This window comes from Loxodonta africana, chromosome X, assembly GCF_030014295.1.
Source record: "Loxodonta africana isolate mLoxAfr1 chromosome X, mLoxAfr1.hap2, whole genome shotgun sequence".
In the NCBI taxonomy this organism is placed as follows: domain Eukaryota; kingdom Metazoa; phylum Chordata; class Mammalia; order Proboscidea; family Elephantidae; genus Loxodonta; species Loxodonta africana.
Window position 1 is genome coordinate 141,266,372 of NC_087369.1, and position 144,179 is coordinate 141,410,550.

At 44.2% G+C, this 144,179-nt stretch overlaps 1 protein-coding gene across 6 annotated transcripts; it reads right to left on the bottom strand.

Annotated features, from left to right (window-relative positions):
* Window positions 1-9,548: 9,548 nt before the first annotated feature.
* Window positions 9,549-88,807, bottom strand: SEPTIN6 (septin 6). 6 transcript variants are annotated; one of them, XR_010319636.1, is made up of 11 exons: window positions 88,689-88,807; window positions 71,775-71,889; window positions 60,675-60,870; window positions 47,334-47,520; window positions 42,897-43,058; window positions 32,552-32,648; window positions 28,955-29,123; window positions 24,987-25,119; window positions 21,526-21,716; window positions 19,326-19,387; window positions 13,742-14,567 (listed from the first exon to the last, which is right to left on the bottom strand). XR_010319636.1 is itself a non-coding variant. In XM_023553861.2 (11 exons), the coding sequence occupies exons 1-10, from the start codon at window positions 88,716-88,718 to the stop codon at window positions 19,367-19,369; spliced, it is 1,284 nt and encodes a 427-aa protein (XP_023409629.2). In that variant the 5' UTR covers window positions 88,719-88,807; the 3' UTR covers window positions 13,742-14,567; window positions 19,326-19,366. The 6 variants fall into 6 exon arrangements, 5 of the variants coding, with proteins under 5 accessions (XP_064133608.1, XP_064133609.1, XP_064133607.1 ...); XM_023553861.2 differs by having other exon boundaries at window positions 19,326-19,370; XM_064277538.1 differs by lacking the exons at window positions 13,742-14,567; window positions 19,326-19,387 and adding an exon at window positions 9,549-10,573.
* Window positions 88,808-144,179: the final 55,372 nt, after the last annotated feature.

Consider the following 144,179-nt stretch of genomic DNA (forward strand, 5'->3'; position numbering starts at 1 on the left):
TTAGCAGCCAGCAGCCCTGCTCATTAACCATTTGCACCACCCAAGGACTGCAATCCCCCCTACTAGAATGTAAGCTTCATGAGAGCAGGGCCCTCATCTGTTTTGCTTTTAGCACCTACACCTGGCTCCTATACCAAAGAAACAAACTTGTTGCCGTTGAGTCAATTCCAACTCCTACCGACCCTACAGGACAAAGTAGAACTGCCCCATAGGGTTTCTAAGGCTGTAATCTTTACAGAAGCAGACTGCCACATCTTTCTCCCTGGGAGTGTCTGATGGTCTCTGAGGGGTTTGAACTTCTGATCTTTTGGTTAGCAGCCAAGTACTTAACCATCGTGCCACCAGAGGGCTCCTTTGGCTTCTGTAAATAAATGAATGATTGAATGAATAGAAGTGCTTCCCAATGTTCCACACCTTGTGAAATTCAGTTTCTTGGAGCCTGCATTTTAAGATGATTTTTTATTTTACCATTGGATTAATTTCAGCCTAAGATGCCAACCTTCATCAAAATCAGCACTGTTATTAATACACACCTTTCCTAGAAAAAGAACTGAGAAAATAAAAACTATTTCCTCCCAGCTTGAATTAAATATTCCATCATATAGGGATAACAATTGCAAGCTGATTTTTGAACTTGGATTACAAAATGAAAGGCAGTGAAACTGATGTAAGAGGCCATCTGCTCCAAAACATCCGTAACTGTGTTGTTCCGTTTGTAATTATCGCTATGGAGTAAACAGTTTCACCTGTAGAAAACAAAACAAAAATCTAAATCATCTTCCATTACCTCCAAGACCCCCAAAATCCAAACCTGTTGCTGTCGAGTCAATTCTAACTCATAGAGACCTCCATTCCCTGGTAATCCATTTTATAAAAAAAAAAAAAAAGTTCAGCGAACCTATCAGCCCATTCCCTTCTCACAAACCACAGAAAACTTTTCAGTGAGCAGGACCTGAAACTCCTAAGCAGAAATAGATGATCCAAATGGTGGCTGAAGAGAGGTCTAGGCAGGAGTGATGATAAAGGCAACCACTGCAATATTAAAATAACCCAGAAACCTCTGGTAATTATCCATCCTTTCCTCTGTCATCTTTCTTCACTCAAACACAGGCTCCTGCCACTGCTTTTATACTCTACACACACACACACACACACAGAGACATCCCTGACTCCTCCATACCTCCCTCCCTGGTCTTTCCTATGGAGGAGTCAGGGAGAGATATCTAGAGATCCTGGCACCCCATAAACTAGCCCCAAAATTAGATCACCAAAAGTTCTTGACCAGAGTCTTTTGCACACAATTATGCTCTTGAGAAATGTTTACTAATGGATCGAAAGCAATAGCTAGGAGCTCCCATTGACCAAATCTGGGAGAATTTGAGCACCAAAATAATTAAGGACAGTAATGAACTATAAATAATTTTTCCAGTGACTGAATGAGAGGAGTCCATTGGTCCACACTGATACTATGTAGATAAATAAAGAAAGAAATGAGGGAGAAGGAAGGGAGCAAGTACAGGAGTTGGAAAATCATTTAGTAGATTGATTTAGGGAAGAATGATCAATAGATGCTATTTCTAGAGGGGGCAGTTTTGATGAAGAACAGAATATTTGCATGGACTTGTAGTTTCTCCCCACAGATTGCTTACTAGGAGCAAGGAAGGAAAAAACAAAACAAAACAATAATTACACAGTGGAGGAATTGGACAACACCTTGACCCAAAATGAGAACATTCTATTTTTAAATGGGACTTCAAAAATATCAGTACCAGAAAAGACAAAGAAAGGCTGTTCCAGATTACACATGATCTTAGATGGAGTCTGTATGCAAGAAAAGAAAAATGCTATAGAGGATATTGTTTGATAGATTAAAGTACTGTAAAAATGTTAAGTTTACTGATGTTGATACCGGTCTATGGCTATATAAGAGAATATCTTTATTCTTAAGAAATACGCACTGGAATATTTAGGGGTTGTTATAGCAGCACTAGGTAACTGAGGCAGAATTTGTACAGGAAGAGTGAAGCACTGCTCTAACAAATACCTACAATGTGGAAGAGGTTTTGGAATTGGGTAATGGGTAGAAGCTGGAAGAATTTTAAGATGTCTAAATAGTAAAAGGAGCCCTGGTGGCACAGTGATTAAGAGCTCAGCTACTAACGAAAAGGTCGGCAGGTCAAATCCACTAGGTGCTCGTTGGAAACCCTATGGGGCAGTTCTACTCTGTCCTATAGGGTCGCTATGAGTGGGAATCTACTCACCGCAATGGGAGTAGTAAAAGCCTAGATTGCCTTGAAGAGAATGTTGGTAGAATTATGGACATCAAAGGCAATTCTGGTGAGGGCTCAGAAGTGAGGAGAGCTATAGAGAAAGTCTCTGTTGTCTTAGAGAACACATATGGTGCCAGCAGCAGAATATTGTTAGAATCTGGATGTTAAATGTGCTCCTGGTGAGGCTTTAAAAGACAACGATGAAGATGTGACTGGACAATGGAGAAAGGGAGATGCTTTTTATGCAGTGGGAAAGAATTATGTTCAAATGTTTGATGGAAGGTAAACTTGTAAGTGATGAACTTGAATATGTGGCTGAGGAGATTTCTAAGCAAGGTCTTCAAGGGGCCGTGTGGTTTCTCCTTGCCACTTATAGTAAAATGTGAGAGGAAAGAGATGGACTCAGAAATGAACTGTGCAAAATGAAAACAGAACCTAAAAATTTGGAAAATCCTTTTTTTTATTTTTAATGTGCTTTAAGTGAAAGTTTACGAATCAAGTCGGTCTCTCATACAAAAATTTATATATACCTTCTATATACTCCTAGTTGCTCTCCCCCTAATGAGACAGCACACTCCTTCTCTCCACCCTCATTTTCATGTCCATTCAGCAAGCTTTGACTCCCTCCGCCCTTTTATCTCCCCTGTAGAGAGGAGCTGCCCACATTGTCTCATGTGTCTACTTGAGCCAAAAAGCTCACTCCTTACCAGTATCATTCTGTATCCTATAGTCCAGTCCAATCCTTGACTGAAGAGTTGACTTTGGGAATTGTTCCTGTCTTGGGCTAACAGAAGGTCTGGGGACCATGACCTCAGGGGTCCTTCTAGTCTCAGTCAGACCATTAAGTCTGGTCTTTTTACGAGAATTTGAGGTCTGCATCCCATGGAAAATTCTTTTCTACAAAGGACAGATTACTGAGAATGTGCACCAAGGACGCAGCTACACAGTATTTTGTTAAAGAGATGAAGCCTATGACTGATGGATCTAACCAACTACCACAGCAGAAAACCCATCAGCTTAGACTGATGGGGAGAGAGAAAGAATGAAAGGAAAGAACGCTGCCTGCCTCTTGGAATTCTACAGGCAGGAAACAGACCAAGGGAGCTACATATGTTGCCCTCCAAGAAAAGGACCATCCCTGGAGCAGTTAGGAGATCAGCAGAACTGTTGGAAGGAGTGCAGGAAGCAGGACCCTCTTGGTTTCAAAGGGTGGGGCCACAGCCTCCTAGGTTTCAAAGAGTCATATCTTTGTCAACTCGGTTCCAGAGTGTGGGGCTGCTGTTAAGGTGTGCCAGGGGCGTGGAGCTGCTGCCCAAAGCTGAGGGGGCAGAACTGCCATGCCCAAGGGGCAGGAGAACAGGGCCTGCAGGTGTCCAACAGGGTGGGGTCACCACCCAAATTGACTAGGAGAACGGGGCTGCCCAAAGCCGAGCAAGCAGAGTTGCCGTCCAAGTGGGCCTGGAAGGTGGAGCTGAAGCCCAGGGCTGAGGGGCTTCCACCCATGATCCAGAGGGAGTGGCCAACACCCAGTGTCTGGAGGGCAGGACCATTGTCCAGATGGTCTCAGAGAGCAGAGGATTATTTTCAAGACTTAAGAGCTAATATAGTTTGTTCTGCTGGGTTTTGGATTTGCTTGGTGCCTGTTATCCCTTCTTTCCCTCCAATTTCTCCCATTTGTAATGGAAACATCTACCTTGTCCCTGCTCCACCATTGTACTTTGGAAACACATAACTTGTAGTCTAGATTTCACAAGTTCATAGATGAAGAAGAATTTTGCCTCAAGATGGAATATGCTAAAGTCTCACCCATATTTGATTTAGATGACTTAGAAGATGCGATTTTGCACTTGGAGTTGATTGAAGAATTTTGGGATGATATGATGGGGTGAATGTGTTTTGCATGTGGGAAGGACATGAATTTTGGGTGGCCAAAAGGTAGAATGTTATGGATTGAACTGTGCCCCCCCACCCAAAAAATATGTGTTATAAATCTTAACCTCTATCCCTGTGGGTATAATTCCATTTGAGAATGGGTTGTCTTTGTTATGTTAGTGAGACAAGATTAGTGTAGGGTGGGTCTTAAGCCAACGTCTTTTGAGATATAAAAGAGATTAAACAAGCAAGCAAGGAAGCAGAGATGGGGGAAGAGAGATGCCAAGCCACATGAAGATCGTCCAGGAGCAGAAGCTCAAAAGAGACAAGGGGCTTCCTCTGAGCCAATAGAGAAAAAGCATTTCCCTAGAGCTGGCGACATGAATTCAGACTTCTAGCCTCCTAAACTGTGAGAAAATAAATTTCTGTTTCTTAAAGCCACCTATTTGTGGTATTTCTGTTACAGCAGCTCTAGAAAACTAAGACGGGGTAAAGGGCCATGACATACATAAACTTCCTTCAAATAGTTCAGAAAAAAAATATTGCATATATACAATATACGGAAACCTCGGTGGTGTAGTGGTTATGTGCTCTGGCTGTTAACCAAAAGGTTGGCAGTTCAAGTCCATCAGGTGCTCCTTGGAAACTCTATGGGGGAGTTCTACTCTGTCCTATAGGGCTGCTATAAGTCAGAATAGACTCGACAGCAATGGGTTTGGTTTTTGTTTTATATACATATACGTATTTACCACCAGTCTGTTAGTTTGTGGTGGCTTGCGTGTTGCTATGATGCTGGAAGCTATGTCTTTGGACAGGTTTCAGTGGAGCTTCCAGACTAAGATAGACTAGGAAGAAAGACTTCTCAATCTCCTTCAGAAAATTATTCAATGAAAACCTTATGGGTCACAACAGACGTAGTCCTATATAGTGCTGGACCATGAGCTCCCCAGATTGGCAGACATTCAAGATTCACAGTGGCTGTCACAATGGATTGGCACATACCAGGGATTGTGAAGATGGGATAAGACCAGGCAAGGTTTCATTCTTTATACATAGGGTCATTGGTAAGTAACAGCAAAAACATATATATATATTTAGAGGGAAACCTTGGTGGCATAGTGGTTAAGTGCTACGGCTGCTAACCAAAAGGTCAGCAGTTCGAATCCACCAGGTGATCCTCGGAAACTCTATGGGGCAGTTCTACTCTGTCTTATATGGTCACTATGAGTAGGAATCGACTCGACGGCAATGGGCTTGGTTTTGGTTTTTATATATTTAGACAGAGAGTGTGCAAATGATAAAGCAAATGGGGCAAAATGTTTACAATTGGTGATTCTGGGTCAAGAGATAGGTTGTTATGAGTTGGAATTTACTCAACCAGCAATGGGTTTGGTGTTATGGCAGGTCAAGAGTATATGGGTATACTTTGTGCTATTCTTGTAATTTGTACCTTAATTTCAAAATTCAATGTCTGAAGTGCACAATAGCTCCCTACACTGATGAAGAATAGCAATCTAGCTATTTTGTCGTGTGTCCAGCACTTTACCGAGCTCTCTGGAGGGCTATAAATGATGTTCCTTCCTTTAGGGAGTTCAGCATCTCCTGATGAGGGAAGTCCTTCAAACAATAAGTTGAAATTATAAATGTTCAACTAGGAAGTTTGAAAATGGAGACGAGATCAAGATAGGTGGGGGGGGTCAAGAAAGGCTGCAAGGAGAATGTAGGGCCTTAGCCTTAAAGGCAAAATTTAAATTGGTAGAGGATAGTTTAGTCAAAGTCAACAAACAGCTTGTGTGACTCAGGGAGGGGTCTGTGCAGAGACCAAGCAGATTGCAATGGAAAATGAGTATTAGGAAGTATTGGAAAATATGGTTGAATTTTCCACCAGTCTATAAGTTCCTCAAGGGCAGGATCTAACTAGGTGTCATGAAACGTTTCCTCCATGGCATAGGCACTGGGCCAAACCCACAGGAAGTGCTTAATCCTTGATGTAGGAGGGCCTGAAATCAAGATACGGAGTTTGTCCCCCAATTCTCTACATAATACAGAGTTGCTGTTATTTCCTACAGGTATTGAACCCAGGGCAGGAACTTTCTAAAGCCCAAGCTAAAAAAGCTAAGAGGGAGTGCTGGACTTGGATGAACACCAACGGATGGTCTGGTGGTAAGACCACCGTAAGGTACTACTACTATCTTAATGCATGACTCTCAAGGAGTGCCTATATTTTAAAAGAATGGCCTCGGAACAAATCCATCTTTTTAGCAGCAGGATGAATCTCCGGAAGTGGGGCATTTCAGATACTGCCACATCTGGCTGAGGGTTTTGTTTGGGACTGGAGGTTCTATCCAGGAATTTTCAAAATATACCATGTAGAGAATGTCTAATGGTAATACCTACCTTAGAGGATTGTTATGGAGATTCAGTGGCTCAATATTAAATGAGTCATCAAATAATTTGTTCATCTGGGAAATGCCTAGCCATCCTTCCAGAGTCACCTTCAATGTCACTGCCCCTGTGAGGCCTCCCTGGCTCCACTTCCCCCATATGCACTACAAACAGAATTGATGGCTCTCTCTTCTGTGCTGCCACTGAACTTTGCACATGCCTCCTTCATTCATTCATTCATTCTGCATTCCACAGTCACTGGGTGACTACTATGTACTAGTACTATAGCAGGCCCTGGAAACATAAAGACAAACATCACAGAGCCCCTGCCCTCAAAGAGCATACAAGAAGGAAGCAGACACGGAAACCAAATTGCATAGTTAAGTTAGAGTCTCTGACAGATGAATATCGTGGGAACTATAGTGTGGCCACAAAGAAGGCAGTAGCAGTTCTACATAAAAACCAAACCCATTGCCATCGAGTTGATTCCAAATCATAGCAACCCCATAGCACAGAGTAGAACTGCCCCATAGGGTTTCCAAGGAGCGCCTGGTGGATTTAAACCACTGACCTTTTGGTTAGCACCTGTAGCACTTAACCACTATGCCACCAGAGTTCTCAGTCCTACCCAAAGAAACAAGAAAACCCTGTCACTGTATTCAGTACTCTTTTCTTGTCTGTCTCCACCATTTGACTATGAGGTCCTCTGAGGCAGGGTCAGTGAATCCAGTCGGCATAGTGCCTAGAGCCCACGGTACTTTCAGGGGCCCATGAAGAGGTTCTCATTTTATTTTTAAATCGGAAGCAAAATATAATAACAACAAGGATATAATAAATCTAGCCTGGATTATATTCTTCTTTATACCAACAGAGTCATAAAATATAATTCTAGATATGCATTTTTTTCTAATGGAGGAAGCAGCCCACAGAAGTCAGAATGTTGCCTTGCTTTGAGGGCCAGGACCATGTTTTACTTGTCTTTGAATCCCCATGTCTAGAACAGGAAGGGATTGATGGAGGATGGATGGATGGATGGACGGGTGGATGGGTGGGTGGATGGATGGATGGTTGGATGGATGTCGAATGGTGTTCTATTTATGTTAAAAGGGTATCACTTTTATGTGCTTGACAGATGCCTAGTGTTTTAGTCAGACAGGACAGAACATGGATTAACCTTAGTTCTTCCAGCTAGAGCCCTCGTTTCTTGGGCTTCTTGAGGGTATTAGAGGCCTCACTCTCTCCCTTGGAGCAGTTGGCATTCTCACCTGCTTAGCAACTCCCCAGAAGAAAGCACTAGTCACTACAGCAACCCCCCACCATCTGTGTTCTAGCAAAACTGTATGTACATTTTAATAAATTCAAGCCCATTTTCCCCACTGACTTACATGAAAACTTCAGCCAGGTATTTTGTCTTTGTTTCTAATTTCTTTTGCAAGGCCAGTAGCTTCTAACGCCTTTAAGCTTGATGGTGCATAAGTAAGCACTCCAATGCATTAGAGGTGGGGTCAGCAAACTATGGCTCAAGGGCCAAATCTGGTCCCACCGCCTGTATATGTAGAACCCTCATACGACCCTTGAGCTAAGAATAATTTTTTTGATGTTTTAATGGTTGAAAAAAAATATCAGAAGGAGAATAGTACTTCAGGACATGGGATAACTATATGAAATTCAGATGTCAGTGTTCATAAATAAAGTTTTACTGGAACACAGCCAGTCTCATCCTTTTATGTATTATATATAGCTGCTTTTGCGCTACAACAGCAGTTGAATAGTTGGAACAGAGACCGAAAAGTATTTCCTAGCTGGCCCTTTACAGAAAGTTTGCTGACCCCTAACCTACAGCAATGGTTCTCAAACCAAAACAAACCCATTGCCATTGAGTCGATTCCGACTCATAGCGACCCTGTAGGACAGAGTAGAACTGCCCCAGAGGGTTTCCAAGGAGCGGCTGGAGGATTCGAATTGCCAAACTTCTGATTAGCAGCCGAGCTCTTCTTAACCACTGCGCCACCAGGGCACCAATGGTTCTCAACATGGGGCGATTTTGTCCTCCAGGGGACATTTGGGAATGTCTGGAGATATTTTTGGTTGCCACAATGGGGTGGGGGGAGGGAGTGCTATTGACATCTAGTGGGCAGAAGCCAGGGATGATGCTAAATGTCCTACAGTGTGCTAGATAGCCCCCCACAACAAAAGCTATTAACACAACTTGTCCCAGAGCACATGCTTAGCAAGTCTGCTTGGTCCAGAGCCTGTATTTTTCCACAACACCCCAATGCCTGTCTCTCTGTTCAGTGATGCCAGAAGGCTATCTCACTCGGCTGCCCCCTAGTGTGCAAGCTTTGCAGAGGCAAGCCAATGTTGTTTCCTCTGGTACTCCTTCAGAGGCCTCCCATACATAACAGGATACAGACCACTTGTCCAGTCTTCAGCATCTGGCTATTAGGGAAATGAAGCTAAGGAAAGGAATCCTCCCCCCGCAACTGCAACCAGAACTATGAAAACTGACCACTCTCCCTCTTACCCATTTTCATGCTTGGAGGGACAGGGGGCATCCCTCCCTGGTGGCCCCAGGACACAAAATACACCTTGCTATCTGTAAAATGGGTTTCAGGCCAAAAAGAACAATCATATTGATGAATTCTCAGGATGCTCACAGAACAGGGTTAAATGAGGGAAGTCGCGCAACAGAGTTATTTCTTCCCCTTCCAGAATTAAAACTCACCTGAAGCTCATTTTGTAAGACCTGGCACTTCACTTCCTTCCACATGGTAATTAGCTCAAATAATCAGTTAAATAAATCCATGCTAATAATAGGGGAAAAACTGGAGGAGTTTCTGCCCACCCCCATCCTGCCCCGGTGGGAAAATTCTGGAAGATTCCATTGGCTGGTGGTACCTCCCTGAGCCCCTCAAATCCCTCACTTGGGAGGCAGCCACCCACTCCTCCCGGGGCAAACCATGGCGGGCCGCATCACCTAATGATTTAGGATCAGATCACACAGCCATTTAGCATTTCTTTGACTTTTATTGAAAATTGACATGGACATTAGAAAGGTATTAAGCTAAACAGTGCTGGTTCTGAGATGTTTCTTCTGGCAAATGAAGGCCCCAGAGGGGCAGTGACTGGTCACACCTTTGAGCAAAAAGAACAAAGGAGAAGAAAGGAAAAACAAACAAAAGTTCTGGAAAACATGCAAAGAGGCTCTCATAAGAGACACTGGACAGTGGAATGGTGATGGACGGTGGTAAGGGGTATATGGGAATGAGCACATTCACATGGTATCTTGATGCAAGGCAAACCAATGAACTCAAGGTAGACTCAGTAACATCAAAGCTCTCCCTCCAGATCTTACTCAGGCTGAGCAGAAACTTAATCTCAAAACTCAACTAGCCTTGGAAGGTTGAATTGTGCTCTCACTAAGCTGAAGGCCCTCTTGCCTCTCCCTTCTCCACCTGAGTGTTAGCTAGTGGGTCCGTATATCCCCCTTGCTGGGGTCTGCAGGTCTGTGAAGGCTGAAAAAGATACAAACGTTGTTTGACTTTCGCTTCCATATGCAGAAATGTTTAATAGTGGCTGTAGACAGTCAACCCATGGAACCAGAGGATTAGTTGTTGTTCAAAAAGAAAACCATGGAACTCAAACAACACCTTTTGAACAGCACTACCACACCCACAGCTGAGGTCTCCTACCCCAGTCACTTACACTTGGGTGAGTTCTCCTGCAGTTGTCTCTGAGGTTACATTTGGTCCATTCTCCAGCTCTGATGGTTCTTGTCCTGCCTTGTTAGGTTAGTACAAAACACTTCCATTTAAAATACCATGTAAGTCAGAAGAGAGCTTCTTGCCTGGACACAGGGACACATGACACTTGTTGAGTGTGTGTGTGTGTATGTGCACACGCGCGCATGTGCACGCACGCGCAATTTGAGGGCAGAGGGAATTGGTTGGTTTCTGGTTTGAAACAACATGGAACCCTAACTCTTCTATAATGGCAGTCTTCTCCTTTAGACTTAGTGCAGCTGCTGAAGATAAGATTAAAAAAAGCTGGAGAGGGAGAGAGAAAGAGAAAGAAAACATGAAATTAGCCAAAGAAAAAGGACATTCAAAGTAAGACAGGGGGAGGGAGGTGGGCAGTGTGAAGTAGCACAGATTATTCTTTTGAGAAGACAGGTTAGAAATGGGGCCAATGATTGACTGTCACCACGGAGAAATCTGCTAAGATTTTAAGAACACTACACACCGGTTTAAAGCTTCTTGTTTTAATGCAAAAACAAGCACATATTAACAGCCACATGTAAATGCCAATTAAAAAAAAACAAAAAATAAGAACAACAACAAAAGTGATCTGCACTGCAGCTAAGGAAAGCAAACTTCTTGGCTTAAGAGAAATGGCGGGGGCGGGGGGGTGTCCATCTCAGAAAAGCCTTTCCATTCCAGTCTGGGAAAATAAAAGCCCAGACCATCTCTAATGACTGGTTTTGTTTCGCCAGAAGTAAACAGAGTACTTAGGATATTTTTTTTAAATAGAAACAATTGTACTAATTAAAAAGCCTTTTCATTGAAGAGGAAAATAACCTGTCTACAGTGAGAAAAGCTATCTAATAAAATAAGTATTTTAATTCTTGTTAGATTTTTGTTTACCAAATTTCCCTGTTGACAAGAATCACCAAGGGCACCTGCTAAACATACACATGCCTGGGCCCCATCCCAGAGGTCCAGGAAGGCCTGCCAGCTGGCTAACAGGTGCACTGGTGATTCCTGCCATCAGCAGAAGCACTCAGTTGAGTGTTGTGCTTTGCCCCGCCCTCACCTCTGAGGTTCTCCTATTGTTGTGTGTGTGCGCGCGCGTGTGTTGGGGCGGGTGGGCGGGGGGAAGCAGCAGCGGAAGGGCCCTCTAATACTGACTATTCTGTTTCTCCAAACGCCAAAGGCCTTGTCTCCAAGAAAGATACGAACAGATTGACTGCCTTTGTACAGTGAGTCAGGAGATATGGAATTTAGCTTGGCTTCTGCCATAAAAACAGCAGTGGGGCCTCTGGCCAGTCCTTTAACTTCTCTTGGCCTCAGGTTTCCCTTATGGAAAAAGTGGAACATACCTGTCTCTCCCCCTTTATATAAAATTCCTGATTTAGCCTCATCTCCAAAGGTCTGGCAAAGGCTGTATGGCTCTAATGATTTTATAATACTTGTTGTTGGGTGCCATTGAATTGATGTCTACTCATAGCGACCCTATAGGACAGGGTAGAACTGCCCCATGGGGTTTCCTAGGCTTAACCTTTACGAAAGAAGCCCTGGCAGTGCAGTGGTTAAGCACTCAGCTGCTAACCCAAAGGTTGGTGGTTCGAACCCACCCAGCGGCTCTATGGGAGAAAAGACCTGGCCATCTGCTTCTGTAAAAATTACAACATTGGAAACCCTCTGGGGGCAGTTCTACCCTGGCCTATTAGGGTCACTATGAGTCAGAATCGACTTGACAGCAACGGGGTTTATTTTTTGTTTGATTGTTTAATCTTTATGGGAGTAGATTGCCAGGTTTTTTCTCCCGAGGAGCAGCTGGGTGGGTTCAAACCATCAAACCTTTCAGTTAGCAGGCCTTTCGGTTAGCAGCTGAGCGCTTAACCACTGTGCCACCAGGGCTCCTTAGAGCCCCTCAACCCTCAAGTAGTTCATCTATAAATACAGTGAATGCAACCATGGAGGGAGGGGCTCTTATTTATAATGTAAATAATTACTGGCGGTGGGGTGGGGAATAGAGATCAGATGGTTGGTTGATTTTAAGTCTGGCATTCAGTGGAAGCAGCTCTGGAATTGGACATAAAAGCATCAAAGCTGCAAAAAAGATGCCTTTCCCAAATAGACATAACAGCCCTAACTCAGCATCCTCCAGAGCTACTGGCTGACTATCGGTGTTTCCAAGCCTAGGGTCTCCTAAAGCACTCCACTGTGACTTGGATTTTCCCAAGAAACTAGCTTCTGTTGGCAGCCTCACCTCCCTCCCTGTCTCCGGCCACTAACCAGTGAATCAAAATGAGAATATCCTTTCTAACTCACCACAAAATACACTTCAAAACTGCACTCTAGGCTTTGCCAACCAGAGAAGAGAAAGCGTGTGTAAAGGTTTGCTTTTCACTTTCTCTACTTTTTGCTTCCAATTATTATTATTGAAGAGAGAACTTAGTGGCCTTCCCCCAAATTCTCAACACTTCCAAAAGGCCTGAACATTTGACATAGCCTTATTTGATTTTGTGGTTTGAAAGTGAGTGGTCAAAACAACAACAACCTCAAAAAATCAAATCAAATCAACAGGAAGGTGGTGGTCTTGGTCCATGCCAGTGGGCCTGGGAGGCAGGAGCAAGTTGTGGAATTCAAAAAGAAGAGGTGGGTCTTGAAGTGATAGTGCATCGCAAGGGGGGGAGCCTGGCTGCCTGGCAGCCCAAGCTGTCAGTTACAATAAGAACTTGGGCTTTAAAAGACTACATGGAGTCCAGTCCAGCTGTAGCGGGGAATGCTATTCAGTACACGGCCATAGGTTACTGCAAAGGAAGGGCAGAGAAATGGCGTATTAGCCACAGATCATTGCCTGGGTACCTCTAGCTCTCACTTTATCACTGGCCAAACACCAAAGGCCACTGCCCCTGGTGGCCCTGACAATGGAGGGCTGCCTACCTCACAAGAGCTCCCCAAAGCTACTATTGGATGGGACCCAGTAGCAAAATTAGGGCTGGAATAGTTTTTACACATCAAATCCTTGGACTGGAGAGAAAATTGTTGTTAGGCATTGTCGAATCAATATGGACTCATAGCAACCCCCTGTGACAGAGTAGAACTGCCTCATAGGATTTTCTAGGCTGTAATCTTTGTTAATCTTTATGGGAGCAGATTGCCAGGTCTTTCTCTTTGAGAAGGTTAAGGACCCTTTAAAGCACAATACCTCTTTTCTTCTGTCCCTCCTCTTCTTATTAGGGGACATGTGCAAAATGCTTATTAAAAATCACCATCACATTCACCAAATAAATAGAGACTAGAGGATGACTCATCAGAGCAAACCCAAAATGCAGATTCTTTGCCCGCTCAGTTTGCCAGTTTCTGAAATGGGATTATTGTACCTGGTACTACTTATTGGGATGGGGTGGAGACCTTATGTGAAAATACAGAGGAGTTTCTGGAACCCCTCAGAAGAATTTTAGAAGTCTACAATTCAAGACACTAGGCTGGTAATAGTACTCAGATTTATTCTCCCTTCTGCATCCGTGGAGTACCCAGAGTTACAGAGAGGAGAGATGCATGATATTTTCTCCAGCAGTTGTGTTTTCAGGGAAAGGCTGAGTGTAAATAAATTCATCCCGGATTTTGAATAAAACTTGAGTGCCAGTTTAAGTGAATCAAAGCTGGAGAGAGCTGGGCTAGCAGGCCAGAAGGAGGATGCACTAGAGGATCTTCTTTCGGATCCCTCGGTTGATGTGGAGTTGATTCTGACCCATGGCGACCCCACGTGTGTCAGAGTAGAACTGTGCTTCATAGGGGTTTCAATGGCTGATTTTCCTAAGACGGGTAGCCAGGCCTTTCTTCTGAGGCACCTCTGGGTAGACTTGAGAAGGGGCTATGGCACCTGGGTGGGGGAGGATGTCAGTGAAGACCAGTAACTGGGATACAGGTGACTAAGGGGGGGAAACGGTGCTGACCAGTGGTTACCCAGCTATGGTAGATGCAAATCCATCAGGGAAACAAGTAGCAATCAGACTTCGAGCAGGGAAGCTGGTGGGGCCCCTGAACATGTTACAGTCTGGCAAAGACAGGGTTGGATGGCTGGGGGCACTGGGAACAGAACTGGGATGCGGGGTGCATCTCCAAGCCATGCGACTGCTGGCTTCTTGACCAGAGGCCAGACACCATCCTCAGACTCTCAGGCTTCTATGAACCTTGGCAGGAAGAGAAGGGGGACACGGGTTGTATGCCCTCCAACTGTGTTAAAGGGGAATTAGAGAAGGGGAGGCCCAGCTCTGTTGCGCAGGGGAAGGGCGTCTACAGGAAGCCCAAACTGAAAATGAAAAGAGAAGTTGGGTTAATGAATGGATGGATTAATGTACCAAAAAAAAAAGTCAGAAGAAAATTGTTTAATTAAGTCATGATGACTAATAGATAAATTAGAATACAGCTATGTTAGATGATCTTTAGGTCTTATTGCATTGGCTCCAGGGAACATGCTTTCTCTCTCACACACCCACACACACTCCTGAGTGGCAGCAGTAGTGGCATGAGCTAGCAAAATAATTATCAACAACCTCAGAAACACTTTTTATCTCTTCCTAATTGCTCCAAACCAGTTGACGAGGAGTCAACTCCAACTCATGGCTACTCCATGTGTGTCAGAGCAGAACGGTACTCCATAGGGTTTTCTATGGTTGATTTTTCTGAAGTAGATCGATCACCAGACATTTCTTCCAAGGCATCTCTGGGTAGACTCAATCCTCCCACGTTTTGGTTAACCGTTTGCACCACCTAGGGACTCCTGTGCAGAAATACTGTCAGCAAATCTCCAGATGGCCTCAGGCCATTGGCTAGAGTTCTAGGTTCTCAGCCACTGCATTTCCTTGTCCCATAGGGAAAACAGAGATTTGAGGTTTCACCTCAGGTAGCCTTCAGAGCAGTCCTGGTCAGTTAACTGATACCCCAGGGGCAAGACCTGTTTGCGAAGTGCCTGGGGATGGCCACTAGGTTCTGCCCTAGGGTCCAGAGCACAGTTACCTAAAAACATGGGCGATGGAAACATATTCATTTGTGTTCACATAGCACTTGGAACTTTATTCCATCTAAGCTGCATCCCCGTAACATAAACAGGGCCTGCGGTACCGATCCCCGTTTGACTTATGAGAAAACTGAGAAACACAGAGAAGTCAACTGACATGGCTGTGGTCTCAAAGAAAGTCACAGCCAGGCTTAGAGCCTCAATCCCTTGGCTGTCTAATCAACACTCTTTCCATCACACCACAGCGTCGCTGACAAGTCCTTGGTTGTGGAGATAAGCCCCTGTTTATTAGCCGAAAGAGCCCTAGTGGCGCAGTGGTTAAAGCACTAACCGAAAGGTTGGTAGTTGGAACCCAGCAGGTGCTCCATGGAAGAAAGATGTGGGAGTCTGTTTCTGTAAAGATCTACAGGCTTGGAAACCCTGTGGGGCAGTTCTACTCCGTCCTACAGGGTCACTGTTGAGTCAGAATCGACTCGATGGCAACAGGTTTGGTTTCGGTTTTCTTAGTTGACAAATACATTTATCCCACTAAAAAGACTACTAAATATTTTGGGGAGGGAGAGAGTTAAAAGCACATTTCCCAGGTAGTGCAAATGGTTAACGTGCTCGGCTGCTAGCTGAAAGGTTGTTGGTTTGAGTCCACTCAGAGGCACCTTGGTAGAAAGGCCTGGCAATCTAATTCCCAAAAAATCAGTCATTGAAAACCCTTTGGAGCACAGTTCTACTCTGACACACATGGGGTCGCCATGAGTCGGAACTGACTCCAGGGCAACTGATTTGGTTTCATTTTTTAGTTAAAAGCTCATACATAACACCTTCATGGTAGAATTGTACAGTTGCTTCCCCAAAGTCAATATACCCACACTCCCACACATAGACATACATACACACACTTTGGGGACACACACACACACACACACACAATCAGGTGATCGGTAATTTATATCCGGAATTAGGAGTTCTGCGTTAATATTCCAGTTCTGCCACTAGCTCACTGTGTGATCCTTGGGAAGTCCCTTAAAGTCTCCAATATTCTATTTACTAACCGAAAAGAGTAGCCTAAAATACATAGTAATGGCCAATCTACTGGGCTTCATGATATATTTTGGTTAAGTATACACCCTGGTGGTGCAAAGGTTAACTGCTTGGCTGCCAACCGAAAGGGTGGCCGTTCGAACCTACCCAGTGGCTCCACTGGAGAAAGACCTGGCAATCCGCTTCTGTAAAGATTACAGCCAAGAATACCCTGTGGGGCTGTTCTCCTCTGTCGTATGGGGTCGCTAGGAGTCAGAATCTACTCTACGGCACCCAATAACAACAACACCTGTTGTATGTACACTGCGCAGCCCCCAAGACCATTAGCCGTTGAGACATAGTATCTGTAACTCTGTACTGATCAAAAAGGAACCTCTCTTACAATTGCAGACAACTGTAAGCAATGCCTCCAGCAATTTCAAAGCCAATTTGTAAGCCTCACTGTCTGCCTTCTATGTGGCCTTTGTGGTCCACCTTTAGAATGATAGATCTGGGGAGGGGGCTGGGTTGCCTTCACTGCTTTCAGGTCCTGGAAAGCAAGGCCTCCTTCTTCTATTTGGCCTGGAACTGCTTTTGTGGCTGCTGTAGAGAAAACTGCTATGAAAGGCCAACCTCCTTGGGGTTGGGGTTGGCTGTTCCAGCTGTTTACCAATTACCTCCCACGTGTAAAGTGTGGTTTTAATGATAGTTTTGCCAAAATTCATTTTAGTAATGGCTACTAATAATTGTTTACTCAGGGAAATCTGAATAAAATTATGTCAAACCATGCGTAATGGAGCCTGAATGAACTTACCAGGATATAGCTTTCCTGCTCTCATTGAAAACCAGGGAACAAAGAAAATAAGCAGTAACCAAGCTCCTATTCCTACTGTGCATCCGATACTTTGCTAGGCGCTGAGACTACAGCCAAGAACGAGACACTCTAAGAATTGATAATCATCTTCCATGGAAATCTGTTTCATTCAAGTCAACTAGCAGAGGCTCCAAGACCTTCCTTTCAGCTAGACGGCAAATCATTTCATTGTTCTTTCAGATTGTTTCATTTGGCCCAGTTTCATGGGCCTTATGTTTCAGAAGCCTTTATGGACTTCCTCTTTGAGATTTGCTTGTAAGTAAGATGTTCTGCCACCTGCCCAAGTCCCCAGTACAACAGCAGCAGCCATCAGTTTGGTGAGTGACAGCAGGCCCTCCATTTAAACCACACACTATATTGGTGAGGGGGGAGAATTCTTCTCAATATTTTATATTCCCAGATACAAACAAATCAAATGTAAAAAAGGCATTTATGAGACAACCAGGAAGACCTTGAACACTGGCTAGAAAGTTTATGATGTTAAGGTAATTTTGTAGGTGCGGTAATGGCGGCATTGTGGTTACGTTTTCTTTACAAGTCATTGTCTCTTAGAGATACAAACCAAAGTATTTACAGATGAAGCGGTGTGGGTTTTGCTTTAGAATAATTCATCTGGGTGATAGGTGAAACAGGATTGGCCATGTGTTGATAGTTGTTTGGAGGCCAGACTATGGCTATACTGGGCTTGATTTTACTATCCTCTCTTCTTTGGAGCATGCTTGAAGGTTTCCATGGTAAGGTTTTAAAAAACTATAAACAATGATTTTAAATAAAATAATATTTATATTCCCTCCTCATCTACTACCTGAGTCAAGTAGAGCAGATAAAAAAAACTAACCCGACTCATAACAACCTCATGTGTTGTAGAGTAGAACTGCACTCCGTAGGGTTTTCATGGCTGTGACCTTTTGGGCAGCAGATTACCAGGCCTTTCTTCTGAGGCACCTCCGCGTGGGTTCGAATAACAAATTTCAACAGTTCACACCACCCAAGAACTCTACTAGTAGAGAAGGTACCAAAAGACAAACCAACCAACCAAAAAACATAAAACTATTGCTGTCAGGTTGATTCTGACTCATGGTGACCCCATGGGTGCAGTAGAACTGCTCTATATGGTCATGGCTGTGACCTTTTGGAAGTAGTTCACTGGGCCATTCTTTCAAAGTGCCTCTGAGGGGGTTTGAACCATCAACCTTTTAGGTTAATAGTTGAGCACAAACTGTCTGTGCCACCTAGGGACCTTATAACCTGTTGCCGTCGATTCGATTCCGACTCATAGCGACCCTACGGGACAAAGTAGAACTGTCTCACAGGGTTTCCAAGGAGGAGCTGGTGGATTCAAACTGCAAACCTTTTGGTTAGCGGCCAGGCTCTTAACCACTGTGCTGCCAGGCTCCTAGGAACCTTACAGAGGTGCTTAATCATTGCTTTCAGCTCCCTGTAAGCTACATGCCAGGGATTATTTTGTATTTCACTCCTGTGGATACACCACCTTAGGAATCCTTCTCACCAAAGCTTACCTGCTTAACTCCTTATTAAAAGTTTCCATGAACTTGGTACTTGTAGAATTACATGTAAGAAATTCCCTGTAATATCTGGGGTTCCTTCATTTTTTTCCCACTTTTATTATGTTTTTTTGGGAGTACATAGCCAAAGGAAATTTGAGACCTTGAACTCCTCAGATAAGAAACAACCACCAGAGGGAAATGGAGAAGCAAGTTTCCATTGGCTGTGAACATTCCCAAACCTGGGAGTCAATGTTGACTGTGGCATTAGGATAGGACTTGTGAGCCCAGCACTTTCACTCATCACTACAGCTGAGTCAATTTTGGAAGTAATAATTAAGGATTAAGGGCTGTCCAAGAAAAAAATTGCCAAAATTGAAACTCAAATATTAATCGCAGAATCCACCTATGATACCCAGCTGTTCTAGTAGCAAATGTCTGAAAACTCTCCCCTTTTAATCAGGTAACCAAGCATTCCACGTGCACACTTGAAATCACACCAGGCTATTTTTTAATGTTTTAAGTCACAAGAGGAAACCAACTAGCCCAATGAAGCAGATTCTAATTAGAGATGGGCGTGTGTATGGGGGGGGGTGGATTTGAGGGAATGTGTTCTAGAAGCCATTGCCAGTTCTATTTAGAGTTAATAAAGCTTACCAGGACCCTGGGTCTCATGCAGCATGCAGCAAACAGCAGAGTTAACTGTAAAACATTAAGAGCTGATGATGATGGAATGAGCATGAGGAGAAATCAATTTTTATAAGTTGACACAAACAATGAGGAGTTAAGAGGTCAAATGAGAAGACTAAGTGGGAAGGGGAAGAGAGAAGGATGGGATGGTAGGGCCCCCTGAAACACTGGCACTCTTTCTTAATCTCTTTAAGGACCATCAAAGGAAATTCAGAATGAGTGACTCTATTGGATTCAACCACTATCTCTCAAGAAGAAATAGTATTACCACCACCTCTACCTTCAAAACCCACCACCATCACCATGTGAGCAGAGTGGCATAAGTCTAAGGGTGGGACTTCTAGAAGTTAACCAACTGTTCATGGAATTATGTAGGAAATATAGAGCTGGGGCCACTTATACATTTGGAAATATGGAAGAGGACAGGTTATCTTGTTAGGCCCTTTTTGCTGAGGTGAGGTGCCACACACCAGCAAGGTTTACAGCCATCTCAAAGAATTAGAAAAGGGCACCGTCACCAGCACCAAATATTCCTGGAGGCTGGAGAGAAATGCCTCCCTACATAGGGCCTTATGCTTGGGTGTCGGTACATTTGAGGTAACTAGGGAGGAAGCCTGGAGGTCTGTGAGAAACTTTCCCTGAACATCTGAATAGGGAATATTTATAGTTTAGTGTCAACAGGGCCAGAAGAAATTATTCTCCTAATTCCTGCAAGCAGGTGGTGAAACTGCCCCAGGAATTGAGTTAACACAAATATCACCGGACCATGAAGGCAACAGGCTAGAGCTGGAAAAATTTAGATTTTTATGATCTTAAAAATAGGAATCCATTCCTACTGGTGCAACTAATATACCATGACAGATATGTAATATATGGTGTGTCCAAAGAGACTTTTTTTTCGGGGGGGATGGCTAGTTGAACTTCATCCATCAGATAATATCAAACGAGTTAATAAGTCAATGAATTGTCATAGAGTGCTATGATTCAGTAATAAAAATCTTTGGACAAATTGGTGAAAACTTTCAAATTTTGAATAAAGAATAATTGAATTGCAAAACTGAGTGCCTTCAAATATAAAATATTTTACTGTTGTAGAAAAGTCACTGTTTTATTCCTCTGGGAATAAAACAGGGCCAGAGGAAAGGAGAGGTGTCTTTCTTCTGCCAAATGTCTGAGTTAAATCAAAGAACAAGTGACTAAAAATAGGAGGCAATGACCACAGATAGCTTTCAGATCCTCAGGCCCCTTCAGTAAAAAAACACTCCACCTGGGGCCTCTTTAAGTCAGGCTCCACAAACAAGCTAAAGAACGCAAGGGGACCACTGGATACTTTCTTGACATTGTACAGGTCCCAGAAGAAATGCTTGTCTCTGATTCTGGGATGAGGAGTGACTGGTAACCTCAGTAAGCAAAAACTAGGATTGGGTTAGAATTATTGCCCCATTTGGTTGGTAACCAGGTGCCCATGCTATCCTGCCTTACCAAATACCAGGAGATACAGGTTGATTTGAAAATCATTCCCCAGGTGGAGGATGGGGCACACAAATTATACTGGTAATCTGAGCCTCTCCATCAAGTTCTCAGTACCCAGGGCCAGAAACAAAGCAGCAGCCAGGAGGAAGGAATGGCAAAGGGGTGGGAAATCAGGACTGAGCTGCGGCCTGCAGCACTTTAAGCTCTGTTGGCTGCAGCTAGTGAGAACAGAGACGGAGAAGGCCCAGAAGCCAGATCAGCTCCAACCTCTCAGGGAGAGAGAAGGCACCCAACAGCCCCTGCTAAAGGCTCTCTCTTTCTTCTACTCCTCTATCTGCCTTCTTTTTATTCCTCTCTCTAGTATAGCTTTGCAGCTCTCATTGTTTCTACCCTTCTTCTACTCTTCTCTCTTTTCTTTTGCTTTTCCTCTCCTTTCCCTCCCTCTACTTCCTACCTTAAGTTTACAGGGCTTTTCTAAGAGGGGGCTGGGCCTCTGAGGCCACACTCCTCCCCTACTATTAGCTCCCCAACCTCGCAGAATCCAAAGCCCCTGGGAACACTGAGACCAATTATAGGTGCCCAAACTGGTCTAACAGCCCCCAGCTCACCTTCAGTGACCAGCCCTCAGCCCCCTCCATGAGGGGATGAGCAGGAAGAGATAGCAGCCACCACCCCAGCCCAGCCTACTACTTACTTTTTCTTCTCTTTGTCTCTTTTCAGAGTCTGTGACCCTCCAGCCTGGGAACCCTGGGACTGAAGCAGCTCAGCAGCTGCCTTTCTCTGTTTGAAAGCATTCACTTCATCATCCAGGGATTTCTTCTTATCCTCCAGCTTCTTCTTCTCATCCTGGTGTAGTTTCTTCAACCGGTCAAACTTCTCATGCAGCTGGTGGGGAAGCACAGGAAGGTTGGGGAGAGTCCCCCCGTGAGCAGCCCCCAGCGCAGCAGAGCCCAGTGTGGTGATGGTGGTGGCGGGGCGGGGGGCTGGCAGGGTTCCAATACTGCAGGACACGGAGGCCTTAGAAGACATTTCTGCCAGCGGCTGCCATGATGCCACCATACGACACCATGCTTTGGGTTGTTCTCTGCATTTACTTTATGCTACTGAATCTGTGAAAGAGCCCTCCACTCTGCTTTATCAAACATTTTGTTTCAAAGAGTCTCCATAGCTACCACACATGGTTAATGATATCATTTATAATAATCTAACATAGGCACTTGGTAAAGTAGAGGGTCAGCAAAAAAGACCTTCAACAAGATGGGTTGACACAGTGGCTGTAACAATGGGCTCAGACATAGCAACGATGGTGAGGATGGCCCAGGGCTGGCCAATGTTTTGTTCTGTTGTATAGGGTCACTGTGAGTTGGAACCCACTCGATGGCACCTAACAACAACAACAACCTCATTTAGTCATCACAACAATCCTGAGTTAGATCCTGCTATCTCCATTTTGTGAGGAAACAGAGGGTCAGAGAGGTTAAGGAATTTGCCCAAGGTCAAAGAGCTAGAAGTGGCAAACCCAATCCTTAGAGGATTGTATAATGGGACCTCCCAATATGAAAGGGGCCCCTTGCCTTTTATTCTCTGCAACCGGGGAGTATTGCCATGGATTGCAGAGAAAACTTCAGCAATGCTTAAGTTGGTCAAAGAAAACTCTTGGTCTTGGACTTGGACATGGAAAGAGAAAAAAGGATTTTATGAGATGGAATGATGGTGAAGACCTCAGCTTTGACCAAGGGGAGGCTTAACTAGCCCTGAACAGAACCAGGGAACCAAGGAAGAACAGGAAGAATGGTCTCGCACACCGTAACGATAAGTGGATCAGAGAGCAAGAGGTATAGGCAGTAACCAACGAGAATGCAATAAGCTACCCCGAATACTAAGAGCCAACCAAGCATAATCTAACTTTCTTTTGAGGATTCAGGAGAGGATTTATGATTCTGTGGCACTATAGATATTTGGGACTGTCACTTAGTAAGGTATGGTGGATGACAGAACTTGCTACATAAACCAGCTTTTACTAGCCACTGCGGATGGGCTGGGAGAAGCTCTATCAGTTGCTTTCACCTGGCTCTTATTCATTTGACTTTTCTCCGTTAAAGATCCCTTCACCTCTCCTCTGAAAAGCACTGAGTGACATTTTTCTTTTGAAAAGTGAAACTGAAATAAAATCGACAGTCTTGTCATAGGCTTTGGTGAGAACACTGGAGAATCACAGCAGATTAAGGGTGGAAAAAAAAGGTGGAAGACACTTGGAAATCATTAAACACTTCTCTTCTTTATGGTAGAGGGCCTTGAGGTGAAGCAGTTGCTGACATGACCAAAACTGTACCTGAGGCCAATGAATCTGGCAGCATTGGGAGAATTCTTAGGGGAGGAGAACTTGGAGGCAAGGCGACCGGTTAGAGGGCTGTTGTTGTTGTTAGGTACCAACAAGTCGATTTCGACTCATAGCAACCTCATATGAAAAAGTAGAACTGTTCCATAAGGTTTTCTAGGCTGAAAGATGTGGCAGTCTGCTTCTGTAAAGATTTACAGCCTTAGAAACCCTATGGGGCGGTTCTACTCTGTCCTATAGGGTCACAGTGAGTCGGAATTGATGACAATGGTTTTGGTTTTTGGATTAATCTTTGTGGAAGCAGTCACCAGGTCTTTCTCCCACAGAGCCACTGGGTGGGTTCAAACCGCCAACCTTTCTTTGTTAGCAGCTGAGCACGTAACTGTTGTGCTATCAGGGCTCCTTAGAGGATTAACTGTACTAATTCAGGCATGGCTTCAGTAATAAAAACCCCACATAGGACCATCAAACCTTAGTTTAAAAACTCACTAGAGCAGCACGGATGGTTCTTTAACTACAAAATGAAATGGAAGACAATATTCAAGTGAACAGGGAAATGCTCCAGCTGTCACAGTTTTGGGTTTCAGCAAGGTACTCAGGCCTTCCAAGGATCATCTTTCCCATTGCCATGGGGACCAGCACCAGAGAAGGTGTGACAAGGCAGAACAGCCGAGAAAGTGATCGACTTTCCCTACCGAGCTCAGAATGCCCAGGAAGAGGAAAAAGAAGCAGTCTGCACCCAACCTCAGGGGGGCGTGTTAGGATTCATCTCTTTAGCAGCACTGTCCGATACAAGGAAACCCTGGTGGCGCAGTAGTTAAGAGCTACAGCTGTTAACCAAAAGGGTGGCAGTTCGAATCTACCAGGCACTCCTTGAAAACTCTATGGGGCAGTTCTACTCTGTCTTATAGAGTCACTATGACTTGGAACCCACCCAACAGCAATGGGTATCTGATACAACTTTCTAGGATGATGGAAATGTTTTGTATTGGTGCTGTCCAATATGGTAGCCACTGGTTGTATGAGGATTGAGCATTTGAAATGTGGCCAAGGGGATCGAGGGACTGAATTTTCAATTTTCTTTAATTTTAATTAATTAAAAAGTTTTTCTAGTTGCCATCAAGTTGATTCCAACTCATAGTGACCCCGTGTGTTTCTGAGTAGGACTGCACATAGAATTTTCAATGGCTGTATCTTTTCAGAAGGTCCTTGGGTGGCGAAAGTGGTTTGTGCTTGGCTGCTAACTGACAGGTTGGTGGTTCGAATCTACCCAGTGGCACTGTGGAAGAAAGCCCTGGTGATTTGCTTCTACAAAAAGATCACAGCCAAGAAAACACTATACAATGGTTTTACTCTGTAACACATAGGGTCACCATGAGTTGGAATTGACTTGATGGCAACGGGTTTGGTTTTTTTGGTTTGGACCTTTTGGAAGTACATTGCCAGACTTTTCTTCTGAGGCGCCTCTGGGTAGATTTGAACTGCTAACCTTTTGGATAGCAGCCATTTGCACCACTCAGTGACTCCAAATTAAAATTTAAATAGTCGCGTTAGCTAGTGGCTACGTAATGGGACAGCATATCTCTAGAGAGCTAAATAGCGCAGAATGAGAACACATCCCAGCTTTGGGGAGTAAAGGGGTGAAACCCCAGTCTCACAGCCCACTCTGTGCCAGCCAAAGCAGGACTACGTATGCCATGCCCATCCCTGCTCAGAGCCTGCAAGGCGCCCACTGGCTGTTCTCTAGGGCAGAAGCCCCTGCCATGCCCGAGTCAGCCTCCTTTCCCATCCAGCCTGGCACCTGGACTCTCATTTACCTCTTTCTCTGCCTCTTTGAGCTCCGCTTCTTTCTCCTTGACTCTCTGGACGAACATCTGCCTCATCTCCTCTTCTTTTTTCTGGAGCTCCCCTAGGAACTCATTCCTTTTGGCCTCATACGTCTCCTGTAAACTGCAAACACGGCCAGGTTAATTCTACCGCCTTCTGAACAGCTCCTATTTCATGAAAGTTGTCCCCATGGACACTCCCTAGGTTCCTCCAGCCTCCCTTCCCCATTTTTAGGAGAAATAAAATTAAAAAAAAAAAAAGAAGCTTCAAGCTGTGGGCAGCTAGTTTGGCACATGACAGCCTGAGCACAGAGCTGCTTGAGGGGCATGGGGCAACCCTGGTGAGCTGGAGAGACGTTTGGAACTAGGAGTGACTTAGGAATATCCGGTTCTATACTCTCATTTTACAGATGAGAAAACTGAGATCCAGAGAGGTGACATGACTTGCCTGAGTTCACACAGCTAGTTAGAGGCAGAACTGGGACCAGAAACCAGGTCTCCTGTCTCTTAATCTGGGTGCTTCCACTGCACTATGCTGCCAGGCCTTGGCTCTGAAACTGACCATGTCAATTAATTATTCCAACAAACGTGACGAGACTCCACCATGTACTGATTGACACTAGGCTAGTCACTCAGCCTCTAGAGTCAGTAGACACAGTGTTGGCCATCAAGGAACTCATGGTCTAGAGGGAGACACCTAGGCTAAGTCCCTCTGCCCTTGGCCTGAAATTGTTTGTAATAAAATAGGAGTTAGAATGGTGAAGAAGCAGAGGAACTATGCTTCAAAGAGGGCAGCATGTGTAAAGGCACATGTGGAGAGAGAATGGCATATTTGGGGTGCCAAACATGGAGTTCAATATGGTGAAAGAATATCTCATAAGCTGTGGAGTAGTGGGAGAGGAGGTTACTGGGTCTGGCAGACAAGAACAGACTTTGGACGCCATATTCAAGAACTGGACATTTCTCCACTGCAGGAATTTAAGCAGGACACAGACTTCCAATTTGCAAACTGGAAAGATCATTCTTGCTGTTGTGTGAAGGGTGGGCTTTCCAACAATCCGAATAAGAAATGACGAGGTCTTAATGTTAAGGGTTGGTAGGAAATGGAGGGGAAGGGTGAAATTTGAGGAACAATAAGGGAAGCAGAACTCCCAATGACCTGGGAGGAATCAGAGATAATTCCTGTTTTTGGCTTGGGCAACGAGGTGGATGGTGGGACCGTGAACTGTGAGAGGGAACACATTGTGAGAGGGAACACTGGAGAAGGATCATGCTTAGGAGGGAAGAAGATGAATTACATTTTAGACAGGCTAAGTTTCAGGTGTGATATGTCCGAGCGGAAAGGTCCAGTATGCAGTTGGATCAATGGGTTTGGAGCTCAAAAGCGAGATTTTAGCTTGGGGGTCATAAGTCGTGTACTCTTAGGTGGTGATTAGGGCTGTGAGAGCAGAAAGAACTGTCTGCAAAGAGAATAGAGTGTGAAAACAGAAGAGGCCCTAGGAAACAGTTCTGGGGAACACCAACATTTAAAGGATGAAGCTGAAGAAAATGAGCCTGCAAAAGGGGCTGAGAAGGAACAGCTAGAGACATAGGAATAAAACCAGCCTGGCCAGTACCAAAAGAAATTTTTAAAAGACCAAGGCACAGAGTACTTCAAGAAAGGAGGCAGCAGGGAACAGCATGGAATGTTGCATTGAGATCCAATAAGATGAAAGTAAAGGGGTGCTCTGAATTTGGCTATAAGTATGCGATTGCTGGAGAAGCCCTGATGGCACAGTGGTTAAGCACTTGGCTGCTGACAAGTCAGTGATTCAAACTCACCAGCCGCTCTGCAGAAGAAATATGTGGCAGTCTGCTCCCGTAAAGATTACAGCCCAGGAAACCCTATGGGGCAGCTCTACTCTGTCCTATAGGGTCACTATCAGTTGGAATCGACTCAATAGCAATGGGTAACGGGTAATGTGATTGTTGGGCTGGGAGAGAGGCATTTCGGTGAAGCGGTAAGGGCAGGAGCCCGACTGCATTGGGTTGAAGAGTAAATGAAAGATGACATGAGGAAGTGGAGACAGTTAACTATAGAACAACTCTCCTTCCTATCAAACCAAACCTCTTGACAGGCAGAGACTGGGGAGGAAGAACAGGGTAAGGGAGAATTTCTTTAGGATGAAAATGTTTATATGCAACACAGAAAGGAGCCAGTGAGAGGAGTGAAGAGGGTGAAGATAAGGGAAAGAGAGAGGTATTTAGGATGGGGCAAAGGAAGAGGTTGTGTTGTTAGGTGCAGTGGAGTGGATTACGACTCAAAGCGACCCTACAGGACAGAGTAGAACTGCCCCATAGGGTTTCCAAGGCTGTAATCTTTACAGAAGCAGACTGCCACATCTTTCTTCCACAGAGTGGCTGGTGGGTTCAAACCACCAACCTTTTGGCTAGCAGTCAGTGCTTAACTGTTGTGCTATCAGGGCTCATTCAAAGGAGGAGGAAATCCATTGCTGTTGAGTCGACTCCTACTCATAGTGACCCTATAGGACAGAGTAGAACTGCCCCATAGGGTTTTCAAGGGTGGCTGGTGGGTTCAAACGGCCAACCTTTTGGTTAGCAGCCATAGCTCTTAACCATGTCACCACCAGGTCTCCCATTTGCATGCAAGAGGGTGGGAAGCATGGGGAGGGCGAATCACTAACTAGATAATACAAAAAAAAATATCAGCTGCCATCGAGTTGATTCCGACTCATAGCGACCCTATAGGACAGAGTAGAACTGCCCCATAGGGTTTTCAAGGAGTGGCTGGTGGATTCGAACTGTCAACCGTTTGGTTAGCAGCTGAGCTCTAAACCACTGCACCACCAGGGCTCCGTCAAAGCAGGAGGGGAGGGGACTAAAGGAAGGGGTAGAGAGATGAGAAGAGGAAGAGGCACATTTCTTCCTTCACAGATACAGATAAAGTTGTCAGAGGGGAAGGAGAGAAAAAGCTAAGGGAGCTCCCACCAGATAGAGACAAGCATACTTTTGTCCAACCTCAGGAGCTCCAGTGGCCTCTGTCCCCGCCCGTCCATTGAGGGAACTAAGTCTGCCCCTTGGGAACTAGGCATCCCCTAAGGATTGCCTAACGCTTTGCCCCCAGGTTGGCTTTCTACTGTGAACGGGTACTGTGGGATTTCAGAGGCCATTTGAAAGCTTTCTTACCCCATACACATGCCCCTGACTTGCTCGGCACTTTCTGAAATGAGATCAAGCCTTTCTTTCCACAATAAAGGGCGCCACGTGGTCATTGAAAATATGAGATTTATGTCACATGCCAGGCATAGTGATCAAACACATACTTGGGATCTTACTTCCAAAGGAAAAGCACAATGAGTTGCTTTTGAAAACAAGCCTCATCTCTGACAGCGTCTTAGGTTCTGATTTGAGAAACATACCAATGACTATTAACACTCTGTGGTCAAAATAAATTGTACACTTGAATGGAAATGCTAAGGACAGTGGATGAAGGCCCTGCAGTTCATCTTCAGGTGTAAAATCACCAAAACCCGGTCCCATCTGGTTTGGATCATGGGGAGGAGGGTGGAAACCTGACAGTTCAGCAGGGGTCTGATGAAGAAAGTGGGGCAGAGGACAGCCACAAAGGGCCATGCTGCAGAACAAGGCCCCAGCTCAGGGCTCCCCTCGAGCATGGGCTGGCTGGAGCACTCAGTGCGTGCTTGTGATGGTGTCTCTGTCCTTTCCTCGCTCATAGGAGCAGTACGGCAGTGCTTACAAACCTGCCCAGCCACTGCTCTCCCTGGCAGCTGTGCAGGTGCAGACTGGGAATGGGCAAGTGGAACTGCCAAGTGGGTTAACCCTGCTCCTCTAGGTCTTATGCACCCTTGTCTTGCCTCCCCGGTGAATTCACCAGGGCAAGGCTTGCACACCACCTGGCTGGGCTGGGCTGGGCTGGGCTGGGCTGGAGGGAGAGGTACCTGAAGGGTTTGCTGTCAGGGTCGGTGTCCTTGAAGCCCATCTCCTCCAGTTTACAGCGGCGGTACAGCTCATAGTGCCGAGTGTGGGTCTGCTCCCGCAGATCCTCCATGTTGACCCGAATCAGCATCTCCCGCAGCTTCACAAAGTCGCAGTGGGCCTCGTTTTCAACTGCATAGCAGGGGATGGGGTATTGAAAGTATATTGAAAGGAAGGCTAGCAGAAGCAGAAATGGATGAAACAAGGGGCAACATGTCTAACAGTGACATCGCCTTGCAATCTGCATATACGGAGGCTGTGTATTTACTTCCTAATTTGCTTTTCTACTGGAAATGCAAACGAAGTTACCAAAATTACCGTCATGGAAAACAGTACTACCATACAAATATCTAAGAAGACGTGCCGTAGCACTTCAACCCCAATTCGCCAATCAGGACTCTCATAGAAATCTTCGTAGGACAACGGCAAATGGACATTCACCCACTCATCCAATAAATATTTGTTCTCAGTATTGTAGGAGGGACCGGGAACTCAGAAGTGAAGTCTTGGAGTGTTGCCCACAGGTGCTTACAGTTTAGCGGAAGAATAGATGCAAACTGACAAATGCAATAATGCAAAAATTACAAAAATGGAGATATAGCCAAGGGGCAATAAAAGCCCAGAAGAGGAGGGGCTGAGATCTCCTGCGAGACTGAAGGCTTCACCAAAGAAACAACCTTAAGATGACTCTTAAATGAAGGGTAGGGATTTATCACGCAGATAAGGGAATCCTTGCAAGTTCTCACAGAGCATAGGCAAGGTTACATAGCTAGTATGTTGCAGAGTTGGGATTCAAACACAGGCAATCTAGGCTATAGGGACTAGGGGAGAGACAAAGGCTATGGCCGGATGCCAAAATCTCCAAAGAATAATGGGGAAGAACTAGGGTATCGATAGATGACAGCGACAAGAAGGGGTGTGGACCACAGGTATGGTCCATCTGGATGGTAGGAGCTTCAATGGAGGTGGTGTTTTAGAGGGTGGGTAATGGCATGACAGCATCAACAGTGACTAGGACGAAGTGGACCCCACTTTCCAGCCCAAAGTGGGTGAGGTCTGGGTGAACAAGGCCCCTCCGCAATAGAATGTGCATTTTGGGTGGCAGCCAAGAATGACAGAGATGTTGGAATGGTGATGTTTGGCCCGACCATGGAGGGAGACTAGTGTCTGAGTTGATGAATAGGCACAGTGACCTCAGATTTTGTTTTTCAGTGTCTGGGAGAGGGTAGTGGGGGCAGGGAGGGAGTCTGGGATGACAGGGTTTGGGCATCGTTGCCTGGTGGTTATCAGAGCAATCTTTCCAAAGCCCAAATCGGCTAATATAACTCCTCTGCTTAAAAGTCATTATCTTCAGGATAAAATCTCCCACTGTCATAGAACATAAGCTAATATTAAAAATTGGATCAGTAAGGCAACTTCTCAGGACTATCAAATATATCATCTCCTCCTCCATCTCTGGACAGTGATCCCTGGTGGTCAGTCAGAATAAGTGACTCCAAGGCTTCTGCAGGCTGCCCAGTCAATACACAACTTCCTTCTCTCACAATCGAAACAATGACCTTAGATTGACAAGAAAATAGACAGAAAAACTTTCACAGGCACCAGTTTTGGTTAGGTGTGGGGAAGTCGCAGTTGGAGGAAGTCACTGGAACCGCCTCACTGCCTTCTCCTCATTTCACCTCAGGTTCCTGTCTCTCAGACCATGAATTCCTTCCCACAGTGGGACTGTGGGTTCAGAAAGTATTTGCAAATCTTCCTAGCGGAGCATCTCCAGTCACATACGGGAGAGAAGACCAACACTTAGCATAGCTCTGGTAACGTGTCTTGTCCTATCTATGGAAAATACCATTATTATCAGTGGGTTTCTGGTATATCCTAAACCAGCCAGCCTTTGCATATGATGTGGAAAACTTGCCATTCACTGGCAGTTGTTTGGCCAATAGCAGGGACGAGTTTACTCTGAACCAGCCACACACTCACACATGGTGCCCCTTGTGATCAGTGGGCCGGCTTATAGGTGTAGGCTCGAAGACCAGAGACGTCCTCCATCCATGCCAGTGTCCTAGGACTTGTTTTATCCACTGAATTGACTAGACCTGAGGGTAACATGACACGCATCAAACCCATTGCAGTTGAGTCGATGCCGGCTCATAAAACCCTATAGGACAGAGTAGAAGTGCCCAATGGGGTTTCCAAGGAGCAGGCAGTGGATTCGAACTGCCGACCTTTTGGTTAGCAGCCAAGCTCTTAACTACTGTGCCACCAGGGCTCCACGCATCAAACAGACCACAAAAGGAACTTTTCTGAGCGTATATACAAGACATTTGATTGGTTTTAAATTGTGGAATAATCATACATACAGCAGAGTACATGAAATGTGGAAGAGTAATTTAAAGAATTTTTACAAAACCCATGTATCTTAGATCCAGATTAATCAATAGAACATAACCAGGCCCCCTGTGTGCCCCTTCCTGTGTGCATGCTCCTCCCGGCCCCCAAGATGTAACTACTATCCTGACTTTTGGGATTATCATTACCTTACTTTTCTTTATAGTTTGATCACTTATGTGTGAATTCCTAGTTTTCTCTGAATGTCTGGGTGGCACAAATGGTTAAGCACTCAGCTACTAATTGAAAGGCTGGTGGTTTGAACTCACCCAGAGGTACCTTGGAAGAAAGGCCTGGCAATCTGCTTCCAAAAGGTCATAGCCATGAAAACCTTATGGACTGCAGTTCTACTCTGCAACACATGGGGTCTCCATGAGTCAGAATCTACTCAAAGGCAACTGGTTGGTTTCTGGGGAGATTTAGTTTTTCCTGCTTTTAGAATTCATAGAAATGGATTCATACAGTCTGTGATTTCTTTAGCTCAACATTATGTTTCTAAGATTTATTCATGTAGATGTAACTGCAGTTCATTTCTTTTCACTGCTGCATAATATCCCACCACATGAGCATATCGCAATTTATCTTAATGGACATTTGGGTAGGAACCCTGGTAGCGCAGTGGTTAAGCACTCAGCTGCTAACAGAAAGGTCAGCGGTTCAAACTCACCAGCTGCTCCATAGGAGAAAGATATGGCAGTCTGCGTCCGTAAAGATTTACAGCCTTGGAAACCCTATGGGGCAGTTCTACTATGTCCTATAAGGTCACTATGAGTCAGAATCAACATGCCAACAGTGGGCTTGGTTTTGGTTTGTTTGGACATTTGGGTTGTTTCTATTTATTTTCATGAACAACACTGCTGTGAACATTCTTGTACATGTCTCCTGGTGCACTTGGGCAAGTATACATGCTTTCATGTACATCTCTTCCTCCCTTGCGCCAAGTTCATTTGTTTTTGTTCCAGAAAGCCTTTCTCCATTAGAGATGAGGGGAACTTGCTCGTGCCAGAGAATCCAGGTATGGGGCCAGGGTTGGCCTGCTAGCGTCCCCTGTGGCTGCTTGTGGCCCAAGTTGGGGCAAGTTAGGGACTTGTCACACAATGGTTGGGGACAGGCAAAGAGAGAAACAGAAGAGGCCTGCTGAGTGAGGTCCCTCTCCTTGGAGACTCACTCACCCTGCACCGTGCCCCAAGGATACTGCCGCGCCTTCATCATCTTGTTGCCAATCTTCAGCTCTTCCGTGCTGCCAATGACAGCAAACGGCAGGTGGCCCTGAAACAGAAGGCAAAAAAAAAAAGCTCCAGAAGAGAGGCACAGAGCTCCGGACAGTACAACAGCTGCTCATCTGGGGCCTCAGGCCCTCAGACTGCAATGTCCCTCACCATCATCATTACCCAGAGGCATTTATTAAGCAATTGAGCTGTGTGGGAATAAGAGGCCCAGTCCAGGCTTCTGCTGTTAGGTAGGAAATTCACAATAGAAGATAACAATGACATGGCCAAGTGCATAGAAAACAGACAAAGAGAGAAAATAAGCTAAATAATAAGCAGATACACAGAAAGATTAAGTTAGCTATTCACTATTCATAGTTGCTGAGGGGAAGGGCCTTTACTGAGTGGGATGGAGGGGGTTACGCACGGATAGAGGGGGTAAAGGAGAACCAAGGGGGCTGTGATCACTAGCCCTGCTCCGTCCCCAGAGTGTGACAGCCTTGAGAATAGGTACGTACTGAAACCACACCGCTGACTGAGCTGTACTCTCCTTATTCCCATCCTTCCCTGGAGGAAGAGCTCACACTGAACTCTCGAGCCTAGAAGTCAAGTCAACAAGTATTTACCTAGGTGGCCATTACTGAGCTGGGTTCTGTTTTAGGTGATATAATGAAGATAAAAGGAACCCTGGTGGCACAGGGGTTAAGCATTCAGTTGCTAAAGGTTGGTGGTTCAAACTCATCTAGTGGCTCCCTGGGAGAAAAGACCTGGCGATCTGCTCCTATAAAGATTACAGCCTAGGAAACCCTATGGGGCAGTTCTACTCCGTCCTATAGAGTCACTCACTATAAGTCAGAATCGACTCAATGGCACACAATAACAATGGAGACAAAAGAAGACACATTACCTTGCCCTGTAGGAGCTTGCAATCTTGTTGTAGAAGCCAGAGTTACATATACAAAATCACATAAGACAGTATATGACCAAGGGCTCAAGTGTATGGTCTGGTACTCTGTACGTAAACCAAAAAACCAGCTGTTTTTCAGTTCATTCCAACTCATGGCGATCCCATGTTTGTCAGAAAACTGTGCTCCACAGAGTTTTCAATGGTTGTGACCTTTTGGAAGCAGACTGCCAGACCTTTCTTCCGAGGCACCTGAGTGGCTTCAAAGTAGCCGAGTGCTTAACTGTTTGCACTATTCAGAGACTTCACTCCAAACATAGTAGGTACTTCATAAATACTATTTGAATGGCAGTGGCAGGGCTGCAGGCACGTAGACAGGAAAAAAGGGCAAAGTACAAACAAGGAGTCTTAGGCTGGGTTCTCTAGAGAAGCAAAACCAATGAAGTGTGTGTACATATATATAGATCGATATTTTTTTAGATAGATTTATCTCAAGGAAATGGATCATGCAGTAGAGAGGCTGACAAGTCCCAAGTCCATGGGTCAGGCATCAGGCTGGAGGCTGCTCCTCACTCACAAAGCTGCAGGGGCTGATGAACCCAAGATCGGCAGGTCAGGTGGCAGGCTGCTGGCTCATGAATCCCAAGATCGGCAGGCAATATGGCAGGCCACTGGCTCTAGTCCCAAAACTGCAGGTCAGATGATGACAAGCCGGATCAAGATCCAAACCAAGCAAGCTTTGCCAGGACGTCCATATATATATTGGATGCAGGCCACACCCCCAAGGAAACTCCCTGTTATGGATTGTGTCCCCCAAAAATGTGTGTCAACTTGTCTAGGCCATGATTTCCAGTATTGCGTGATTGCCCGCCATTTTGCCATCTGATGTGATTTTCCTATGTGTTGTAAATCCTACCTCTGTGATGTTAATGAGGCAGGATTTGAGGCACTTATGTTAATGGGGCAAGACTCAATCTACAAGATTAGATTGTATCTTGAGTCTATCTCTTTTGAGATATAAAAGAGAGAAATGAACAGAGAGACAGAGGGACCTCATACCATCAAGAAAGCAGTGCCCAGTGCTGGGAGCAGAGCATGTCCTTTGGGCCTGGGGTCCCTGTGCTGAGAAGCTCCTAGACCAAGGGAAGATTGACGACAAGGACCTTCCTCCCAAAGCTGACAGAGAGAGAAAGCCTTCCCCTGGAGCTGTCACCCTGAATTCAGACTTCTAGCCTCCTAGACTGTGAGAGAATAAATTTCTGTCTGTTAAAGCCATCCACTTGTGGTATTTCTGTTATAGCAGCACTAGATAACTAAGACACTTCCCTTACAACTGATTGGTTGATCACATCATGGAGGATGGCTACATCATTACATAACTACCAAATTACATTATTACATAACTGCCAACTACATCATTATATAACTGCCAAACCACTGAGAATCATGGCCCAGCCAAATTGACGCACAAGCTTAACCATCATACAGGGGTATGAGCTTGGCGGCTTGCAAGGGAAAATGAGGAGCTTGTTTAGTGTTTTTTACTAGCTGAAAGGTTGGAGTGTCAAATCCACTCAGAGGCATCTTGGAGGACAGGCCTGGAGATTTGTTTCTGAAAGGTCACAGCCTTGAAAAACCCTATGGAGCAGTTCTACTATGCACACATGAGGTCGCCATGAGTGAGAATTGACTCGACGTAACTAACAACTACAGGCCTGGCTGACCGAGGCTCTGTGTATCAGAGAAGAGGCTGCCTCCGACAGGCAAGCTGGGGCCTGAGAAATGCTCACAGCACCTTGTTCCTTCCACAGAGAGCTGGCCAGGTTATAAGTACTGTGTCCCCCCTCAAAAAAGCCAAACCCACTGCCGTCTGGTTGATTCTGACTCAAAGCAACCCAGAATGCAGCAGTGCAGCAGCTGGTGGTCTTGATTGCCAACCTTGCAGCTAGCAGTTGATTGCTTTAACCACCACGCCACCAGGGCTCCTTAAGTACTTTGTCAGCACTGGCCAAATAGAACCACTGAATAAATATTGTTTACAAACCAGGTGGCCCTGGATGCAGCTTAATCCCAAAGGGCTTTATGCTGACAGGTAAGAAGCCCACTGGATCAAGCTTTCCTAGCCTGCTTGAAGAAACAGGCCTACAGGCCTTAGTCCCAGGTATTTGACCCATTTGGTCATCTATCCGTTCTACAAATATTTACTGAGCTCCTACTGCGTGCTCGGCATTCAGAATACAAAATTGAAAAAGTGCAGAAACTGCCCCTGGAGAGTGCACAGCCTGGTGGGGGAGAACGACGTGCTGACAGTAACAGTAAGATCAGGAGCATAAACAGGGGCTCACAGGCTACAGAACGCAGAGGACGGGGCAACCAACTTGCTGGGAAGTCAAAGACGCCTTCACAGAGTAGGCAGGAGCAATTGCAGCAACAGCGTTAGTGGCTATAGAAGTAGTATTAGCAGCAGCAACAATTTATTAAGCACCTGTTCGCTGTGAGTCGGAATCTACTCAATGGCAGTGGGTTTTTAGTGGGTATGTACCAAGTGTTTGACATTGCGTTATCACATTGAATCTTTACAACAACGCTATGAGGTAGGTACGTACTCTTGATTTTTAAAGAAATTATTTAATTTCTTTTGTTGTTGTTGAAAACCAGCAGAACATATACCAATTCAACAATTCTCAACAATGTGCAATTCAGTGACACTGATTATATTCTTCGAGTTGTGCCACCGTCCTCACTCTCCATTTCCGAATTGTCCCTCCCCCACTGACATAAACTCACTGCCCCTGAGCTTCCTATCTAAACTTTCCGGTTGCTGTTGTCAATTTGACCCCATAAAGATAGATCTTAAAAGAGCACAATGCTCAAGGCAGACATTCTTTACTAGTTAAGCTAAACTAGTACTTGCTTTTAAGACTTCAGGGGATATTTTTGGTTTAAGGCTTAAAAATTATCTCAGGGAAATGGTTTTGGGGGATCATCTAGCCTCAGTGGCTCTAAAAATTCTGGATTTCATGAGAATTTGAGATTCCGTTCTGCATTTGTCTCCTTTTGATCAGGATTCTTCTATTGAATCTTTGATCAAAATGCTCAGTAATGGCAGCCAGGCATGGTACCTGTAAACTCCACTGCAGTCAAGTTGATTCTGATTCATAACGACCCCATCTATGACAGAACAGAACTGCCCCGTAGGGTTTCCAAGGTTGTAAATCTTTCTGGAAGCAGACTGCCCCATCTTTCTCCTGCAGAGAGGCTGGTGAGTTTGAACAGCCAACCTTTTGGTTAGCAGTGGGCCACTTTAACCACTGTGCCACCAGGGCTCCTCTTGCCAGGCACTGTAAAACAAAACCAAACCTGTGGCCATTGAGTCTCTTCGGACTCATAGTGACCCTACATGACAGAGTAGAAATGTCCCATAGGATTTCCAGCGAATGGGTGGTAGATTCAAATTGCCAACCTTTTGGTTAGCAGCCAAACTCTTAACCACTGTGCCACCAGGGTAGGTACTCTTATTATTCCCATTTTATAGATAAGGAAATTGATGCCCAAAAGGGCTAAGTGACTTGCCAACAGGCACACAATTATAAGTGGCAGAGCTGGGTGTGGAGTTCAGGTCTCACTGACTTCAAAGTCCACACCTTGATGGTTTTCTGCTCCCGTTTAGGGGATGTGAACAGCAGACGAGGCAATCCCTTGAAACCCTGAGGTGACCTGGTTGTGCAAGCCCAGAGTATGAAATGCAGTCCACCTCTGGGAAAACCCACAGCAAATCTGTTTTATTTGTTGTTTATTTAATCTGCATGTTGCTCTAACAGCCAATCCTTCCTCTCCATTTTCTTCTAGATCTGCACCACAAGAATGTTCTTTGAAGTGGAAAAAACACAGGACTTAATAGAAGCTCAGCTCCAGGATATCCATCCATTCATCCCCCACGGTGTCTGGCTGTCTGGGTAGAGCTGCTCTGCCTCCACCCGCTCTCAGCTGTTCCAGGCTATCACCTCAGCTGCTTCCTCTCCACCTTCCCACTCCCCTGAATGTCCCTGAAATAGGGATGTAGGAAAGAGGATGTAGGGGTGGGGATGCGAATGTTTCGGCAGCCCTAGTAGATGGAAAGGAGCCCTGGTGGCACAATGATTAAGCACTTGGCTGCTAACCAAAAGGTTGGTGGTTCAAACCCACCCAGTGGCTGCTCAGGAGAAAGACCTGGCAGTCTGCTCCCATAAAGATTACAGCCTAGAAAACCCTATGGGGCAGTTCTGCTCTGTCACGTGGGGTCGCTAGGAGTCAGAATTGACTCGATGGCACCTGACAGTGACAACGATAACAGTAGATGGATGATCAAGAGGGTAATTGGGCACGCAACAATGGGTTATTAGGTGAATTCCTGAAAGCTAGCCAGCTTTGTTGGGAGGGGTCGTCTGGGCACAATTCATTCCCATTCAGGGACCTAAGACATATAGGGAGCCTCAAATCTACCCCCAAACACTTTTGGGGAATATGTTTTCCCTCCTGCAGAGATCCCAGAACGTCAGCCACATGACATGAAAGAGCCAAGGGCCAGTGACTGCAGAGGGCTAGTCTGATGGAGGTGAGAAAGAGAAACCTCATTGTCCCTTTTGCGCTCATCCTTGGCTCTCGGCTGAAATTGGCGGAGAAGCAAGGCATGTGAAATGGGAGCTGTTTCTTAGGGCTCCAGAAGAAAGGAGAAAAACAGATCCCAAGAAGAAAATAAAGGCATAAAAATGTCAGTATCCCCTTATTATTTTTATCTCCAAGAGACATTGTCCATTAGAATGACAGGGTCACTTGCTTCCTCTCCTCCTCAAGCTGCTGTCGTTTTATTTTTAACTCCCTGCTCAAAAACATACAGCCCCCGCCCAGCTGGCGTCAGAGGGCTCCCAGGACCTCCCAGGGCCCGCTCCTTTGCAACTGGCATCAAAGTCTGCTCTCAGAATAAGCAGATACAAGGACGTCATTTCTGAGTGCTCCCAGTCAGATTTCATTTTATTCTCATAACAGCCTTGTTGTTGTTGGGTGCTGTCGAGCCAATTCTGACTCACAGTGACCCCATGTGACAGAGTACAACTGCCCCACAGGGTTTTCTAGGCTGTTATATTTACAGGAGCAGATACCACCCCCCAAAAAAAATCCTTTATCGTGGAGCCGATTCCAACTCATAGAGACCCCATGTGACAGAGTAGAACTGCCCCATAGGGTTTCCAAGGCTGTAATCTTTATGCGAGCAGACTGCCACATCTCTCTCCTGCGGGGCAGCTGGTGGGCTCAAACCACTGATCTTTCAGTTAGCAGTTGAGGGCTTAACCACTGCACCACCAGGACTCCTTTTACAGGAGCAGATAGCCTTGTCTTTCTCCCGAGGAGCAGGTGGGTGGGTTCAAACTGCCAACTTTTGAGTTAGCAGCTGAACGCTTAACCGTTTTGCCACCAGAGCTCCTTCATAGAGCAGTTGTTATAAACCCCATTTGTAAAGTGGGAGAATTAGGGTACAGAGAGGCTAAGCGAGTTGCCCAGGTCTCTAACTCTCATGCTCAGACCTTCCCCAGGAGCAGCTAGGACACTGTGCTCTAGCTGCCAGCTTCCCTCAGGGCTGCCTGTGCTCTGCTTCCTAATAAATGGCATGTGGTGGAAGTCAGCTACCCATAAAGGGCAGGACATCACAGGGATCTGGCTCTGGCCCTTTTTTCCTCTGCTCTGGAGAGACAGATAATTGTGATAGAATGGAGCCGAGCCAAGCAGGGATAGAATAACCCCCTCAGCATCACCACGCTCCCAGGTCTTACCCACAGGATCCAAATCTGAGGCCTTTTTCAAGTCCCTGCAGGAGCCTGATGGGGGTGAAACCATGTGAGTCCAGAGCAGAGTTGCTGACAGATGCAAGGCAGTGCCGCTGATGAAACACGGACAGGCTCCTAAAAGGAGCCTCTGTAGCTCTCCCACCCAGGAGACCTCTGATAGGCATCCCCAGATGTCAGACTCTTCTACTCTCAGAAAATTCCAGAGATAGTCTCAAGCTTCCTCTTGGGAGTCTTTTCCCAGATTCACTGTTTTCTGTCTTGTGTCTCCCTTCAATTCCTCTCAGTGTTTGATGACCTATTTGGCATGACTTGTTTTATTCTGGTTCCACCACATTCATTATGCTTTGCAGGTTACATGATTGTCCTCCTCAGCCTGGTGAAATAGACACTGTGAAGACCCTTTATTCCTCATCTTAATGATATCCAGATTGGGTTTGGCTTCCTCCAGGGTGGACAGTATCTCCCGCTTGTGCTGCCAGTTATGCTCGCGTCCCCCCACCCCATTTCAGGCTGCTACGGGAGACTGAGAAAGAAGGTTGCCTGATTCTCTTTCAAGTCACCCGCTGGTGGTTCCTGCAAAAGTGTATGCAAACCATGGGACGAGCACTGATGACTAAAGAGAAGGGATGGCCTTGTGCCTGTGGGTCTCCCTGTGACCCCACTGGTAACTCCTGTACTCTCACTAGGCCCAAATGCCAAATGAACTGGCCTTGATGGGGACCAAACCAAGACCTCACTGGTGACCCACAACTGAGCTAACTAGGCCCTATTCCATGGTCCCTGGCCATGGGTTGAGCCATACAAAGAATAACATTAAATAACTCTACAACCTTGAGAGACATTAGAACATGGGTTGAAAGTAGCATGCAACCAGACCTCTCACTCCCTTCTCTTGCCCCTCCATCTGAATAAGGTTTTTCAGAGCCACCCAGAAGCCAAGGGGGCAGCCAAGACCTCATTACTCCATTACTCAATTTCCCGCCATGAAAATTCCTAGTGATGAGTGCCGGGATGGCTGCACAGTCTTCTCCTCTTAGGCAAGAGGTCTCTTCCACTTCTTCCAATCTAATTCCCAGGACAATTGGCTGGGGTGGCTGAGGCTGTGGGGTTGGAGTTAAATTCAGAATTGAAAGGCCAGCACACATTCCTTCTACCATCCAAGCCCAGGTCTCTGATGATGCAGCTTCATACACCATGGTTTGTCCAAAGACTTGGAGGTCTTTTGACACAGTTGTTCCTGTGGCAGACGGGCTAAGCAATTCTGTATATATACTTCATAGCAGCAATTCCCCATCCTTTCCCCCATCGCAACACGCGTAACACAGCATTCACATGCAACACCCGCTCCTCCCACAGCATCCCTAATTCCAGGCACAGTACCTGTGAAGTCACCCCCTTTTTTTCCTATCAAAACAGCACGGTGGAACGCAAGAGAACTGAGTGGTGAGTGATGTTTATTACAGGGATAACTCTGAATCCACTTAAATTAATTTTTTAAAAAGTGAAACACTGGCAAACTTTGGACTATTATGAGTAGCAAAGGACCCATAACCCCTTAGAAGCCCATCAGGACACACAGGGGTGCCAAAACAGCACAGTTAAGAACTGCTGCTTTATAGCATGGGACGTTTCCAACCTTGAGGCCAAGCCTACCCTAGGCTCAAGCAGAAGGGCAGAGCTGAGCTGAGAGCAGAGCCCAGGAATGTTGTCAACTCCCTAATCCACAATGTAGTGAGATGTAGTTTTGAGTGACACCTTGAAATGGTTGAGAACACGCTTCTTGTTGTTGTTAGTTGCTGTCTAGTTGGCCCCAACTCATGGCGACCCCAAGTACAATGGAATGAAACGCTGCCGGGTCCTGAGCCATGATCCCCATGATCAGTTGTGATTCGGACCATTGTAATCCATAGAGTTTTCATCAGCTGATTTTTGGAAGTAGAGAGCCAGGCCTTTCTTCCTAGTCTATTGTGGTCAGCATCATAGCAACACATAAGCCTCCACTGACAGATGGGTAGTGGCTGTGCGTGAGGTGCACTGGCCAGGAATCAAAGCCAGGTCTCCCACACAGAAGGCAAGAAGTCTACCACTGAACCACCAATACCTCGAAAACTCGCTTGGTCTCTATTTATTCTTAGCAAAGCAAACCACAAGCCTGAGAGCCGCTTGATGACTTAGAGACCCAGAGTCTGGAAGGTATCTATGAGGGTTGGTGTTCTGAGGTGACTAGACATCGGTGCCAGTGATACCCAAACAACACTTCTCTCTAGGCTCCCATTTCTCTGTCGACTAGGTACCCTTTCCGGTTTTCTTATCATAACAAAGCCTATTTCCAGTCAAAATACCCTGACTGCTTCAGAGGGTAAGCACTCATCCTTTTTTTTTTAAAACGCCCATGACTGGTCAAAGGAGGTATACCCCCACCTACTACAACCACATAGTTTTCCCCTTGGGCCAGATTTGTCCAAGATGATGCCAGACGTCTAATAAACATATCCTGGCCTTGGAAACCCTCTGGGGCAATTCTACTCTGTCCTATAGGCTCACTACGAGTTGGAATTGACTTGATGGCAACGGTCTTGGGCTTGGATCTTCAGTGTGCCTATGGGCAAGACAATGACTTGCTGTCCTGCTAGGCTAATTTGTTGGCCAACTCATAGGAGGTGGCAGCTGATTCTCTAATGATAACTTAGAGGGCAGCGACAGCAGGAACGTTTCTAAAAATGGTTCTTATTACCAGGCTTTCCGGAGTTTGGCTATACCCAGGCATTTATGTCATTAGGAAAAACTGATGCCTCTCGATAGAGAAAAAGAAATCTGTTCCCAAAGCAGAGGCTTTCGTAAAGCTATTAGCTGTCTTTTTGAAATCACAACATCGAAGATTTCACAGCAACAGCATCAACACATTGTGAGGAAGCATGAGGAGATATTTGACTCTCTGCCGTCTTCATTACTCATTCCTCTAGTAGCGGGGAGGAGAGGCAAGATGACAAGTCGTTTTTTTAAATTATTATTATCCATTCGCACTTTATAAAGCAAAGCCTTACCCTGAAATTTAAAAATAGCATCTCTCTAGTGACCAGCAAAATTGGAAACTATAGATCATTTTTCCTCCCAGAGGCAGAAAGCTTGATTATGAGTACAGATGATCCCGGAGTTCCTGAAGCCAGCCAACTTTGTCAGCCTTTCCTTCTTCTGCTGCCTCAGTTGTCCCAGTGTTGTTTTGGTGGGAGACAAAGATCTTCTGCCTTTCTGACAGTCTCACTCGGGCTGTCTGTTCCAGATGAGAGTAACATCAAAGAGAGGTCTGGATTCCCTGCTCCAGGCTCTTTCTGGAGTCAGCCTTTCCCTTTCCCTCTGTTTCCTGTTATTAATCTCTGCATCTCGGGGGCTTCAAAGCAGTCACAGCTAGGAGAGAGGAGCAGTTCGGGTTCTGGATTCTCTCTCACAAATACTTGAGACTCAGAAAATCAAGAGTTGACTACACACGAGATGGATGGGGAGGGTGTTTTACTACTATTTGGTAAATAACAATACTAACGAAGATCAAATGGTCAGAAAGTTGAACCCCTGTGCTCCGACTCACGTTCATGGTTCCATTGATCTCTGCCACCGACTCGTCATCTGTAGGGAATTGGTAGATCTGGACCCCATTGCTGACAAGCTCGCTGGTGATTTTGATTTTGAACTTTGTTAGCTCACTCTTAGAAATGGCATCAGATTTGGCAATGATGGGGATGATGTTCACCTGGGGAAAGGAAGAGCAAAGTGGGGTCAGTGTTGGTAACTTGCACCTGAAAGAAGCATGACCTAGAACTTCCACCAGTTGCCAGTGGGAACAGCTCAACCCAGTGATCTAGGACTGGGCCACTTCCATAGCCAAGTAGCAATGTAATAAACAACATTGAGTGCTTATTATTCGCTGGGCACTAAACTAAGTGCTTTAGATGGATTAAGGTGATTAATCCCGACAATAACCCTCCCAGGAGGTATTATTTACCACTATTTTGCCAATGAGAAAATGAGGCACAGAGAGGTTAAGTAATTTGTCCAAGGCCACAGAGCATGTAAATACCAGAACTGGAATTCAAATCCAAGTTCAGCCTTATTCCTAAGCCCATGGCCTTAATCATGATGCTATCTACCAGCTCAGATCCAAATTGACAAGCTATGGCAAGATGTCAAGGTCACTGCTTGGGTGATAGGAAACAGAAAGATGACGGCTGGGAACCTGTGGTTGACAAGGGAAGAGGTGGCTGCTCTTCGTTAACAGTAAACAGCCCCAACCCATCCAGTCCAGGCTATCCCCAGCCAGGTGTGCCCTGGACCTACAAGGGAGGTGGCAGGGAAGGGAAGCAGGGAGAGTGCTCAGTGAAAGTGTACACCTGGCTCTCTTTCTGGTGACAAACACTGGTTAACCAACCCGCTTAGGTGAAGGAGACTCTCAGTTAGCAATCCAGCCTCAGATGCATACAAAAAAGAGTTATACTGCCTGACTCTCTGACTAATTCCTGGGTAAAGAAAGCAGGTACGATAAAACCTGCGAAAGCCGGAACCTGTGCAAGGCAGAAACCTGTCAGAGAAAAAAAACCAGACCCATTGCCGTCAAGCCAGTTCTGACTCATAGTGACCCTGTAGGACAGAGTAGAAATGCCCCATATGGTTTCCAAAGAGCACAGCTGTAACCTTTAACCACTACACTACCAGGGTTTCCTGTCAGAGAAGGAAAACTCAGATATTTCCCACTAACAGAGAGAGGTAGAAAAGCAGTAAGACTGCACCCTGCAAGAGGTTGAAAACTTCTAGGACCTGGAAAAACAAGGCAGTTTCATCGAGTTCCAGCTCTTACACATTTCACTACATAAATGCCCAATTTCAGAGAGCAAGAGAAAGGCCTAGTGCTGCCCCAAAGTCCCACCCACCTGAACCCTGATGTTTGACATTTCTCCAGGAAAGGACAAGGCCTTTACTGCCATAAGGTGAGGAAACTTGAACTGCACACGCCTTTGTGAGATACAGCTTGGGTACCCAGGGAGAGCACAGTCATTCCTGCCAGCAAATTCCCATAGGGTGGCATGAATGGGGCTCAGGCCCTGGGCTCTGAAAGGGGAGTCTGGGAGCTCCAGACTTGGAGGACAAACCCTGCCTCCTTCACACTTTGGCTTAGGCTCCATTATGGACTGAATTGTCTTGCCCCAAAATATGTGTTGGAATTCTAACCCCTATACCTGCTTGGAAAGAGGGTTTTCTTTATTATGCTAATGAGCCCATATTAGTGTAGGGTGTGTCCAAAACCTAATCACTTCTGAGTTATAAGGAGCAGCCTAGACACAGAGGCAAGGAAACACAAACTGTGGAAGATGGCTACCACGTGAAGTTCACTGAGGAACCGAGGAAGGCCAGGATGGCAGTTGAGACAAGGATCTCCCCCGACAGCTGACAGAGAGAGAGAGCCTCCCCTATAGCTGGTACTTCTAGCCTCCCAAACTGTGTGAAAATAAATTTCTGCTCTTTAAAGCCACCCACTTGTGGTATTTCCATTACAGCAGCACTAGGAGACCAAGACAAGCTCTAAAGGCTGGTATCACACAGGGCTTCAGGTGCTAGGTCAAGGGAAGATCAGACCTTGGAGGCGCCTCCCTTGAGGTCTTTGGGCAGGGCAAAGCCCTTGCCAAGGTGGTACAGTCAGTAGAGCAAATTCTCCTTGTTGCTTTTTACCACACCGTCATCTGTACGTCATGAACATACATCAAACGCTGCTTACTTAACCCAGCCTGCTCACCAGGCTGCCATCCACGTGGCTCGCTGCTGCTCTATACGGAGAAGCCAGGGCATGGCAACATTTCAAAGGCAGCCTATTACACATGGGCAGTGAGCTCATTGCTGCAAAAAAATGAATACTTGCTCCTATTTTTGTTATTGCTGAAATACAGTTAGAGTGGATGTGCTACTAAAAGAAAATACCTTGGAGCTAGAGAGGCCTAGGTTCAAACCCTAGCCCAGGCTCAGTTTCCTCATATGTGAAATGGGAATAATAATGTGAAACAATAATAGTATTCTCCACACGGGATTGTTGGGAGGATGTGTTGTGGATTGAATTGTGTCCCTCAGAAAGATATGTTCATGCTGTAACCCCCAGAAATAGGGTCTTTGCCGATGTAATCAGGTTAGGATGAGCTCATACTGCATTAGAGTGGGCTCAATACCAATGACTGGTGTCCTTACCAGGACAGGGTAGCCCGGACACACAGACATACAGGGAGAACGCCACGTGATGACAGAGGCCGAGACTGAAACGATGTATTACAACGCAAGGACCGCCAAGGATTGCCGCCAATCACCAGAAGCTAGGGAAGAGGCAGGGAAGGGCTCTTCCTTAGAGCCTTAGGAGAGAGCATGGCCCTGCCAACACCTTGATTTCAGACTTCTAGTCTCCAGAACTGTTGAAAGAATAATTTCTGTTGTTTTAAGCCTCCCAGCCTGTGGTACTTTGTTATGGCAGCCCTAGGAAACTAAGGCAGGATGACATAAAATAACACATATCGAGTACTCATCACAGTGCCTAGCATATACTAAGTGTTAGGGGAAAAGGTTTGCATGCTTGTGATTAAGCATTTTAAAGAATCCTGTGGTCAATTCTTTTGTACAGCAAATAATCCTTCTTTTACATGCAGAATCCATGTCTAATTTATATATGGTGTGGATTTGCTTTTTTTTTTTTTTTTTAGTTTCTCTTAAAGCGAGGTATGCCTGATTCCCACGGCCATCTTTCTCAGGCATAGAGGCAATGTAACATGGTGCCGCAGATCTGGGCTGGAATCTAGGCTCTGCCAGTAGCTAGCTGTATGACCATGGGCAAGTCCCTTAACCTCTTGGAGCCTCAGTTTTCTGTAAAATGGGGATGATAATGGTGCTTACCTCACAAGGTTGTTGTGAGGGTTCAGTGACATATTCCTCAAGCTACTTAGCACAGTGCTGGCATATATTGAGAGTTTAACAAATATTAGCTGTTCTTATAAAAATATTATTGATAATAAGAATAACAACTTTCAAAGTTACATTTGCATGTTTGATTCTAGTACAAAAACAAAAAATGAACCTGTTGGGTGGAGTCAATTCTGATTCACGGGGACCCCATGTGTTATAGAGTAGAACTGCTCCATAGGGTTTTCTTGGCTGTAATCAAGGGAGGCAGATCACCAGGCCTTCCTTCTGTGGTACTGCTGGGTGGGTACAAACCTCCAACCTTTAGGTTTGTAAAAGCTCCAAACCAAACCCATTGCTGTCAAGTTGATTCTGACTCATAGTGACTTCATAAGACAGAGTAGAAAAGTCCCATAGGATTTCCAAGCCTGTAATTTTTACGGAAGCAGACTGCCACATCTTTCTTCCATGGAACAGCTTGTGGGTTTGAACCACCAACCTTTCGATTAGCAGCCAAGCGCTTAACCACTGTGCCAGCAGGACTCTGCTTTAGGTTAGTAGTCCAGCATAATCCATTTGCACCACTTAAGGACCTGGATTCTAGTATGGGCCAGTTAATATTGGGACAAAGAAAGAACAGTTTTCTGTTACCACAGCCTACTCTAGACCTAGACTGCCATCTTGTTTGCATACACCTTTATTCCCAAGTGGCATCAGGGCAGAGATAGCTCAGGGCAAACCCACCCCTCCAAAAAATCAAATCAAATCTCATAGCAACCCTATAGGACAGAATAGAACCGCCCCTTATAGGTTTCCAAGGAGCACCTAGTGGATTTGAACTGCCAACCTTTTGGTTAGCAGCCATAACTCTTAACCACTATGCAACCAGGGTTTCCAAGGAAAACAGACCACAAAGCATATGTTGCAGGTGCTAGATCAATGACATCATCTTTATGGAGGGCTAGGGAGTGATGGAGAGGACGAGGATGCCACAAAAGCTCTCCTAGAACCGGGCAGCTCTTACAAAAGAGCAGTAAGACTGAGTGAGGCCTACTTGCCCAGACTCCCTCACGCCCTGCCCCCATCTCCATCTCTGTACCTTACTATCCAGCTTCTTCATGGTTACTAGGTCCAGAGACTTCAGGGAATGACCAGTGGGGGCAATGAAGTACAAGCAGGCGTGGATGCGGGAGTCGTGATAGGTGTGCAGCACTCTACGGATCTTCAGCTCCTCCTGCAGGTAGGCCTCGAACTGGGCATCGATGAATTCCACGATGGGCTTGTAGCTAAAGGGGTGGGGAAGAAAATGGCCGGACCACTTCGAAAATCTGGTTTTTGACCCATCTTTTTTGGATATTGAAAATGCCTTCTGTAATCTGGCCCTCCCCATTCAGCTACATTGCTCCATCTCCCTCAGTGGCCCTCCAATCCTGTCAGGCTGGCTACCACCTTGGTCCTCACATGAGCCAAACTTATGGCCATCTGTTCAGCATCACCCTGCAATGTCCAATTCTCTCTCCTTATCCCCACCTGCCCTCCCAAACCTCAGGACTCAGTTTAATGCCCACCTCCTCCATACAGCCTTCCCCAGTTATTTCAGAAATTCCTTTTGTGACCCAGGAGCATTGAGAAAAATGGTATTGACATTTTGATCAAAGATGCTATAGAAGAATCCCAATCAAAAGGGGGAAAATGCAGAACAAAATTTCAAATTCTCATGGAATTCAGAATTTCTGGAGCAATGGAGACTTGGATGAACCCCCAAAACTATTGCCCTGAGATAATCTTTAAACTTTAAACCAAAAATATCCCCTGAAGTCTTCTTAAAACCAAACAATATTTTAGCTTAACTAGTAAAGAATGTCTGCCTTGAGCACTGTGATGGTTAAAGTTGTGTGTCAACTTGGCTGGGCCATGATTCATAGTGTTTTGGCAGTTATTTAATAATATAATTTCGCAGTTATGTAATGATGTAGTCATCATCCATGATGTGATCAACCAATCAGTTGTAAGGGAAGTTTCCTTGGGGATGTGGTCTGCATCCAATATATATATGGACATTCTGGCAAAGCTGGCTTCCTTGCTCTGAATCCATCATCATCTGACCTCCAGTTCTTGGGACTTAAACCAGCGGCTTGCTGTATTGCCTGCGAATCTCGGTATTTGTTGGCCTCCACAGCCTGTGAGCCAGCAGCCTGCCATCTTACCTGCTAATCTTGGATTCGTCAGCCCCTACAGATACACATATACACTTCATTTGCTTCTCTAGAGAACCCAGTGTTAAGACAAACATTATGCTCTTTTATGGTCTATCTATATGGGATCAATTGACAACAAACAACTTGAAAGATGACATAGGAACCTTAGTCAGCAATTAGTTTATGTTAATGGCGGAGAAACAACTCAGAAAAGGAGGGTGAGAATGGTTGCACAACTTGAAGAATGTAATCAATGTCACTGAATTGTACATATAGAAATTGTCGAATTGGCTGTGTATATTCTTAACAACAACAACAAAAATACAATTCGTTATTTTAAAAAAGAAAAGAAAAATATGGTATTGGATTGCTCACGGTTGCCTCACAAGGATTAGGGTTACCTCACAATAAACTGTATCTTCCTGAAAGACAAAGAGTGTGAGGGGCACTTCCCTATGCCCCAACCCAGTGTTGATCTCTCCGACAGGATCTGTCTTCCTTTTGGCTGATAAACTCTTCCAGGCTGGGCCATGTCTTTCCTTTATGTATCTCCCCCGACAGTGCCTAGTATGCCAGGTGGGCACACAGTGGTGGTCACGACCTCTTTTTCAGACTGCTGGGAAATCTTGCTCTGGGTTTTGCTCAGTCTTCCTGGGTTTAAGGAGAGCTCCCTACTCAGCTCTTAATGTCCAGATATTTTTCTCTCCTTCCATGCAGGAGACCAGGGTTCAATTCCCAGCCAATACACCTAATGCACAGCCACCACTCGTGTGTCAGTAGAGGCTTGCGTGTTGCTAGGATGTTAAACAGGTTTCCGCAGAGCTTCCAGGCTAAGATGGACTAGGAGGGAAGGCCTGGCAACCTATTTTTGAAAATGAGCCAATGAAACTCTATGGATCACAAAGGTCCACTGATCCGCAACCTATGTTGCGGATGTCACAGGGATGTCATAGGACCTGGCAGTGTTTCCTTCTGTTGCAGATGGGGTCGCCATGAGTTGGGACTGACTCCACAGCTGCCAACAACATTTGTCCCAAGGTTGTGACTTTAGAATCTAAGAATTCAGGCAAAGGCACATGCACACATGTACCCCAGCTCCTGAGTCTCCATGCACAGCCCCCACTGTGGCCTCCAAGTACTGCCAGGGATTCTTAAACAAGCAGCCCTCTGCTCTCCTACCTGTCTTGGGCTGCCCAGGGCAGCTCCCATCTCTCCCTGCCTGCCCTTCCACACATGAGCTCTTCCTGCCACTCCTTCAGCCTCTTTCTGCTCTAACTAGGTCAGATGAGCTTCAGAGCCCTGCCTCTGTTTTCATTTCCCTTGTGGATCCGCAGCCTCTCCATCTGAGGGGTGTCTGCCCTTTGGGTTAGAAGAGGTTCATTATCTGGACCTGGGTCAGTAAGTGTTCAGATACCACTGCCAGAAGGGAACATGATCAAAGGAGGAGCTGGACCCAACCAATGCCTCCTACCTGCACCAGGACCCACCCTGAGCCTTTTTGAAAGCTCCCCCTCACAGAGAAGGGGGAAATCGTGTTTAAAAGAGAATCACAGAATCTCAGATTCTGAGAGCTGCACACGTAGGAGAAAGCCAGGTGCAGGGCATCTCTGGAGCTCCAGAGAACAATCTAAAAATATAGTCTTTCTTTCTTCCTTTGATCCTGCTGAGCCAAACATTGTTCTGAAGGGTAATTGCATCAAAGAACCTCTTGGTTCCAGAGATCCTTAGAAAATTCCTGAAGAATCGGGAATGAGGTTGAGAGATGCATCTCCAGTGGCATCACTAGGTGGGGTGCAGGGAATGCGGACCACACAGAATGATACTGTCAGAGGGGGTGACACCAAAATGACTGTCTATAAATTTTTTGTGCAGTATTTCAACAAAAATTTATTATTTTTTATCAAAATATCCCTGTAGTTAGTCATACCAACAAAATTTTTTTTCATAGGCCCAGCATACATGTATCAATATACCTACTACGAGCCTAAAACTCTGTGCCAATTTACTTTTTGAACTTTCTAATGTGCTCAGGTCAGAGCTGTCATTATTACCCAATTACAATGACACTTCGAATCATGTGGTTTCATCCGCACGTGCTACAAGGCACTGTTGCTTTTGTTGCTGCCAGGTGTTTTTATAGGCAGTGATTTTGTCAACATTTCTGGTGTTTTGGCTATAATACTGTGATAATTAGCATGGGGAGGTGGACACCGTGAGTTACTGCACTGGGTGACACCAACCCTAGTGACGCCACTGAAGCTTAGCAACCTTCAGAAGCTCCACCCACTTCAGCCACCTACACATCTTATCATCAGTCAGACCAGTTCCACCCAAGAAATCCTAAATTACACCCCACTATCTGACCACAAACTCTCATCTTTCCAGCTTTTTTTGCCTTCAATCCTTCCAAACCTGATCTTTCACCTCATAGAGACTTCTGGCGCCTCAACATCTCCATTATCTCACAGGATATCAGCCTCTTCCTGGTCTTATCTTCTCCTCTGCCCAGGCTGAACCCCACGACTGATCATCTGAACCATTCTTGTATCAACGCCCTCATCTCCATGCACCTCTCTTTCCACCCTACTTACTCAGCAAAATTCCTGTCCTGGATAAATTCCAGGAGTTTCTTTCTCTGTCCTATACCACTGCTGCTGAAGTTGGCTAGAAGCAATCACCAAACTATGGGTCTCGACACCATTATGAATGCCTCCAAACTCAAATGGGCCTTTGAAGCAACAAGATAGTCCCTTTAGTTGGCCTTGATTAGCTCCCTTCCCATTGCCTCATTGGACCATTCCAAACCTTCACCACTTTTCTCAAGATCCAAAACTTATCCATGATCCCTTCACTCTCACAAGATGGTCTTACCTCCTACTTTACCAACGAAATTAAGATCACCAAGCTCACACTACCTCAACTTCCTGCACTTTAAAAATGAACCAACCCTTCCCTGTTTCCCTCTAATTTCTCAAATCTGCCCCATCCTCTCTATCCTCGCAGGTTCTGTTCCTGTTGAAGCCCTCATCATCTCTCCCACCCTCCAAAAAACTTTGCCCCTGATCCCCGAGTATACTTCTTTGTTGTTTTTGTTAGATCCTGTCGAGTTGGTTCTGCCGCATGGCAACCCCATGCACAACCGGATCAGACCATTATGATCTGTAGGGATTTCATTGGCTGATTTCTCAGAGGTAGACCGCCAGGTGTTTATTCCTAGTCTGTCTTAGTCTGGAAGCTTCACGGAAACTTCTTCAGCATCATAGCAACAGGGAAGCCTCCACTGACAGACAGGTGGTGGTTGTGCATGAAGTGCGTTGGCCAGGAATTGAGCACGAGTCTGGTGGCAAAGTGGTTAAGAGCTTGGCTGCTAAACAAAAGGTCAATGGTTCAAATCCACCAGCCGCTCCTTGGAAACCCTATGGAACAGTTCTCCTCTCTCCTGTAGGATCACTGTCAGAATCAACTGGACTGCAATGAGTTTCTCCCACACGAAAGGCCAGAATTTTACCACTGAACCGCCAACGCTTCCTGTATCCCTCTAGACACTGCCTTATCTCTCTTTTTCCCAGCTCACACACGCTTCTTAAATGAGCTGTCTATACCCACTTTGTCTCTTTCCTTTTTTAAAATTTCATTCTTTTTCATTTATTTTTAATTAGGCAAGCAGTGCATGTATATGGTCTTCCCAACTCAGAGGTAACCACTATTTTCAGTTTGTTGATTATTCTCTGAGACTTTTTTCTATGGATTTATATACAGAAAAAAATAGAAATGTCTGTTGTTTTACATGGGGGAAGGGCAGTGGATTTGCACAAATGGTATTATGATCTATGTATGATTCTGCAACTTCCTTTTTCCATTTAATATGTCCTGGACGCCTATTCATGTGAGTACATAGGGATGTACCTCAGTTTTTTTAACTGCCAAATACAATTCTATGGTATGGTTGTGCCCTGGTTCATTTAATTCCTCTATTGTTGGAAATTTAGACTATTTACATATTTTTTATTCTATAACCAATGCTTCAGTGAACATTCTGCTTCTTCATCAATGTGTGCAATTGCTTCTTCAGGCGCTATACCTAGAAGTATATTGCTGAGTCAGAAGGTATTAACATTTAAAATTTTAATGGATACTGCCAGATTTGCCTTCCAAAAAAGTCTGTACCAATGTGTACTCCTACCAGTACGAATGAAACTACCTAGTGTTAGTGGGTATTGCATCATCTTCTACTTTTCGCGAATCTGACGGATACAAATAATTTATTGCTTCTTTTTGCATTTCCCTAATTACTGGTGAAGTTGAATGAGCATCATTTCGTGTGTTGATTTACATTTCCTGTACTGTCAACTGCCTGTTTATTTCTCATTTAATTTAGAAGTGCTTTTTGTATTTTAGAAAACCCCTTTGTCTGTTACATAAGTTGCAAATATTTTGTCTCCATCTGTAGCTTGTTTTTAATTTTGTTTATGGTGTCTTTCAATATACAAAGCTTTTTTTATTATTATTTGAATGAATTTAAATGTGTCTGTCTTTTCCTCTATGATTTTTGGATCATGATTTAAAAAGTCTTCTCTACACTCAAGGTTATAAAAATATTCTCCCGTATTTTCATAATTTGTTTTTAATCCAGCTGGAATTTATTTTTGTGAGTAGCATTTGTGTAAGAGGGTATAGTTTTATTTTATTTTTTCCTAAATGGATGGCCAATCTTATCAGCATCATTTCTTGAATAGTTCATTCTTTCCCTGTTGACTTGTTGTTGTTGTTGTTATTGTTAGGTGCCCTCCAATCGGTTCCAACTCATAATAACCCTATGTACAACACAACGAAACACTGCCTGGTCCTACGCCATCTTTATAATTGTCGCTATGTTTGAGACCATTGTTGCAGCCACTGTGTCAAGCCATCTCATTGAAGAGTCCTCTTTTTGGTTGACTCTCCACTTTACTAAGCATGATGTCCTTCTCCAGGGACTGGTCTCTCCTGATAACATGTCCAAAGTACGTGAGAGAAAGTCTCACCATCCTCTCTTCTAAGGAGCATTCCGGCTGTACTTCTTCCAAAACAGATTTGTTCATCCTTCTGTTAGTCCATGGTATATTCAATATTCTTCGCCAATACCATAATTCAAATGCATCAATTCTTGTTTGGTCTTCCTTATTCATTGTCCAGTTTTTGCATGCATGAGAGGCAATTGAAAATACCGTGGCTTGAGTCAGGTGCACCTTATTCCTCAAAGTAACATTTTTGCTTTTTAACACTTGAAAGAGGTCTTTTTCAGCCGATTTGCCCAATGCAACCCATCGTTTGATTTCTTGACTGCTGCTTCCAAGAGTGTTGATTGTGGATCCAAGTAAAATGAAATCCTTGACAATGTCAATCTTTTCTCCATTTATAATGATGTTGCTTATTGGTCCAGTTGGAAGGATTTTTTTAAATCTATTTATTGATTTATTTTTTATTGCACTTTAGATGAAGGTTTACAGAACAGACTAGTTTTTCATTAAACGATTAGTACACACACTCTTTTGTGACATTGGGTACCAACCCCACGACATGTCAACACTTTCCCCTTCTCAAACTTGGGTTCCCTATTACCAGGTTTCCTGTCCCCTCCTGCCTTCTAGTCTTTGCCCCTGAGCTGGTGTGCCCCTTTAGTCTCATTTTGTTTCAGGAGTCTGTCTAATCTTTGGCTGAAGGGTGAACCTCAGGAGTGACTTCATTACTGAGCTAAAAGGGTGTTGGGGAGCCATTCTCTTGGGGTTTCTCCAGTCTCTGTCAGGCCATTAAGTCTGGCCTTTTTGTTTGTTTTTTGTGTGTGCATGTGAGTTAGAATTTGTTCTACGTTTTTCTCCAGCTCTGTCCGGGACCCTCTACTGTGATCCCCGTCAGAGCAGCCAGTGATGTTAGCCAGGCACCATCTAGTTGTGCTGGACTCAGTCTGGTAGAGGCTGTAGTACTTGTGGTCCATCAATCTTTTGGACTGTTTCCCTGTCTTTGGTTTTCTTCATTCTCCCTTGCTCTGGACCAGGTGAGACCACTGGAGTATCTTAGATGGTCGCTCACAAGCTTTTAAGACCCCAGATGATACTCACCAATGGAGAATATAGAACATTTTCTTTATAAACTATGTTATGCCAATTGAGCTAGATGTTCCCCGAGACCATGGTCCCCACAGCCCTCAGCCCAGCAATTCAGTCCCTCAGGGAGTTTGGATGTCTGTGGAGCTTCCATGATATTGCCTTGGACAAGTTGTGCTGGCTTCCCCAGTATTGTGTACTGTCTTACCCTTCACCAAAGTTACCACTTATCTATTGTCTATTTAGTGTTTTTCAATCCCTACCCCTCCCCTCACTCATAACCATTTTGTTTTCTTTATGTTGAGGTGTAATCCATACTGATGGCTGTAGTGTTCGATCTTCATCTGTAAGCGCGTCAAGTCCTCTTCACTTTTGGCAAGCAAGGTTGTGTCATCTGCATAACGCAGGTTGGTAATGAGTCTTTCTCCAATCCTGATGCCCCGTTCTTCTTCATATAGTCTAATTTCTCAGATTATTTGCTAAGCGTGCAGCTTGAATAGGTATGGTGAAAGGATACAACCTTGACACATAACCTTTCCTGACTTTAAACCACTCAGTATCCCCTTGTTCTGTTTGAATGACTTCCTCTTGGTCTATGTATAGGTTCCAACTCACAATTAAGTGAGTTGGAATTTCCATTCTTCACGATGTTATCCATAATCTCTTATGATCCACACAATTGAATGCCTTTGCATAGTCGATAAAGCACAAGTAAACATCTTTCTGGTATTCTCTGCTTTCAGTCAAGATCCATCTGACATCAGAAATGATATCCCTCGTTCCACATCCTCTTCTGAATCCAGCTTGAATTTCTGGCAGTTCCCTGTCGATGCACTGCTGCAACCACTTTTGAATGATCTTCAGCAAAATTTTACTTGCGTGTGATATTGTTCATTAATTTCCTCATTCAGTTGGATCACTTTTCTTTGGAATGGGCACAATTATGGATGTCTTCAAGTCAGTTGGCCTTGTAGCTGTCTTCCAAATTTCTTGGCATAGACGAGTGAGCGCTTCCAGTGTTACGCTGGTTTGTTGAAACATCTCAGTTGGTATTCCATCAATTCCTGGAGCCTTGTTTTTCGACAATGCTTTCAGTGCAGCTTGGACTTCTTCCTTCAGTAGCATCAGTTCTTAATCATATGCTACCTCCTGAAATTGCTGAATGTCAGCCAATTCTTTTTGGTACAGTGACTCTGTGTGTTCCTTCCATCTTCTTTTGATGTTTCCTACATCGTTTAGTACTTTCCCCGTAGAATCCTTCAATATTGCAACTTGAGGCTTGAATTTTTCTACAGTTCTTTCAGCTTGAGAAATGCTGAGTGTGTTCTTCCCTTTTGGTTTTCTAACTCCAGATTCTGCACGTATCATTATAACACTTTACTTTGTCTTCTTAAGCCACCCCTTAAAAATCTTCTGTTCAGCTCTTTTACGTGATCATTTCTTCCTTTTGCTTTAGCTACTGTATGTTCAGAACAAGACTCGGAGTCTCTTCTGACATCCATTTTGGTCTTTTCTTTCTTAATGTCCCAGATGCCATCAAACAGCTCATCTGGTCTTTTTTGGTTATTAGTGTTCAATACATCAAATCTATTCTTGAGATGATCTCCAAATTCACGTAGCATATACTCAAGGTCATATTTTGGATCTCGTGGGTTTGCTTTAATTTTCTTCAGCTTCAACTTGAACTTGCATATGAGCAATTGATGGTCTATTCCACAGTCAGACCCTGGCCTCGTTCTGACTGACGATTGAGGTTCTCCATTGTCATTTTCCACAGATGTAGTCAATTTGATTCCTGTGTATTCCATCCTGACCTATAGTACCTATTTATGTTGTTCAAAAAAGGTATTTGCAATGAATAAGTCATTGGTCTTGCAGAATTTTATCATGTGATCTTCGGCATAGTTTCTATCACCAAGGCCATATTTTCCAACTACCAATCCTGATGGCTTAAAAAAAAAATTTTTTTTTTTACATATGCTAAATTTCCATATAAACATGAATCTGATCCTGGACTCACTCTTACGTTCTAGTGCTCTTTTTTTATTGTCATAAAAACATATATAACACAACATTGGCCAACTTAACATTTTTTATGTGTGTGATTTAGTGACATCAATTATATTAATCATGTTATACAGCTCCTTTTGTTGCCTTTTTACTTCCTTACCTTCCGTACACTCAGTAATCATGGCAATGTAGCTTCTACCCACTACTTTCCTGAAATTATTTTTCCTAAGCGTATTAATAATGGCCTGTGCATTGCCAAACCCAATGGATGTTTTTCAGTTTTTATCTTCCTGGACACCATTTATCATTCCCTCCCATACATTACATGATTCTTCATTTTTTTCCACCAATGAAAATCATGATCGAAATGATCTGTTGTTAGTTGTCATCGAGTTGATTCCAACTAATGGCGACCTCCCATGCATGCAGAGTAGAACTGCACCATAGGGTTTCCAAGGCTGTGACCTTTCAGAAGCAGATCACCAGGCCTGTCTTCCAAGGCACCTCTGGGTGGGTTTGAACTACCCACCTTTTGGCTAGTAACTGAGTGCTTAACCATTCATGCCACCTGGGGACTCCTGTAATCAAAACAGTATCTTCTCCTTATTAGGTAGTTACTCTGTGCCAGGCATGTTTCTAAGCATTTCATGTGCCATACATGTCAAGTAAGCCTCACAACAACCTTCTCTGGTAGGTATTATCATCATCCCCACTTTACAGGTGAGAAAACTGAGGCCCAGAGAATTTAAGTATCTTGACCAAGGTCCCTGAGTTAATAAGTGGCAAGATGGGATTTGAAGCCAGGTTTGTCTGAGACCGAAACCTGTGTTCCTAAACACTCTCCTCTCCAGCTGGTCCTTCTCAGTCTCTCTCTTGGATTCCTTTTTCTTCAGCTTCCTAAAGTGGTGGATTTCCTCCAGGATATGGTCTTAGTCATTGCTCTTCTCAGTTTACAGAAGCACCCTGGGTAAAGCAGGGCATTCTGATGCCCCATTTCAACTGAGCTATCCTGACACCGCTGGTGGCGGAGTGGTTAAGTGCTACAGCTGTTAACCAAAGGGTCGGCAGTTCAAATCCGCCAGGTGCTCCTTGGAAACTCTATGGGGCAGTTCTACTCTGTCCTATAGGGTCGCTATGAGTCGGAATCGACACGATGGCACTGGGTTTTTGGATCCTGACATAGCTATGACAATATGGCTCAGTCAACATGTAGAAAACAATGCTGTTTATTCCAAATCTCTGGATCTTGCTTCGCCCTTGCTCCCCAGCCCAATTTCAGGGAGCCTTTTTATTTCTACTTATTTGAGTTTGTATTATTTGATCTTTTATGAGGATGTATCACATTTCTAGAGAAGCCCTGGTGGTGCGGCATTTAAGTACTTGGCTGCTAACTGAAAGGTCGGCAGTTCAAACCCACCTGCCACTCTGCGGGGGAAAATGTGGCAGTCTGCTTCCATAAAGATTACAGACTTGGGACCGGTAGGGGGCAGTTCTACTCTGTTCTGTAGGGTCGCTATGAGTTGGAATCGATTTCACAAAAAGAGATTTGTTTTTTTGGTATCACATTTATCATCAGAAAAACCAATCAGGATATTTTAAAAATCTAGTGGAAGTAGATTAACCTCTAAGGGGCAGTATCAGCTCAGTCCTCCGAAACCGTCACTATCAAGGCCTTTTCCAGTGTCAGATATGTTTATCTATGTTACCGAAAGAGCTTTGAGAAACGTAATTGAGGAGTTCCTGAGCAATCTGCAAATGAGAACAAGCATGCATACCGTGGTCTAAATATCCACTTTACCCAGGGTCTGATTTAGTCTCAACAAAACAAGGCTAGCACAATAAGAAAGCCAAATAAAAAAACAGAGGTATTTTTCCTCTAGAATTTCAAATGGAAAACAGAATTTAGTTCAATCATTAAGAAGCAAAATATATTTATTCAGTATAAGAAATGGAGTAGGCCTGTTGTAACTTTAAGGGAGAAATAGGAGATTTTGAGATATGAATAATCTCAGAAGCAAGAGAACCCTCAAAGAATGAACAGACACTGTGCTCAGGATGATAAATGGCTCTCCCTGAGATGAGCTGGTGTGATGACCATGTGACTTCTAGTTAAATGTGGTGTGACTGCCAGAAGGTGTCTGAGTCCCACCCCATTCCTGACCCCATCCCTTATTACATGCTCATCCCTGACCCTCGCCCCACCCCTCACTCACACACCCTTCTCAAACCCCAACAACCTCTCCTGGTTCTCCTCCTGCCTCTCTGATTATTTCTCTTCAGTCTCTTTTCAGGATGTCTTTTCCTTCACCTGCTTATTTAACATCCCAAGGCTTTTATATGTAGCCTAATGTTCTTCTCACTCTACTCTGATCCCTGGGTGATCTTACATGTTCCCATGTTTGAAATGTATCACCTATACCCTGCTAACCCAAATCTTTATATCTAGCCCAGGCCCTCTTTGGACCTCCAACTCTGTATATTCAACTGCCAGCCGCTGAAGGTCATCATGTTAGATGTTCTACAGACAGCTCAAACTCCGCATGTCCAAAACACAGCTCATTATTTTTAGGCCTGCTTCTCTCTTTTTTTTTCATTTTTGGTGAAAATATAACATACCCCACTTGAACAAAACCTACACCACTTCAACAATTTCTACAGTACAATTCAGTGACATTGGTTACATTCTTTAAGTTGTGTCACTTTTTTGATAACCTTTTCCAAACTATTTCACCATCATTAACACAAACTCACTGCTCTCCTAAGCTTCTCATCTATCCTTTCAAGTTGTTGTTGTCAATTCGATCACATATTCATAATTCTTTACAAGAGTATAATGCTTAATGCAGACATTCTTTTCTAATTATAAACCCTGCTTCTCATATCACCTCTCTTACTGAATTGCACCACCATTTGTCACTTCTCCAAAGCCAGGAATTCTAAGCCTCATTCTAGATTCTTCTTTTGCTTTCACAAGCCCACACCAAGTCTCTACTAAGTCCTGTTGATTCTACCTACTCACTATTTATTAAAGCTGTCTCCTCTTCTCTCTCTCGGCACCTGTTGTACCTTCTTGGCTCCATCTAATCGGTCCAGTAGTCTCTTAATTGACCTCCCTGCTCTTCTAGTCTATCTCCATACTATCTTAAAGCACCTTTTTCAATGGACAATCAGATCACCTTATTCTATTTCTTAAGACCTTTCCAGGGCTCCAAATTGGCAAATTACATAAATCCCTGCACGATCTGCCTCCTGCTTATTTCTTTAGGCTCATCTTCCCCTATTTTTTTTCCTCACTCATGCCAAGCTCTAGCCCAGAGCCAGATTCAGGTTTCGTGGCACCTTAAGCTTATACAATTTGAAAGGCCCTCCAAGAAAAATTATACGTTATGACTAAAAATTAGTTACAAGGCCTATAAAGGGGCCTGTGAAAGTGAAGGCCCTGAAGATTAAGCTTCGTGAACTTCACAGTAACTCTGCCTCTGGTCTAGCCAAACCTGGTCTGGCCAAACTCAAGTTCTCTAGAACATGCCATCATCTTTCACACTTCTTTGCTTTGTACAAGCAGTTATCTCTGCCTGGAATGCCCTTCTCTCCCTCCCTTTGTCTACCTGGCAAAACAGTTCGTTCTTCAAGAGCAAGCCCAGAATAACCTCCTCTGTGAAGGCTTCCCTGACCTCCCCACATGGAACTGACTGTTCTTTCTTTTGCGTTCTCATTGTAACTTCTCCTTCACCTCTTCGTCAACTGGTCCTTTACAAAACATCACACTGTATGGAGATTATTTGCTGAAAACCAGTCTTCCCTGTGAGTGCCTCAAGGGCAGAGTCTAAATTACTCATTTTTAGATTATCAGAGAACAGTAGTCCCTGGCACAAGATAGGAACTTAATAAATGTTTGCTGAATTGTATTGAGACCCCAACCAGGTATATTAGAAAGACACCCTTCTTCTGGCAAAGTGCGTGGAGTAAAACAATTGCTGTAGACAGGGACCCTAGGTGGGGGCAATGCTTGTGAGGTATCTGCTGCCTGTTCATGCCATTCCAAGAAGAGGTATAGGTTGGACCTCAACATCTATGGTCTCCCCAAGACCCTATAGTGAGCTCCACTCTAGCCTACCACCAGCCTCCCCACTCCACCGCCTTCCTTACCTGTCCTCTTTGTTGATCTGGTCCCCAAAGCCCACAGTGCTAACGATTGTGAGCTTTAGTCTCACATTGCTCTCTTGGAGGTCATAGGTATTGGACCGTAGCTGAACACCCGGTTGTGTGTGGGTAGCTGGCTCCCCCTCGAACTTGGTATTGAACAAGGTGTCCATGAGGGTTGATTTGCCCAACCCTGTCTCTCCTGAAAAGCAAAAAAGGTAAATTATGGTTCTTCCACACAATGACTATAGAGCCACTATGAATCATGTCTTAGATGCATGTGTATTGACACAGGAAAATGTTACACGGTAAAACACTAAGTTGAAAGTATATAGAACAATACAAACTATACGATCTCAGTTAAGTGAAAAAGACTGAAAGGAATTGCACCAACATATTAAAAAAAAACAAATCCATTGCCGTCAAGTTGATTCTGACTCACAGAGACCCTATAGTACAGAGTAGAACTGCCCCATAGGGTTTCCAAGGAGTGGCTGGTGGATTTGAACTACTGACCTTTTGGTTAGCAGTCTAAGCTCTTAACCCTGCACCACCAGGGCTCCACATCAACATATTAACAGTAGTTTTCTCAGAATGGTGGAATTGTGGTAATTTTTATTTTATTCTTTATGTATTTTTGTGTTATTTGAAACTTTTACCATGACTATGCATCATTTTTATAGTTAGAAGAAAATTATGTTGCAGGCAGTGATGGAGAGGTATAGTTATGCCTAGAAAAAAGATTGGAAGGAAATACAATACACTGTTCTCAATGACTATCTCTGGGTGGTGGGATGCTGTGTGATTTCACTTCCTTCTTTGTGCTTTTTTGTATTTTCCAATAAGGAACATGTATAGTTTTTGTAACAAAAATTAAAACGCAGAACTACCATAAAAAATATGACCCAGAAATCCCAATCCTAGGTATATACCCAGCAGTGAAAACAGCAACACCAACAGGAACCTGTACACCGATGCTCATTGAAGCACTGTTCACAATAGCCAAAAGGTGGAAACAGCCTAAATGTCCTGCAGTGGATGAATGGATAAACAAAATGTGGTACGTACATACAACTGGAATACTACTCAGCAAGTAAGAAAAATGAAGTTCTGATACACGCTACAGCATGACTGAGCCCTGAAAACATGACACTGAGTGAAATAAGTCAGTCACAAAAGGAAAAATATTGTATGATCCTACCTACAGGCAAACATAGAGACCAAAGTTTATTAGTGGATACTAGGGAGAGGCAGGAAACCCTGGTGACACAGCGGTTAAGAGTTCGGCTACTAACCAAAAGGTCAGCAGTTCGAATCCATCAGACACTCCTTGGAAACCCTATGGGGCAGTTCTACTCTGTCCTATAGGGCTGCTAGGAGTCGGAATCGACTCGACAGCAATGGGTTTAGGAAAGGGGAGGAGCCCTGGTGGTGCAGTAGTTAAGAGCTCAGGCTGCTAACCAAAAGGTGGGCAGCTGGAATCCATGAGCATCTCCTTGGAAACCCTATGGGGCAGTTCTACTCTGTTCTATAGGGTTGCTATGAGTTGGAATGGACTCACCGGCAATGGGGAGGGAGGCGAAAAGAGGGAGTCATTACTTAGGTGGCACTAAGTTTCTTGTTAATGTAGTTGAACAGAGAGTGGTGATGGTTGCACAACGTGATAAATGTAATCAATGTCACTGAGTCGTACTTGTCAAAAGTCTTGAACTGGCAAATGTTTTGTTATATATATTTTTACTACAATAAAATAAAAGGTTAAACAGTATGTCGACTAAATGTAATGCGTGATTCTGAACTAGGAATAAGTAAATATACCATAAAACCTGGGAAAGCCAGAACCTGTGTAAGTTGGAAAACTCATATTTTCCACTAAAAGGAGAGATAGCAAAGTGATAAGACTGCATCCTGTCAAAGGCGGAAAACTTGTGAGACCCCGAAAAACAAGGCAGTCCCATCAAGTTCCAGCTCTCACAGGTTTCACTGTATAAAAAAATTTTAATGGCTATTTTAAAGTACAAAAATGGTTGGTGCCTTGTCCAACAAATATCCTATCCTCCCAGCCCCGCCCAGACCTAGATAGCACTCTAGATGCTGCTAGAAGGGGCATCCCAGGGAAGACTGCAGGGAGCCCTTGCCTTCTCCCCTTCCACCCCTGTTGAGCTTTCACAGAGACCATTTTTAGCTAATAGGGATGGAACTTAGCAAGCCACACATTCTTCCTCTCCTTAACTTTCAAACAAACCAGCCATTTGTTTGTTTAACTAACAGGCCGCAGGCTACTAATAAATTAAACCATTGGAATTTCAAGTCTTGAGTTTCGCACCAGAGAGGTGAGTTCCAAAGCGCTGGAGGGAGCTGGTGAAGTTTTTTTTTTTTCTGTGGTGGGCGGAGGGAGGATCCTAGGAGTCCAAGGGCTGTCAAGCCACTGCCAGGAGCCAAGGCGTGTGTGTCTTAAGGGGATGGGAACACAACAAGAAATCACAAGTTGGTGGTTGAACACCACGATGAACATAATTAATGTCACTGAACTGTACATGTGAAAATTGTTGAAATGGCAAGTGCTTTGTTACCCATGTATTTACCACAATAAATAAAGTAAAAAAAAAATCACAAGTTGTAAGGAAGACAGGTGGAAGCCTTGGTGGCTGGGGAGTTAGGCAGGAATCTGAAATGAGACCACAAGCTGGGCTGGGCACAGCAACTGCTGGTAATCTACTCCTCTCTAGACTGTATTTGGCCCCCCACCCACCCCAAGCAATTCAGGAATACCAGGAATAAAATAAATAGCAGATAATTATCCTGGACTGCCCTTTGAATACATAGACTAGTTCTACTACCATTAGCCTCCCCTTTCTTCCTCCCCAGCCCCCGGGATGTGAGTCAAAATTTGTCTTCCCAGTAGGGAGTGGGTTTGCATTGGGCAAATTCTGGCCAATTTTGGCCTGGCAAAGCACCCCCCCATCTCCCTTGTGACTAATAGCACACATCTGCAAGGTGGTCCAGGGCATGAGTTAGAGCTGCAAATGGTTCATCTCCCCTTCACCCTCTGGATGTGTCTAGCTTTGCACCTTCCAGGCTTCTTCTAGCTATGAATGCAAGAGGTGCTTTTAAAAATATTTATCTACGCACAACTAGATGCCCAGCTACCACCACTGACTGCTCTGACAGGGATCACAATAGAGGATCCTGGACAGAGCTGGAGAAAAATGTAGAACAAAATTCTAACTTGCCAAAAAAAGACCAGACTTACTGGTCTGACAGAGACTGGAGAAACCCTGAGAGTATGGCCCCTGGACACCCTTTTAACTCAGTACTGAAGTCACTCTTGAGGTTCACCCTTCAGCCAAAGATTAGACAGGCCTATAAAACAAACAATAACACAAGTAGTCCAACCATGTATATGAGACTAAATGGGCACATCAGCCCAGGGGGAAGGATGAGAAGGCAGGAGGGGACAAGAAAGCTGGACGAATGGAAATGGGGAACCCAAGGTCAGTGGCATAGTGGTTAAGTGCTACAGCTGCTAACCAAACAGTTAGCAGTTCAAATCCACCAGGTGCTCCTTGGAAACCCTATGGGGCAGTTCTACTCTGTCCTATAGGGTCACTACGAGTAGGAATCGACTTGATGGCAATCAGTTTGGTTTTTTTTTTTTTTGGTTAAGTTTGAGAAGGGGAGAGTGTTGACACATCACGGGGTTGGCAACCAATGTTGCAAAACAATCTATGTACTATTAATTGTTGAATGAGAAATTAATTTGTAAACTTTCACCTAAAGCACAATTAAAAAAAAAATTTATCCATGATGAAGAACTTCCCATGTGTGGAGAGAGAACGGGAACACAAGGAGAACATTCAATTCAGCCTGGCTACACGGCCCCCAGCCCAATTTCACAGCCAGTTCTGACTAATGTCAACTGCCAGGGCGCAGGGGAAATGATTCCTCACACAGATCATGTTTCCAGCCAGGGTCTGGTATACCCATTAGCAGCGAAGCCTCTACAAGAGCGGGTCCCTTTTCCCTCCCTAAGGCAACAGGAAGTATTTGGGCCCCGAGAAAAATTTGGTAAGGCAGGGCCTTTGCCATGGGAGGTGGCAGACTTGGCCAAGCACAGGAATTTAGCAAAGCCATCCCCCCCACCTCACCCCCGCCCAAGGGGTGGGTGTGAAGCTCAACTGCTAAAATGGGGCCAGCACTTCTGAGGTGGAAACTCCAGGGTGGCTCCCTCTCCCTGACTCGCCTCCTCTTTGGGTCCTGAGGTTTGAGCTAGAGCGTGGTGGGCCCTGTGTCTCCTCAACACCAAAGCTGTCTCCCTGACTCCTTGATCCCAGGAGTTCTCAGAGAGCAGGGGATGGACATCTTCCTGTACTCCAGAGCTCGAGGTCACACAGAAGGTCTCAGAAGCAGCTCTGCTTCCTACTTACAGGGTCAGGGCCCCACCCTGTTTGCACAGCTGGAGAAATGGAGGCCGGGCAGGGCCTAGCAGAGCAGGGAGGAGCAGCAGGGGAAATGACCACCCAAATGCCTGCCAGCACAAAAGGGCTGTGAAAATCAGATGCCAAGTGATTAAAGTCTGGAAGAAAAGAACCGATGGGTGTCAAGGGAATTGTGGTAAATGCCACATTAGAAAAAGGCAGAAAATCAAGCAAGCTTGTCCTCCAGCTATTGAGAGTTCTAGTCCCAGTTTTCCATCAGTGTGGAGGCCTGGGGCAGGGGGTGGGGCAGGCTATCCCTCAATGGCTGGCACAGATCCAACCTGAGCCTAGGATACTGTCCCCTCCCACCACTGCCCTGGGCCCAGTAGTGTGTGATGGTGTGTATGTGTACGAGTGTTGGAGGGGGGTGGGGGGACCCACATATGGTCAAAGCTGAAGCTTGGCTGGGTTCAGGTCAAGGGGTTCCAAGCAGCTGCAGGAAGGTGGGGATTTAGCAAGTAGATTCCAACAGGAAATATTATGAGTCCCCAGGGGTCAATTTCTCTCCCCTCCTCCCCAGCCCTCTCAGAGCTCCTCACAGTGGACAGCAGGGTTTCTTAACTCCCTTTGCTTTCCTGTAGATAATATTCCAAAAACAACAGGTTTTTTAAAAAGTAGTTGAAATTTAAAGAACATAAACGATGCTCCCTGGGATAGACAGATGTCAACTCCCCTCACCACCGGATTAAAAAGCACTGTCATAAAGAAACCCTGGTGGCATAGTGGTTAAGTGCTACCAAAAGGTCGGCAGTTCAAATCCACCAGACACTCCTTGGAAACTCTATGGGGCAGTTCTACCCTGACCTATAAAGTCGCTGTAAGTCGGAATCGACTCGACAGCAGTGGGTTTACAGGTCATAAAGAAAAGCTTCACCCTTTTCCTCATTTGCTGTTACTATTTGCATCCTCCGGCACCTTGTGTGATTAAGTCCTTGCAAGTTATCAAATGAAGGGTCCTAGCCAGATTATCACTAAATTACCGTGTGACCTGGGCCAAGCCCCTTCCCCTCTCTGGGCCCCAATTGCTATGTGCTAAGCACTGCTGTAAATGCATATACGTTCTTATTCATTTCCCACAATAATCCTTTGAGGTTGTTGTTGTTGCTCTTGTTGTGTGCCGTTGAGTGCATTCTAACACATAACAACCCTATAGGACAGAGTAGAACTGCCCCACTGGGTTTTCTAGGCTGAAATCTTTATGGGAGCAGATCACCAGGTCTTTTCTCCCTTGGAGCCACTGAGTGGGTTCAAACCACTGACCTTCAGTTAGCAGCCAAGTGCATAGATATTACAATTTATCCTCGATTTGCAGGTGAGTTATCCGATCCATTTATCAGCTGTGTGAAGTTGGACCGATTCCTCAGCCGCTCTACACCTTACCTTCCTCATCTACAAAATGTGGAGAAAGCAACTGGTCCAAGGTCACAAGCTAGTAACTGGCAAAGCCATCATGAGTCCAGGCACCCTGACACTGGAGCCCATGTTCATAACCAATATGCTCTAGTGCTTCCCATAGGGGTGATAGGTTTGTTTGAATTCAGTCATTCAACAAACATACACATACGAAACTTCTAATAGGAGCTGGGCACTGTCATAGGTGCTGAGGATACAGCAATGAATAAGACAGACACGATCCCCGTGCTCATGGAGCTCACAGGCCCATGGAGCAAAGGGTCTCTTCCAGCTCTGAATGTTGGAATAAGCTAGGAGAAGTGACTCAGAGTTCAACGGGAAAGTGCCTAAAAGGAAACACTCCAGGAACCACAGTTGGCCAAGGGAGCTCACCTACAGGGACAAGGTCATGCCCTCCTCTCCCTTCCTGATCTTGCAGAGGCCTGACAGCCAACGGTGTGCTAGACTTGGTTCGCGCTGGTGCCTGCATCCCTTCCCAAGTTCACAGTCAGTGACATCACCTTGGTAGCTTACAAATCAGTGATGGTGAAGTAATTCCACCCTGGAAATCAGCACCTGCTGCAAGCCCCAGCTATCTTTCTCCTGAGAGCCTGTCGTTAAGCACTGACCAGCACACCACTGGGGGCAGCTAGTCTCAGACACGTGAGACAGAGGGATGAAAACGATTGACCCCGCCTTGACAGAATGCTAGCCACCCTTTCCTCTCCCACCATGGGGAGCCTCAACCCTGCTTCTCTTGTGTGTTTTTTCCCCACTTCAAAAGAGTTTAGTTGAGCCTGGAATCTCGAGCAGCTTCAATGTAAATATTATCATTATGACCCTTTGCGCTCCTCACAGGCTTTACTGGTGCTGGCACGTTCTGAGGGATGAGTCTCTTTGGGGCTCTTTTCCAACAATGCAAAGCAATGGGTCCCAGAATATTTGTGCTGCTGGCTCTGGTGGTTCCTCTGAGGCCTCCTTACTATGTCTAGGATCACGACATTCTTAATTTCCAAAGTTAGGGACTAGGATATTTTTTATGGGGGAGTGGGAAACCTCATCCCACTCAGTAATTCCTGTCCAGCCTAGATTATTCTGTTGAAGAGGAGTCATAATAGGCCATCCAGTCCAGACTAGGTCCAGTTGCCATCCAGTCGATTATGACTCATGACGAACTCATGTGTGTCAGAGTAGAACTGTGCTCTATAGGGTTTTCAATGGCTGTGATCTTTTGGAAGCAAACTGCCAGACCTTTCTTCTGAGGCACCTCTGGGTGGATTCAAACCAGCAATTTATGATTAGGAGCTGAGCATGTTAACCATTTGTTCCACCCAGGGACTCCTGATAAAAATTAGATAATAAGTAGGTACCATTTATTGTGCCCTTACGTATAAATTTGGCTCTGGATTCAAAACAATTATCTCTCCCTCTCAATCTCAACATTCGAGGTGCACACACATGTGCACATATGCACACAGGACACTCACTCTGCTGGACTTGGGCCTACTATGCAGCCCTGCACCAAGATAAACAATATGATTTAAAAAATATTCTGTCTGTGTTAATAATCAAAGCTAGTGCTTCTCGATGGCACTGGGTAGTGCTACCATAATTTTACACTTCAAATGCCCTTCCAGAAAAGACCTTTGAGGAACACACTCCATGTCCAAACAGAATCTTTTTATAATAGTCATTAAGGGAATAAATCTGACGGTCATGCCAGGAAATAGGCATGAAAGTATGGTCACTGAAAGTCCTGTGAGAGAAAAGGTCACCTCCAGCAGCCATGCTAGAGGCCCCTCACCATGTCAGTGACAGGACCCAGCTCTGTGGCTGGGCTGAGTGCAGCCTCAGAGCCACTCCAAGCTGCTCATGACCTTGGCCCAAAGTGTGGGTTCTCTGAGCAATGATAGGGTTGTGAACACAGTGAGAGAGCAGGATGGGTGAGTTTTAGGCTTTTTTGGACCAGGCACGGGGAATGAAATTAACCCAGTCTGGGCTGATCTATCCAGTGTGTGCACCTGCAGGTTTAAGAGGGGAGTTACTAGGGCAGCCATACCCTGAAATGTGACAACTGGGGAAAGAAAAAGAGGATGTGACTCTTTGGAGGTGACAGGGTCTCCTTTCTACTCCTCCTCTCTTGAAGTGGCTATCCTGGGCAGTTCATCAACACCATCCCAGCAGACACACTCTGAAGCAGTTGTCACTGAGCAATGTCATGGTGGGAACTTAGAGGACAGGGGTTTGCTATCTCCCACACCCTTCGACTATGCCTTGAGCCTGGCTGCCCCTTCCTTTGGGCCTGTGATCCACAGGTCAAATGACCCCTCATTCCGGCCTCACAGGGCCATTCTGATTTGCATTGCCTCCCTTCGAGAGCTTTTGTAGTCCACCCAAGAGCACTTGGTTGAAATGTTGCTTAGGGTGGGTCTGTCATTTCACTTCTCATCTCTTCAGCTTCAGTACAGGTCATAGGGAGCTCTGGGAGGAGTTCCAATGGAAGCCGATATGCTGGAATTTTGTGGTAAGAAAATATAATGAGAAAAAGAATCCTGATCAAAAGGGGGTAATGCAGAACAGAATTTCAAATTCTCAGAGAATCCAGATTTTCTGGAGTCATGAAGGCTGGATGAACCCCTGAAACTATTGCCCTGAGGTAATCTTTAAACCTTAAGCCAAAAATATCCCCTGGAGTCTTCTTAAAACCAAACAGTAATTTAGTTTGACTAGTAAAGAATGTCTGCCTTGAGCATTATGCTCTTTCAATATCTAGCTATATGGGATCAAACTGACAACAGCAACTCAAAAGATTAGGAAACTTAGGGGGCAGTGAGTTTATGTTAATTCAGGAGGAACAGATAGGAAAAGGAGGGTGAGAATGGTCGCAGAACTTGAAAAATGTAATATAATGTCACTGAATTGTACATGTAGAAATCGTTGAATTGCTCTGTTTTGCTGGGTATGTTCTCAACAACAACAACAAAATAAAATACATTATATAAAAAAACCCCCAAAATCCAAACTTGTTGCCATCGAGTCAATTCCAACTCATAGCAACCCTATAGGACAGAGTTGAACTGCCCCACAGGGTTTCCAAGGAGCAGCTGGTGGATTCAAACTGCCGACCTCTTGGTTAGCAGCCATAGCTCTTAACCACTATACCACCAGGGCTCCCAACTTATATAACTTCCCACATATATAATGTAAAATAAGTTGACCATCAGCTGAAGATTGGAGATCTTGTTAGTTAAAGTGACCTGTGGCAGTGCTAACATTGCTTGTGACAGCATTTGATCTTGATGTCAATCATCATGAATTCTATTTATTTTGTGTCTCTCTCCTAATGGCACCTGATCACAACTGTGAGTAGCCTTTGGGCATTTGAAGGGTGAACAGCCTAACTCTAGACTCTATGACATGTAAATTTGGGAAGCACATAATTTCACCTGATAGGCTTCAAAGCTGATGTGTGGAAGTGAGTAGCTTAGCTAATGAGTGAGGCTAGCTAGCTGACTGATTGCCCCTCACCCAAATTTAGAAGTGGCTTTGTTGTTCACTATTTGTCCTTCAGTGTGCAGCAACTCTCTTTCAGAAAGTGATCTGGAAAAGAGTGCTGTGGATGGACCAAACCAAAAACCCACTGCCGTCGAGTCAATTCCGAGTCATAGTGACCCCATAGGGTTTTCAAGTCTGTAAATCTCTACAGAAGCAAACTGCCACATATCTTTCTCATGCAGAGCCACTGGTGGTTTTGAACCACCAACCTTTTGGTTAGCAGTCCAGCACTTTAACCTCTGCGCCACCAGGGCTCCTTTGGAGGAAAAGAGAAAATAGAGTCCAAGAAAATGAATGACTTTAGTGAGAACACAGAGTTTTAGAATACATTTAGGAGTGAAATACCCAGTTCAGTGGTGGTTCCGATCTACAGTGTGAAAGAGTTCCCCACATGCTGTATACAGAAATAAGAAAAGGCAATTAGCAAGTGTTCCCACCAGTGTGACAAGTGACTTCATTGTGGTATTTACATAATCACTTAGGTTCAGAACCGGGTCACTGAAAATGTGCAGGTATGCTTTCCTGCACTGTATGGTGACAATTATATGCTATGATTGTGTTTGCAAATTTGAGATTTTCAAGGTCTCAGGAGAGATTCTGGAAACCCTGGTGGTGTAGTGGTTAAGTGCTACGGCTGCTAACCAAGAGGTCAGCAGTTCAAATCTGCCAGGCACTCCTTGGAAACTCTACGGGGCAGTTCTACTCTGTCCTATAGGGTCGCTATGAGTCGGAATCGACTCGATGGCAGTGGGTTTGGTTTGGTTTTGGTTTAGGAGAGATTCTTAAAGAATGTCAAGGAACTGCTGTCCCTGATATTTGTTTGGTTGGTGCTTGACAGTTTCCAAAGTGCTTTCGTGGTCTCCAGCAATGTCGCTGGCAGCAGTTAGAGAAGCAGTGAGAAAGATAAGGGGTCACCCAGACCTGGCTCCTAGTCATGGATCTAGTCTGTATTGCCTCAGGTAAACCCCTTACCGTCCCCAAGTCACTGGGTCTCCAACTGTTCTAAAGGGATACGAATGATACTCTGCTCACTTCACGGTCCTGGTTAAGGACCAAAAGAGCCAATGTGGGAAGGTGTTTGAAAAGCATATTATTGTTGTTGTTAGTTGCCAGTGAGTCGATTCCAACTCAGTGAGTGGTTACTGTAGAGCTAAAACATTCATTCATTTCACAAATATTATTGAAGTCTTTTTGTGTTGAAGGGACATAGAGGTGACTAAGATGTAGTTCTTACAGGTCCCCGTGCTTGGGTTCCAGCTATACCAAGCATAGCAGGGCTGCTGAGGAAACAGACAGACCCAACCCACTGCCCACAGCTGGTGAGCAGGCATCTTTCCTCAGCCATTACCTCCCTCCCAATTCTGCCCTGACTCTTGTTTTCTGTAGTCAAAATGAACTTGACAGCAGTAGCGGAGCCAGCCAGCTCTCTTACAAAATTTCCACTGGATCTCAACCAGCTCAGTTTCCCCCAAGGTCTGTCCCCACATTCTAGCCAGACAGGGAAAAATGTAATTACAGCCAGCTGCTTCCAAAAGGGACAGAGGGATAAAAGAAGAAGGGGAAAACACTCTTGCAAATAGATCAGAATGACACGTTATTTAACCTAATTACCTGCAAAGCCACATCCAGCCATTAAGGATCCATATTCTGTAATAGAATTTCCTGCTATGGAAATACTCACCCACGCACAGGATGTTGAAGCAGAAGCCCTGGCTGATTGACTTATTCACCAGCTGGTCGGGCAAGCTGTCAAACCCCACGTGTCCAGCCAGGGAGAGAGTTCGGCAACCTTCACCCTAATGTGAAAGAGGAGGGAGGGGAGAAAATGAAAATGTGCTTAAAAGCAACCTGGGTATCCTAGGAAGTAACACCCACCCAGGCCCGGTGTGTCATCTCTTCCCTCAGCCACTCCCCACTCCAAAGCAAAGTAGCCTGTCAGCTTGGAAATCATAGATTCCTGGATACAGGCATCCTCTAGGCTCAATAATGAACTTCACCATAGCTCCAGACAGCTCACACTACAGAGGGGACTTATAAGGGCAGGACAGTGAAGTCAGGGCATGAGGGGCACAACTTGGGTGAAATCTTGACTCGATCACTTACAAGCTGGGTAACATCTCTGAGACTCAGTTTCCTTCAACATCTGTCGTTGTTGGGTGCCAACAAGTCAGTTCCAACCCCATGTGACAGAGTAGAACTGCCCCATAGGATTTTCTAGGCTGTAATCTTTACAGGAGCAGGTCTCCAGGTCTTTCTCCCACAGAGCAGCTAAGTGGGTTCAAACTGCCAACCAGTCTGTTAGCAGCCGAGTGCTTAACCAGTGCGCCACCAGGGCTCCTTACATCTGTCATATGAGATAATAATATTACCTATCTTACACACGCAAACATTAATGCACATGGGCTGCTAACTGAAGGGTTGGCGATTCAAGCCCACCCAGAGGCACGTGAAAGAAAGGATTGGCAATCTACTTACCAAAAAAAAAAAAAAAAAAAAACAGCCATTGAAAACTCTCTGGGGCACAGTTCTATTGTGACACACATGGGGTCGTCATGAGTCAAAAGTGACTCAATGGCAACTGGTTTAGTTTGGATCTTAGAGGTGATTTGGGAGAATCCAATGTACTGATAGATATAACGGTTAGCTTAGCACAATGCCTGACACACACATAACAGAAACCCAGGTGGCATAGTGGTTAGGAGCTACGGCTGCTAACCAAGAGGTCGCGTTCAGTAAGTATTACCAAAAAACCTTTAACCAGTAATCAGTCCTCTTTTGAGGACATTTTGGGGATCTATAAAAGTGGCAGAGTAGAGATTAGGAGCATAGGCTCTGAAATCAGGCCGGCCTGAATTCGAGTCCCCCGTCCACCACCTCCTGGCTGTGTGACCTCACGAAAGTTACTTTACTTCTCAAAGTTTCCTCATCCATAAAATCAGCAACCAGTAGTTCCTGCCTCACAGATCTGATGTCAGGATCACATAAGACAATGTTCTTCAGGCGCTTAGCATGGGGCCTTGCATATAGTAAGCATCCAATCAACAGTTGCTGCTGTTAGCTGTCTTTAAGTTGGTCCCTGACTCATGGTGACCCCATGCCCAGTGGGATCGGACCTTTGTGATCCATAGGGTTTTCATTGGCTGGTTTTTCAGAGGTAGATCACCAGGCCTTTCCTCCTAGTCCATCTTAGTCTGGAAGGTCCACTGAAACCTGTGCAGCATCGTAGCAACATGGAAGCCTCCACTGACAGATGGGTGGTGGCTGCGCTTGAGGTGCATTGGCTGAGAATCGGACAGTTGTTGTTATTCTTAGGTGCTGTTGACTCAATTCCAACTCATAGTGACCCTGTGTACAACAGAAGGAAACACTGCCCGGTCCTTCACCATCTTCACAGTCATTGTTACACTTGAGCCCATTGTTACTATTGTACTCTGAGGTGATCCTTCTACTCAGACCCCCAAACTGACATTAACGACATGGAATACTTGTGGTTCCCTCTAGCTAAGGGAGCTGCTGCCATGCGTCCTCTGGCTCCCTTGATTCCACAGAGGTCAGCCAAGCCACTCCCAGCCCTGGAAAGCACACGGCCTTTGCTTTGCCTGCAAGGTCCCAAAGCGTCTTTTTCTTAATGGCTTTACAAAACAGGGATCGCCTCAAATTGGGGCAGGCTTCCAAGGAGCCAGGGAGGAGGACAAAAGGGGCCTGCATGTACTCAAAACTCTTGCTGACTGCCAACCGCCACAGGGGAGGGGAAAGGAGAAGGGAAGCTGGAGACAGCAGACTAGACAAGAGGAGTGGGCTATGAAATGAGTGAGGCTTTCTGTTGGGTGGGGTGGCACCAAGATTTCCATAATCATTGCCAAGAGCAATCCAAGAAGGGCATGGTTACTGCCAAGGCCTGAGCCAATATCCCAGGCTGAGCTTCCACTGGACTGGACCCACTTTTAGACTATATCCATACTAAGAGTACACTTTGGCACTAAAGGGACTGGGGTGGGAGCCTCTCAGCAGCTGACAGAACAGGTTCCTAGAGAGCCTCTTCACCCAGGTTGGGATCCCACTCCCACTGGCATCATCCAATCCTCCAAGAATGACAGGGCTGGTGCTGGCAACTGCCATCTGGCAAGTTCATTACCCTCACACATCTCCTGCCCACACTTCCAGTGGCACATTTTTGACAGACGACCATATGCCGGCCTTCAGTTGGGGTACCTGAAGACAGCTGAGTTTCTTGAGTGGTCCACATTACTCAGAGCTTTGTTCTATACCCACCCCCTCTCCTTTCTTCCCTCCCCCCATCTCCCCTCCTTCTTTTTATTAAAGCAAGCCAAGTAAGATCCAAGATTCCCACTATTGGTTCTTGGTCCTCACCATTGCAGAGGAGACAGGCACTTAAGAGCCAATATGCGTTCTCAGTGGAGCCTCCTACGTAGCAGGCATGGGAAATTGGGATGGACCCAGGGTTGAGGCTTCCTGAGCCACATTTTATCACCCCTGCTACCTCTTCCTGTCTCCAAATTCAGCAACATAAAACTTCGAGTGCTCCAAAGCCTCTGATCCAAGTGCCAAAAGGAGAGGAAAGGGAATTTTCAAACGGACGACGATGAAGAGCAGTGGGAACCGCTCCACACCTTATTCTTACTTCAACGTCAGAAACGTAGCAAGCGCCTCCCATGTGCCCACGATTCTCTCCCACCTAGTACAGTGCTGTTGTTGTCAGCTGCCATCGAGTCAGGCCCTGACTCACAGGTAGCCCATGAACAATGGGATCAGGCCATTGTGACCCATGGAATTTTCACTAGTTGATTTTTGGAAGTGATTGCCAGGCCTTCCTTCCTTCCTTCCTAGTCCATCTTAGTCTGAAAGCTCCACTGAAACTTGTTCAGCATCATAGACAGGTGGTGGCTCTGCATAAGGTGCATTGGCCAGGAATCAAACACAGGTCTCCCACACAGAAGGCGAGAACTCCATCACTGAACCACCATGGCCCTCATCACTGTGCGTTAAGGGCCCTAAATAGCATGAAAGGGTATAGGCTTTATTCCCCAGGGAATGGAGTTTAGTGGATTTTGAGTGTTTTGAGAGGGGAGGGCCATGATAAGGTGGTGTCTTAGAAGGATCGTTCCAGCTTCAGGATGCTTATTTATTGGAAGAAAGAGAGACCAGGAGCAAGGAAACACATTAGGAGATGGCTCCAATAATCTTGAACTGGTAGAAGGACATCCAGGCACTGTGACAATAAATGCTGGTTGAAGTGAACTGAACTGACTAGGGATGGGTAAAGGAGGAACAAATTTGAGAGACAGTCCAAAGAAGGGATGGGACTCAATGAATGACTGGGTAGAGGGGGTGAAGGTGCAGTCAAAGCCGACTGTGAGGTTCTGAGCCTGGGAGCTTGGATCGATGGCACCATGGATAAAAACAGGGAAGCCAGGAAACGGAACTTATTTAGCTGGGAAGTCAAGGCGTTTGATTTTAAATAAGTTATTACTAAAAAGAAGTCCCTGCTTGGCTAAGTGTTAGACTACTAACTGAAAGGTTGTTGGTTCAAACCCACCCAGGAAGAAAGACCTGGCAATCTACTTCTAAAAGGTGACAACCATGAAAGCCCTGTTGTGCACAGTACTAGTCTGCAACACATGGGGTTGCCACAAGTTGGAAGTCACTGAACGGCAACTGGTTTATTTTTTTGTTTTACACATTACTTTAAAAATTGCACTCATCAGATTTTATTTTATAAAAATAACCAATGTTCCCTGTATTAATTTTAGAACATATGGAAAATTATAAGGGAGAAAATAAAAATCACCCATAATATCACTTCCAGAGATAATTACTGTTAATATTTATGTCTTTCCTTCCAGTCTGTATACTTTTTTTAATAAAACACGTATATTTCTGTATATTCCTTTTCATAACCTGAATTTACACTTAATATTTACACTTTGAGTAATTAGGTATACTTCTAAGTCATGTGTATTGGCCATATAACATTCCATTGTAGAAATCTACCACATTTTCCCAACCAATCTTCTACTGCTAGACATTTAGTGTGTTTCCGATGTTTCAACATCTTAAGTAACAGCTCTTGTTTGTAAATGTTTGCATATATCTCCGATTATTTCCTTAAGCTAAATTCCTAGAATTAAAGCCTGCTGGGTCCAAAGACACATACATTTTATTTAAAGACTTTGGTGTTAGCTGTGTTGTTGTCCGGTGCTGCTGAGTTGGTTTGGACTCATACCAACCCTATATACACCAGTAGGATAGGCTGCCTGGCCCTGTACCATCCTCACAATTGTTGCTATGTTTGAGCCCATTGTTGCAGCCACTGTGACAATCCATCTCACTGAGGGTCTTCCTCTTTTTTACTGACCCTCTACATTATACCAAGCATGATGTCCTTTCTCTAGGGACTGGTGCCTCCTGATAACATACCCAGAGTATGTGAGACAAAGTCTCAACATTCTTGCTCTAAGGAGCATTCTGGCTGTACTTCTTCCAAGACAGATTTGTTCGCTCTTCTGGCAGTCCATGGTATATTCAGTGTTCTTCACCAACACCATAATTCAAAGGTGTCAATTCTTCTTTGGTCTTCCTTATTCATTGTCCAGCTTTTTCATGCATACGACCCATATGAGGCGATTGAAAATACCATGGCTCGGGTCAGGTGCACCTTAGTCTTCAAGGTGACACCTTTACTTTTTAACACTTTAAACAGGTTTTTTGCAGCAGATTTGCCCAATGCAATGCATCCTTTGATTTCTTGACTGCTGCTTCCACGGACGTTGATTGTGGATTCAAGTAAAATGAAATCCTTGACAACTTCAATCTTTTCTCCATTTATCAAGATGTTGCCTATTGGTCCAGTTGTGAGAATTTTTGGTACACAGACTTTGTTACACTGTGACAAATCATCCAACAGAAAATAGTACAAATTTCTACTTCTACCGCCAGTATGAGTGTCTTCTTTACCCATAACTTATACCAATACTGAGATTCATAGGCTTTTTAAACCATTGTAAGCATTGAAAACCGGCATCATATTTAATTTGCATTTTTCAACTGAAAGGGAACTTTTTTCCCACAGTTCAACTGTATATATATATATATTGTATATGTATATGTGAGTTCCCTATTCCTGTCTTTTCAAAAAATGGAAGTTTTGTCTGTTTCTTCTAGATTGTAAGAATATTTTATATATTAAGAAAATAAAATAGTTTTGATTTTGTAATGAGATATCCAGGAGAAGAAGAAATCCAGTAAGTAGTTAGCAATATGGGAATTGTAGGCTCAGGGAAAATTCAGAATGGAGATGTAAATTTAGCAGTGAAAAGTATGAAACTGGATGCATTCTCCAAGAGAACGTATCAAGAGAGAAGAGCAAAAGACTAAGTACAAGAAACGCCCACATGTAAGGAACGGGAGCCCTGATGGCTCAGTGGTTAAGTGATTGGCTGCTAACTGAAAAATCAGCAATTTGAACCCATCAGCCATTCCACAGGAAAAAGATGTGGCAGTCCGCTTCCGTAAAGATTACGGCCTTGGAAACCCTATGGGGAAGTTCTACTCTGTCCTATAGGGTCGCTATGAGTCGGGATCGATTCAACTGCAATGAGTTAAGAAATGGGGAAGATGAAGAGGATTCTACCAAGAGGGGAAAAAATCAGAAAAGTAGGAGAAGACCCAATGGTTTTCTATCACCAGAGCCCAAGGGAGAAGTCAAGAGGAATTACAGAAAAAAGGACACTGGTGACTTCTAGAACTCTTTTTTCTTCTGTATCTACCCAGTGTCTGATACACTTACATTGACTGAAGTATTTGGAGGCTAGGAGACATGAAATCTGCTTAATGGGTTTTTCTTGCTAACCAAAATTTATCTTCCAAGCAGCAAACTTTCTGTCTCAACCTTGTACTTGAGAAAGCTTCAAAGGCTCTATTTGTATATTTCCTGCTTTATGAAATCCTGTCTAGTGAGCACCATTTACTCTTGCTTTGATAAATCTTATATGATGTCATGGTCATCATTATGAATAACAGCCCTCATTGTTCGGAGCTAAAGACGTAAAGGAAAAAAGCACAAAATTTTGCACAGAATGTACACTGACCTCAGGACAGCCCCTGGAAGTTTCTTTCCTCCTCCCTCACTAAATCGCTGGTATGTTATCTTGTTCCCTCTTTATCTTTAAAATAGCCTGATTAATCAAGGTCCTGATTACTTTGAATGCAGTTCATTGAATGTTCCCTGGACTACAGTGTGCCCAAGAGGAGATAGAACTGGCAACTTGGCTCAGTATGTCTAACGTTAAAATCTCAAGTTGCCATCTTGAATAGCAGGTGGTGCCATGTTCTAGGCTTGAACTGAGTTGCTAGAAAGGCCACACTCACCAAAATTTTTAACTGCCCATTTCCTGTAACCCTGCAACCCTCTCTAGGAATCTATAGAAACTCAAAGATGTGTACAAAGATCTATGTATAAGGAAATTCATTGCAGCATTGTTTATAATACTAAAAAACTAGGAACAACTGATATGCCAGTATGAAAATTTTATTATATGGTAATAGGAAAATATTAACTAAGTTATGGTACACACATATTCTGGAATATTCTGCAGCCATTAAGAAGAATGGAGTAGATTTATGTGTACTGATGTAAGTAGAAAAAAGAAGTTACACAACGATAGGCACAGTATAGAGCCCCATATGCAAAAAAAGCCCTATATATGTGTATTTGTACATAAGTGTATGTGAATGCATAGAAAGGGGCATGAAAAGACATCCACCAAACTAAGCACTGCGGCTACCTCAGGGGAGAGGAATGGAAATAGGGGCTTAGTCCGGGACAGGGTAGTCAGTATGCGTCTGTATTGTTTGATTCTTTCACAGCATGGATGTGTTCACATATTACTTGTGTAATTTAAAAATGTTTTTTTAATATAAGAAACAAGAGTTCTCACTGAGCTTTGCAGCAGGGGTAATTAGAATGCAAGATTCTGAGAGGAGCTAAAAGGAAAGCAAAATGAAAGACTGCTCCTGAGAACTGGGAGAGCCCCCACTCCCCTCCGCAATTACATTTCCTGTTTTCTCCTCATCTGCAGTCACCTGTGGTTTTGAAATACGTTATACCACATTTCATATCATGGGCAGAAACACCGCTCTCTTTCTCTTCCGCCTCCTCCCCTGAGGACACACCAATTTCGTTTTTAATTGAATATGCGTAAGGAACGTGTTATGAAGAATGAGTTATGGCGGTTCCAGCTGTGAATCTTTCTCCCATTGCTGTTTTTCTAAAAATAAAGAGTCCCCAAAGTCCCCAAGTAAGCAATTCCTGCCTCCCCCCCTCCGCCGTCCAACCTTTGAGGTAATGGTAAGCAAGCAGTATTTGAGGCATCTGCGTCAATCAAGAATTTCCTGCCTCCATCAAACACTAGGATGGCTAAGTTGGTAGCTGTCATTCTGAAGGATGAGCCCGAAGGGAAAAGTCTAGAACTCACTGCCCATGACTGGGCTTTCCCCAAACTCTCTCCTCTGGCCTTCTGCATCCAAATACTAGAAAAGGACCCAAACACTGAACTAGGGTAATCTTTAGCAGCCTCATCAGTCACTTCTGGTGGACCCAATCTCACACCTTGCCTTTCTCCACCCCCACCCCTGAATACTGATCTCTGACAGGCCCTGCAAAGCTTCAGAACCATCAAAATCAATTAATTGGTCCAATGACGCATAATGGAATATTAAGTAGCAGATAAAAATGTTTTCTAGGAATATTAAATGCCATGGGAAAATGCTCCCTGTAAGCAATGGGAGAAAAAAAAACCTGTAAATACAGAGTTATCCCAATGATGGGGCAAAAAGTATATATGCATTAAAAAAAAAAAACTAGAAAAATATACACCAAAATAATGACAGTGGTTACTTTTGGGTGGATGGATTGTATGTGATGTTGCTTTCCTATGTTTTTCAAGTTTTCTACAGTAGGCATGTTTTATGTTTGTAATCAGAAAAAAAAGTGGTGTTTCTTTTTTTAAAAAAAGATTCTATGATAATACTTTCCTAGGCAGCAAAGTAGCTTTAGATATTTTTTAAAAATCTTCAGCTATAACCAAAAAAGGTGCTTTACATACAGAAACCAGAAATTTTGGTTAATCAGAGCATTCAGTTTTTGGGTGTTTGGCTTATATTAAAAAATGTACTTTACCAATAATACATTAAAACCCTAGTACAACTGGAGTCCCTGGGTGGTATAAATGGTTAACGCGATCAACTGCTAATGGGAAAGTTGGAGGTTCAAGTCCACCCAGAGGTGCCACAGAAGAAAGGCCTTGTGATCTACTTCCAAAAGGTCACAGTCACTGAAAACCCTATGGCACACAGTTCTGCTCTGACACACATGGGGTAGCCATGAGTCAGAATCAACTCAACGGTAAAATCAGTATAACTTAGTTTACAGATTCATGTGAACCAGAAGTCAGATCACATATCCTGAAACATGTAGTAAAAAAATCTCAATGAAACAATCAGGAGAATGCTAGCCCCATCTGGTACCTCCAATGTTGTCAGAAGAGTGGATGCTATTGCATTATCAGACATAAAAAACCACAAAAGCACTGATAAGTTCCCAGAGGGTAAAAAAAAAAAACCCACCGATGAGTCCAACCAACACATCAAATATCAGGATTTCCCTCGTGCCAATTAACCCAGGCTGAGAGGAAAGAGTAGTAGCAATGCCCTGTACCAAGAGTGAGAAATTTGGGTCCCTTTTCAAGGAGAGGAGCCCCTGCTTGGTACAAACTGCTAATACACTCAGCTGCTTATCAAAAGGTTGGCAGTGAGTCCACCCAGAGGCACCTTGGAAGACTGGCCTGGCAATCTACTTCTGAAAAATCAGCCATTGAAAACCCTGTGGAGCACAGTTCTACTCTGACATAGATGGGTCACTATGAGTCACAATAGACTCAATGGCAGCTTTTTTTTTTTAAGTTCCAAGAAGAGATAAGGCCTGCAAAAGTGGCAGCACCCCCAAGGGACCTCAGAAATGCCCTTCAGTGGGGGAGCAGCATAGGGGACCCTATCTTTACCATACAGAAGGAAGGCCCATTTTTGGCAAATCTAGTAGATGAAAATCTTGATTTTAATATACCAGATAAATTCTACAGTGGCTTTTTATTCAATAAAAAGATTCACAGCAGGATTCTATTATATAGCCAGCTCTCCTGGTGGATATAAAATGGGATTCAATAGACAAAAACTCAGCTCACAGGTATCTTTATAGGAACACACTGGCTATATACACCTACAAGGAAAGACAGTAACTGAAGGTTGCTTCTATCCCACTTACAGACACCCTGCTGAGCTAAAAGCATAGATTTGCCTTCTCTACAACTCTCCCCACCCAGCTCAGGGAGTCTAAGCAGGGAAAGGGTGGAGTTCAATTCTGCCACTCCACTCGGAAGCAGAAGCCGGCAAGGACCTAAAATAAAAGGTATTAGGCTGGAGAAGAAGGAAACATAAGAACCGTCTACCATTAGAGCTGGAAACGCCTTTAAAGATCACCTAATCCAACCTGCCCATTTTACAAAAGGGGAAACACACTGAGAGAGGAAGTGACTTGTCTCTAGTCACAGTCATTTAGTAGCAGAGAGTGATGCTAGGACCCAGGCCCCTGATAACCAGCCTACCACTCTCAAATGGAAAAACTGACTCAAGTAGCAGATATACTTCTTTCTGCTGCTAAAACTCCAGGACATCAGGCTTGTAGCGAGGCTCGTCAGAGGCAGAAGGGTCAAGAACACCATCCAAAAGCATGTGGGCTCAGCAAGGCGGCTCAGGCCCGCACAAGGCAAATGAGGCAGTGATGCCCTGGAGAGGCTTGGGCCCCTCCTCTCCTTCACTCTCCCAGTGCTGTCTTCCATCTCCCTCTTTCCTGACTCTGACCTAGTCCTCGGCCTAGCCCACTCCCTAGCTGTGCTCAAGAGCCCCGGGCTAATGGGCCCACCTAACCTGGTGGCCACAGGTAAAAGTGCTTGGCTACTAACTGAAATGTCTGTGGCTCGAACCCACCAGCCACTCCAGGGGAGAAAGATGTGTGTTTGCTTCCATAAAGGTTACAGCCTTGGAAGCCCTATGGGGCAGTTCTACTCTGTCTCAGAGGAGATTCTAGATAAAATATCTCCACCTCAGGCTAGGGGCAACCCCAGCTTAGGGTGAGACAACTTTTCCACAAACGTTAGAAAACTCCCCTCAAGCCAGGCTATTTAAACAGCATTTCTAGGTGTTCTGGCTATTGTTATTTCCATTCTGCTCAGGGAAAAAAAAAAAAAAAGGTTTACCCACAGGCCTCTGAGTGAATGCCCAACTGCCCTCTAGGGAGCCTGAATTTGCCTCTGCCTCCATCTGGTCTCATTTAATGGGGATCTGAAAAGAAAAAAAAAAAAACCTAGTTCCTGCTTCAGAGCCAGTGTTCAGAGCTGGGGGCCTCTGCCACAGAAGGAAACCGAACACTACCTCACACCTCATCAGGGCTGTGAAAGCAGAGTTCTGCTCCTGTTATCCCAGGGCCTTCATTAGGGGTCAGAGAGGGTCCTGACAGGTCGAGAAACCAGTGCTGAGTCCTGTCCCTGAGAAGGCCTGCAAATCTTTTCCCCAGTCACCTTTAAGCGAGTGGAACGGATGACCATCCGGGCCGGTTGAGAGCACACTGCATAATTCAGCAGATGGCTGCCTCTAATGAGAAGACACTGAAGAATAGGATAACATTATTTCTCACCCTCCTGAGCATGTGGCCTCCTTCCTCTGCGCAGGCAGCAGAGAAACCCACGATTTCAAATCCCCGCAGCAGAAGCCTCCTCCTGCCAAACTGGGGAGGAAGGGTCTGTGTTTCTAATTTATTCTGCTCCCCCACTCCAGTCGTTACTTAAAATAATCCATCATTACATGGCTGGTGGCTCCAAGATTTTTATTTAAAGCAATATGGGAAAAAGAAAACCCACACAGCCCATGACTGCGCTATCTTGGATTTCATCTGAGAATCTTTTTAACACCCCAAAGTCTCCAGAGCACCCAAGCATACTGTTCTCTGACCCCTGTGGGTACGCCAGGGGGATGGGTGCAGACGGAAGATAGGGAAGATGGGGAGGAGGGACCGTGGCAGAATTTTTATGCCTTAGGGATATTATGAAAAGGCCAGTGTTTGAACAAATAAAACCAGAATGAATCTGTGTCATCTGATAGGTGTTTCACGGTTACATCTGCTGACCAGCAATAACACTTTGGGCTAAGTCACTTGGTCTCTCTGTGCCCATAAAATGAAGGGAAAAATAATACTTGTCCAGGAAGCTCTTTGGGAAAATAAAATCATACAGCTGGAAGCATTTTGAGAGTGTTGAAAGACACATGTTACACTATTCTTTCTTTATTGAATGCGGTCTTAACGCACATGCAACTAAAAAACAAACAAACCGGTTGCCATGGAATCAATTCCAACTCATGGAGACCCCATGTGCGCAAAGTAGAACCACTTTGCACAGGGTTTTCAAGGCTGTGACCTTTGGGAGTCCAGGCCTTTCTTCCAAGGCACCTCTGGGTGAGTCTGAACCACCGACATTTAGTAGTCAATGCTTAACCATCTGCACCACCCAGAGTCTCCCGTGCAAATAAAAGCCCATCTCAATTGTTTGTGCTAACAATAAACCACAGTTCTGATAATCCAGAAACCCACGTAAATCCAGAAATCAGTCCTATTTAGTTTTGGAATACTTTTTTCCGGAGGATTTATCTTCCTAATTAGTTTTGCTCAGGCTAGTGCAAAGGGTTTGCTCCCTTACAGCACACAAAGGGAGGGGCCATGCTGGGTAACAAAGCCAGCAATTAATAGAAAATTTACAGCGGGGACTTCACAAAGTAAATGCTACACACACGACTGCAGATCAAAATCTCATTATACTATATAGACTAATCTATCCGCTGTAATGCAGTTTACTAATAAGAACACTGCTAACAATCACATTTCCAGGATTTAGGATGTAAAGAGGAAATAAGGCTTATTCCTGCCTGGCATCTGGAAGGTCTGAGAGGGCAGGGTTCCTGCATGCCTTGGCTGCCACAATATCACCAGAATCTGGCACAGAGCCTGGCAGAGTCCGTGCCTCATAAATATATGTTGGAGGGATGAATGAAAATAAAAGTGGTGAATTAGCAAATGAAATGGTCCTAACTCAGTAGCAGAAGTGAGGTCTCACCCTGTCTTCACACCTACCTTTTCCTGTTTGAAGCCCTCAGGAAGCCTTTCCTGACACTTACCACCCCCATCCTCTGTTGGATTAGGTCCCCTTGTAATGCGCTCTCCTAACCCAAACCAAGCCCACTGCTGTGGAGTCGATTCCGACTCATATCGACCCTATAGGACAGAGTAGAGCTGCCCCATAGTTTCCAAGGAGCACCTGGCGGATTTGAACTGCCGACCTCTTGGTTAGCAGCCATAGCACTTAACCACTATGCCACCAGGGCTCTCATAGTAGACTTTAATTCCCCTTTGCAGCACTTATTGTAATTATAATTATATAGTTATTTGTGTCTGCCTCCAACACTAGACTGTAAACTCCTTGATGGAAGGGACCCTGTGCATTTGGGAAACATTGTAATTTTCCCACAACTTCTCAGTTTGAAAACTTTCAAGCACATAGAAAGGTTTGAAAATAGTATAATGATCATTTATATACTCTCCACTGCTGTATCCCCAGTAAAGGTGTAGGTGAATATAGGGGCCTTGTTTTCCCTGCTTTGGGATATAGGGATCACTGAGTCAGGGAGCTTCAAGGGGGAACTCAAAAGGTAACTGCCATTTACTAGCAAGACCAGAATGCAACAGCAATCCTCTCCGCACCTGCAGGCTGGTACCTGGAGCAGTTGCAAGTTCTGCTCATGCAAAGTTCCTTGTAGGGCAAAGCTAGCCCATGCAAGTTCTTTCATCAGGGAGAAAGGACATTACCTGGATTGCCACTGGAGAAAGCATCCTTGTTTCCCAGGTAGAATTGGTTCAAGCCAGAATCAGACTTTCTTTCTATGGGCCAACACTGACATACTGTACCTCAAAATGAGGCATTGAAAGGAACAGCTGAGTGCAAGAGCCAGGAGATGCAGCCTCTGGGCCTGCATCGGGCCTTGCTTGCTTACCTTGAACAAGTCATGTAAACTCTCTAAGTGTATATTAAAAGCAGCCCAATCTACCTCACGGGGGAGAGGTGGGGAAGGGGGCAGCCCAAGAATCTTCTATAGTTCTCTAGTTATTCCACAGTGTCCACAATTTGTCTCTCCAACTAGACTGTAAGCTTGGAAGCTAGGAACTGTGTCTCCTACTTTTTTTTTTTTTGTCTAGTCAACAAAGGTTAGCCAAAGTGCTGGACACATATCAGTCAATTAAACAAACACTCATGGACACAATGTAGGTATAACTTTGTCATACAGAATTCTTTGTAGCGTTCATCCAAATAGGATTGTATTGTGTCCACGAGAGCTGAACTTCCAAGTTGCATACGTGCTGGCTCTGGATTGAATTGTGTCCTCCAAAAATATGTGTTATAAATCCTAACCCCTATGCCTGTGGTGGGGCAGTTCTACTCTGTCCTATAGGGTTGCTATGAGTCGGAATCAACTTCACGGCTATGGGTTTGGTTTTTTTTTTTTTTTAATACCTGTGGTTTATAATCCCATTTGAGAATGGGTTTTATTTGTTATGTCAATTAATAGATTAGTGTGGAGTGTGTCTTAAAATCAACCTCTTTTGAGATATGAAAGAGATTAACCAAGCAAGCAGAGAGCAGAGATGGGGGAAGAGAGATGCCAAGCCACATGAAGATCACCCAGGAGGAGAAGCTCGAAACAGACAAGGACCTTCCTACAGGGCCAACAGAGAGAGAAAGCCTTCCCCTAGAGCCGGTGCCCTGAATTCGGAAGTCTAACCTTCTATACTATGAGGAAATAAATTGCTGTTTGTTAAAGCCACACACTTGTGGTATTTCTGTTATAGCAGCACTAGATAACTAAGGCAATGCTCAAATATAGGCCCTGCTCAACAATTCTAAGTCCTGTTTTAGTCACTAATGTCGCCTTACTCGCCACAGTGATCCTCAACTGACTCTGGAGAAGACACCCCTGCCACACACACAAATATACCAAGGCACTACTCGTATGCATGGCACCATCTCTCAGAAACCATTAAAAAGAACTAAGCTAGGCACACTCAGGTTTATTTTCTTCCCAAACCCTGGGTACATGTTCCTTGAAAGAAACAAGCAGCAACCAGACATCCAAGGTCTCTTGAGTCAATTCCATCTTTTCTCTGGTGAATTACAACTCCACGCAGACACAAAGGAGAGCAGAGACAAATGACACATAAACAAGAGCTTCACTGGTTGGGGGAAGGGGGGCATGGAGAGTGACGTCAGTTTTCCCAGAAACCCACTTATCACGATAACAAGGTCTCAAGTGCTTGGGCTGCTCTTTCAGCTTCAGAATCTGGCATACAATTACGCTCTTCATCATACAGAATGGCAAGCCCAGCCAGACCAAAGTGGAACCAAGCAAAGTAAACCAAGTAGCCCTAACTGCCCTCTCCATCTGCAGAACAAAGGAGATTGCCTGAGTTGTGCAGAGGTGAAACACAAACCTTCTGGAATCTGTCCCCTTTGCAACATCTGTCTTGTAATCCTATTCCAGGCAAGAGGGACCTGGTGAGAGAGTATGGATGGGTTGATGAAAATTCATTAGCTGACAAGAAAAGTCACTAGTGTCATTTTTGGTCACTAAGAATGGAACGAGTTTAATCCAGAAGACTAAGTCCTCTACTTAAGCTATGCCAGCTCTAAAATGCAGGTAACTGGGAGCAGAAAAGCACTCTGGGAGCCCTCAAAACAGTAATGCAATAAATATTACAGTGCCAATCTTGATTAAAAAAAAATTCACTTTGGCGGTGGGGGGGGCGGAGAATTTTCTCAAATTCCATTATCACGGAGCATTGTCGCCTACCTAGGCCTGGTCCTTCCACATCATGACTCTGTCCTGGGGGCTGCCAGGGGTGGGGGAGGTTCCAAAGAACTGACCCTGCCCTTCTAAACAGGAACAAGAGGGTGGAATGAACTCCTACATATCCGGTAGAGAAAATACTACCAGATTATGGATTCAGGTTTTGAAAGCAAATCAATTTTACTTACACCAAATACCTAGAAGCTATGGATATATTTATACACACACAGAGGAATTGTACTGCATGGACCATTTCCCTAAATAAGCAAGCCACAAGGTTAAAAATTTTTTTTGTGCTTCAGAAATGTTCATTAAGTAGTATTTGGCATCACAGGATTTGAGCTACCTCTATCTCACTCTCCTCCCTCCCCTTAGGGCTGGTAATTGTGTACCTCTTAAAATCCCAGATACTTGTGGATAGAAAGGCTATTTCCCCAAATGGAGTCATCCCGGCCTTTTAGACCAAGCTTCTGGTCAAAAAAAACAAACAGGGAGGCTGAGGTCGCTTCAATATGGATTCTTTGCACATCCCAGGCTGGAAAACTTCAGTTCTTTAAATGAAGATTTTTTTCCAGAGTCGGTTGCCAACAAAAAGAGACAGCCCTCCCTGCTTTTGCTAGCCTCGCACTTATTTTCCTGTGTCCCCACTGAAAGAGATCAGCTCCACAGGTTTTGGCACAGCAGCCCAGTTACACCGAATACGCACCAGAGAGAGACAAGACCCCAGAGGTCCTCAAAACCCCTATCAGGTCAGAAAAATGCCAAAATACGCATTCAGCTACCTACAAGCCTGCCAACTGCACTCTACACCGACGCACAAACGGGACGCACAAAGCACAAGCAGAGAGGCGCCCGGACACGCGGACACAATCCTTGGAGAGGAGAACAGACATACACAGTCAGAGAAATAGTCAGACTCATCTAGAGTCACAGACAGAACCCCGGCGCCGTCGCTCGCCTGGGAAGGCGCAAGAGCGCGCACGTGCACACACAGAAGCGCGCGCGCGCACACACACACACACACACACACACACAGATGCAGTCACATATGTAACGCATATGGAGAAGCCCTAGACCAGCCAGTCACCTCCTCGCCCCCCACGCCTCTCACCACCTCCTGCCCCAGGCTAACCCCAACTGGGTGCCCCTCTCCAGGAGGAGGCCCGGGTCTAGGCGGGCAGCTGTGCGCAGGAGCGCGGTCCGGAGGTCTCAGGAAGTCAGGCCAGGGTGCCACGGCCCGGGAGGGCTCGGTGGCTCGTGAGGCCATTCATTCGGCAACGCCCCAGCCGCGGAGCAGCAGCTGCAGAGAGGGAGGCGGCGGCGGCGACTGTGGCTCCTAGAGCGAACCAAGTCCCGCCGCCCGCCCGCAGCCTTGCCAACCCCCCACCTGCCCACCACCGAGCTCGGGGACAGGCTGAGTCCCGGAGCGGCTGACCCCGGCGGCAGCAGTCCCGCCTGGCCTCGGCTCCTGGATGCTGCCCATTGCCCTGCTCACCGCGGCGGTGCCGGAGGCCGGGTCTCCACGGCGATTCCCAGGCTCCCTGCCCCTACGCTGGCCCCCAAGCCCCCCACTTACCACCTGGCGAGCTATGTCGGTCGCTGCCATCGCTCCTGAGTCCGCCAGGGCTGCCACCAGCTCCGCCGCAACCGGAGCTACCGCACAGGAAACAGCAGAGCTGCTCCGACAAAGAGAAAGTGTTACACTTCGGGCGCGACCAAGTCCGGGGAGGGGGGGAGGCGCCAGGGAGGGGCCCCCGCGCCGCCGCTCCAGCCCCTGCCTCTCTAGATCGCCCACCCCCTAGAAGGAGGCGGTGGGAGGGCGTGGATTGGGGGCACCGCCCCCACCCCCGGAGCCTAGTCCCAGCTCTCCTTGCAGCCCCAGCCGCAGGCCTTGGCGAAGAGGGGGGGCTCCCCTGGTGACCATGTCCTCTGTCCCCCCCGCCGCTGGTCTCTGTGGTACATCCCGACCTCTGCGAATTGTCACACCCCCCTGCTCTAGCCTTACATCCCAGCGTCCCTAGACCACTGGGGCTGCGAGGGAGGCCCTGCCCTTGCCCCCTCCGCGCTCAGCTAGTCTGCTGAGCTCCGCTGTCCTCTGCTCCCCCCTCCCCGCCGAGCGCTCAGGGTGCTGGCATGGTGCAACCACCACTGGAGTCTCGCTCCCCGCCCCCCGCCATGGCCCTGGAGCCGCTGAGGCCAGAGGGGTGGCTGTGGCACCTGCTGCCCCACAGCGGAGCTGAGAAAGGGGGGCAGCTGAGGCAGCCGCACTGCTGCCACGCCGCACGACTTTGACAGAAGCCCGAGGCCAGGGATCCATAGACGCCCCTTTGGACCTGGAGGGTCCAAGCCTCGGAAGCTGCGGGCGGTAATTTAGGGGAGCCAAGCTCACTACCTTATAGTCTTCAGTAAAGAGGGACTCCACTCCTCCTCTTCGCCACCCAGCTCTAGAAGCTCAACGTGGGAGCGGAGGCTCCGAGGACCTACCCCTTCCAGTGCCGTGGCTGCAGGGAGTCCAGAGGAGGGCTGGGCAATAAGGACACCAGGCCGGCGAAGAGGATGCGGATGGCGGGACCGCGCAGCCGCCAGGTGCTTTGTCCCGCGCTCTGATTCTCTCTGAACCCTCGACCAGCTCCGGACCGCAGAGCTGGCGTGCCGAGGTGGCTGGGGGTGCGGAGAAGGGAGAACCGCCAAAGGCAGGGCTGTGTCCGCCTCCGTTCCTGTTCCTCCTTGTCCACCGCTGCAAGTGTTCTCTTTTGTAGGCCCCTTTCCAGCCCCGGCACCCTCTGGTCTCTCCCAGGAATGACCCCTGGCTCGCTTCCTGTGATTGGCGAACCAGGCAGATTTGGCGCGCCGAGGCCCCAGCGGGCGGGACTCTCCACTCCCGAGAAGGGCAGCGAAGAAGGGCAGGCTCCCTGGTCTCAGAGAGCGACCCGGGTCCGTGGGAGGACCCAGGCTCATGAGGGAAACCCAAGTCTGCGATGAGGACCTGCATAGGGCGCGGGAGGTGATTCCGCAGAGGCCCACGATGGGAGCAAGCCGAGGGAGGAAAGAAGAAAAGTGGGAACCAGGGAGAGAGTTCGAGCCCAGAGGCTCCAGCCTAGAAAAAACAGGGAAGGCAAGGAAAGGCCGTGGCTACGTGAAGCTCTTCCCTGGCACTTGGTTCCACTAGCCGGGACAGTGCTTCTTGCACGCTCTCAGGGAGCTCTTTATGTGCCGCTTCCGCCCTGGGAACAAGGACTCCGACAAATACATTCCCAGTGCCTAACGCTGGGCCTGGCGTTTAGAAGGCGCCAGATTAACAAATGTTTCCTAAATAGAATTGAAGAGGAAAGGGGACTCGGGGGGGGGGGCGGGGGAGTGAAGGACATAAGAGAGAAGGAACAATGAGGGGATTAGCCAAATATTCAAGGGGTGCCCACTGTGCCGGCGTCTTTGTGCTGGAGACCCAGGAGGTACCCAAAGAGAAGAGCCTGGAGCAATCGGGCCAGTACAAAAGTGTTCTATGTAACCGGCGCAGACCCTCAGGGCAGATGGTGGTGGCAGGGAAGACGGGTGGCTGGAGCCTCCGAAGTCCGCTGAGGCTCTGCAAGACCTGGGGTAGATGCAGGGCCCTGCATTGGGGCGGCAGTGACAAGCGTGATCAGGGCGGTGTTTGAGGAACCGCTGTAAGGCTTGGGCCCCAAACGGATGGGGGCGGGGAGTCAGAGGTTACTGACCACTTCCACGCAGTCTTGGGGGAGACAGATCTTCCCTGGCAAAAACTAGGGTGGACGGGGAAGGGCTCCGAGGCCACTAACTCTGATGTGGGTTTGTGTGAGGGAGGACTTGGAAGGCAGAATTAAGACCTGCAACCGCGCGCAGGGTGTAGCAGAACTGGGCGGGCAGGCTTCGGGTCTCTCGGGAACCCCGCCCGACTCAGGGAGCACTGCCCCTCCGGCCTTAGCGCTCCCTGCTGACCAAGCTCCAGACCTTCCGGCCTCGCGCAGGCAGCACCTTAGCATGGAATCCTCGGTGCCGGGTCTGTGAGTGTGCCCCGCTTGGCCTGCTTGCGCCCAGTGCCCCTGAGAGGCCCGCAGAGACCTCTCCCGCCAGAACGCTACACCCCACATACAGGGACCAAGTGTGAAGTTCAAGTCTCCTGCAGCCCTCCGTTCTTCCAGGACCTGCTGCCTCAGGCTGTAAGCCCCTGCTGGGCCTGGACCTCCAGGGTTTCTGTGGTGTGTGTGGTGTGTCTGTCCGTGTCGGTGAGTGAGTAGGTGTGCATTTGTATGTGTCAGTGTGTGTGTGGGTGTGTGCTCACCAGTGTATGTCTGTGTGTGTTAGCATGTATTTACTGGTGTATTTGTCAGTGTGTGTATGTGTATGTCAGTGTGTGTGTTGGTGTGTGTCTGTGTGTGTATGTCTGCGTGTATGTGTTAGTGTGTATTTTTGGTGTATGTTGGTATGTGTGTTGGTATATATGTAAAGGTGTGTGTGTGCCATTGTCGTGTGTTCATGTGTGTGTCAGTGTGTGTATCTCAGTATGTTCGTCAGTGTGTGTGTGTCAATGTGTGTGTCAGTGTGTGTGTATTTAGCTCACTGTGTCCTGGCCTTTACATTTCTTACCTCATTAAATGCAACTGGGCCAATAATTGAAGAGGTGTGAATTTTATGCTCGTTTCAAGGACAGGAAAGAGGTTCATGACTCCCAGTCTTGGTCCTGAGTCATTTGCCCCTAACACTGCTGATTGGCCCAGGCCCAGGGGAGACAGGAGGGCTGAGAGGGCGAGAGAGATGGTGAGTGATCAGTTGGTGGGTTTTCTTCCCACTGATGAGTGGGACCAAAAGATTCCTTCACGAAGAGGCATTGTGGACTCTCCAGCATGGCTGTGGTTGCATATTTTCAATGTGTCCCCAGCAGGGTCCCCTGGGCCCAGTATAGTGTCAGGTGCTCAATCAATGTTTATTGAGTAAATGAATAAACTGAAGCATGTAAATGTGACATTTTCAGTATTTCCATTGTCCTTAAGGAAACTGGAGCATGCAGTGACTTCTCAGGGCCAGCAGGTGACTGTCATTAGCATGCTCATGTATGTTTATGGAACCAGGCTCCCCAGGGAGGGGAAATGGCTACCCTGCTAGATAAGACCAAAAAAAAACCAGAGTGGGATCAAATAAGAGCCAGGCTTTAGAAAGGTCACTCTGACTGCTGGGGGTTGGGGGGAAGGCAGGCTAACGTTGGAGGCAGGGCGGAGAGGGGGGAGTCTGCAAGGAGGAGGAACAGGGTGGTGAAATGGGGTTAAGAGCTCAGGAAAGAGCTTTGTCCTGAGCCTGTAGCTTAATGAAAGGAGAACAAGAAGGATGGTAGAGCTGGTCTAAAGTGGAGAACAATCTGAAAAGTAAGATCAGAAAGTTGGAGGAGGAAGCAAAGCAGAAAGAAAATGATCTTGGGATTAACTGAATTCACACAGTGCCAATAGAATCAGAAGCCGAATAAAGGGGCTAAATTAAGATGAACTAAGAATTCCTTTCTGCCTCTGGTTTTACATTACTCTGTTCCAGTGGTTCTCAAAATGTGGTCTTTTGTCCAGCAGCTGCAGCATCACCTGGGAAGTCACTAGAAATGTGAATTCTCAGACCCCATCCTAAATCCACTAAATTCAGAACCTGTAGGAATGCACCCCAGCAATCCTTTAACAAGCCTTCCAGAAGACTCTGATGCATGCTAAAGTTTGACAACCTCTGGTTTATCTGAAAATCTAGCCCTGGTGGAATAGGACCCAGGATTGGTAAGGTTTGGAAGGATTAAAAAAAGAAGATAATGATGATGGTGAAAGAAACCAGTTGCCGTTGAGTTTCAACTCAAGGCAACCCCAGAATCAGACTTCCAGGACTTTGAAGGTGCCTCGGGGTGGGTTTGAACTGCCGAGCACTTAACCAATTGCACCACCCAGGGATTCCTAAGTTTCAAGCTTGGGCTACTGACTGCCAATAATGGTAGATCCCAGTGGATTTCTACAATGGATGCCATGAGGATATGCCTAGGGTTGCCAAAAATGGAGGAGAGGGGACTCCAACAGGAAACTGGAAGGATTCTAAAGATAAGCTTGGCTTCCTTCTCAATTTCACTCATTCATTTTAAAAATATTCACTAAGCCCCCACTGCATGACAACTCTTGTGCTAAGTGCCAGAAAACTCAAGAAAGAATGAATAACAAGAACTCCAACTACAAACTCAGGGAGCTCCCAGGCCTGTTGCCAGATAACTCCACAACCAATCAGTAATGTAGTAAGTGATATGATCAGTCAGGAACAAGGCCCTGGGGGTTACAGACTCAGAGAGGTGAAGGAAGGCAGCTCAAAGAAGGATCATTTGGATTGAGTCTTGAAGAATGAGTCGTTGTTTCTTTGGTGGTCAAGAAGACAATAGAGACAACAGCAGACACGAAAGCACAGAGGCGAGAAAGGGCAGAGAACATTTCGAGAATTCCAAGTCCTTCTGCATGGCCAGAGGAAGTGGCAAGAGAGGGGACAGTGGCTGTAAATGAGTCTGCAAGATAAGATGGGGCCAGATCTGAAAGAGTCACGTTGATCATGCCAAACGTACTGTCAAGCAGTGCTCTCTAGGGACAATGCCTACTCAGTGCTTGAGACTGTGCCCAGCAGCAAATGGGATGTTCATGGTCCCTGTCCCCAAGGAGCATCCAGCCTGGTGGTGTCGCTTGAGCTGGACAGATGAGTCTCCTTGAAATATTGAAAAACCAGTCTTCTTGGAAACCCCATGGAGCAGTTCTACTCTGTCCTATAAGGTCGCTATGAGTCAGAATTGACTTGATGGCAACAGGTTTGGTTTTTTGGTTTTTGTTTTTTTCTCCCATTTTGGAAAAAAAAATCAGTTAACAGATAGAAATTTCTCTATTTTTAACCTTTTTAAACCATGGATTTTTCTAAATCTTTGACAGATATTCCTACTTATCTGCTAGCAAGCAACAAAATGAATGAACAAGAAGCAAATGAATATTAAACAGACAATCCCAGTACTGATCACGCTTAATTCAACAGTTTTTTTCATGGACATCTGTGCTTGTGGCTATGATTTTATATTGCACGCACAAAATGTAGCCATATTTTCTGTTAGCGCAAGTGTTCAGATTTATTTTATATGGTGAGGTTTAATTTATCAATTGTTCCATGCCTTTCTGGAAGAGCACCATGACACCTTGATGCTGTGCCACCTGAACTGCCCCTTAGATGGGGACGTGTGGCTGAAGCATTTTAAGCAGGAGAGTGACATGAACAGATTGCAATTTTGAAAGGTCACTCTGGCTCCATCTTGGGAAAAAGATCGGAACAGAGGGAGATTAAAGCAGTTAGGACTTAGGAGTTTGGACACTGTTGTAGCAATTCAGGTCATAAATAATGGTGGCAGTGGTATGGAAGTTGAGTGGCAAGGAGGGAAGATACTCAGCATTAAAAGGGGCCACTCATTAAGGTCCTTGTGTGCCATGCTAAAGGAGCCCTGGTGGTACAGTGGTTTAAGTGCTTGGCTGCTAATGGAAAGGTTGGCTGCTCCACAGGAGAAAGATGTGGGAGTCTGCTTCCTTAAAGATTACAGCCTTGGAAACCTTATGGGGCAGTTCTACTCTGTCCTATAGGGTCAGAATTGACTTGACAACAACAGGTTTGGTTTGGTTTGGTGCCATGCTAAGGATATTGAAGTTCCAACCTATGGGGACTAATGAGCCTTTGGATTCCTATTTCTTAATGGGCGGTGCTTGAACCAGCTGCATCAGAGTCACCTGTAGTGCTTCTTACAGATGCAGAGGCCTAGACCCCGCCTTGGGCCTGCTGAATCAGGATCTCTGTATTGGAAAAGAAATACGGGTTTGTAACAAGCTCTCCAGAGTCCCTGGGTGGTACGATTGTTTAACTGAAAGGTTGAAGGTTCAAGTTCACCCAGGGGCACCTTGGAAGAAAGGCCTGGCCACCCACTTTAAAAAAAAATCAGCCATCGAAAATCCTATAGAGCACAGTTCTACTCTGGCACACATGGGGTCCCATGAGCTGGGGTCGACTCAACAGCAACTGGTTTTGGTTTAACAGGTTCTCCAGGTACTCAGGCACATCAAAGCTGGAGAACCACTGCATGAATGGCAGACAGGTTTCAGCAAAGCTTCCACACTAAGACAGACTAGGAAGAAGGACCTGGCGATCTACTTCCAAAAAAGATTGGCCAGTGAAAACATTATGGATAACCGTATCAAAGAAAGGTGATCCAATGGAATGCAGAAATTATCAAACAATATCATTAATATCACATGCAAGTAAAATTTTGCTGAAGATCATTCAAAAATGGTTGCAACAGTACATCAACAGGGAACTGCCAGAAATTCAAGCCTGATTCAGAAGAGGACATGCAACAAGGGATATCTTTGCTGATGTCAGATGATCTTGGCAGAAAGCAGAAAACACCAGAAAGATGTTTACCTGTGTTTTATTGACTATGCAAAGGCATTCGACTGTGTGGATCATAACAAATTATGGATAACATTACAAAGAATGGGAATTCCAGGACACTCAATTGTGCTCTTCTGGAATCTGTACCTAGACCAAAAGGCAGTCATTCAAACAAAACAAGGGGACACTGCGTGGTTTAAGGTCAGGAAAGGTGTGCGTCAGGGTTGTATCCTTCCACCACATTTATTTAATCTGTATGCTGAGCAAATAATCTAAGAAGCTGGGTAATATGAAGAACAAGGTGGCATCAGGATTGGATGAAGACTCATTAACAACTAGTGATATGCAGATGACACAACCTGGCTTCCTGAAAGTGAAGAGGGCTTGAAGCACTTACCAATGAAGATCAAAGACTACACTCTTCAGTATGGATAGAAATGGTACACACCTAGTGAAACAAGGTCTCTAACCAGTAGTCTTACAATTCTCCATAGAAAAGTCACCAGGATTGTGGGAGGATTGAAATAAGAAGACACAGAGATAGACAAAGATGGGAATGACAACCTGCTGAGATGCTGGCTTCACTATCACCACCATTAGCAAATAATTGACTAAGATAAGGTCTCCACTTTAAATCAATCTCTCACCACTTTGCATTTATTTATCTTTGCACTTATACACCTGCACACACATGTGCGGCCGTGCACATGCACGCACACACACACACACAGCCATCCTATTTCAAAACAGATTGTGTAGGCTAATAAACAAGGAATAGAATATCAGGATCAAATAAAAAGAGAGAATTTAAATGTGCTATTTCTAGTGGGTTGATACAGTTGCTGTAGTTAAGCTTTAAATATGCTTCCTAGCTTTCTGGGAGCCGTGACAAAAGGAGAAATACTGGCTGGCAAAGTTGTAAGTATTTCCTATATACGAAGATCACTAAGTGATTCAATAATACAACAAATATTAGTTGAGTTACCTACTGTGTGTCAAGCCTCGGACCAGGTGCTGGAGATCAACGGTGAGTAAAAACAGACTTGGTCCCTGCCTTCATGGAGCTTTCCAGCTAGTAGGGAAGACAGACAATAATCAAATAATCACACCCATAAATGCAAAAATACAACTGTAATAAAAGCAATGAGGGAGATATTTATGGAGCCTATAATGGGGGAGGCAGACTTAGTCTAGCGTGTCAGTATAGGAGGCTTCACAGAAGAAGTGATGTTTGAATTGAGATCTGAAGACTAAGTAGGAGTCAGCAAGGAGGATGAGAGTGGGAAGAGCATTCCAGGCAAAGTGAGGAGCATGAGTGACGCTCTCTGTTCAAGAAACAGAAAGAAGCCTAGTGTCGCTGGAATGAAGAGGGACCAGAGTCTTACGGATTGAGGCTAGAGAGGTGGGCAGGGAGGGGCAAGATCAGGCAGAGCCCTAGGCCACTGTGAGGAGTTTATTTTTATCCTGAGGGCAGTAGGAATCCACTGAGGGGTTGAGGACCGGAGAGTGACATGACCATATTTGTATTTTCAAAAGTTCCCTTGACTTTAGCGTGGAGAGTGGATTGAAGGGAAAGAGGGGAAGCAGGAATTCCAGTTAGGAGGCTATTGCAGTTGTCTAGGTGAGAGATCATGGAGGCTTGTACTAGGGTGGTAGAAGTAGACATGGAGATGAAGAGAACTTATTTGGGAGACATTTAGAAGGTAAAGACAATTCAGATGGGGAGGAAAAAGATGCCAAGGATGACTTCTAGGTTTCTGGCTTATATGCTGGTGCATTTTATTGATATGGGAAACACTGGAGAACCTCTGGTTTGGGGAAGAGGAAGAAAGTCCTTGGCTCCAGTTTGGAATATGTTGAGTTTGACATGCTTTTGGGACATTGAAGGGGAAAATGTCAAGCAGGCAACTGGAGCTCAAATGAGAATCCAGGGCTGGATATATAAATCTAGAAGTCGTCGATATATAGGTGGTATTTAAAGCCATGAAATGAATGAATTTACTTAGGAAGAGAGGAAAGAAGAAGAGATGAGAAGGGAGGGAAGGGGAAGGGAAAGGAAAGGGGTCCACATAATGTCATATTTAAACATCTTTTTCTTGTTAATTCATATGAACTTTTTATGTAGTATGGATATTAATCTTTTGTCAGTAATTTTATTTCTGGTGGATTTTGTGCGTAAAGAAGTTTAAAACATTTATACAGTCTAGAGTCTCTGTTCTACCTCCTAGTTTGGTGAATAGTGCCTGGAGTCTTAAAAGCAGCCATCTAAGATACAACAATTAGTCTCAATTCGCCTGGAACAGCAAAGGAAGGAGATCCAGGAAACAAAGAAAATGGACTGCAGGTTTAATTACCTCCCTGAACTACTACCTCCATTGCCATGAGAGCGGAAGAACGGGAAGGTGTCCGGCTACCATTACTGAACATTTTGATCAAGGACCCAATAGATGGATCCTGATCAAAAAGAGGAAAAATGTGGAACAGAATTTCAAATTCTTACAGAAACGAGACTTACTGAAGCCATTAGTGCTGGGGAAACCCCCAAATCTATTACCCTGGGATAATCTTTAAGCTTTGAACCTGAACTATTTCATGAAATCATCCTTAAACTGAACAACAGGTAAGCTCAACATAAAGAATGTTCACCTTGAACAGTGAGTTATCTATATGAAATCAATTTGACAACCAAAACCCATTGCCGTTGAGTTGATTCCAACTCATAGCTACCCTATAGGGCAGAGTATAACTGCCCCATAATGTTTCCAAAGAGCAGCTGGTGGATCCGAACTGCCAAACTTTTGGTTAGCAACTGTAGCTCTTAACCACTGCACCACCAGGGCTCCAATTTGACAACAGTAACTCTAAAACACAGAAAAGAAGTTTAGAGGACAGAAAGTCTAAGTTAATGGTGATGAAAAAATATGAGCAGAGATAACGAGAATGGTGACACAATGAGAAGAATGTAACCAATGTCATTGAACTGTACATGTAGAAAATGTTGAAAGGGTGTATGTTTTATTATGTATATTTTCACCAAAAATTAAAAAATATATTTATACAATCAAATCTACCAATATTTCCCTTTATGATTTTGGCCCTTGGTGTTCTGCTTTTCATTGTAAATTACTAAATTAGTGTTCTTCTTTGAATAATGTGAAGTTGGCTAACGTGGATTAGCTCTCCTAAGGCTGAGGTGTTTTAAATTGCAAAGAGGAAGACTAGACATGGACTTTAGTAAACTCACCAAGGTACTATCATTCTGTGAGGTCTCTTGGTAGGCAGTTAACACTCCTAACCTCATCTTTTTGAATAATTATTTCAAATATCATAGTAGGACAGAAAACACTTGGCAATGAGCATGCCCCTTCTTTAATTTTTTTCTTTTTTATTGTTCTTTAGCTGGAGGTTTACAGAGCAAATGAGTTTCTCATTAAACAATTAATACATATATTGTTTTGTGACATTGGTTACCAATCCCACGACATGTTAACACTCTCCCCTTCTCAACCTTGGGTTCCCAATTCCCAGCTTTCTGTCCCCCCATGCCTTCTTGTCCTTGCCCCTGGGCTGGTGTGCCCCTTTGGTCTTGTTTTGTTTTATGGGCCTGTCTAAATTTTGGCTGAAGGCTGAACCTCAGGAGTGAATTCGGTACTGAGTTAAAAGGGAGGCCAGGGGCCATACTCCCAGGGTTTCTCCAGTCTCTGTCAGGCCAGCAAGTCTGGTCTTTTTTTTGTGAGTTAGAATTTTGTTCTACATTTTTCTCCAGCCCTGTCCGGGACTCTCTATTGTGATCCCTGTCAGAGCAGTCAGTGGTGGTAGTCAGGCACCATCTAGTTGTGCTGGACTCAGTCTGGTGGAAGCTGTGGTAGTTGCGGTCCACTAGTCCTTTGGACTAATCTTTTCCTTGTGTCTTTGGTTTTCTTCATTCTCTCTTGCTCCAGAGGGGGGTGGGACCAGAGGAGTATCTTAAACAAAGCATTCCCCTTCTTTTAAAATTTCTACTGTAATGATTTGAATCTGCTTTTCAATTACCTGGAGAGATGTTACCCCTGCCATGGCAAATAGGCACTCAGGGACAATTCACTATGCTGGTGACGCAGTTTTAGCATCACCTGCCAAGAGGTAACTCAAAAGATAATTAGTCCTGGTATTTTGCTCCTGCTAGAAGTAATGATTCCACTTTAATTAAGAAAAAAATTTTAACCATTGACTTTGGCATATATTTTCCGTAATTCAATAAAAAAAAAATAGGTCAGTATTAAATAACCTTACAAAGTAGGTTTGATTACTTCAGTTACCTGGGGGCATATTGACTTTCAGCTAATTCAGCCAAACAGACTGATAGGGAAGTCATGTTACTTAAAATCAGATATTCTATACTGTCAATCTCCAGCTGAGGGACCAAGTCAAGGATATAGCTAGCTAGGGCTTAAAGACGTGAGTCAAGCCAGTGGAATGAATTTGCTTATTCATTTGTTCAATAAAAGTTTGCAGAACACCTTCTATCTATATCCTGGGCACTGTACATGACACTGGGGATGTAGCAGTAAACAAGTTCTGTTACGGAACTGAGAGTTGGTGGGAGGGACACATGCAGGCTATGCGATGAGGAGAATGGGATGCTCTGGAGAAGCCTCGAGGATGGGTACCTAATTCAAACTCACAAAACCAAGTAAGGCTTTCCATTAGTGGTGATAGCTAAGCTGAGGCCTGAATGGCAATAGAAGTTGGTTGGGTAAAATAGGCAAAAGAAGTGAGCAAATTATCAAAATGGAATCTACGAATAAAATACAAGTAACCAGAAATGGGTTGAGAAATACCAGAACTCAACAAAGGGACACTGGTTCATTAGCTTGAGCTAGAGTAAAAAAAACCAAGGATGAGCACTGATGCGTGTGTTGAGGACGGGGTGGTAGGGGGGGAAGTTCCAGAAATAAGAACCTTTAGCTCCCCCTGTAGAGACAGGGGACATGGGGCCTTTGAAGAGACCTCTAAAGTAAGCAAAGCAAAAATGCCCTTGCCTCAAGTGCAGATGGGATCTTGTCAGACAGGACAAACACCCTTTATCTAAGCTTGCTTTCATACAGTATGTTGCACCCCACTCCTCAAAGGGATCCTATGTGGCCTTCGCTGTGCTGGGATGTTGTTGTTGTTGTTAGGTTCCGTCGAGTCGGTTCCAACCCATAGTGACCCAATATATGACAGAAAGAAAACACTGCCCAGTCCTGCGCCACCCTCACAATTGTTGCAATGTTTGAGCCCATTATTGCAGCCATTGTGTCAATACATCTCATTGAAGCTCTTCCTCTTTTTCACTGACCCTCTACTTTTCCAAGCACAATGTCCTTCTCCAGGGACTGATCTCTCCTGATAACATGTCCAAAGTATGTGAGACGTACGTAGTCTTGCCATCCTCGCTTCAAAGGAACATTCTGGTTTTAACTCTTCCAAGAATTTGTTCATTCTTTAGGCAGTCCATGGTATATTCAATATTCTTCGCCAACACCACAATTCAAAGGCGTCAATTCTTATTCAATCTTCCTTATTCATTGTCCAGCTTTCACATGTATATGAGGTGATTGAAAACAATATGGCTTGGGTCAGGCACACCTTAGTCTTCAAGGTGACATCTTTGATTTTCAACACTTTAAAGAGGTCTTTTGCACCAGATTTACCCAATACAACGTGTCATTTGATTTTTTGACTGCTGCTTCCATGGGTGTTGATTGTGGATCCAAGTAAAATGAAATCCTCGACAACTTCAATCTTTTCTCCATTTATCATGATGTTGCTCATTGGTCCAGTTGTGAGAATTTTTGTTTTCTTTATGTTGAGGTGCAATCCATACTGAAGGCTGTAGCCTTTGATCTTCATCAGTAAGTGTTTCAAGTCCTCTTCACTTTCAGCAAGCAAGGTTGTGTCATCTGCATATGCATATCGTTAATGAGTCTTCCTCCAATCCTGATGCCCCGTTCTTCTTCTTATAGTCCAGCTTTTCGAATTATTTGCTCAGCATACAGATTGAATAGGTATGGTGAAAGGATACAACCCTGAAGCACACCTTTCCTGACACTAAACCTCACAGTATCCCCTCGTTCTGTTCTAACTACTGCCTCTTCATCTATGTACAGGTTCCTCATGAGCACAGTTAAGTGCTATGTATTTCCCATTTTTTTAAATGTCATCCATAATTTCTTATGATCCACACAGTCGAATCCCTTTGCATTGCAAAGAAAACACAGGTAAACATCCTTCTGGTATTCTCTGCTTTCGGCCAGGATCCATCTGACATCAGCAATGATACCCCTCATTCCAGGTCCTCTTCTGAATCTGGCTTGGATGTCTGGCAGTTCCCTGTCGATATACTGATGCAGCCGCTTCTGAATGATCTTCAGCAAAATTTTACCTGCATGTGAGATTAATGATATTGTTTGATAATTTCCACGTTCAGTTGAATCACCTTTTTTGGGGAATAGGCATAAATATGGATCTCTTCCAGTCAGTTGGCCAAGAAGCTGTCTTCCAAAATTCTTGGCATAGATGAGTGAGCACTTCCAGTGCCGCATCCATTTGTTGAAATATCTCAATTAGTATTCTGTCAACTCCTGGAGCCTTGTTTTTCACCAGTGCCTTCAGTGCAGCTTGGATTTCTTCCTTCGGTACCATCGGTTCCAGCTCATATGGTAACTCCTGAAATGGTTGAACATCAACAAATTCTTTTTGGTGTAGTGACTCAGTGTATTCCTTCCATCTTCTTTTGATGCTTCCTGCATCATTTAATATGTTCTCCGTAGAATTCTTCAGTATTGGAATCCGAGGCTTGAATTTTTTCTTAAGCTCTTTCAGTTTGAGAAATGTCCAATGTGTTCTTCCCCTTTGGGTTTCTATCTCCAGGTCTTTGCACATGTCATTATAATACTTTACTTTGTCTTCTCGAGCTGCTCTTTGAAATCTTCTGTTCAGCTCTTCTACTTCATCATTTCTTCTTTTCGATTCAGCTACTCAACCTTCGTTCTTCAATGTGCTGGGATAGCATTAAGGTTTTTCTGAGCATGACAGGAGACTGAATAATGTCATACTTCATATTATGGAGCTCAGGGACTCAATGGAACACTTTTTGACATGTTGGCAAAGAGCCAAAGCTGCTTCCTGAGGAAGACCTAGAAGGAGCTTCATGCAAAGAGCTTCATGGCCTACCTCTACGAGAGGTCCTACAACCTTCCATTCAGGTGAGACCAGACGTTAAGCTTCTCAGATTTCATATAGGCTGTCCCAACCACCTTCTCTATTGGTTTCCAAAACAAATGGATTAGCCCTCAATAAACAATGGAGATAGAATACTAGCTCTCTAAACCGTTGTCAGAGATTACAGCTTTGAATGGCCTGTCTTGTAATTCTGATCACAAATCTAGCCAAGAGAACTGAAATTTTAGGAGTTTGTTTAAGGCAGGGTGCCCACATTTTTTTTTCATTGTAGGCCACATAATTAGAGATTCAGCTATGTACAGGCCACATAAATTGATAATTATGGTGAAACATGGCTTGTTGGCTATTCAACAATATGGATTGTGGGTATGGTAATACAAAAGCATTCAAAAACAGTTTAATCAACTTTACTCACTCAAAAGTGCACACTCATAGGCCTACCATTGGTCACTGATCAGTTTTGATTGATTCAATAATAACATCAGAACACTGACATTTAACAAAATGAACTGAGGCAGCAAGAGCTGTTCAGCCTGGGTGTCTCATGTTGACCCCAGAGACAGACTCCTGATGGGAGTTTTCATTTTAGCAGTTTTAAGAAAGAGAACATGCTTTCAGCTGCACCAGGAAGTCCGTAATCTTATATAGGGCTCAACCTTCGAGCCAGAGAGGTTGCAATAGTTTTCACCTGCAAAATTCTAGGGATGGCGTGCTTCTTGGTGGATCCAGTTCACCGAGTTGAAAGTGGACACACACTGGTAGTATGTTTGATAATTTGTTCACAGAGTATAAAAAAAATAAAAAATTGATGACAACCGAAGCACTGTACTCCCGAGGCAATCATGAAAATATATTCAAAATTGTCTTGTGTTTATGAAAATAAAACACTGTTCATACTCATCAAAACCCATGAACCAGGTGAATTGTGTAATACATGAATTACAACTCAATAAAGTTGCTATATTAAAAAAAATCCCATCATTGTGCATTAAACACAACTGGGTCCTCTGTACCATATCAAGGCTGCTACATGAAAGGCAGGACAGTCATCCTTCCCTGGAGCCTGCCAAGAATGGCTTAGGCCTAGAGGCTGGCTCTGAACTTGCTGTTATTGCTCTGGTCTTTCTGGCTTGCAGATTCCTGGCTATGCATGTTCAGCGTCAGGTGAGAGACTCCTTCCTCCAGTCCTGGGTACTCAGGACCCTGTGATCTAAACTCTTCTCTGCACCCGTCTGTCACACCCAGGGAAGAGGATCCTCACACAGTTGTGATTTATGTTCCGCCAAATATAGTACAGCATTCTTCCAAATCCATGAATGCATTGAACTCAGGACAGTTCAGCATAGAAGATGAGTGGTTTCCAGTCACCATCTGCCCAATCTACACGTCCAGTTGGAAGCTGTGTTTCCTTGAACAAATCAACAGAGCTTTTGTTTGTTCCCTGCAGTTTCCAGTTCAATGTGCTCAGATGTCTTGTCACATCCATAAGAAAATACAATCTTTCGAATCACTGGAGATCTAACAAATTGGATTAGGGGGCTCTTTTATTCTAAATGCCCTTGATTGGAGATGACATCTTAGTAAATATCCATACTAGATATCAGTCTCTTCCAAATAGCTCATAGACTGGTCGTAGTTAAAGGCATAAGTACAAAGAAAGTTCATAAACGTTATTGCTTTCTCCATGACATCATGTAGTGAGCCTGACTTGCAAAATTCATGGTACAGCATCTCCTGGGGCATGAGGCAATGACAGCTAGGCCCACCAAATTTCTCTTGGCTTGAATACACTGTTGAAATTTTGTTTGCCTTTCAACGAGGATGTCCCATGTGTACCAAGTGAACTTTTCCATGTTTAGAACTTTTCAAAGTCCTTACATTTAGCTACTTAAATACCAAAAGCCAAACCCCTTGCCTTCGAGTAGATTCTGACTCATAGTGACCCTATAGGACAGAGTAGAACTGACCCATAGGGTTTCCAAGAGTGGCTGATAGACCTTTTGGTTAGCAGCCAAGCTCTTGACTACTGCGCCACCAGGGCTCCTTTAGCTACTTAGAAACTACTAACTCATGTGAGTTGCCATCAAGAAGTATGGACTCTGGAATCAGATGCCCTGGGTTTAAATCTCAGGTATTGCTCTTGCTAGCTATGTGACCTTTGCCAAAATGCTTAACCTCTTTGTGCCTCAGTTTCTTTCCCTGTAAAGTTCAGATAATGATAATAATAGTATCTAAGTTGTTGTTGTTAGGTGCAGACGAGTTGGTTCCAACTCAGCGACCCCATGTACAACTGAACAAAACACTGCCCAGTCCTGCACCATCCTCACAATCACTGTTATGCTTCAGCCCATCGTTGCAGCCACTGTGTCAATCCATCTTGTTGAGGGGCTTCCTCTTTTTCGCTGACCCTCTGTTTTACTAAGCATGATGTCCTTCTCCAGGGACTGATCCCTCCTGATAACACGTCCAAAGTATGTGAGAGTAGTCTCGCTGTCCTTGCTTCTAAGGAGCATTCTGGTTGTACTTCTTCCAAGATAGATTTGTTCGTACTTTTGGCAGTCCATGGTAGGCAACACAAATAGTCCCTCCCCCTTTCCCAAGTCAAGCAGGTAGTACTGGGTCCACAGGCTTCATGTTAGATACCCCAGATAAGGGTTATCCAGTTCATCTACTCTCCTAGTTACTCTAAGCTCTATTCTTTAATCAAGTTAAACCACTGGGAGCCTGTGTATTAGGCCACTGCTGCAGAATCACCTTCACTGAGTTTTACTTTTAGTGCTGTGCCTTCCACTTTTTCAAAAGTCACTAAAATAGAAAAAAAAAAAAGGGCCATATGAAATGCATTTCTGCGCTGGTTGTTAAAAAAAATGTTGAGAACCATATTCAATATATTACATATCTGCACCTACAGCCCAAAGCCCTCCTCTGAGGTCCAGCCTCATGTAACCAACTACTTATCTGGCATCTCCACTTGGATATTTCAAAAGAAACTGAAACTCAACACTTCTAAGAACAAACTAGAAAAAGAAGAGCAAACTAAATCCAACACAAGGAAAAGGAAGAAAATAATAAAGATTAGAGTGGAAATAAATGAAATAGAGAATAGTAAAACAGAGAAATTCCATGAAACCAAAAGTTGGTTCTTTGAGAAGATCAACAAAATTGACAAATCTTTAGCTAGACTGACCAAGGAAAAAAAGAGGGAAGACTATAATTATTAAAATCAGGAATGAAGAAGGAAACGTTACTACCAACCTTACAGAAATAAGAAGCATTATAAGGAAATACAAGAAATTAGATACAAGAAATGCAAGAAATCAGGTGACTCAGATGAAACGGAAAAAATTCCTAGAAAGACACAAACCACAGAAACTGACTCAAGAAGAAAAAGAAAATCTGAACAGACCTATAACAAGTCAAGGGATAGACTTAAGTCAAGAGATAGACTTAGTAATCAAAAAATTACCCACGAAGAAAAGCCCAGGCCCAACTGGCTTCTCTGCTGAATCCTACCAAACATTTAAAGAAGAATTAATACAAATTCTTCACGAACTCATCCAAGAATTAGGGGAGGAAACACTTTCCAGCTCATTCTAGAAGACCTGTGTTACTCTTATACCAAAACCAGACAAAGATGTCATAAGACAAGAAAACCAGTATTTGTTATGAATATGCATATACAAAAAAGCCTCAACAAAACACTAACAAACCGTATCAAGCAACAAATCAAACGGATTATACTCCATGACAAAGTGAAATTTATCCTAGGGTTGCAAGACTAGTTTATGACCTGAAAATCATTTGACAAAATTCAACACACTTTATGATGAAAACATTCAATAAACTAGGGATAGAAGGAAATTTCCTCAATGTGACAAAGGGTATCTCGCAGATATCACCATACTTATTAGAGAGAGACTGAATGCTTTGCCCCTAAGATCAGGATGACGCAGTAAGGATGTCTACTTTCATTGCTTTTATTCAACATTGTACTAATTAGTCTACCTAGGGCAATTAAGCAAGAAAATGAAACAAAATGAATCTAGATCGGAAAGACAGAAATAAAAGTATCTCTGTTCACAGATGACATGATCTTAGATGTAGAAAATCCTAAGAAATCAACTAAAAACTATTTGAACTAATAAACAAGTTTAGCAAAGTTGCAGGATAGAAAATCAACATACAAAACTCAGTTGTAGTTCTGTATACTTGCGATGAAAGATTCAAAATAAAACTATGAAAAAAATTCCATTTATAATAGCACCAAAAATAATAAAATAATTACGAATAAATTTAACAAAAGAAGTCCAAGATTTATACACTGAAAAGTATAAAATATTGCTGAAAGAAATTAATGAAGACCTAAATAAATGGAAAGACACCCTATGTTCATGAGAAGACTTAATATTGTTAAGATGGCAATATTCCCCAAACTGGTCTATAGATTTAATGCAATCCCTATCAGAATCCCTGCTGCCATTTTTTTTTCTTTTTTCAGAAACTGGCAAGTTGATCCTAAAATTCATATGAAAATTCAAAGGACCCAGAATAGCCAAAACAATTTTGAAAAAAAACAAAGGTGGAGGACTGACACTTCCCAATTTCAGAACTTAGACTATAAAGCTACATTAATCAAGACAGTATGGTCCTGGCATAAGGACAGACATATAGATCAATGAAATAGATTTGAGAGTACAAAACTAAACCCTCTCATTTATATTCAGTTGATTTCAACAAGGGTGCAGAGACAATGGGGAAAGAGTATCCTTTCAAGTAAACGGTGGTGGGTGCAAAAGAATGAAGTTGGACCTGTACCACATACCATACACAAAATTTAACTCAAAAATAGATTAAAGACCTAAATGTAAGAGCTAAAACTATAAAATTCTTTGAAGAAAATGGGGGTAAGCCTGGTGACCAAATTTTGGGATTAGGCAATGATTTCTTAGAAATGACGCAAAAACATAAGCAACCAAAGAAAAAAAATTAATTGGACTCATCAGAATTTAAAACTTTCGTGCTTCAAAGGGCACCAATAAGAAAGTGGAAAAAAAAATAATCCCACAAAATGGGAGAAAATATTTGTAAATCAAATATCCGATAATGGACTTGTACTTAGAATATATAAGAACTCTTATAGCTCAATAATAAAAAGACAAGTAACTCAATTTAAAAAATGGGCAGAAGATCTGAATAGACATTTCTCCTAAGAAGATAAACAAATGGCCAATATCTTATGAAAAGATGCTCAACTTTATTAGCCATCAGGAACATCTAAACTACAATGAGATGCCACTTCATACCCACTAGGACGGCTATTATCAGAAAAACGGAGAAGAACAAGGATGTGGAGAAACTGGAATCCTCATCTGTTGCTGGTGCTAATGTATAATGGTGCAGCCACTTTGGAGAACACTTTGGCAGTTCCTCAAGTGTTGAGCATAGAGTTACCACCATAGTCCTCACAAAACCTTGTACATGAATGTTCAAAGAAGCATTATTCGTAATAAACAAAATGTGGAAACAACGTAAACGTCCATCAACTGATTAATGGATAAATAAAATGGTATATCCCTACAATGCAAAATTATTCAGCCATAAAGAGAAATGAAGTTCTGATGCATGCTATAACATGGATGACCCTTGCAAACATTACGATAAGTGAAAGAAGCCTGTAACGAAAGACCATATTGTATGATTCCATTTATATGAAGTGTCTTGGATAGGGAAACTATAGAAACAGACAGCAGACTATTGGTTGCCTAGGGCTTAGAGAGTTGGAAGGAAATGGAGACTGACTGCTAATGTGTGCTGGGTTTCCTTTTCGGGCGATGGAAACGTTCTAAAATTAGATAGTGGTGATGACTGCACAACTCTGTGAATATACTAAAACCATTTAATTGTATACTTTTTTTTGTTTCAGATCTTTATTTGTTTATATTTTCTTATTGTGCTTTAGGTGAAAGTTTACAGCTCAAGTTAATTTCTCATATAAAAATTTATACACATATTGTTTTGTGACATTACTTGCAATCCCCACAAATTGACAGCACACTCCCCCTTTCCACCCCGGGTTCCCTGTGTGCATTCGACCAGTTTCTGTCCCTTCCTGCCTTCTCATCCTACTTTTGGACAGGAGCTGCTAATTTGGTCTTGTATATCTGAATGAACTAAGAAGCACGTTTCTCACGTGTATTATGTTTTGTTTTATACTCCTGTCTAATCTTTGTCTGAAGAGTGGGCTTCAGGAATGGTTTCAGTTCTGGGTCAGAGCGTCCGGGGGCCATAGTTTCAGGGGCTGCTCCAGTCTCTATCAGACCATTAAGTCTGGTCTTTTTATGTGAATTTGAATTCCGTTCTACATTTTTCTCCTGCTCTGTCCAGAACTCTGTTGTGTTCCCTGTCACGGCAGTCATTGGTGTTAGCCAGGCACCATCTAGTTCTTCTGGCCTCAGGCTGGTGGAGTCTCTGGTTCATTTGGTCCTTTAGTCCCTTGGGCTAGTATTTTCCTTGTGCCTTTGGTTTTCTTCATTCTCCTTTGCTCTGAGCGGGATGGGACCGATAGATGTATCCCAGATGGTCGCTCACAAGCTTTTGAGAACCCCGAGGCGACTCACCAAAGTGGGATGTACATCATTTTCTTTATCAACTATTATGCCAGTTGACCTAGATGTCCCCCAAAACTATGGTCCCCAGGCCCCAGCCCCGGGTACTATATCCCTCAAAGTGTTTGGATGTGCTCAGGAAACTTCTTAGCTTTTGCTTTGATCCAGTTTTGCTGACGTCACATGTATTGTGTGTTGTCCTTCCCTTCACCTAATTGACACTTGTCTACTATCTAGTGATTCTCCCTCTCCCTCCTTCCCCACCCTGGTAACCACCAAAGAATGCTTTTTTCTGTGTTTAAACCTTTTCTTGAGTTCTTATAGTAGCGGTCTCATACAATATTTGTCCTTTCGTGACTGACTTATTTAACGCAGCATAATGCCCTCCAGATTCATTTATGTTGTGAGATGTTTTGTGGATTCATCATTGTTCTTTATTGTTGCATAGTATTCCATTGTGTGTATGTGCCATAATTTGTTTATCCGTTAATTTGTTAATGGGCATTTAGGTTGTTTCCATCTTTTTGCTATTGTGAATAGTGCTGCAGTGAACGTGGGTGTGCATATGCCTATTTGTGTGACTGCTGTTTTTTCTCTTGGGTATATGCCTAGGAGTGAGATTGCTGGATCGTATGGTATTTCTATTTCTAGCTTTTTGAGGAAGTGCCATATCATTTTCCAAAGTGGTTGTACCGTTTTACATTCCCATCAGCAGTACATAAGAATTCCAATCTCCGGACAACCTCTCCAACATTTGTTGTTTTGTGTTTTTTGGATTAGTGCCAGCCTTATTGGGGTAAAATGGTATCTCATTGTACTTTTGATTTGCATTTCTCTAATGACTAATGATCGTGAGCATTTCCTCATATATCTGTTAGCCACCTGAATGTCTTCTTTGGTGAAATGTCTTTTCATATCCTTTGCCCATTTTTAATTGGATTATTTGTCTTTTTGTTGTTGAGGTGTTGCAGTAGATTTTAGAGATTAGATGCTTATCACATATGTCATAGCCATTTTTTTTCCCAGTCTGTAGGTTCTCTTTTTACTCTTTTGGTGAAGTCTTTTGATGACCATAAATGTTTGATTTTTAGGAGCTCCCAGTTATCTAGTTTCTCTTCTGGTGTTTGTGCATTGTTAGTAATGTTTTGCTCTCTGTTTATGCCATGTATTAGGGCTCCTAGCATTGTCCTTATTTTTTTCTTCCATGATCTTTATCATTTTAGATTTTATATTTAGGTCTTTGGTCCATTTTGACTTAGTTTTTGTGAATGGTATGAGGTATGAGTCCCGTTTCATTTTTTTACACCTAGGTTTTCCTGATTTAATGGACTTTGCACCTTTGTCAAATATCAGCTACTCATAGGTGGATGGGTTTACATCTGGATTCTCAATTCTGTTCCGTTGGTCTATGTATCTGTTGTTGTACCAGTCCCAGGCTGTTTTGACTATCATGGCAGTATAATAGGTTCTAAAATCAAGTAGTGTAAGGCCTCCCACTTTGTTCTTCTTCTTCTGTAATGCTTTACTTATCTGGGGACTCTTTCCCATCCATATGAAGTTGGTGATTTGTTTCTCCATCTCGTTAAAAAATGTTGTTGGAATTTGGATCAGGATTGCATTGTATCTGTAGATTGCTTTGGGTAGAAATCACATTTTCACAATGTTGAGTCTTCCTATCCATGAAAATGGTATGTTTTCCCACTTATCTGTAAATAGGTCTCCTTTGGTTTCTTGCAGAAGTGTTTTGTAGTTTTCTTTGTATAGGTCTTTTACATCTCTGGTAAGATTTATTCCTAAGTGTTTTATCTTCTTGGGGGCTACTGTAAATGGTGTTGATTTGGTGATTTCCTCCTCGATGTTCCTTTTGTTGGTGTAAAGGAATCCAACTGATTTTTGTATGTTTATCTTGGTCCTGCTACTTTGCTGACTTCTATTAGTTTCAGTAGTTTTCTTGAGGATTCTTAAGGGTTTTCTGTGTATAAGATCATATCATCTGCAAATAAGGATACTTTTACTTCTTCCTTACCAATTTGGATGCCCCTTATTTCTTTTTCTTGCCTAATTGTATACTTTCAATGGGTGAATTGTGTGGTATGTGAATTATATCTCAACAAAGCTGCTATTAAAAATGATGGAAAAACTTGGGAGCAGATGGGATAATTGAACAACATGATGAACATAATTAATTTAAATAAACTGTACATGTGAGGGAAAACCTGGTGGTGTCGTAGTTAAGTGCTAAGGCTGCTGACCAAAAGGTCAGCAGTTTGAATTCACCAGGCACTCCTTGGAAACTCTATGGGGCAGTTCTACTCTGTCCTCCACTGTCCCTATGAGTTGGTATCGACTCAACCACAATGGGTTTGTTTTTTTATGGTACGTGTGAAGGTTGTCAAAATGTCAAAATTTTGAAAAAGAAGAGATTTCTGTGCCTGTGGGTGTGAAAAAGAAACTGGAGACAGCAAGACTGGAGACAAGGAGACCACAGAAGGGACTTTGCATTCTCCAGGCAGGAGAGGATGGGGCCTAGACTGGAAGAGAGTTTACGGAATAAATTCAAGAGAGATTCAGGATGGAGACAGACCAGGACTTGGTGATAATTCGTTTTTGTCTGATTACTGGTTACATAACATCTGTCCTGGTACTACTAAAGTTTATATCCATTCATTGCTCTCCATCTACAATACTACCACAGTGGTCCAAGCCATCATCCTCACTCTTCTCAACTACTGCCCTCTTGGATGGTCTACCTGCATCCACTCATGTTCCATGCTGGAGCCACAGTGATCTTTTCACACTGCAAACCTGATCGTGTCATTCCCCCTGCTTCAAACTCTTGAATTATTTACCTTTGCTCCCAGAATAAAGACCAAAATCATTACCTGCTTAACCAGCCTTAAATGTTCTGGCTTCTGCCTACAAATCCATCCTATCCCTTACTATCTGTGCTCTGAGTACACTGGCCTGTTTTCAAGTGCCTCACCATGCTCCCTTCTCCCACAGTGTCTTTGCACATGCTATTCCCTCTATGAAATCCTTCCTTCCTCACATCACCTGGTGACTCCAACTCTCCCTTCAGTTATCAGCTTCCTCAGGGAACTCTTCCCTGATGCCCCAAGTTCTTTTACACTTTCAGAGCTCTTTGTACTTCTCCTTAACGGCCTTTATCACATTTACAGTTTTATTTTTATTTATGGGCTCATTCGATTAATGTCTCTCTCCTCCATTAAATTATAAGTGTCATAAGATCAATTTTTCTAGCCATTTTTTCCACCATTTCATCTCTGCTGCCTAATACACTTTTTAGAACATAGTAAATCCTCAATTGTATTTGTGAAATACATGAATAAACCTCAGTAAAAATTTTAAATGCTAATCAAAGCAACAATGATCTACCCATTTGTGCCCATCAGATCGGCAAGGATTGAAAATACTCAGCATAGGCAAGAGTTGAGGAAAATGAGCTCTCTCATAACCTGGACTGGGGGTGTGTAGATTGTTATGTCCTTTGTGGAGGGCAATTGGACCTTAAACCATTCACACTGTTTGACCCAGCAACACCACCCATAAGAATTCATTCCAAGGAAATGGTCACTCAGGTACATAAAGGTAAACACAAGAGGATGTTTACCTAAGCGCTGTTTGTAACAGGAGAATGATGGAAACAACCTAAATGTTCAAGAATAGGATACGAGTTAAATAAATCACAGTGTATTTACATAATGGAATAAAGTGCAACCATTAAAAATATCAAAGTAGGAGGCGGAGCCAAGATGGCGGAATAGACAGACGTTTCTTTCGAGCCCTCTTTACAACACAGACCCGAAAAAAAAAGTGAAACAGGTATATTTCTGACAAGGTGGGAGCCCTGAGCATCAAAGGCAAGCTTAGACAACGAATTGAGGGGCGGGGAGGGAGAGACCGTTCAGAAGCAGAGAGGAGTTACAGGACCTGAATCGCAGGGAGCCCTCAGGCACCATTCCCAGAGCAGCAGCAGCAGCGGCAGCGGTGGGCTGGTCCTAGCATTTGGCCGCAGTTTCCTCAGGGAGAAGCAGCCAGTCACACAGCCCACTCGCACCTCTGGAACCTGAGCAGAAGGGTGCTCTCGGCAAAAGCTAAGTACTTGCGTATATTTTACCACACCTCCCCCACCCCCAAGCCAGCTTCAGCAGCTGAATCCCTAGGCCTGAGATACACCCTGGTGAGCACCTGGAGCCATCCTCCTGGCCTTGGGGAGGGAAAAAATTTGCAGCTGGGGAGAAAAGATAATTTGCTAGCTCCATTAACTGGGGGAGCTCAGGACAGACGCGGCTCCTGTCCAGGCATAAACCGTCTGTGGATCTTGACCAATTCTCCCTTCTGCATGGACCTGTGTGGGCCTATTTTGGGAGAATAGGCCCTTGTTGGCAAACTCCAACCATTTCAGTGGTGCAGTGCAGAGGTGGTGTTTGATGTTTGACATTGCTTCGCCTATTAAACAAGGTCCTCACCTACCCACAACAGGGACCTAAGGACTGGTGGCTCCACTTGGGTCACCCAGCCACACACGACAGGGGCCCAAGGTTAACTGGTACCTCCCAGTCCTTACATCAAAATCTTTGGGTGCCCATGAGCCCTCTGCAGAGTCCGCCCACCAGCACACTCTAGGGAACAGAGAAGTGTTTTCCTCTGAGACACTTGGGGGTCAGTTCTCAGCCCCCGCCTTGTTCAGAGCTTGACCCCCTGCTGCAATCAGATACGGGTATATACACCAAGCACCCCTGCCCCTCTAAGACTGTAGGACAGAGCTTGTATCACACACTTGATGGTCAGCTACCTGGAAACCTGAGCTGAACTCATACAAGAAAACTGAATGGACTCCTAGACTCATACACCTAATAACAGCTCTAGCCAGCTGGGGACAGGACACCAGAGCTCCAAAGGAGAAAATAATCAAGCTAGCTCACTCAAGCAACCCATAGGGGTATACCAAAACAAAACAAAGCAAGCAGCTATGACACAGTAAGCAAGCATACACTAATACAATAACTTATAGATGGCTTGGAGACAACAGTCAATATCAAGTCACATAAGGAAACAGACCATGATCACCTCAACAGGCTCTCAAAACAAAGAATCCAGGGATCTTTTAGATGAAAGTGCATTCCTGGAATTACCAGATGCAGGATACAAAAGCTTAATATACAGAACCCTTCAAGACATCAGGAAGGAAATGAAGCAATACACAGACAAGCCAAGGAACACACAGATAAAGCAACTGAAGAACTCAGAAAGATTATTCAGGAACATAATGAAGTTTAATAAGCTGGAAAAATCCATAGAGAGACAGCAATCAGAAATTCAGATTAACAATAAAATTACAGAATTAGATAACTCAATAGAAAGTCAGAGGAGCAGAATTGAGCAAGTAGAAGCTAGAATTTCTGAACTTGAAGATAAATCACTTGGCACTTATATCTTTAAGAAAAATCAAATAAAAGAATTAAAAAAAATGAAGAAACCTTAAGAATCATGTGGGACTCTATCAAGAGAAATAACCTACAAGTGATTGGAGTACCAGAACAGGGAGGAATAACAGAAAATACAGAGAAACTTGTTGACCATTTGTTGGCAGAAAACTTCCCTGATATTGTGAAAGATGAGAAGATATCTATCCAAGATGCTCATTGAACTCCACATAAGGTAGATCTTAAAAGAAAGTCACCAAGACATATTATAATCAAGCTTGCCAAAACCAAAGTTAAGGAAACAATTATAAGAGCAGCGAGGGATAAAAGAAGAGTCACCCACAAGGGAGAGCCAATAAGATAAGCTCGGACTACTCAGCAGAAACCACGCAGGCAAGAAAGCAATGGAATGACATATTTAAAAATTGAAGGAAAAAAATTGCCTGCCAAGAATCATATATCCATCAAAACATGTCTCTTAAATAGGAAGGTAAAATTAAGACATTTCCAGATAAACACAAGTTGAGGGAATTCGTAAAAACCAAACCAAAACTACAAGAAATTCTAAAGGGAGTACTTTAGTTAGAAAATCAATAATATCAGGTATCGACCCAAGACTAGAACACTGAGCAGAGCAACCAGAAGTCAACCCAGACAGGGAAATCCAAAAAAAAAAAAAAAAAAAGGTTAAAAAAAAAGCCCAACACAGGGTAACGGCGATGTTATTATATAAAAGACGACAACATTAAAATAATAAAGAGGGACTAAGAAATGTAATCATACACCTTCCATATGGAGAGGAAGATACGGCGATACAAAGAAATAAAAGTGAGATGGGAGGGTAGAGAGGGTTAGAAACTGGCAAAACGGTCATGAAAGGAGAGAGCAGGCTGACTTATTAGGGGGAGAGTAAGTGGGAGTATGTAGTAAGGTGTATATAAGCTTATATGTGACAGACTGACTTGATTTGTGGACTTTCACTTAAAGCACAATAAAAATTATTTAGAAAAAAAGAAATAAAATTTAGTTATAAATTTAGAAAAACAAGGGTAAATAATAAGGTAACCACAAAGGAGACAAACTATCCTACTCATCAAAATAAAATACAAGGGAAAAATACAGACTCAGCAGAAACAAAATCAACAGCAACAAATATGAGGAAAGGACAATATATAAAGAAAATCTACTCAGCACATAAAATCAAGTGGGAAAAAGAAGCTGTCAACAAACAAAAAAGACATCAAAACGATAGCACTAAATTCATACCTATCCATAATTACCCTGAATGTAAATGGACTAAATGCACCAATAAAGAGACAGAGAGTGGCAGAATGGATTAAAAAACAAGATCTGTCTATATGCTGCCTACAAGAGACACACCTTAGACTTAGAGACACAAACAACTAAAACTCAAAGGATGGAAAAAATATATCAAGCAAAGAACAATCAAAAAAGAGCAGGAGTGGCAATATTAATTTCTGACAAGATAGACTTTAAAGTTAAATCCATCAGAAAGGATAAGGAAGGACACTATATAATGATTAAAGGGACAATACACCAAGAAGATATAACCACATTAAATATTTATGCACCCAATGACAGGGCTGCAAGATACATAAAACAAACTCTATCAACATTGAAAAGTGAGATACACAGCTCCACAATAATAGTAGGAGACTTCAACACACCACTTTCGGTGAAGGACAGGACATCCAGAAAGAAGCTCAATAAAGACATGGAAGATCTAAATGCCACAATCAACCAGCTTGACCTCGTAGGCATATACAGAACACTTTACCCAACAGCAACCAACTATACTTTCTTTTCTAGTGCACATGGAACATTCTCTAGAATAGACCACATAATAGGTCATAAAGCAAGCCTTAGCAGAATCCAAAACATTGAAATATTACAAGGCATCTTCTCTGACCATAAGGCCATAAAAGTGGAAATCAATAACAGGAAAAGCAGGGAAAAGAAATCAAACACTTGGAAACTGAACAATACACTGCTCAAAAAAGACTGGATTATAGAAGACATTAAGGATGGAATAAAGAAATTCATAGAATCCAATGAGAATGAAAACACTTCCTATCAGAACCTTTGGGACACAGCAAAAGCAGTGCTCAGATGCCAATTTATATCAATAAATGCACACATCCAAAAAGAAGAAAGGGCCACAATCAAAGAACTACCCCTACAACTTGAACAAATAGAAAGACAGCAAGAAAAGAAAAGAAACCCACAGGCACCAGAAGAAAACAAATAATAAAAATTAGAGCTGAAGTAAATGAAATAGAAAACACAAAAACAATTGAAAGAATTAACAAGACCAAAAGCTCATTTTTTGTAAACTCAACAAAATTGATAAACCATTGGCCAAACTGACAAAAGAAAAGCAGGAGAGGAAGCAAATAACCCGAATAAGAAATGAGATGGGCAATATTATAACAGACCCAACTGAAATTAAAAGAATCATATCAGATTACTATGAAAAACTACACTCAAAAAAATTTGAAAACCTAAAAGAAATGGATGAATTCCTAGAAACACACTGCCTACCTAAACTAACACAAACAGAGGTAGAAAAACTAAATAAAAAAATAGACCCATAAAAAAAGAAGAGATTGAAAAGGTAACCAAAAAACTCCCAAAAAAAAAAACCCTGGTCCAGACGGCTTCACTGCAGAGTTCTACCAAATTTTCAGAGAAGAGTTAACACCACTACTTCTAAAGGTATTTCAGAGCATAGAAAAGGATGGAATACTACCAAGCTCATTCTATGAACCCACCATATCCCAGATACCAAAACCAGGTAAAGACACCACAAATAACCAAAATTATACGCCTATATCCCTCATGAATGTAGATGCAAAAATCCTCAACAAAATTCTAGCCAATAGAATTCAACAACATATCAAAAAAAAAATTCACCATGACCAAGTGGGATTCATACCAGGTATGCAAGGATGGTTCAACATTAGAAAAACCACATAAATAAAACGGAAGACAAGAATCACATGATTTTATCAATTGATGCAGAAAAGGCATTTGACAAAGTTCAACACTCATTCATGATAAAAACTCTCAGCAAAATAGGAATAGAAGGAAAATTCCTCAACATAATAAAGGGCATCTACAGCCAACGTCACCCTAAATGGAGAGAGCCTGAAAACATTCCCATTGAGATCAGGAACCAGACAAGGATGCCCTTTATCACCACTCTTATTCAACATTGTGCTGGAAGTCCTAGCCAGAGCAATTAGGCTAGATAAAGAAATAAAGGGCATCCAGATTGGCAAGGAAGAAGTCAAAGTATCTCTATTTGCAGATGACAGGATCTTATACACAGAAAACCCTAAGGAATCCTCCAGAAAACTACTGAAACAGTTCAGCAGAGTATCGGGATACAAGATAAACATACAAAAATCAGTTGGATTCCTCTACACCAACAAAAGGAACATCGAAGAGGAAATCACCAAATCAATGCCATTTACAGTAGCCCCCAAGAAGATAAAATACTTAGGAATAAATCTCACCAGAGATGTAAAAGACTTATACAAAGAAAACTACAGTACACTTCTGCAAGAAACCAAAAGAGACTTACATAAGTGGAAGAACATACCTTGCTCATGGATAGGAAGACTTAACATTATAACTATGTCTATTCTACCAAAAGCGATCTATACATTTAATGCAATTCCGATCCAAATCCCAACGACATTCTTCAATGAGATGGAGAAACAAATCACCAATTTCATATGGAAGGGAAAGAGGCCCTGGATAAATTAAGGCATTACTAAAAAAGAAGAACAAAGTAGGAGGCCTTACTTTACCTGATTTTAGAACCTATTATACTGCCACAGTAGTCAAAACAGCCTGGTACTGGCACAACAACAGATACATGGACCAATGGAACAGAATTGAGAATCCAGACATAAATCCATCCACATATGAGCAGCTGATATTTGACAAAGGCCCCAAATCAGTTAATTGGGGAAAAGACAGTCTTTTTAACAAATGGTGCTGGCATAACTGGATATCCATCTGCAAAAAAATGAAACAAGACCCATACCTCACTCCATGCACAAAAACGAGCTCAAAATGGATCAGAGACCTAAATATAAAATCTAAAATGATAAGATCATGGAAGAAAAAATAGGGACAATGTTAGAAGCCCTAATACATGGCATAAACAGTATAGAAAACATTATAAAGAATCTAGAAGAAAAACTAGATAACTGGGAGCTCCTAAAAATCGAACACTTATGCTCATCCAAAGACTTAACCAAAAGAGTAAAAAGACTACCTACAGACTGGGAAAGAGTTTTTAGCTATGACATTTCTGATCAGCGTCTGATCTCTAAAATCTACATGATACTGCAAAAACTCAACTGCAAAAAGACAAATAACCCAATTAAAAAATGGGCAAAAGATATGAATAGACTCTCCACTAAAGAAGACATTCAGGTAGCTAACAGATACAAGAGGAAATGTTCACGATCATTAGCCATTAGAGAAATGCAGATCAAAACTACAATGAGATTCCATCTCACTCCAACAAGGCTGGCATTAATCCAAAAAACACAAAATAATAAATGTTGGAGAGGCTGTGGAGAGATTGGAACACTTATACACTGCTGGTGGGAATGTCAAATGGTACAACCACTTTGGAAATCAATTTGGTGCTTCCTTAAAAAGCTAGAAATAGAACTACCATAGGATCCAGCAATCCCACTCCTTGGAATATATCCTAGAGAAATAATAGCCTTTACACGAACAGATATATGCACACCCATGTTCACTGCAGCACTGTTTACAATAGCAGAAACATGGAAGCAACCAAGGTCCCCATCAACGGATGAATGGATACATAAATTATGGTATATTCACACAATGGAATACTGTGCATAGATAAAGAACAGTGAGGAACCTATGAAACATTTCATAACATGGAGGAACCTGGAAGGCATTATGCTGAGTGAAATTAGTTGCAAAAGGACAAATATTGTATAAAACCACTATTATAAGGATATGAGAAATAGTTTAAACTGAGAAGAAAACATTCTTTTGTGGTTAGGAAAGGGGGAAGGGAGGGAGGGTGAGAGGGGGCATTCACTAATTAAATAGTAGATAAGAACTACTTTAGGTGAAGGGAAAGTCAGCACACAGTACAGGGGAGGTGAGCACAATTGGACTAAACCAAAACCAAAGAAGTTTCCTGAATAAACTGAATGCTTCAAAGTCCAGCGTGGCAGGGGCAGGGGTCTGGGGACCATGGTTTCAGGGCACATCTAAGTCAATTGGCATAATAAAATCTATTAAGAAGACATTCTGCATCCCACTTTGAAGAGTAGTGTCTGGGGTCTTAAGTGCTAGCAAGCAGCCATCTAAGATGCATCAATTGGTCTCAACCCACCTGGATCAAAGGAGAATGAAGAACTCCAAGGACACAAGGCGATTACGAGCCCAAGAGACAGAAAGGGCCATATGAACCAGAGACTACATCAGCCTGAGACCAGAAAAACTAGATGGTGCCTGGCTACAACCAATGACTGCCCTGACAGGGAACACAGCAGAGAACCCCTGAGGGAGCAGGAGAGCAGTGGGATGCAGACCCCAAATTCTCATAAGACCAGACTTAATGGTCTGACTGAGACTGGAAGGACTTTGGTGGTCATGGCCCCCAGGCCTTCTGTTGGCCCAGGACAGGAACCATTCCCGAAGCCAACTCTTCAGACAGGGATTGGACTGGACAGTGGGTTGCAGAGTGATGCTGGTGAGGAGTGAGCTTCTTGGATCAGGTGGACACTTGAGACTATGTTGGCATCTCCTGCCTGAAGGGGAGATGAGAAGGTGGAGGGGGTTAGAAACTGGCGAAAAGGACACGAAAAGAGAGAGTGGAGGGAAAGAGCAGGCGGTCTCATTAGGGGGAGAGTAATTGGGAATGTGTAGCACGGTGTATATGGGTTTTTCTGTGAGAGACTGACTTGATTTGTAAACTTTCACTTAAAGCACAATAAAAATTATTTTAAAAATATCAAAGTGTACGTTGTATTTGTTGACATAAGAGGTTCATGATAGAATCTTCGGTAAAAAAAAGTCAGTTACTAAAAAGTATGATGGTAAGATCATAGGTTTTCATTTTTAATAGTATGTTATATAGATAGCTAAATGCATAGAAAGATAACAACAAGGATAAATACGAAGCTGTTTGCTATGAGTTGCTTCCGGGGTCTTTCTCTTTTTGCTCTATATAATTCTATATTGTGCCTGAATCTTTTATGAAAATGTATTCATGCACCAGAAAGATGTTTACCTGTGTTTATTGACTATGCAAAGTTATTCAACTGTGTCGATCATAACAGTTATGGATAACATTGCAAAGAAAGGGAATTCCAGAACACTTAATTATACTCACGTGGGACCTGTACATACACCAAGAGGTGGTTGCTGGAACAAAAGAAAGGGATACTGTGTGGTTTAAAGTTAGGAAAGGTGTGCAACAGGGTTGTATCTTTCACCATACTTATTCAATCTGTATGCTGAGCAAACAATCCGAGAATCTGGGCTATCTGAAGAAGAATGGGGCATCAGGATTGGAGGAAGACTCATTAACAACCTGCAATATGCAGATGACACAACCTTACTTGCTGAAAGTGAAGAGGACTTGAAGCACTTACTGAGGAAGAACAAAGACCATGGCCTTCAGGATGGATTACACCTCAACATAAAACAAAAATCCTCACAACTGGACCAGTGAGCAACACCATGATAAACGGAGAAAAGATTGAAGTTGTCAAGGATTTCAATTTACTTGGATCCACAATCAACGCCCATGGAAGCAGCAGTCAAGAAATCAAAAGTTTCCTTGTATTGGGCAAATCTGCTGCAAAAGACGTCTCTTAAGTGTTAAAAAGCAAAGATGTCACTTTGAGAACTAAGGCGCACCTGACACAAGCCATGGTTATTTTCGATCACCTCATATGCATATGCATGTGAAAGCCAGGTGATGAATAAGGAAGACCGGAGAAGAATTGATGCCTTTGAATTATGATGTTGGAGAAGAATATTGAATATACTGTAAACTGCCAGAAGAACAAACAAATCTGCTTGGAAGAAGTATATCCAGAATGCTCCTTAGAAGTGAGGATGGTGAGACTTCGTCTCACATACTTTGGACTCATTATCAGGGAGGACCAGTCCCTGGAGAAGGACATCATGCTTGGTAGGTAAAGCAGAGGGTCAGCAAAAAAGAGCAAGACCCCCAACAAGGTGGACTGACACAGTGGCTGTAACAATGGCCTCAAACATAGCAATGACTGTGAAGATGGGACAGGACCGGGCAGTGTTTCCTTCTGTTGTACATAGGGTAGCTGAGTCAGAACCATCTAGATGGCACCTAACGACAGCAACATTAATGTTATCACTTGAGTACTTGAAGAAGTTTTAATTCAAAATGGATATAGTATACCAAAGGTAAATATGCATATATGAATATATGTATATGAGTTGTAGGAGTTCGTGGATGGTTAATGGCTAACTGAAAGGTTCAAGTCTACCCAGAAGCCCCTCAGAAGAAAGGCCTGGCAATTGACTTCTGAAAAAAGTCAGCCATTGAAAACCCTGTGAAGCACAGTTCTACTCTGACACACATGAGGTCTCCACGAGTTGGGATCAACTCAATGACAACTAGTTTACTAGTTTATATGTGTTGTAGATAAATATACATATAAAAAGGATCTGAAACAATAACGACAGTGGCTGTTCTAGGTTATAGGTTATAGGATTATGGATGATCTTTATGTTCCCTCTTTGTTTGTCTATATTTTCTATAATTAGCGTGTATTACTTTTATAATAAGAAAACATGATAAAAGATGTTTCATTTTGAAAAAAATATTACAATGAGAAATAAAGGCCAAGAGAGAAGGACTACTCATGCTGGCTAGCCAGCCCATTATCTCCCTGTAGGCAGATCTATGTGGGGGACCTCATTTTAATCAGAAGGTTGCTTAGTGACCATAGGACCAGAGTAAAGGGTCTAGCTGGATGGCGTTAATGTTGAAAGACAGCCGGATGAATTCATCTCCACTGCAGGGATAAACTGCCTGCTCTAAATAAACTGCCTTTACAACACCTGACACACCTAGTGTCCCAGGAGTCCACCCCAACATTGTTGGAGCTCATTGCCCTGGACCTTCTTTATCTGTGTCCAGCTTACCTTCACGTGACTGTGTCTCTGGCCGACAATAAACTCTCAGCTCCAGAACCCCGGTTTGCATCCATTGGTGGTCTGCTGTCTGGCCCTCTGTTTTAGTATTTGCCCTTGGCCTCCCGAAGGCTTCATTTGAAGCCTCTTCCTAACAGATTTCAGTTTCGACTTGCTCCTTGACTCTTCTTTCTAAGCTGTTCTGGCTACTGACCCCCAGTAGAGGCCCGGCCTCCTGCGACCCCAGTTCTGGGTGGAGTCTAGATGTGAGGATTCAGACACACACCTGACAAGTGGACCAGACATTTTAATAAGCTGAGCAAAGCCCTGGCACTCCTGGATAGCACTGGGTGGGCCCTGCCAACTGTTGTTCTCTTGAATTCATGTTTCTTTGTGCCTAATGTTTGCTGCCCTCCTTTGACAGACACATTCTTTCTTTAGCTTACCTTGTAATTTTCTTTTTTTAATATATTCTTTTCTGTTGTTGTAGAAAATAATACCCAGCAGAACATACACCAATTCAGCAATTTCTGCACGTGCACAATTCAGTGACATTGGTCACACACATGTCGTGCAACCATTCGCACCCTCCGTTTCTGAGTTGCTCCTCCACCATTAACATGAACTCATGGCCCCCTAAATTTCTTCCCTAACCCTTTGAGTTGTTGTCAGTTTGATCCCATATAGATAGTTTTTTAAAAGGGCACAATTTTAGCTTATAACTTTCAGTTAAGTTACAATAAATGTCTTACTCTATCTGTTTTGGGTCTGGGTAATATTCTGTTCCTACAGTGTTTTTTCTTATGTCTGATCTTATCCACCATAGGCTGATTTTATTATTTTGGGGGATTGCCTTGAAATTCCCCTATGCAGATTTTAAGCTGCTAATGAACAGAAATAGAAATTTCTCACATACCCTTGGTGCCTAACACAATGTAAACCACTTGTAGTAGGTGCTCCACAAAAACTGAATGAATTCAATGGATGTAGATGCAAAGGATAGATGGACAACAGAGTTGGACATAGAATAAATCAGTCTTTTAAAGTTCAAGTCTTTTTAAATACAGTAAAAACTGTGAAAGCTGGAAAGAGTGTAAGGCGGCAACCTGTCAGAGAAGGAAAACACAAATATTTTCCACTAAAATGAGTGATAGAGAAGTGGTAAGACTGCACCCTGCCAGAGGCAGAAAACTTTTGAGACCTGCAAAAACAAGGCAGTCCCATCGAGTTCCTGCTCTCACAGGTTTCACTGTATAAATGTATTATTAACTACACAAAGGACACATAAATTTATTCTTGTATAAAGGGAAAAAAATGAATAAATGATCAGCTCCAAACCTAATCTCTTCCCTAGAAGTAACCCCTGTTTAAGGTACATCCTTCTACATGCATATCTATTTCTGCATGACATGGGATAAACTCAAAGATACATTGCTAAATAGGTAGAAAAAAAACAAATTGCAAAACAGTATTTATAGTCTGACACCAATTAAGTTTTTTACAAAAATAAACCCTCTGGAGAGAGATGCTGATGAAGAGTGAGCTACTTGTATCAGGTGGACACTTGAGACTGTGTTGGCGTCTCCTGTCTGGAGGGGAGATGGGAGGGTAGAGAGGGTTAGAAACTGGCAAAACCAAAACGGTCATGAAAGGAGAGACTGGAGGGCAGGAGCGGGCTGACTCATTAGGGGGACAGTAAATGGGAGTATGTAGTAAGGTGTATATAGGCTTATGTGTGACAGACTGACTTGATTTGTAAACTTTCACTTAAAGCACAATAAAAATTATTTAAAAAAAATAATAAACCCTCATTAACTACTTTTTCCCCAGTGGGTAAATGATTTTAATTGTGAAAGGAAAAGAGAGTAAGTACATACCAACAATCACGAAGATGGCACAGAATTGGACAATGTTTCGTTCTGTTATACGTAAGTTCCCTATGAATCGAGCCAACTCGATGGCAACAAACAAGAACTTATTAAATCCATGATCAGATGAGTAGCTGAATTCGTATTTAAATTGCCAGGATAGATTGTGAACACTAGTTCACAGTATTATATTATCCTCAGTAACTATTGATTCCATATGCCTCAACTGACATCTTTATGATATCAAGTCTTCCCATTCCTGAACGTGGTATGTTTCTCCACTTACTGAGGTCTTCTTTTCTGTCCTCCTTCAGTAATTTTACAAGACACTAGTTCACATGCAATGTTTGTTGATGATTATTTGATGAGGGATTGGAGATCAAGACGACAGTTGTTGTTAGATGCCGTCGAGTAGGTTCTGACTCATAGTGACCCTATGTACAACACAATGAAACACTGCCGGGTCCTGCACCATCCTCACAATCATTGCTGTTTGAGCCCGTTGTTGCAGCCAGTGTGTCAATCCATCTTGTTGAGAGTCTTCTTCTTTTTTGCTGACCCTCTACTTTACCAAGCATGATGTCCTTCTCCAGGGACTGATCCTTCCTGATAACATGTCCGAAGTATGTAAGACCCAGTCTCACCGTCCTTGCTTCTAAGGAGCATTCTGGTTGTACTTCTTCCAACTTCTTCCAAGACAGACTTGTTTGCTCTTCTTACAGTCCATGATATATTCAGTATTCTTTGCCAACACTGTAATTCAAAGGCATCAATTCTTCGGTCTTCCTTATTCATTGTCCAGCTTTCACATACATGTGAGTTGATTGAAAATACCATGGCTTAGGTCAGGTGCACCTTAGTTCTCAAAGAGGCATCTTTGCCTTTCAACACTTTAAAGAGGTCTCTTGCAGTAGTTTTGTCCAATGCAATGCGTCTTTTGATTTCTTAACTGCTGCTTCCATGGCTGTTGATTGTGGAGCCAAGTAAAACGAAATCCTCGACAACTTCAATCTTTTCACCATTTATCATGATGTTGCTTACTGGCCCAGTTGTAAGGATTTTTGTTTTCTTTATGTTGAGGTGTAATCCATACTGAAGGCTGTGGTCTTTGATCTTCATTAGTAAGTGCTTCAAGTCCTCTTCACTTTCAGCAAGCAAGGGTTTGTCATCTGCATAAAGCAGGTTGTTAATGAGTCTTCTTCCAATCCTGATGCCCCTTTCTTCTTCATATAGTCCTGATTCTCGAGTTATTTGCTCAGCATACGGATTGAATAAGTATGGTGAAAGAATACAACGCTGATGCACACTTTTCCTGATTTTTAGCCATGCAGTATCCCCTTGTATTGTTTCAACGACTGCCTGTTGGTCTATGTACAGGTTTTGCATGAACACAATTAAGTATTCAAGAATTCCCCTTCTTCGCAATGTTATCCATAATTTGTTATGCTCCACATAGTCAAATTCCTTTGTATAGTCAACAATGCACAGGTAAACATCTTTCTGGTATTCTCTGCTCTCAGCCAGGATTCATCTGATATTAGTAATGATATCCCTTGTTTCATGTCCTCCAAGAAGACATGGCTAACCTTATGTAAAAGTATGCTCTATTGAAGGGAAATCTACAGATAACAGAAAGTAGATTAGTGATTTTCAGGGGTTGAGGAAGGGTGGGAGTTTAGGCAGAAATGGGGAGTGACTGTTAATGGATATAGGGTTTCTCCTTGGGGTGATGAAAATGCTCTAAAACTGATGGTGGTAATGGTAGCACAACTCTGTGAATATATTTAAAACCATTGAATTGTGCACTTTAAATGGGTAAATTATATGGTATGTCAATTATATCTCAATATAGCTATTTTAAAAAAAGGATGTTCTATTGAGATAAGTTTCTGTTTGAAATTTTGGTATTTCACTTCTAAATCCCAACCCTCAAATCAGTGCCCTATGTACACCCCCACACCCCCTTGTCTGCAAACGCCAAGCCTGGGGCAGAAGTGAGGAGCTGGATATGCTAAATAAACACTTGGCAGTAGATTTCATAAGGCCATCAGCTTCTGGGAGTGGCAGCATTCTATTGGGTCTCCGTGAGGACTTCTTGCCGGCGAGGCTGTCTCACCAAGCCCTATGGACTGGTTCAACAAGGAGAGTAACTGGAGGGGATCTAGGTCTAAAAGGGGCTTGCTGGGCATAATGGTCACTTTCCTGCTGTCTGCTTGTGCTAGAGTCATCCCTTCCCTTCCCGGGGAACCACTCCCACCCATCCACAAGGATGGGCCCCTAGGCAGCCGTGTTTAGATTACAGGCCTCCACCTTGACCTCTAGTCATGGCTGATTGGGCTAGGTGTAGACACCTGACCCAGATTGAATCGAGCAGGCTCTTACTCTCAGGAATTGGGATTGAGAAACATGTAATGTCCAGGTGTGGCTGGAACTGTACCATGTAAACTTTGAGCTGAAGAGCTATTTTTCCCTCTGTGGACCAGAAAAGCAGAGAAAACCAAACTGCAGAGTGGGAAAATTGAAGCAGAAGCACATAGAGAAATGGAGGAAGAAAGCATTTATAACAAATGCAGTTCCCATTTACTGAATATGTCTAATGTGTAGGTACTGGGCAATTGCTTTATATCCGTTAGATAATTGTATCATCTTAACATATATTATCCCTATTTTAAAGATGAGGAAAGTGAGGCTCAGAAAGGTTAAGTTGCTTTCTCAAAGTCACCCAGCTATTAAGGTTTCAAATCTGCCTGAACTCTCAGCCCTGTACCCCTCTAACAATCATACTAGATTGCTGCCACTGGTTCTAGTCCCATCCTGAGGCCCAGATACATTCCTGCCCTCGAATCCCATGAGACATCCCTGTAGTACTATAATAAAGTACACATATCTTAAGTGTATAGCTCAATGAAATTTTACATATTTTTGCACATACATGGAAAAATTCCAACTCATAGTGACCCTATAGGACAGAGTAGAGCTGTCCCGTTGGGTTTCCAAGAATGTAGCCTTTACAGAAGTAGACTGCCTCAGCGCTGTCTCCTGCTGAGCAGCTGGTGGGTTGGAACTGCCAAACTTTCAGTTAGCAACTGAGTGCTTAACCACTGAGCCACCAGGGCCCCTAATAACTCCCAAAGGTCACCACTACTCTGACCTTTCCAATCCCTGAGAGCCCTAATTCAGTGTTTTTCAAACTTTGACTCATTAGTGGCTTTTGAAATCCAGCATTTTCTTTCAAATAAAGTATAAAGGAATAGAATGGAAAATATCAGAGTGCATCATATGTAGTAAGGTTGAGTATTGTTTTGAAACTTTTATTACAATGCTATATTTGTGTGTAAGGAGTCCTCGTGCCACAACAGTTCAGCGCTCAGCTGCTAATCGAAAGTTTGGTGGTCCAAACCCACCCTGTGGCTCTGTGTGAGAAAGACCTGGCAATCTGCTCCCATAAAGATTACAGCCAAGAAAACCCTAGGGGGCAGTTCTACTCTGTCACACAGGGTGGCTATGAGTCAGAATCGACTTGAGGGCACCCAACAACAACAAAGTATGTGTGTACGAGCACTTTAACCATTATACCACCAGGGATCCTTTGTGTGTGCAGTAGACCATAATGAAAAATGGTGATGAATACAAATAACGTCACTGAATTGTACGTATGAAGAATGTTGAAATGGCAAATGTTTTGTTACGTATATATTCACCACACACAAAAAAAACGCATTTCTCAGTGTAGGTCACATGCAAGAGGGTTTCAGAGATACTGCACTAGCTACCATGAGGGACCAGGGAGAATTGCCACCCCTCCCCTGTCCCTGGCCTGGCGGGCTTCAATTTCAGATGACAGGTTATAAGAGGCCTCTAGAGGACTCCTGAAAACCTGGTAGCGTAGTGGTTAAGAGCTCAGCTGCTAACCAAAAGGTCCTCAGTTCGAATCTACCAGCCACTCCTTGGAAACTCTGTGGGGCAGTTCTACACTGTCCTATACTGTTCCTGTGAGTCAGAATCAACTTGACAGCAATGGTTTGGCTTTGGTTAGAGGACTCCTGACAACTCCCTGCCGCCCTGGGTCCCTCTGTGAGGCAACTCTGCCTCACTTCCCTGATGGACTTAGTGTACCCATCATATCCCAGGGAGGTGTCTGACTGAAGCAAGGGGAGATGGTGATCAGGCTGGTTCTCAGCTCAGTAATGCAATTTTTTTCAGTAGCCTCAGACCTGGTCAGCACCTCCTGACCTAGGACTGCCCTTGACTCCTGAGATGTTTCTACTGCCCTCCAGATCACCCAGGACTGGCTTCCGTCCACGTCACCCAGTGTGTTACCACTGCTACTCAAGGTTCACGGTGGCCTGATAAGTTTAGCTTAATTAGTACAGAATGTCTGCCTTGAGCATTGTGTTCTCTTGAAAAAATGATTTCTATGGGATCAAACTGCCAACAGCAACTCAAAAGGTTACATAGGAGGCTTAGGGGGCAGTGAGTTCATGTTCAGGATGGAGGAATAATTTGGCAAAGGAGGGTGAGAAAGGTTGCACAACGTGAAGAATGTAATCAATGTCACTGAATCTACGTGTAGGAATTGTTGAATTGGTGTATGTTGTGCTGTGTACGTTCTCAACAAAATAATTTTTTAATAAGTTGCATGGGAGAAAAAAAGTATTTTAAAGAAAGACTTGACTTCCAAGAAACTTTTTTCTGCCCTCTATCTTGTGGGCCTTTCGGACCACTGGAAGAGGAAGGGACAATCCTGTGTCAGATGGGTAGGGGTGCTCCTTGAGGGGAAGTGTGGAGGCCCCATGGCCTGGGTTTTCTTTTGCTGTCATAAGCTGTCTCCATTGCATACTGTCAGTCACGCATTTTTCTGTTTTCAGGTAAATCTGATGTTAATTTGCTAAACCAGTATAGGCCTTATAGCCAGGGTGTGCAACAGTGGTTGATTTTCGGGGCAAAAATCTCCCAGACATGTGACTGCTCCCCAGAGCGCTACTGTCTGAATTCCCCTGCCCCCAATGTCTGATTGAGGCGCACCCTCCTGTGCCTCCCAGCTCCAGTCTGTCCTCCAATCCAGCAGCCCATGCACCTTTCCAAACCACAAATGTGCCGCTCCTCTGTGAAAAACCTGGCATTGACCCCTTCTCATTGCCTTGCCATGGCGTCCAAGGCCCTCTGTGATAGGCCCGGGCCTCCCCCGTTCCGCTTCTTCTGGCAACGCCAGCCTTGCCCCACACGGCAGAACCACCTATAGTTTCCCACACTCCATGCAGTTTCATGTCTCAGCGCCTTTGCTCATGCGCAGTGCCTTCTCCTTAGAAAGCCCTTCTTTCACAATCGCATACCCCTAAATACCTGGCTAGGTTTTACCCACCTTTTTTTCCAAATGACCTTTTTCTTTCTTTTTTTTTTTTTTTTGAGGTGAAATTCATACAATATGCAATGAACCAGTCTGAAGTCTACAATTCCCTGGAATTTAGTCCATTCACAATGTAGTGCAACCAGCGCCTCTCCAGTTTCAAACCTTCTTCATCACCCCATAAAAACACCGCATACCCATTAAGCTATCACCCCTCATCTCCCTTCTCCCCTCATTCACTGATTACCTCTAATCTGCTTTCTCTATAGATTTGCCTATTCTGAATATTCATATAAAAGGAAGCACACAACATGTGGCCTTTTGTGTCTGGCTTCTTTCACTTAGCGTAATGTTGTGAAGGTCCCTTCTCATAGTAGCATGCATCAGTACGTCATTCCTTTGTATGGCTGACTAATAGTCCATTGTATGAATATACCACATTTTGCTTATCCACTTATATGTTGATGGACATTTGAGCTTTTTCTACCTTTTGGCTATTGTGAATACTGCTGCTATAAAAATTCTCTTAGAAGTTTCTGTGTGGCCATAGGCTTTCATTTCCTTCTCCTTGTTTAGATTGGGGTCAGGTGGCATCTCCCCATCTCCCCCCAGGATGATTCAGGACCCCTCCTAGGGGCTCACACCATACTCAATGCTTGCACCTCTTAAGGCACTTGTCACATCGCCTTGTAATTTCCTGTTTGTCTGGGTAGGGGCCTTGTCAGTACAAGTCACCACTATATCCCCAGCTCTTAGCACAGAGCCTGGCACAGTGTGCTCAATAAATATTTGACAAATGGAATTGAACTAGTGAGCATGAAGCAAACTGAGTCTCTGAGAGGACACAAGGATTTCCTCTAACATCCCAGCTACTCATCCATTCATCGTCTACATCAGTTTGGTTCTTCTTCCAGTCGTAGTTGACATCTAGTACTGGCTTTACCTTTAATTAAAGTGGAGTGGGAGCTTGGACTGTGATTTGAGTGATACCTGAAAGAGTCCTTCATCTCCAAAATAGCTCCCATCTTCCAACATCACTGAAGTGTGACTGCTTCCACTTCGCTAGTACAAACACCTCTGTGAGATGTAACATGTTCAACTGTTATAAATCTTTGACCCTGTATGTTACTCCATTGGAAACCCTGGTGGTGTAGTGGTTAAGTGCTATGGCTGGTAACCAAAGGGTCGGCAGTTCGAATCTGCCAGGTGCTCCTTGGAAATTCTATGGGGCAGTTCTATTCTGTCCTGTAGGGTCGCTATGAGTCGGAATCAACTCAACAGCACTGGGTTTGGTTTTATTATTATTATTATTATTTTGTTACTCCATCTACCAACTCTGCTCTCCTTCCTGACATAAACAGCTTGAAATAGCCAGGATAGGTCACTGAATCCTAGGTGGTATATGCAATGATAGAAGTTCAGAAAACAAAGATTCATTTTCATTCATTCATTCTACAGTTATTCATCGAGAAGCTGCTAGGTACCCAGTACTGTGCTAGGCACTAGGGACACAGCTGTGGGAAGGACTGATACCATCCCAGCCCTCGTAAAGTTTACGGCCTGGTGGAGGGCAATAACCTAGAATCACATACAGAATGTAAAATCACAGTACAGTCTAGGAAGGAGAATTAGCTGATAGCATGTAATATGGGGAGTCCCCAGATCAGGAAAAGGCCTCCCTGAGACAGTGATCATTGAGTTGAGGTCTGAGGGATAAGTAGGTGTGAACTAGGCAAAACAGTGAAAGAAAGGCTTATTTCAAGAAAAGGGAACAGTATGTGCAAATGTCCTGTGGTGGAAGGGAGCACAGCATATATGAAGGACTGAAAGGCCAGTGACACTAGAGTCCCAAGAGCAAAGGGGAGCCTGGGAGTGATAAGCCTGGAGAGGAAACAGAAACAGATCACGCAGGGCCTCAGAGGACATGCCAAGAATCGTGACTTTTATTTCAAGATCAAGGGAAGCCATTGAAGTATTTTAGACAGGGGTCAGTGGAAGCAGGGAAACCAGTTAGGCGACCATCAAGGTATTCCAGTCAGAAAGAGGAGAGTGGTGGCAGTGGAGATGGAGGGAAGTGAACAAATTTTGGAAGATCCATTAAAAAAAACATGGTGGTATGTTAAGTGAGGGGCAAAAAAAGAGAATGGAGATTTGGAATACTCTTGGAAGAGGGCCTCTGGAGGGGAGCGAGCATGTGTTAGGTTTTACACATGTTGGATTGAAAGGCCTTTGAAACATTTAGATGGAGATGTCAAAGGGGCTGTTAGATATACATTTCTGGAGTTCAGAGGATGTTTGGGTTAGAGACATAAATTTGGGAGTCATCAGCACATAGATGGTATTGAAGCTGGGAAGAATACAGACAGAAAAAGAAAGGAAAGCCCAGGACCAAGGTTAGAGGTGCATCAATGTTTAATGGCGATGGACAGAAGATTGAGCCTGCAAGGGACACAGAGAAGGAGCAACCAGAGAGGTGGGAGGAAACCCAGGGTAGAGTGGTGTCACAGCAGCCAAGGATGTGGAAAAAAAAAAAAAAAAGCATGTCAGCAGTGTCAAAATCAGCTGAAAGTCAAATAAGAAGAGGGCCAAAAAATGCACTTTGGGTTTGGTGACATGGAGCCCATCAGTAACCTTCCTGTTTGCTGTTTCTGTGGAGTGGTGGTGGCAGAAGCCAGATTGGAGTGGGTGAACGCAGAAGTGAGAAGGGAAGAAATGAAGGCAATGAGTATAGACAACCTAAGAAGTGCAGTTATGAAAGGGAAGAGGAAGAGATGGCAGTTGCCTGGAGACAGGTATAGTGGGGTCGAGGTTGGGGTTGTTTGTTTTGTTTTTCATGAAAGACTTGAGCAGGCTTTGAGGCAATCTAACTTGGAAGCAGCATGTTGTTGTGTGCTGTTGAGTCAATTCTGACTCATAGCAACCCTATCAGACAGAGCACAATTGCCCCATAGGGTTCCCAGTGCTGAAATCTTTATGGTAGCAGATTGCTTGCTACATCTATCTCTCTCCCACGGAGCAGCTGGTGAGTTCAAACTGCCAAACTTTTGGTTAGCAGCCGAGTGCTTAACCACTGCACCACCAGGGCTCCTTTGGAAGCAGCAGAGAATGGTGGAAAGAGCTTGACCTCAGTTTAAATCCCATCTCTTCCACATGGTATGGTGGTTAGAGCCCAGGCTCTGGAGTTAGACTGCCTTAGATCTAATCCCAGCCTCACACTTATACTCCACTCTGTGACAGTTACTCTCTGGGCATAAGTGTGGTGAAAGGGTACAACCCTGACACAGACCTTTCCTGATTTTAAGCCACACAGTATCCCCTTGTTCTGTCTGAACAACTGCCTCCCGATGTATGTACAGGTTTTGCATGAACACAATTAAATGTTCTGGAACTCCCGTTCTTGGCAACGTTATTCATAATATGTTAGGATTCACACAGTTGAATGTGTTTGCATAGTCAATAAAACATAGGTGAACGTCTTTCTCGTATTCTCTGCTTTTAGCCAAGATCCATCTGACATCAGCAATGGTATCCCTCGTACCATGTCCTCTTCTGAAACCAGCTTGAATTTTTGAGTTTCCTGTCAATGTACCGCTGCAAGTGTTTTTGAACTATCTTCAGCAAAATTTTACTTGTGTGTGACATTAATGACTTTGTTCGATAATTTCCGCATTTTGTTGGATCACCTTTCTTTGGAATGGGCACAAATACGGACATCTTCCAGTTGATTGGCCAGGTAGCTGCCTTCCAAATCCTTTCACCATACTTATTCAGTCTGTATGCTGAGCAAATAATCCGAGAAGCTGGACTATATGAAGAAGAACGGGGCATCAGGATTAGAGGAAGACTCATTAACAACCTGTGTTATGCAGATGACACAACCTTGCTTGCCAAAAGTGAAGAGGACTTGAAGCACTCACTGATGAAGATCAAAGACTACATACAGTTCACAGTATGGATTACACCTCAAAAAAAGAAAACAAAAAATCCTCACAACTGGACCAATAAGCAATTTCATGATAAACAGAGAAAAGATTGAAGTTGGGTGGGTTTGGGTCTTGGAAGAAGTACAGCCAGAATGCTTCTTAGAAGGATGGTGAGAGTTCATCTTACTTATTTTGGACATGTTGTCAGAAGGGACCAGTCCCTGGAGAAAGACATCATGCTTGGTAAATTAGAGGATCAGCAAAAAAGAGGAAGACCCTCAACGAGATGGACTGACATAGTGGCTGCAACAATGGGCTCAAGAATAGCAATGTTTGTGAGGATGGTGCAGGACTGGGCAATGTTTCATTCTGTTTTACTTAGGGTCACTATGAGTCAGAACTGACTTCACGGCACGTAACAACAACATTCTCTGTGCTTCAGTTTCACTTTTTGTCAAATGGGCATAATAATAGTACCTCCTTCATAGGATTGTTGTAAGGAATGGATTAATTCATGTAAATAAAGTGCTTAGAACAGTGAGTGCCTGGCACAGAGTAAATGTTTGATAAATGTTAGCTACTATTATTGTTGCTGTGTGGCCTTGGACATGTCATTTAACCTCTCATCTGGAACAAGGGGATGATATTATCTTCCTTACTTGATTAAACGTGCCTGATAATAGGTATTCAGTAACATTTCTCTTGGTTCTTCATTAATAGTAATAATAATATTTAACATATGAATGCTACTCTATACTGGGCATTTTATCTATTATTTTAATTATCCCATTTAATTACCAAGACAACCATACGAGGGAGGTATGATATTGGGAAGCATATACCCCTAGTTTCCAAAAAACCAAACCAAACCCAGTGCCGTCAAGTCAATTCCAACTCATAGCGACCCTATAGTACAGAGTAGAACTGCTCCACAGAGTTTCCAAGGAGCGCCTGGCAGGTTCGAACCGCCAACCCTTTGGTTAGCAGCCGTAGCACTTAACCCCTACGCCACCAGGGTTTCCACCCCTAGTTTAGGGATGAGGAAACTGAGGGTCAAGTAGATTGCAACTGGCCCTAGGGCATATGCTAAGTGGTAGGGCTGAGATTTCAACTCCTGTTTCTTTTTCAAACGTCGCCGCTGGAGTAGTTGACAGCCAGTTGTTTGTAAACGCAATGGCTGCTCCTCTATTGCTATGTGGCCTGAGACTGACTTTCATTGCTTTGTTGTTCCTTGACGATTTTTGTTACTGAAATAAAAAGGGGGGGGGGTAAAAGACTTCCTAGCCTGCAGCTAAAGTAGGAACACTTTGCTGCCCCCTTGTGACTCACCAAGTTCCTACCTCCAGGTTCTGCTTTACTTTAAAAAAATGATGATAATAATAATAACCATCTTCTCTGTTACAAAAATTTCCCTCTGGGAAAGGTGGTGTCCTGGGAGAGGCAAGGGAAACAGATGATTGGAGTTTCGTTTTTGTTTTTGCTCATTTATTTATTTTTACTTTTATTGTGGTGAAAATATACATAACAAAACATATGCCATCTCAACAATTTCTACGTATGCAATTCAGCAACACTGATTATATTCTTCGAGTTGTGCAACCCTTCTCGCTATCCTTTTCCAAATCATCCCACCACCAGTAACATAAACTCCCGGCCCTCTAAGCGAGACTGCCCTTTTCCCTGGAGTTGACTTTTCTTAGTGGTGGTTTTTGGTTTTGTTTTAACATAGAAGAGAAAATACAAGTGTCTCTTCACTAACAAGGCATAATTTCCCCCGTGAAAAAGGTAACTCTGCAGCTGACCACTGGAAGGGAGCTTCCTGGCCGTCAGCTTAGGCTGTGGAAGTTCCTACGGCTGAATTTCGCCAAATGGGGCTCCCAAGTTTCCATTTTTGTGGAGACACCACCTCCCTCTATCCCCTACCTCAGCTCCCCAGAAGGATGGTTCTGGTCCCCCATCTGCTCCAGACTCTCACAGGTAGGATCTTCGTGGGGAGGCAGGGGGGCTGTCCCGGATCTTAATTCTGCCCACCATTACTCCTATTTATTATGGCTGGCCCTGGCCCCGCGTGCACCTTGGCACTTCTATAAGTCCTGTTTGTGGGTGGGGACAGAGCCCTGGTGTTGATCCCCAACTGTTTTCCCAGGAAATTCCTTGAGGGTGGATATTCATCTATTCATGAAATTAAGACAGAGCACAGTCATCTGCTACAATATGAAGATACCACTGGTACCAAAAGGAAGCTGCAATGCAATTTCATTCACGTAAAACATACACATTTATGTTGTGTTGTTATTGTTAGATGCCATCGAGTAGGTTCTGACTCATAGCTACACTGTGTACAACAGAACAAAACAGTGCTCATTGAGCGTCTTCCTCTTTTTCGCTGACCCTCTACTTTACCAAGCATGATGTCCTTCTCCAGGGACTGGTCTCTCCTGATCACCTGTCCAAAGTACGTAAGACGAAGTCTTGTCATACTCCCTTTTAAGGAGCATTCTGGATGTACTTCTTCCATGCATTTATTTTAAAAAAAAAAAGGTATATATTATTATCTTTTATTGTAAAGTAAAGCAATCTGAATGTTATTGGCATACATATTTATCTTTCAGTTGACTAATTTCTAATGGGGGACATCGGTGGTTCAGCAGTAGAACTCTCACCTTCCATGTGTTTAATTCCTAGCCAATGCACCTCGTGTACAGCCACCACCTGTCTGTGATGCTGAACAGGTTTCAGCGGAGCTTCCAGACTAAGATGGACTAGGGAGGAAGCCTGGCGATCTACTTCCAAAAACCAGCCAATGAAAACCCTATGGATCACAATGGTCCGATCCCCAACTGATCATGGGAATGACGCAGAACTGGGACAAATTTCAAAAAGCAAACGACAACAACATTACACGTTTTGTGGACCTACATGCATACATATTGAAGCCTACATACATACCAAAGGAAATTTTATCAGAATATTAACACTGTTTTGCAACTCTAAGATACAGGATTGTGGAGTTTTTCTCTGTGCTTGGCTGTACTTTCTCAGTATTCTCTAATAAGCCCGATTCTTGATCACACTCATCCTAACAGAAACCTGAGCAGACATAGATCCTGCACGTGGCTGATTTCAAAATTGTGTTGTTCCTAAAAGCACAATTGAGGAGCCCTGGTGGCGCAGTGGTTAGGCGCTCAGCTGCTAACTGAAAGGTCAGCGGTTTGAACTTACCAATTGCTCCACAGGAGAAAGATGTGACAGTCTGCTTCTGTAAAGATTACAGCCTTGGAAACTCTATGGGGCAGTTCTACTCTGTCCTATAGGGTCACTATGAATTGGAACCAACTCGATGGCACAACAACCACAACAAAAGCACAGTTAAACTTGTCAGATGATGGGTCCTAATTTCAGAGTTTGGAAACTAAGGTCATTGTGGCTGAGAGGTTAGGACCTGGTTCTAGAAAGTTTGGATGAGGCGGCAGGGTGTCAGGGTCAGTTGGGAACACAGGGAAACTTCCCTAGTGAGGGGCCCCCAAGCACCCTGAAGGCACCTACAGGAAAAGGGGTGGTTCCCTCTCTCCCTCCTTCCTCCTTTCCTCCCTCATGTGTTGGTTCATTTATTCATTCAGCCAGTACACCTTTAACAAACACTTAGGCTGTGCAGGCGCCAGGGATGGCACTGGGATATAGGATGAGAAGACACGGTACCTAATCTCAGGGAGCTCACAGCTCACTGGAACAGACAGACAAACCCCATAAGAGATGGGCTTTAATAGAGGCATGAACTGATTGCTGTGGAGTCACTGAGAAACGACCAGCTAACTCTAACTCTGCCTGGGGACAAAAGGGGCTTCACAAAGGTGGTGACAGTTGGGTAGGTCTTGAGGGATGAGCAAGAGTTTCCCGGGCTGACTAGGAGGAGGAAGGGCATTCCAAGCAGAGGAAACAGCGTGAGCAAAGGTACAGAGATGTGATGGATCACTGCAGGATTTTAAGTTAAGGGAGGAACATGATTAGATTGCTTCATTCTTTCATTCAGCATACATGTGGCAGGCACAGGGCTGGATAGTGCTGATGACAGCACCCCCTAAACTCATAGAGCCTACATTCTAGTTGAGGAGACAGACACGGAGCAAATGAGTATGCAGTGTGTCTACAGATTAAAATGAAGCAGGGAAAGGGAATGGAGAAGCCCCAGAGGGTGCTATTTTAGACAGGGTGGTTACAGAATGCCTCCCTGACCAAGAGGTGTTTAAGCAGTACTGAATGAACTGAGGGAGCAAGCTGCATGAATGAAGGGGGAACTCTCTTAGTCATCTAGTGCTGCTATAGCAGAAATACCACAAATGGATGGCTTTAACAAAGAGAAATGTATTCTCTCACAGTCTAGGGGGATAGAAGTCTGAATTCAGTGTGCCGGCTCCAAGGGAAAGCTTTCTCTCTCTGTCAGCTCTGGAGGAAGGTTCTTGTCATCAATCTTCCCCTGAACTAGGAGCTTCTCAGCACAGAGGCCTCAGGTTGAAAGGACACACTCTGCTCCAGGCTCTTCTTTATTGGTGATATGAGATTCCTCTCTTCTCTGCTTGACTCTCTCTTTTATATCTCAAAAGAGATTGACTCAAGATACAACCTAATCCTGTACGTTGAGTCCTGCCTCATTAACATAAGTGCCTCTAACCCTGCCTCATTAACATCATAGAGGTTAGGATTTACAACACATAGGATAATCACATCAGATCACAAAATGGTGGACAACCACTCAATACTGGGTATCATGGCCTAGTCAAGTTGACGCACATTTTTGGAAGACACAATTCAATTCATGACAGGAACGATCACACCTGGCAGAGTAAACTGCAAGTGCAAAGGCCCTGGGGTGGGTGTGTGCTGGCATGATCAAAGAACAGCAAGCAGGTGGGAGGAGGGGGGACTAGAGCATCATGAGTAAAGGAGGAAGGAGTTGGTAGGAGATGGAGTGGACAAGGTAGTAGAGGATGTGATCCTGTAGGGTCTGTGGCAACAGCAACGAGTGATGATCTCATTCTAAGTGGCATGGGAAGCGTTTGCTGAAGACTGCATGGTGCGGTGTGAGAGGAAAGAGAGGAGCTCAGGATGACTCCAAGGCTTTCACCCAAGAAGTGGAAGGATGGAGTTGCCATTAAGTGAGATGGAGGAGGCCAGGGGAGGTGCCGATTTGTCGGGAGGAGGCTCAGGAGCAGTTCATTTGGGCATGCTAAGTCTGAGAACCCTATCAGAGCTCCCAGGGAAGCTGGCAAGGAGGCAGCTGGATACTTGTGTCTGAAACTAACAGGAGAGGTGACAGCAGTAGGTGTCTGTGGAGAGGAGACATTAAAAGTCCTGAGACCAGATGAGATCCCTAAGGGAGTGAGTACAGAGACAGAAGCAGTCCAAAGCCTGAAGCCTGTGGCCCTCTACTCTCCAGTCACTCGAGGATGGAGAGAGAAAGAGCCAGGAAAGGGCACTGAGGACTGACTGCCTGCCTAGTGACACAAATGGAAAACCAGGAAAGCTCAGTGTCCCAGAGGCCAAGGGAAGCAAGAGTTGCAAGGATGACAGAAGGATGGACTACATCACTGCTGAGAGTGCCAGTAATATGAGAACTCAGAATGGACCATCGGACTTGACAGCATGGAAGGGGCATAGATGGCCTTGGCACCGGGCCAACTCCATGGACATGCAACCTGTACAGTCGGACAGAGCCTTGGTCTTAGCAGGGCCCGTACACTTAATCTAATGCTTTGCTGTTGCCAACTTGAAATTCTTCGCAATTTGTTAACAAACCCAAAAAACCCAAACCTCTTGCCTGCCGTCGAGTCAATTCCGATTCATGGCGACCCTATGTGTTACAGAGTAGAGCTGCGGTATAGAACAAGGAGCCTCACATTTTCATTTGCACTGGGCCCCACAAATTGCGTAGTTGCTCCTGTGTTGGCAAGTGTGCATTCTGAGGTTTAGCGGGCTGTGAACTTCATTGGAGTGCATTCAAGAGACAGTGGGAGGTGAGGAAGTAGAGACTGCCAGAAAAGACAGCTTGGATTCCAGGGAGTCTTGCTGCAAAGGAGGGCATGGATATGGGGTGGTGGGTAGCTGAGGATGTTGGGTTCAGAAGGCAGTGGTGTTTAAACCAAACAATTTTTTTTTTTTTTTAGTTTAGCTTAATTAATAAAGAGTGTCTGCCTTGAGCACTGTGCTCTTTTAAGAACTATATGGGATCAAATTGGCAACAGTAACTCAAAAAATTAGATAGGCAACTTAGGGGACAGGGAGTTTATGTCAATGGAGGAGGAACAACTCAGAAAAGGAGGGTGAGAATGATTGCGCAACTCAAAGAATGTAATCAATGTCACTGAATTGTACAGGTAGAAATTGTTGAATTGGTGTATGTTCTCCTGTGTATATGCTCAACAACAAAAGCAAAAAATAAAACAAAGTAAAAAGAAAAAGAAGAAGGCTGCGGTGTTTTAAAGAGAAGAAACATTACCACATGCTTGGATGCAGATGGCAATGTTCCATGGAGAGAGGAAATTAATGATGCAAGAACAGGAGGGGGCACTTGTTCAAGTAAAGTCTTTGAGGACTTCAGAGGAGAATCAATGGCACATTTTATGCTTCCACAGAAGCATACAGGGTTTTGTGTCCTATGAAGTGATACACCCACACCACACAGCAGCAGCAACAGCCTCCATCACCAATGTGTTTACCAAGACACCAACAAGTGTGTTCACAGCCATTCCCTCATTTGATCCTCACAAAGGCCTGCGAGGTAATAAAGTAATTCCTTTCGTGTCCATTTATCAGATGAGAAAATGAAGGCTCAGAGAGATTAAGTGATAACTCAAGGTCGCACAGACAGTGATCAGCAGACCAATAACACACACAAAGACCTGTCACAATAAGGTCTTTCTGCCCATTTTAGCCAATTCTCAAAGTGCAAGAAGTGGGGCGGGGGGTGCAAATTCCTAAGGTATGTAAGCTTATGAGTGTGGAAACCAATGTCCCTATGAGGGGGTGGTGGCTGCTCCTCTCATAACAGTGATCCAGGACAGCCCTTGGCAGGACTCTCCCCAGAGTCGGCTTCACAGTCAGCCAGCTGGAAGCCAGCCAGGCTCCTGGAGGGAACCGGCTCAGAACCGGGAGCCCCGTGAAGGGCACTGGAGGGGCATGGGGTCCAACAAGTTTAGGCTGTGTGGCTCTGTCCTGAGACGACAACTGTGTTTGGGGGAGACAGAAGTCACAGGCAAGGGCTGTCCTGAGAAGCACTAGAATCTTCCAAGTGGCTACAGGGCAGGAGGAGCAGATAAAGGGGGAAGATGGAAGAGTGCCCAGCGGCAGTGGCTATCACAAGGGGGCTGCATCACAGGCTTCCATGCTCAGGGAGGCGGTTTGAAGCACTGGCTTGAAGGAGAGAAGTGACAAGCTAGACTGAGTGAGGCCAGGGGTGGGGGGGAAGAGGGGAAGAACAGTTTAGGCTCTGGTGAACCCACCCCTTGTGACAATGAACTAAGCAGAGAAGTGTCGCTTCCAAGCCTGAAAATGGCCAGAGAGGCACCACAGTGATTCTTGCTGCAGCTTCCTCCTCACTGTGGAGCTGGAAAGTGGCCGGACTTCTGCTGTCTTAGCAACTTGGTGACAAATAGACTTGGCACTCAGTGTTTAGTCACCAAAGCCCCAAAGTCCCATCCTCAGAGAAGCTGAGGAGCCCAGATACCAGAAAGGGGGCCAGAGGCTGGGCAGGGCCCGCAGCTGCTCTGCTGGACAACTGGCACAGCCAGTCAGGCGGGCACCAAGGTGAGTGGGGAGGCTGAGCAGCTCTATTTGCAGGAGGGGAGGGCTGGATACTGCTCTCAGAAAGACAGCTGAAGAATGCCGGCTCCAGGGAAAGCGACAGATGGGCCCCAGGCCAGCCAGGGAGGCCACAGACAAATCAGGATTGTAAAACAAAGCAAAATGAAACAAAACCCAACTCCCATTAACAGACTTGCCACGTGCCAGGCATGTGCTATGCGCTGTTTTTGGAAGAGCTACTTTCATTCTTACACAATCCTATAAGGCCAGCGTGTTACTACGACCTCCATTGTATAGATGAGGAAGCTGAGACACAGGGAAGTGAAGTGACTTACACAGGTCACATAGTTACATCACCAAGCAGGGACGCAAACCAGATCTGTCTGACTCCAAAGCCCATTCTGTCACTTCTACTCTGCAGGCTTGTCACAACCATTGAATAAGATAAGATTTGACGTTGATAATAGTGAAAATAACAGCCTCCTTGCAGTGAGCACCTACTAGGTGCCAGACATTGTTTCTAAGTGCTTTTACAGACAAGCAATCACCCATTTAATTGTCACCACAGTGCTGTGAAGGAGCCGGTGACACAACAGTTAAACGCTTGGCTGCTAACCGAAAGGTTGGCAATTCAAACCCACCCAGCGGCTCTGTGGGTCAAAAGTCTGGCAATCTGCTTCCATAAAGATTACAGCCTAGAAAACCTGATGGGGCAGTTCTACTCTGTCACATGAGGTCGTTATGAGTCAGAATCAGCTTGACAACAAGAATGCTGTGAAGTAGGCATTACTGTCATCATCCCCATTCTCCAAATGAAGAAACAGAGGCACACAGTTCTTGCCACTTGCCCAAGGTCAGCCAGCTAGCAAGGTTGAAAACTGAACCCAAGCAGTGGCTCCAGAGCCCGCCTGCTTAACCACTAGGCCCCACCCTAAAGACACACAGGCCCTATTAAGATTCATGAGGTCACCATGAGTCGAAGTCTACTCAGTGGCAACTGTCTTTTTTTTTTTTGTAATAATCGTTAGGTTGTTGTTAAGTGTTGTCAAGTCATCCCTCAACTCACGGTGAGCCCATGCACAACAGAAGGAAACTATGCCCAGTCCTACTCCATTCCCCATGATTGGTTGCAGATGACACCATTGTGAGCCACAGGGTTTTCATTGGCTGATCTTCGGCAGTAGGTTGCTAGACCTTTCTTCCTAGTCCATCTTAGTCTGGAAGCTCTGCTGAAACTTGTTCGGCATCCTAACAACACACGTCTCCACTCACGGATGGTGGCCGTGCATGAGCTGCATTGGCTGGGACTCAGACCCAGGTCTCCTGTACGAAGGCAAGGAACCACCATTGTCCTCTTCCTCATTGTGTTACCGGAATAAGGTTCTTGTCTCTCACTGGTCAAGAATGAGCAGGTAGGCAGGTAGTTTTCCACACGAGCAAAGCTTTATTGAAGAGGCTTGTAAGGAGAGATGAGGAGGGCCTAGAACAACGCCTACCCTCATCTCACAGAACAAAAGACAGGCCGGAATTTTTAAAAGTTCTTGGGCAGGAAAAAATTCACGTTTATTCATAGACACAGGCGGGGATATGTTACCTAAGGTGCAGGCGCAGCAGCTTTCCAAGATGGCTCCTGTCCCGGAGGCCTCTGGGATTCATAGCAGGACTTATTATGGGTTGTCACGCCTGTGCAGTCTCCCGCTCCCCAGATTCGATTCCCCTGCTGGGGCTGTAGCCCCTCACTGCCCCTGGTGGAAGGTCACACAGCAGTCACGGGTGGATGTTCTGCGCATGTCCCTGGGCCTGGTCTTCTCCAACTGCTTCTGAAAGGCAACTTTAAAGAAGTTTGCGGGCTATTTTTAGATACCTTGCCCCATTGTCCTAGGAAATGGCTTTGTTGTGTGCCCTGGTCCATTTCTTGTTACTATGTTTGCAGATTTGGGGGCCCCTCTGTTCTCTGTTTTACCAGGTCTCTAGGTTCTACACTCGACCCACTATTACCTCCCTGATATGATTATAGTCTATTTCTCTTTTACTTGCTTCTCCTCTAAGCGCAGCCGTCTCTTCCCTATTTCTCAAACAGGCACCCTCCGATCTCAGGGTCTTTGCTCCCTGTCTTAATTGTACTGTGCCAAAATCTGCCTCTATAAATTTTACCATTGGACCAGGCTCTATGCTCCTGGACCACACAGACTCACAGTAGTAAATAAGAGTCGCCAAGCATTTTGCA

What these genes read in the sequence shown, in the direction of transcription:
- SEPTIN6 (XM_064277537.1), bottom strand. Translation starts at nt 88,718, where the DNA reads ATGGCAGCGACCGACATAGCTCGCCAGGTG. An exon ending in CTTCAACATCCTGTGCGTGG is followed by an intron (nt 60,871 to 71,774) that starts GTGAGTATTTCC and finishes TTTGCTTTTCAG; the next exon opens with GAGAGACAGGGTTGGGCAAA. An exon ending in TCCTTGGGGCACGGTGCAGG is followed by an intron (nt 29,124 to 32,551) that starts GTGAGTGAGTCT and finishes CCTGCTATGCAG; the next exon opens with TTGAAAACGAGGCCCACTGC.